Genomic DNA, 121,997 nt, shown 5'->3' on the forward strand with positions numbered 1-121,997 from the left:
CGTGGGGGAGTTGTGTTGGGGGGGGGGGGGGGGGGGGGGGGTGGCAGGGAAGCTATCCAGAAGTAAGAATCTTGTATTGGTGGGTTTGTTTCTCTTAGTAACTATTGGCCTTGGATCTGAAATGGCAGCAGGACCAGGTGAAGTGATTTTTTCTAATTGGCACCTGGTTGCAGAGCACCTTGGGATCATTGATGAAATAGCTGCTGCAGAAGTGCTGGTGGGTACAAGTTGATAGCCTTATTGAGACAATTCTGGAAGGCAAGCTGAGAAGCAGGCATTTCAGCTCTACCAGTTCTCCTCAGCATGTGAGTATTAAGGTTAATCTTTTATGGGTATCTAGGAAAATCTCCAGATTAGTCAACAGTTCCCTTTGCCTCCTATCTACGTAGGTAATAGGCTAAACATTTCTCAAAGCTCAGTGTTGTAGGCAGAGTCATTTGGCCATGCTGCTTCCTACAATCCCTAGTCATCTTCTGGTGGTTGTTTCAAATTGCTTTTCCAGCTAAGGAAGGAATGAAAATACTGTCTCTGAATCCTGTAACTTGAGATGCTGAGTTGGTTTCTAGCTTTTTCTCTGTTTTCTTTAAATCTGTACAAAGTATAACTGAAAACCTTGTGCTGTTAATAGTCACTGCAGTTTGTCTGCTCTTAGATTTAGTGAGATGATACTGCATTAACCAGATCCATGCTTTCCTAGCAAGATCCAATAGTGTGTCTGCCTCTTCAGAGGCAGGTTTTCCTGCGCTTGCTGGGCTTTGTAGTTGCACAGAAGAGAAACTGTGGGGTGGAATTGACTCCTTTCTTACCACCTGCAAACAGCTGTGACCTGAGGGAAGATTTTCCTGGGATGAGGGACAGCAGCTTGTTCCCTAGGGTCTGTGAGGACAGACGGAGTACTGTGTCTCCCCAGGAGACTCCCAAGTACAGAGGAGACTCTTGCTGAGAGAAGGAATGGGAAGGCATTGCTCACATGCTTGGGAAACAGGTTAGGAGGGAAGATCTGGGACTAGGCCAGGTGGGCAGTAATTCAAGGAAGAATTGGGCAGGGCACATGAGGTGGAGATAAAAGGTTTTGCCTGAGAATGAAGGATAGCTGCTGGTGGTGTTCTCCCCCTTTGTGCCTGCCTGTGAGGGAGGACAGGAAAATGCAAGAGGTTCCTGAGAGCTGCAAAAGTAATGGGGAGCAGCTGTGCACCAGCTGCTTCTGAGATCAAAGGGCTGACTGCTTATGAAGGACTTTGCCTCTGGGGAGTGTTATATCTAGCATGGGGAAGGAGAGTCGAATATCAGAATGCAGAGACAAGCCTGGGGCAAGCTGGGTGCATGAGGAGTAGAGGTTTTTGTTGTCCTGGTATGCAGAGAGACGGTGATAAGACACTCCTTGAGAGCTAGGGAACTGCTCTGCTTTAACCTCAGCCCTTCTACTGAGCTGTGCATTCCTGCCTCTCTGCTGGTGGAAGGAAAGGGAATTTTGTTGAGAGGTTACAGGGAGTAGCAGAACCAGCTGGGAATAGGCCACAAAGATCATGTGCTTTTCCAGCCACGTTTGAGCAAGTGGTTATGTGCATTCAGAAATTGGTGGGTGTGGAACAAATAGAGAACAAACTTCCATGTTGACAAAGGGGAGATAAAAGCTGAGGCAGCTGGATAGCATGTGTTATGCAAAATCACTCTAAATAGAATATATTTGCCTTTTTGGCTTGCAAATGCCAACGGAGTCAGGAATGTGTCTGGAGAAATAAAGGTATGTGTCCCATAATGGCCTAATGATGGTGATAGTATTTTGTGTGAGGAAGGTAATATAAGCATGGGGGACTCTGAGAAAGTTAAAGATAAGGATGAGAAAAAGAACTTTGACTATGAGATTCTAGAGATGTGGTTGCAGAGGGAAAGCACAAGATTTGGCACAGTCTAGATCTGGGGAATGCAGGAGAGTCAAGAATGAGTGCTAATCTAAGGCTGCTTGAAAGGGAGGTGATGGCTTAATGAAGGAGAAGCATAAGCTTTTTTTTGATTGCATCATGCTGTCATTTACTGGGGAATATCCATTTTGAAGAGGCTAGCTGAGATGTAAAGTCTGGAAAAAAAAGCCAACAAGAAAACAGGTTTGTATGTCATCAGCCTGGGGATTGCATAGGAATCGTGGGAGTGAGGGAGATAGATCAAAGATGGGCTATGTTTTTGTTGGAAATTTGTGTGCTTTTATTATCCCTTGATATAGGCTGTCTCTTTTTGCCTTATCTGTAAGGTTTCTGAGAGTGTTACAGAAACACCAAAGATTTAAAACTGTCTTGAGAATAGGTTGGATGATGTTGATATTGCTGTTAATTGCAATTAGTTGGGCTGCTCACCCAGTGCTGCAGAACCAGTGTGGAGTTCTGCACATGTAGAGAGCATCCCTGCTACAACTACTGCAAAAATATATGGTAAGCCTGACAAAAGGTAAAAAGGAAGATGAGAGCTTAGAGGGATATTTCTTTTCCTCCTCTCATGGGAGGTGCATAGCAAATCAGTGGCTGGTCTGGGATTAGAATGAAGGCTTTTCATAGCTGGTCTAGTACTCTAGCTACTAGACTATAGTTCTCTGATGCTGTTAATTAAAGATTAATGCATGCAATTGAGTCTGTCTTTAGTATTTCTTTATGTGGTAGCTATACTGGAACATGCTTGAACTGTTTCTCTTAATCATTTTTATTCACAGAATAGAGCTTAAAGAGCAAAACCAGAGACTAATTCAATTAGTGGGCTATTAAATAACCACCTTCTGAATATTAACAATTTCAGAAATATCTACTATAAACTAAGGCAGCTCTTCATAAAAGAGTGGTCTCTGTTTCATCCTTGGAGGTAGCTTCCAGCACTGCTTAAAAATATTTGTTTTAATGCAGCCATATACAGGACCAAAAAGGGAGAGCTGAAGTGACTTGAGCAGTTTTCAGCTTTCCAGAGAGCAAGGTGCAGGGTGCCTTGGCTATGCCAAGTTTCTCTTAGCTGGCTTTATTAGAACAATTTATTGGGCTTTAGTTAGTAGAATATGGATATGTTTTACTTAGGTAATTAAAGAATATCCTCAGCAGTGGTATATGCTATGCTGTCCCCCCACTGTAAAATATAGATAACCATTGATAGTAACATTATTGTTAATGTCTAAGCCAGATGTCTAGGTTCATTAGATACCAACAATCTTTCTGCATCATATGTCAGTAGGGTTGCAGAGAATGTAAAGGGACTAAGTTTTATTATGCGATTGCAGGTGAAAAATAGCATGTTTGTTGATTTATCATGAAGACAAGTATATATAATCTTTGTCGCTGTTGAAGTTTGTACCTTTTTTCAGTGCTACCAAATCAAGTATGCATTTTTAAAAGGATATAGCTTGAGGGTCTACGGGAAACCAGTGCTATTACACTGCAATATTCAACAGTTTTTGTAGTTTGGCATGGGATGAAAGCCATTGGGACAACACCAATTACAATTTATGAAGAGAGGTTTCTTCTTTGCTATTTAAGCAAATGAAGAGTTTAAATGGTCAGCTTTTGCAGGGCAGGCACAAAACAAAGCAGTGATACATTGTTTTTTGTGCCTGTTTTTTGGTTAGATATTAAATCCAACTTTAGAGCTTCTGGTGTCAGAACAAGATGTTGTAGCCCCATAAACTTATTTAAATGTGCTCAAATATTTTTATAAGCTTTATGACAGTTGGGTATTGTTTGTTTTCCCATAGTTGGTATAAATGCCATATAACGTACTTGTGACTGATTTGACAGAAAAGTGGTTTTGTGTTCCAGATGTCACTGAAATTTGTACTACTGTACAGGATGTTGTGACTCACATCTCATGTTAAATACTGTGGAATTGCAGTCCGAGACATGTAGAACCTCTGTACCTGCGCTGATCTTAAAGGTCAGTAGGAACATTTAGCAATCCGAAGTAATGGATGCCTTGGCCAGATGATTAAAGGTATTCATGTGACCAGTATGGGTTTGCAAAGTCTGTGAATTAAGTCTTCAGAATTAGGTAGGCACCACTACTTTTTACAGATCTAACCTGAGGGTGTCTACCTAACTGTGAAGACTTGTAAAAGACTTTTGAAGATCTGTAAAAGCAGAGCATTGTGGTGCCTACTTGTAGGCAGTTCATTCCTCAATGGCTTTAACAGCCTTCAGGTTGGATACCCAGTCCCACAAAGCGCATTTACTCTTCTGCTCGGAACAGAGATCCAGAAAAGTCAGCATGCTGGGTAGTGAGCTACCTGTGCTAGCTGGTAGACAGTGTGAAGGACTACAGTCCACGTTCAGATTCTAGCTCAGCCTGCTCCGATGGAAGCGGGGGTTTGGTTTGGGGGTGGTTTTTTGGGGGGGTCAGGGAACAGGCAGCTTGAGCTGGAAAGGCAGGGTTGCCTGAAGAACTGTGATAGAGACATCTGGGTTTTACCTGTAGCTCTGATAACAAATTGCTGGGTGACCTTCTACAAATAACTTCGCAGTTTTGTGCTTCTCTGACACTTTCCCGTTCAATGCAACAGACTTAGAGATGCTACTTGCTTTGTAAAGCACTTTGAGAGGGGCATAGGTTATCATTTAGTGTTCATAGAATTTACTTCAGAACCTAGAATTAGCTCTTGCCACATCCGTTTTCCTCTGAAGACTGCTGATCAGAGAGGGGTGGTTTTGACCAGGGCTCCAGGGCAAAACAAGTCTTATCTTTCCTCTACCTGCCTGGAGGGTGATATAAGTGAAGGAAGTGGTATGAGGTTTACTCTGCTTGAGGCAAGACTGTAATGTGCTGGGAAACATGACTCCATTTAGTTGGCAGCATTGTAGAGTACAGGGATGAAGGGTAACTAAGGGTAATGTGAAGCATTTGGGATATTTATAAAAATGTGAAATGGCTTTTCGTGTTAAAAGGATGGTTGTGCATCATTAAAGGCTACAGAAGTGAAGTGGGAACATGCTTTCCAAATCAGGAGGAGAGCAATCCTTAGCAGTTGCTAATCTATTTATGTTCCAGTCATGCCCAGAGTGTGGCTTTGAGGTCTGAAGCTCTTGTAATTGCCTGGAATATGTCACTCAGCAGCAAGATTCATTGTTATGTTCTCCCCAAGAGGAAGGCTGAGATTTTTAGCTGTAGGACTTGCCTTTCAATCAAGCAGAGAGACATGGCTAAATTCCCATGTATTGTTTTGTTGAAACGCTATTAATTATGGCTTCCATTATAAGCATGTCAGTTCTATGTGATCTGGGCAGAAATTGATGCATTTGGTGGGAAGCAGCCAGAGCTTTATTTTGGGGATTATACATGAGTTTTAGGAGCCAGGTTTTGATCCCTGTTGATAGAAGTCCCTCAAACTCTGCAGGATCAGTAGGATGCTTGTTTGGTTCTCTGATTTCTCAAAGGGTCAGAGGCTTAATTTTTTTTCTTTCCTTTTTCTCAACTTCTTGCTGCCAGGTTTTCTTTGCTATTCCCCAAGCAATGTTCAAAGCAATTAGACATTAAGCCCCATTAAATGAGAGTGAACTCAAAGCTCCATGCCTTGCATGAAGGTTTAGAGGGGCAAGATTCAGCAGGGATTGAACACAGTTTCAGGAAGCTATGTAAGATGTGGCTTCAAAAAGGCTTCCAGCCTAACCTCACCCATGTTACTTTGCATGGGAACGTCTCTCCTTTGTGCCTTCCCTTGAAGAGAAGTGAGTGCATTTTTAAATAGCGAAGAATTTCTGTAGCTTCCTTTCAAGTCCCCAAGGTACTGTTGGCCGTGGGAACCTCTCTATATAGCTCCTATGGAACCAGGAGCTTGGAGTACAGCCATGACACTTCCATGTAAGAAAGCACACATGCTCTATGCAAAACTCTTCACTGGTGTTGGTAGACTGGGTGGAAAAGCCAATTTTTATTCTATAGATCCATTTCTTTTGTGAATGACAATCTATGCTGACTTTTCCTCCCTGGGGGCTGAAAGTGGAGTTGCTGCTGAGCTTCAACTAAATAGGAGACTTTTTTAGATCCAGGTGCTGTTCTCCCTGCTCCTTCTTTAATGCATGGCTTGATAAAGTGAATTGTATGCTGAGGACCTCTAGGGAGGGGAGCTGTGAAGAAAATATCTTTCTTCATGCCTGTCAGAAGGTAGGTCTGCCCCATCCAGGACTGCTTCAGTACTTTGTAATCTGGAGCAGCTTGCTCTTTCTTTTCTAACTCTGGTATGTGTTGGTGGGTTGCTTCAGAAACTTCAAGTGCTCCTGGATTTACTGGAATCTGTTTCTAAAATTGTTTACTGTGCTGAAACTGAGAAATCAGCCAGAGAGATGGGCTTTGTTGCAGGCAGGGGGCCTGCTCAGTGTCTTGCTTGCCCAGCCCCACTCTGCCCTTGGCCAGAAGTTGCCACAGCCTGTGTAGATGAGCAAGCAGGATTTGCTTCCAGGGAATATAAACCGTGGAGTTCATGGCCTCTCTTCTGGAAGAGTAGTCTGACAACTGTCATCCAGATAGAAAGCCCTCAGCACTGAGAGCTCACTCTCCTCTTTAACTCACAAATGGTATACCTCCAAGATGGTGCTTGGTTGTTTTTTCCTTCAGAGAGCAGTTATTTCAGGAATACCTGCCATTTTCTGAAAGACCCAAAAAATGTGATTTGGAAACAAAGTTAAGGGGTCAAAAACTGCAGTGGTAACATAGGACAGATGTTTGGCTGAGGCTTTTTCAATAGCATAGAAATTGCTTCATGAACCAGATTTTGTCCAAAGTGTCATAGGTGCTTGTCCCTGTAAATTTTAGGGACAGGGTAGAAGCATCTTGGGTTCTTAAAAAAAGTGTCAGCTCATACAGTTACTACTCTAAAATGGCTGTGGTGCCCCCCTTCTTCCCTCTGAATTAAATTTCAACAAAAAAGCCAAAGTGGATAAAGAAGAAAACTAGAATTTAGAAATTGGTTTTAGACTGAGACTAAACATGAAAAATTTTGCCTTGGATCTTTTAGATAGTAATATAGAAAAAGATACAGTATTTTAACACTAAGTTGAGGCTCTGATGTGTTTTTCTCCAAATTCAGTAAGTCTTGTGGGCAGAAGAGAACAGAATGTGTTAAGATGGTTGATTTCGGTGCAAATAGAGAGCTCCCAGGTTCTTCCAAAGTGTCCTGAATCTGGTAGAAACATGTTTTTTTCTTCCTAATGAACAAATAGCTTACTGTGCTAAATACCTCTACACATGTTTAGATTGATTCCATTTGCACTCAAAACAAGATGAGATACCACCCTATTCTAAGAGGAGATCTACAAATACCAGAATCTGTGCAAAAATCAAGCAGCTGATCAGCACTGTAATAAACCCTCTTGTTTTCTTGCCCTTGTGCAATTATGGAAAGAAAAAAAACCCTCTTGATAAATGGCTATGAAAGGCATTTACATACAGCAAGTATGCTGGCTTGTAAGTAAGTACTGTTGTGGATGGCATCATCTGGTCATGGTGGCCACAAGAGCTGCATCCTCTGATCAGCTCTGAGCTGTTCTATGTGACCCTGAGTGGGGACTTATTGAGTCAGATTTTTCAAAGAATCCTGTTTCCATGTAGAAGTACAAGTAAGTAGCAGCCTTCTTGTGGACTTAAGTTTCCCTTGCTTTATGGGTTTTTTGTTTTTTCTTTTTTTTTTTTTTTTTTTTTTTTTTAACCCCCACAGATGTTGTACTGTGTCTGTAGTGTGAAATTACTACAGTCAGTTTTAGTACAGAGGGGATAAACTTGATTCCTGCTGTCTAAAATCTTCCTGCATGAACTTCCTGGATGTTCTCGGTGAAGGATTCAGTATTGGCAGTAGCACATTTAGAGGGAAACAGTGCAACTTCTGAGCACTTCACTGAATTTCTAACCAGTTCTTACACTGCACACAAAATGCCATAGTCTGCTAGCAGCGTTATGTCAAGCGCTGTACTAATGTGTAAAGAGAGACCATCTCTGCCTTTCAGTGCTTCCAATCTTTAAAAAAAAAGTCATGGAGGAAAGTGGTAAAGTTGCACAAAAGAATTTGCTGTTACTAGAAAAGGGAGGCTAGAGAAGAGAGAAATGCACTGCAGAGTGTTTCACCCAAGCTAAAGCTTTTAAACTTGATTGGTTGTTCTTAAACAAGGGTCACAAAGTTTGTGATTAGACATGTAGCCTGTTGAATTGTGTCCCTGTAGTTGTTCTGAGTGTGTTTGTTGCCAGCAGAATAATGTCCTATTTACCAGGTTTTGGAGGTATTGGCAAACTACCAAAGGGATCTGTCACTCCTTATTTTTTATTCTTCTCTCCCAATAGCATCTGGCTTGCCTTGGTGATGGAAAAGGCTGGTACATGGAAAATTCTGAGACAGACTGTCAAGAACAGTAACGGTTTGAGATGGTGAAAACCAGTTTCAAGATACTGTAAAGAACTAGGGGAAGCTTTCTGGGAAGGGAGTTGAAGCCAACCAAAGAGAAGTCTGGACTATTAAATTAATTAGCCTGTCATGAGGCTTTTGAAAGCAAAGATGGAGCTCTATTAGCATGTTGGCTTCATGGCAAGTGAGAGCTGGCTGGAGCCTGTTCATCTGCATGAAATTTTGAGATGAATTAAAGTCTTAAAGCCTGTGGGTTTTGTTGAAAAATGACATTTTGAAAGAGGCAAGTTGGCTGCTAGGAGTCAGAATCACAACAGAGCCAAAATAAGCTTTGTATTCCTTAACCCCCGTGTCACTGAGGTCCAGATTATCCCGGATGATGTACAAATGCACAAGGACCAAGCATTGTGAGCTGCCAGGTTTTGGGGGGGGGGAATAAACTACAGTTGTCCATTATGTAAATACACAGCAGGTATGAAAAAGACTGTGTTATTCAAACCTGTAATGTTTATGAGGAAAGGGAGGAGGCAGCTATAGAATAAGAAGAGGAGGGATGTGCGTAAACTGAAAACTCAGACTGTGACTTCAGTGTTTGGCACAAGTCAGAAGGATAAATAAAGCACTGAGATGGTAGGGGGCAGGGAAAAGAGAAGTGTCAAGCGTAGCATAAACAGCAAGTCTCAAGCCAGTGTGCTGTGCATTGAGTTAGTAGGCATCAAGTCGGATTTGTGGGAAAGATGGGTAACAGCAAAAGATACTAAGGGGTTTGAATGAAGGCAACCAAAAGATTGCTGTGCTCCACATGGTTTTGTACTCTAGTATGAATCAGATGCAGCTCCATGGGACTTCAAAGAGGAAAACTGACATAATGCTAGGAGAGAAATGGGCTTTCTTTTTATTAGAAAAGATGCAGATTAGATAAAATTGTGATTTATGTGATTCCGAGTATGTGGAGAGCTGGCATCAAGGGCTGAGAAACTAGCAAATTAAAAAAGCCCAAAGAGAAATGGACTGGATCCCAAGGGACTGCTTATTCTCTCCTGATACAAAATGATCATTAAGAAAGATAAACTTATTAAAATTGGGTAGTAAATATAATTTTGGGCAGATCGTAGCCAACAATGCTCATGGCCTACTTCATATATGTGTGAATGGGAGATTAGGAGCCTAAATGCCTTAGGATCTTTAACACTGTATAGCAGCAGCTCTGGGTAGGTCAAGCTAGAAGGGTGCCAGTCTTCCTCCCGTACCCCTGTGTTCCTTTTACAGGTATTGCCGAACTCTTCAGATGGTGAATGGTTTTACATGTCCTTGTCAAAAGCTATTCTGAGCGCTGGTAAAGTTCTGCTTCAAGGTTGCTGTTGGATAAAGGCAACACAGCAGAGGGGGGTGAAGGTTGTTAAATATGTGGCTGGATGCAGTACTGATCCAAAAGACAGGGAAGGATATAGTGCACAGCCTTTCAGGGACTCCTGCCCCTTCCCTCCGTAAACCTGAGGGACACCATTTTTTATAATTTTGTATGTCCATATGATTTGATCAGGGGATGCATAGTTCCTGCTAAAGAAAGAAAACTACTATTCAGATTAACTCTTTCTAGGCAGGAAAAATCTGTGCAGATCAAGTAACAGTGCAAAATCATTGCACTGTTCCGTCTTCTGTCTGAAAAAAGAAATAATTTTTTTTGCTTACGACAGAGGACATCAAGGAGGATGTGCCTGATATCTACCTCCAGAGTTCCTGGAACTGCTTGTGAAAGTTTCCCCCTCATATATAATCTTGGACCAAGGAACTTTAAAGCGAAGCTCCTGAAGCTGTGCCAGCAGGCCCTGTTTTGTAGTTTTATGAACACTTCTGATCTTCACAAGCATTGAATTCAGAAATTCTGCTGGAACAATGTTAGCTCAGTGACAGGGGGATGAAACTGAGTTTAAGGTTGTCTTGATACAAGGTAATTGGGTGACTTGTTAGTAAAACATATTTAAAAAAAAAAAGGAAAAGTTAATGAAAAAATGCGGTTAAAACTCTTAAAATGGGCAAAACCTTGTAAACTTAATGGGTAAGTTGTCCATGCAGAATATACATGTGAAGACTGCACATTATGTATTGTGTGGGTACAATCAGCTGTTTATATATTGTAGATTTATTTTAAATAAGGGATTTTAAAAATCTAGATCTAAGCAAAATTTATTTCCCATTTGCTTTTACTGACAGCTGTGTGTCTGAACCTCATGGTTACTGTCAGAAATATCAGACTTCACCACTATCTTAGAGCATAGGTTTATTCATTTACACAGATAAAAAAGTAGTGATGGGGGAAAATCTGTAGCTAAGATTTTTGGAAAAGTTCGAGGTCATTTTGCTTTGCTCCAGGGCTGTGCAAACTGTAATCTGCTTGTCAGTTAAACTGGTTTGGGGTTGTTTACCCATTCTGGGCACCTAGCCAGCCTAACTTACAAAACTGCAATTATCATGATTGTTAGGAATAGTTCCACTTCTTCCCTTCCCTTGGATTTCTTCTGCCTTGCTTCTTTTCTTTTTCGAGGAAGTCTTAAATTTTTCCTGTCAGTTCTGAGAAGACCCTAATTTTCCCCTTAGGGGTTCCCACAGCAATGCAGAGTCACAGAGGCTCCCCGGCTCTCTGACAAACGTAATCCTTCCAGAGGCAGCAACAAGCAAGAGTGTCACTCCTCGGGATCAAATCCCTGCTGGCCCCAATTGACAAAGCCAGGTCTTGCTGCCAGGAGACCCACAGTGGTTTTTTTTAATTTTATGGTTTAACAGAGAATTTCTAAATATGTCTAATTTGAAGGCTGAGAGGCTTTGGCATTTGCATCATTCCTCATTTATGGCCACACCGTTGCTGTGGCAGTTGCCAGCGGTTGGTCAGTGAACGCTTTTTCAAGTATTTTGATGCCCCTCCACAAAACACGAATCGAAAAGAAAGATCTGGCACCAGGTGCTGGCCACCCAGCAGCTTTTGGACCGCAAGTACTGTGCGGTACCCATGGTTTGAAGGCCCTTGGGTAACAAACGCAGTGTTTACTGCGCTGTTGCCTCTGGCCTCAGACTCCTTTGTGAGAAAGCTTGTGAGGTGGTGATAGTATGTTGATCTAGTGGGGAAACTGGGCAAGTCTGTAATCTTAGCAGCGTTGTTCTCTGCTGTTTTATGGTCGGTGATTTGCAGGCTCAAGTATGGCAGCAGTCCAGGCACAGCGCATGGACGCCTTTGCGCAGCCCTTCGAACAGAGCTCCTGTTGTGCGCGATAGGAAAAACAGATGTAAGAGATCCTTAATCTCGGCTGTCATCCTTGCAGAGGAGCTGTGCCTCTCTTTCGTGCATTTCATGTAGATTCTGGGTGGGATGCTCTGATTCTCCTTTGTCTGTGCAAATGGCTTCAGTTTGTGATGAGGCGGTGGTCTGAGAGAGAAAATCCAGTGCTTATCTTGCTTGTGCCTTGTACTGCTGGGCTGCTGTGTCTTCAGTGGTAACATGTTTCTGGGGAGTGTGCTGTGGGTCCTTGCTGTTGGTGCTGGAGCTCTTCCCAGGTTACAGTTGCTCTTCATCAGTATGAACTTAGAGGAGCACTGGGAACATCAGAGACAGGGAAGTAATGATGACGTGTCAGGTTATTGTGGATTGCCAGCCAGAAATTTTCTGTCAGGGAGTTTCCTGGGTTCAAACCAACTTCTTGGGGTACAAAACTCTGCTGAGGATTTCTGAAGTCTCTGAATGTAAAGTCAGGGACTCTGTGCATGTCTTTTGCTAGACGCTGGCAAAATGACGTTTATTTTCAGCAACAAACCTCTCTCAGAAACTTCTGGACAATTTTTATATGGCTTTTTTGTTTAATTATTTTATATATATATTAGTGTTGTAGAGTGCTGTATTACTTGCTTATTTGGTTTTGAAATTTCAGTAATCAAAACCAATTTACCACAGGGGGAATTGAAAAAGAGGGATCTTAAGTGACATGTTGAGAATCAGTGATAACCGGTTCAGTGGCAAAATTGCAGTTTTAATGCCTTTGTGTCAAGAACTGTCTAGAGGCAGATGTGCCATGTCTCTTGTTCAGCACATTTTGCTCCCAAAGCATTAACTTACCACAAGCATTGGGTGGACCTATTCTGCTGTTAGGAAGTGTAGTGAGGGAACTGAATGGCATTTTAATGTAGGCTAACCAGAGATTTCCAGAAACTCCTCACATATTTTCAGATATCTCATTAATAGCATTCTTGTGTGCTTACCACTTTTTTTTTAATTGAAAACTGTGTTTTCAACCAGTTATGTTTAAACTGTTTAATATCTGTGAAAAATCTGTTTGCTGAGCTGCAACGTCTAAATCTGTAGCAGAATATAAAAGAATTGAGTGAATGTGAAAAACTACTGTCACCCTCATCTGAATGGTTGGTAGTGACACTGGGGATATCCATTGTAGGGGAACCTGAACTGTAGACCTTGGGGCTGCATCTTTTTAAGGATGAAGTGCAATAGCGTATCTTCTTGTGCCAGGACCTTTCAGAAGCATTGGGCATCTGAATTATTTTTAAAATGTTTATTCTACTTCAGAGCTGGGTTATGTAAGGTCTCCAAATTTCCTGCTTTACATTATCAGGACTAACAATTTGCAAAGGTTTTCTGTTGAAGGAATTAGAAGGAATTCTGCTTCCCCACAGACATACCAATAACTTCAGATGCTTATCATTCTAGGGGAAAATAAATCTGTTCTCATGAGCTGAAATAGATTGTCCAAAATGTCCAAAAGATTGTGGAGTTGTTGCCCCTGATATCTGCGTCAGCCTGGCTGTTGTGCTTTGTTTTGCTTCAAGAAAACTGATGTGAAGACCTGACTTTTTTCTTTCCCTTCCCTTGGATGCATGGACTTGTTTCATTTCTATCCAGAATACAATTTTCTGTCAGCATGAATGAACATGTAATTCCTTCAGAAGCATTCAAAAAATGAAAGTGTGACTTCAATTATTCCTAGACACAATATAATGCTGGCTTCAGAAATACTTCTGTGGATGTTACAGCCCAGCTCTTGAGATTACAAAGTTAAGTTTGCAGAATCCTATTTTGGCATGACTGGTCTTGAGAAGCCTACCAAGAAGCAAGCAGAAAAGCTTCTGGTGGACAAGGTGGCTTCCCTTTGCTTTCTTATTTTGACCCCCTTGATTCAAGGAGTCATCCACTTTAAAAACTCCCACCTTTGCATTGTTTTAATTTCGTTAACTGTTATTTAGCATCCAAAATAATATACTTCCAGCACATAAGTTCAGGGTTTATCAGGTTTCCAGTTTAAATCCTTGCCACTCTTTCTGAGCCTGAAGCCTGGGAGAGGGGGGCATGGTGGAGAGAAGAAAGGGAAGAAATATGGGGATGTGTCTGTCTTTTGACATTTGAATGTGGAAAGAAAACTGTTATTTTGTCATTTTTACATCATGTAGTGCAAGCATGATTTCTGTAGATGTGTGTCTTGGTTATTCCTGGCTTAGCAGGCGTTTTTAGGTTTGTTTTGGTTTTGTGATAATACCATTTGATTAAAGATCCCAGTCCAACCTGACAAGCTCAGTGAATTCCATAAACCATTTTATTTGTAAGGAGCAGCATCTGCATTTCACAGACGTTGCTACTGGCAGTAGCCAGTTTGTCCAGCACATGATTTGGTCAGTGAGTGCCTTTTTCTACCGAGACAGATGGTACAGTGAGTTTAGTGAAAATTAATTAAGAAGGGGGAGGCAGGGAAGACAAGCAGGACTTTGAAGATTGTTTATATTCTAGGTTTTGTCCAGCAATCAGAATGCTTTGCTGCTGGTGGAAGTAAAAGGATATAACGAATGAGTCTTGGAAAGCAGCATCTAGGAAATACTGGTTTGTTACAGCATTATGAATTGACTTCTCACTCTGCGGTTAGATAGTTGGTTGCTCCATGGTGTGTGTGTAGTAAGTTATATCCAGAGGACATGGTAAAGATGTGTTACATTGGACCTAACGGCTCACACTATATGCTGTCTTCTTGAGTAGCCCATGTGGTTACATTTCAGTATGACTGCCAGTGGCTGGATTACTGTTCAGCTTGATCAGGCAGATCTTGGAAAAAATGCAAAATTTCAAGTTGCTGCTGAGGCCAAAGCAATGTTTCAGGTACTGTAAAAGGCATGTATTTGTTTTGTTTAAGTATTGCAGTCCTGTTTATCCTCAAAGAAACAAATAACTTCTTTTTCTTTGAACAAATAACTTTTTCTTCATGCTTTTTAAGAGGGTAAAGAATGATCCGTGTCTTACCTGAAATACACAAGTTGCTCTGTGCTTATCTCTTTTCTGGGTGATTTGGGACCACCCAGCACAAGGTGTTGTGTTCTCAAAGACTAAAGCACGTAGTGTTGTAGAGCCCAATGAGCCCGCAATTCTAGCCAAGAGGTTGTTTGGTGGATGATGACTGGGTAGTTGGAAAATGAATGCAAGTGGTGTTTGGGGTGGTTTGTTTTGTTGTTCCCCCTGCCCCGAATCACAGACTGGTTGAGGTGGGATGGAACCTTTGGAGGTCATCTAGTCCCACCCCCACTGCTCAAGTTGGGCCACCTGGAGCAGGTTGCTCAGGACCATGTTTGGAACGTTTTTGATGATCTCCAAGGATGGAGACTCCACAACCTCCCTGGGCAACATGTGCCAGTGCTCAGTCACCCTCACAGTTAAAAAGTGTTTCCTGATTTTCAGAGGTAACCTCTCATGTGTCAGTTTGTGCCCACTGGCTCAGGTCCTGTCCCTGGACACCACTGAAAAGAGCGTGGCTCCCTCTTCTTTGCACCATCTCTACACATTGATGGGATCCGCCTGAGCCTTCTCTGTGTTGTCCCTCCAGCTGATATCATGTTGGTTTGAAGTTCCTCCATGAGGACCAGGCCTGTGAATGTGATGCTCATAGTCTGCATGAGTTTAGGCATAGGTACTGATAATGTGCTCCACACTCCTGTATGGAACAAGTTTATGTCCACCTGGTGTTCTTGTCAATTGTATCTCTTCCAGCACTGAGGATAATGAGAATGAGGACTTAAGGGAGAGTAACTGCCATTCCTTCATTTCCTCCTGCAGCTCCTGTATCTTGGTGGTTTCTAATTCTCATTTGTTGTATTTTTCCCTGTGCAGGAGGGATGAGGGGGACCAAAAGAACTCCATCACCATCTTCTCATTTTGTACTGCACTTCAAAATCCTTGTGCCTCAAACCACTCTTCATCCTGTGAGTACCTCATGAAGTAATTATAGTTGTTTGTTTGTAAGTCTGATGCATGAATTAATCTGCTAGTCATGTTCCTCATGAGTAAGATGACAAATGTGCAGACCTGTGAATGAAGTATTCTCTAGAGAAATCTGAGGGGCTGTACAGAACAGGACAGGATCTTGTGCTATACAGGGGCTCTCCTCCTGATGATACTTCTTCCCTTGGAAAGGAAAATTCACCTGTGTGCCATCTTAAGGATAACTGAGCTCCCATGCTGCCAATTTAAGGTTGCCAACTTGGCCTCTGTTACAGCTCTGTAAGACAGCCCGAGTGCTGAAAGCTGCTGGCAGTTGCTTAGGATGGAAAATCATGTGGCAAAAATGTAACTGAGTTAAGAGATACCTCCTCCTTCCTACTCTTATCAGAAGCATACTGGTCATGTCCCAGATTAACATGAAGTGCCTCAACTTCCACCAACAAATCTAGGTAGTGTATAGGCTCCATTTATTGAAGAAAGTCTCTCCTGGCCACTTGGCCAGGAATGTTTTGTTTGCTGCTTCATTCCCTAGATGTCTGCAGTCCTATTTTGTCTGCTGTTTGGGTAAAGTATGAAATATATCAGTGTAAAGTTAAGCAGTTTATAGCTCAGTGTTATGTGTTTTTCTATTCTTTTCAAGTATGCCTGACTTTAAGAAATTAATCTCACCTAAAAAGATTATTTAATTCCCCTGAACCTTGTTTTCAGAATGATAATGGTGCAGCTTCTGAAGCACAGAGAAGTGTCTTTTAGCAATATCAGTGATCCAGTGAAGGACTTGCTGAAGGAAAATGCTTCAAATCCTGGATTCATGCAAATTAGGAAGTTTGAACAAGGAAAAGACCTATAGGTGAGTTCAGATCTTCAGATACCCTAAAATACCTTTTGTTGTAGGTTAGCTTACCCAGAGCTAAAACTTTGCTCTGCTTTCTATTTTTGCTCAAACTAACATATCAGCAGAAGGTATGGCTAAGTGTACACAGGTGGCTTTCAAATAGTTCCAAGTCCATTCAACCCATGGCTCTCTGGTACTGTTTTCTGACCAGGAGAAAAGTTCTCTTTCTTACTTCCAAAAATTAACTTGAAGGTGATGTTTCTATGTTCTTACATTGCACCCAGATCCAACAAATCATGATGCTCCAAAATTCTCCAGCTACAGTTGTTCACACATCAGTACAAGCTAGCATCAATGTAGAAAAGCCATTTTGAAGTACCACTACTTCTGTGAGGCTGTGACGCCAGACCAGGTGCCTCAGAAGTAATGCTGGCTTCAGCAGCTGCCCTGTGCTTCTCCTTGGGCCCAGTCAAATCTTTGTGGTGACAGTTGCATTCAATAACTAGAGGCTTTATCTGATGCTTCAGGTTAATCTATGCAGTACTGCAAATTTATGTAGAACAATACAAGCATCAGCAATGAACCAGGCTAGACAAAGAAAGACCTGTGTCTTCTGTGAAGAAAAGCCTTGAAAACACTTATTTTAAAATGTCTTAAGTCAGTTTTTATGATCTCTCGGGCCTTCTTGCTTGCTATTAGAAGTCTGTAATTTTTCTGTCTTTGTTCTATTATGGTTTTGCAAAGACTAAACTAGACTTAACCAACTTGCACACACTTCAAAGGATATTTACTGACCTATATTGAAAAGAATGTGACAGTATTTTCCAAAAAACCCAGTATCCTGTAGTCCAGCATATAGACAAAATGCGTACATTATTTATGAATGAGAGCATAATTTGTTAATAAAGTTAGTTACTGCTTTTTAATTCTTCTAAATATCTTTAGATCCAGTTCTCTGTTACAGTGAAGTTCATTCATGTTTAAGGAAAGCATAAATAATCTTCTAGCTGGAATAGATTCAATCTATGCCCAAATGCTTCTTACAGATGCCAGGAAAGGGATCTTTATATAAATTTGAGTTGAACTCCAAAAGATTTAACATTACAGAACTGTAGGTAAGGTATCTTTCCTTCTCCCTTTCAATAAAATAAAATTCAGCTAAGGAATTCTCACTTTACCACAGCATTCTTAAGAGATTGCAAAGAAACATTTACTAAATGTTCTTTTAGAACTGTAACAAAATAATTTAGTAGAATTACTTCTTATATGTCTTCTTCCCCCATCCACCTCCTCTAAGAGAAATCTTCTATATAGTTTACAAAAATAAATTAATTTTCAGCTTTTCATTTGAAGGAAATTGTTAAGAGCTTATATAAGTTTAAGAAAATAAAACACAAATATTGAAGACTAATTTCCAAGATTTGTTTAAGCAACTCTTACTTTAAAATCAGAACTGAAATGCCTTTGAAAAAGACAACTCTATGAGAGCCACATTTAAAATGTGTTAAGAAATATTAGTTTTATTTAACCAGTTTTCACAGCTGAATATTTATTCTATAAAAACTTTACAGATTGTACAGTTTATATATAGTTCAAACTACTAGAACAAAAAAGTAGGTCCCACAGATGCAAAAATACTGTACCAATCCAAGGTAAAGGCAGATTTACACACTGTACAGCTCTCCACTGGGAAGGGGAGGTGGGTCAGTTCCAAGTAAAAACTTCAAAACTGTACAAAAATAAGGTTTGATTTCTTTTTCATTCTTCATAATACATTCAATAAGATTGCAAGCACAGATACCCAAGTAATAATAGATATCTGTAGTCAGGAATCAATAACCACTCCTGAAAGGAATGCAAAATAGGTCTATTTACACAGGGCACTCTTTTACACCATACTGTATATAGTGTATATTTAAAATAATAAAAAAGCATAGACAAAGAACATTAAACATCTAATATAAGGTAGTTTTTTTTAAAGGAGTTTTTTTTTTACTTAATAGTGTGCCAAAAGAATTTTAACTTATTAAATAATATATTCTAAGTGAACCTAAAATTTATGAACATAAAATGCATTTTTGGTGTAATACATCAATTAAACCAGCAAATAGGAAAAAAGAGAACCAAACCCCAAACTGTATATAAAGTAGTATTCTCACCCAGCAACAGAAGCACTTATGTAGTTATTAAAAAAAAAAACAAACCCAAAACAAAATGACAAACCCAGAGAGACTATTTAAAACCCACTAAAACTAACTTATAACTTAGGATATTCATACATAAGATATTCAGTGATTCACTAATACTGCAAAACAAGCTTTTTTCCCCACCCCCCCATTCCATTTCCCTCCCACTTCCCCTCATTCCCCTTTCCCAAGAGACAGTGGTTTCTTCATGCTATCTGGGTAAGAATTAAACATATTCCTGCCCCCTTTCTCCCACCCCTCTATACCTCCCCCCAAAAAAGGACAGAGTGTTTTCTTAGCATTAATCCTGAGCACACTCTCTTTTGGGGGATATGTGTGATTTAATCTTAATAGGGTTTAATTCCAAAAAATTTTAGAATGTTCCATTACTTGAGGTATTTCAACCTTCTTCTGAGACAATGCCTTGTATCTTAGCTGACTCATTGGGCAGTGAAAGTAAGGGCTGGCTAATACCCGTTTCAATTCTGTATTCTAATGAAAAAGAAAAAGCGTTATTCCAGACTTCCCGGCCACACAGAAAATAATGCAACACCATTCACTTTTTAATCCATTCTCTATTTGATACAGTACTAGCCAAAGATAACAAAAACTAGAGCCTTTAAAAGAGATGTTTGGTAGTGCACTCTATCATTTTTTTTTTTAGCTTGTGTGTGTGTGTCTACATACACACTCACACACATATTACATTTTTATATATATATATAAAGACATATATATGCACACACATACACTTGTGTGTGTATATATATCTATATGTAACAATCAGGGAGAAAGGAGTTTTTGTTCAAATTTAAGTGATACAGTACTTTTAAACCCCTTGACAATAAAAGGGGAGGGGGGTCCACTCCTGTTCCCAAGCTGAGCAAGGGGTGAGTTTATATAGGTTTTGTAAATGGGCATATTTTGTTTGCCCTGATGTCCAAGAAATACAATTCCAGTGTCAATGGGCATCTCATCAGAACTCGTCAATTTTCTTCTGCAGATATTTTAACATTGAGTCCATCCCTTGTGCTGAGCCCCAGATTTTCTTCAAAACTTCACACTCCTTTTCATTTGCTTGTTCCAAGTCCACCTTCATGATATTACGTACTAAAGCTTTGGATTCTTCAAGTACCTAGGCCAAAACCAAAAGGGAGGTGGATTAGTGTTACATGAGAATGGAGCAACATGTGCATTTACAGGTTTATATGGACGAATCCTGAAGCTGATTATGAACTTAAGCTTGTCAATTCACAGACATACTATGACCCTAAGAAGTGTTTCTCAGAGTCTCTCTCATAGTGTCACACAGGATTTCCTTTACCCTATACCAACACAATTTACAAGTACCCAAAAATGTGGAAAATAATGAAATCATAAAATTATAACTATGATACTGATAACTAGAGAAAATTCCATTTTGGTGAAGGCTAATCATAACACTATTATCCAGAACTGCTCAAATAACCAGGCAAGACCTTGAATCTCTTGAGCATTTAAAACAGACTGAAAAATCTTGTTTGCTTTTCCATTTAGAAAACTAATAATCTGTTTCAAAATCCAAAATTTCTAATGCACAGAACAGTTAATTTGTACTGCATCTCTTCTTGTAAGAAAGCATCAAACAGTGGCAGATTTAGCTATCTTGTGCAACTGCCAGTAGTGCACACAACCACAAATGCACTAAGTATTACTCATAAAACTGTAAATTCAACATAATGTCAAAGACTGCATTTATTTCCTTGGTAATTTAAATTACATCTCAAGATAACTCATCATTTCTGTGCAGTTCTTAGGGCAACAGTTTACACTGTTGATTAGAGTAAGTTGGACTTATGCAACTATGTTAAAACCAAAATATATTGTAAAGGAAAAGTCCAGTGCTGTTTTAATGTTCTTAACCACCATGTACTGTGGCATATGATAAAGAAGAGTCAGGTACAAATTAAAAAAAAAAAAAGTCCTCAAAACCCCAGAAACAATAAGATACATAAGAATGAGTTAAAAGGTATTGCTATACCAAAATGCAGTCCTTGTTTCATCAAAATGGTCTTTTCTTAGAAGGACATAATGATGTAGTTTAATAATACTTAGGTTAATTCTTATTAATCTAATCATAAAAATGTACTGTAAGAAAATAAAGGAAACTTACAACTGAATTACACGTGACAAGTTCCTTAATTCGAACCATTACTTCTTGCGTGAATGTTCCCGGCCAAAACACTTGAGAGACGAGTCCTTTGGCACAAGCTTCCTGCGCAGTCAGCTTCCTTCCACTGAACAACATTTCATTGGCCTGAAGGGATAAAAAGTTACTTCTGGTATGAAATGTAATGAGACAAACTCATTAAAGAAAAAAATGTTCAAAACAAATAAGGAAAATGCCTGCGCTATTTGAAATACTTTTATTACAGCTCTTCCAACTTTTAATTAATAAAGAAAAAGTCTTGCCTACAGATAGCTGGTTGGTGTTGTTGGCTATACCATGTGAGTAGTTATAAAAATACAGAGGTCTATGGTTAAGGGTTAAATGTGAAAACATCTTTTGTCATTTCCCATTCATGAATGTTCATTAGCTCTAGCTCTCTTGCAGTATTGCTGACTTGATTAACTCTATAGGTGGTAACAGGTTATAATGCCTGGCAGATCTGTAAAACAGCAATGAATACACCAGCTTGCTTTATAATAATGTTAGTTGTAGCAGTGAAGTCTTTGCTAAAAATCTCATTATCTGTAAATTATAAAGATAACCCAGTTTTGGTAGTAGACCTCCTGGGAACTGCCAGTCTTGGTAGAAAAGAACAGTTAAATATTTTGCAACTAAAGTGTTTTTTAGTACTAAAATGTTTGAAACCTAAATATATGGTTTCTTTTCAGCACTTCTCAAACATCTTCAGCAGTATTTCATTTATGATACAACATTTCAGATAGCTGGATCATCTTAGAATTTGACCTCCAGAACCCACTGAAATGAGTAGGATACATTCCAATTTCTGATCAAATTCATAGAAAATAAACATTCCCATTTTATTCAAGAGTTCAATATTGAACTGATAAAATCCTTTCAAAAGCTGATTTAGCAGTCTTATTAAAAAAACCCCCACATTTAAAAGTTCTTGTACATAGTTTAAGGGTACAGAACAAAGTACTACATTCTATGCAGTAAGGTGACCTCTAGTTCTGTAAATCTTTTTGATTTGTAATTATCATACACTTCACTAATTATCAGCTTCCCCATTAAAACGTCATCCTACAACCATTTATGCTTACACTGTAATTCTACCTTCAGTGAAGTTTCTTACATAGTTAAACTTTTTGTTTGCAGTGACATCTGCACAGAAACAGCCAGTGAAGGTTAAAAAGAGTAATTGTCAACCTCAAAAAAAAAAAAATTTAAAAAACCAGTTTTACTATTTCTTAATGACTAATTTACATTGAAAATATGACAAAGCTGTCACTGGACTCTGGGAATATGGGAAATAAGGCTGTTATAAAACACCCAAACCTGACAGGTGTAGCATTTCTGAATACAAAATTCTGAGTTTTTTAATGTTTTCTAATATTGGAAATTGTGGTAGTTATTACAGCAACTTTCAGTTAAGGATCTCAAGTTATCTAATTACTGTAGGTAGTGTTCCTAGTATTGCGATTTTACACATGAAGAAATTTGAAAACTTAAGAGGTCTATTACTTGCCCCTTTGTAGTAAAATACAAAGTCTGGGGTTTACTGGCCATTTAAGCTGCTGACTCCCAGTCCATTAGGCATGTAAAAAAAAAAAAAGAGATGTTTCCTAGGATCTTTTACATAAAGTTTATCATCAGCTCATCTTTCATAAGTTACTATGGAAAGCTGTGATTCAGATATATTAGTTTGAAAAAAAAACCACCCAAACCCAAGCCTCAAACTAAAGGTACAAATTATATACCACTATAGTTCTACCTTCTATGAAAGCAAAAATCAAATATACAAGTTTCATTAACTGTCACAACTATCCCTTCTAATTTTCCAGATTATATGTGAATGATACTAACCTGAAACACTAGCAAAAAATCAGTGATATATACAAACTTGTCTAAAAGCAGGAATCATTTTCCTAAGGGGATGTGGGGAAAAAAAAATTCTTCCCAAATAATTTTAAAAGATACTTAACATTTATATTAAAGATAAGAACATGAACTCAGTCTAACTGGGAGTTAAGAAAGTCAGAAATTGAAGTCAGCTGCTCAGGTCTACATATTCTTCACATGTATCTTTGGTAACAAGGATAAAAATGAATGCTAGAAAACCTTAATAATTTTTTTCTAAAACTCAGTAGCAACTGCTGTGGTCTCCTGAATGTGAAAAACCACAAATAGTAATGGTGCAGGTATCTTATTTCTGCCAGCTGTAACACAGCGTTAGCAGAAAACCTCACATGAAATGAGCACTCCCATTAGTGTTCTCAGTTGATGGGTTTCGAAGGGAAATGTTTTGCTCTGGCATCTTCACTTTTGATCTACACGCAGCATGTGCTAGACTCACTACTAAACAGGTTTTAATCATATAATCGTGCCTTGTATCTGCTGTGAAAATTAACACGCTTGGTGGTTAGTTTCCAAGAACTATAATACAGCAATAGAAATGAAGATGATAAAAATAGTTCATCAATACAAGATTCTCATTTTCTACTCAGCCTTTCCGCTTCCACAGAGGAACTTCACCAGGACATCCTCTGGTCTCTCTTTTACAGCAAGTCCTTTGAGGCTCACGGGCCACCTTTGTGCAAGCCCGCAGGCATTAGCCGCTGTGGAGCATGTCAGCCCCCCTGCGCTATGATCAGGAGGCAGCTGGTCTCTGTGACACCAGAGACCCTGGCTGTGATGTGGACTACAGGCACTATGGAAATGTGAATCCTTTATAACTGACAGAAAAGCCTAAGAAATACTTCCCAGTGTGTGAAGTTGATCACGTGGCTCCTGTGCTAATTTATATCCAGGACCAGAAAACCAGACCAAGAACTCCACAGCAGACACACAGTAACATATCTCCTCAAACAGACTAATCTCTATAATAGATTATTTTCAAAACTCAAATACCAAGTTTAAGAATCCTTCTAAAATCCTTGGTATTTCCAATACAGCATCAGTTTTGAATCCTAAGGATTCAGATTTCCTGTAATAATTAACTCTGTTGAACAAGTTCTGTGAGAAAAAAAACCTCTCTGACAGACCTGCTCACCAGCCAAGACTGACCCATAGGAAAGCATTTCCAAATGTAACTGCTGATAATAAAAAGAATGCACTGAATTTGACTTACAAGAGTTAAGGGTGGAACTAATATTGCTGAATGCATTTGTAGCAAATTTTATGATGCATACAGAGGCCTTAATTCTTTCTTCTGTATGATATTTTAACCCCCCCCCCCCCCCCGAATTTTTCTTGTCTCATACCATCTTTCTGCTGACTTCTCTCTCCCTTTTACAGATAGAAAGCATGCTACTTTATCAAAATGTTTGGTATGGATTCTGAATATATTTCATGGAATCTGCTGCTTAAAGTCCAACTTTGTCCCATACAGCATTGACATTGCTGTACTGCAGAGGCTTGAGGATAGTATGAAAACAGTGGACATTTTTTTCCCTTTTGCAGTGAATATTATGGAATTATCATCACTGGAAGATTTCAATTTAAGTCTTCGTATTGAAAAATGAGAGCATTCACAAACACACATGAAAGAGTATACTAGGGAAGAGCTTCTTGTGTTTTTATACAACTTCTGGAGAAACGAAAAGTGACAACCACAAGTCTCTAAAGGACGGGGATGGATGGAATGGATGGATGGATGAATGGATGGATGGACAAATGGCCAAATAAAAAGGGAAAGGAACAATCAGTAGTTTGAAACATGCTAAGATATTAAAGATACTCTTATAACTGTTAATCTATTTCAGTTACCTTTTCTGTTCTCTTCTAATAACTAAATCCAGACATCACACGATTAGTCATTAGATCTGTTCATACTGATGCTTTTAATATATCATAATCTGTATTTTTAAATTAATAAACACCTACAGGGAAAAATTGGCTTTTATAATAAACAGTAATTTAGGAAAAATGGGTGTAGCTACAAGTGTTTGTTTCATACTGTTACTATTCAACTTCATATTGGAATGGGACATAGGTCTAACAGTTTTCAAAGAACAGAGCATAAAAAATAGCAAGCAACATGAAAATAATGTAACTAATAGATTTTAAAATAGCTTTTTGTTACATTTGATTCTTTAATTGGAAAGCAAGAAAAGGGATACTAAGTTACATGGCTTATGTTTTCAGCAATGGTGCAAAACATTACCTTTTTTTTTTTCAATCCAGCATTACTGTAAATAAGAGTGCAAGACTGAAAAAAAAAAAAAATCCTTCACAAAGGTGATTTGGAGTGACTATTTCCTGCATAACACGCTAGTGTTAAACATCAGCAGAGATCTAGGAAGTTCAGCAGGACTTCTTGAGAACAAGTGCATGAAAGCTGAATTACTTATTTTGAATACTAGCATGAGACTGCTAATAGCTGGTGACACAGTGCTCTGCTATGTAAGGACACTGAGTGCAGACCAGCCCATTCTCTGCTACACTCTGATGCTGTGCTGAATGAAAGACACTGGTGGCTGGTCCTCACAAGGCATCAGCAGGGAAGGTGTGTCCTGGTACACAGGACACAACCCTTCTGCCACTGTCAGAGTTAAGGGTGCCCATGACCTGGGATTAGGTCCTGTGCCTGCTTTCTGTTCTGTGCATGCAGGTGAAGACTAGGTTGTAGCAGCATGGAGCAGAGAAGCTATAAATACCGGTTTCTCATGAAAGGTTTTCATGAGAGAAAGAAAAAAAAAATAAAGAAAAGACAACACAGCAAAGGTAGAAAGTCTTGAAATCGGTCTGGATAAGTTATCACAACTGCATTGTGAAGCTGTCAGCCCCTACCCTGCAAGCTACTTACAGAAGCCAGGCCCATTATCCGGGGGAATGTAAGGGATGAACATCCATCTGGACTTTGTCCAAAAGTAGTGTATGGTGTCTGAAACCAAGCCTTCTCGTTAGCCCAGACCACGTCACACAGAGGCAATATAGATGCTCCAAGTCCAATGGCTGGGCCATTTACTGCTACAATGATAGGCTTCTTAAACTGAATAAAAGTATTCACAAAATTCCTGAAGAGAAACAGAAACATGCACTCACTACATATGTATAAAGAGTAAAATATACCAGCCCTTGAAAGCTCAGTAATAATTAATCTCGACAGTAACATTACTTTCAAAACCAACCTGATAACCTTCCACGATGAGGTGGTTAGCTTGGTGGATGAGGGGAGAGCAGTGGATATTGTCTACCTAGACTTCAGAGCAAGGCTTTCAGCACTGCCTCTCATAAGATTCTCACAGACAAGCTGTTGATGTATGAGTTGGATTGAGCAGTGAGGTGGACTGAAAAATGTCTGAATGGCTGGCCCAGAGGGTGGTGATCAGTGGTGCAAAGTCTAGTTGGAGGCCAGTAATTAGTGTTGCACCTCTGGGGGTCAGTGCTGCGTCCGGTACTGTTGAACAGCTTCATTCATGATCTAGATGATGGGGCAGAGTGCACCCTCAGTGAGTTTGCCAATGATACAAAACTGGGCTGATACGCCAGAGACTCATGCTGCCATCCAGAGGGATCTCAACAAGCTGGAGAAATGGGCTGACAGGAACCTCATGAAGTTCAACAAGGGGAAGTGCAAAGTCCTGCACCTGGGGAAGAACAACCCCAGGCACCAATATATGCTGGAAGCCAAACAGCTGGAAAGCAGGGTGGCAGAAAAGGAGCTAGGGTTCCTGGTGGACACCAAGTGGAACTTGACCCAGCCACATGCCCTTGTGACAAACAAGGTTAATGGTACCCTGGGCTGCATTACAAGTGTTGGCCAGTGGCCAGCAGGTTGCAGGAGGTGATCCTTCTCCTCTGCTCAGCACTGGTGTCCAGTTATGGGCTCCCCAGTGAAAGAGAGATGTGCAGCTACTGAAGATGGTCTAGCAAAGGGCCACCAAGGTGACTGAGGGACTGGAGCATCTCTTGCGTGAGGAAAGGCTGCGAGGGCTGGAACCGTTCAGCCTGGAGAAGAGAAGGCTCAGAGGGGATCTCATCAATGTGCATGAATACCTGAAGGGAGGGTGCAAAGTGGACAGGGCCACACTCTTTTCAGTGGTCCCCAGTGACAGGACCAGAGGCAATGGGCACAAACTGAAACACAGGAGGTTCCCACTAAATATCAGGAAACACTTTTTCACTGTCAGGGTGACTGAACAGGCAGCCAGCAAGGTTGTGGACTCTACATCCTTGGAGACACTCAAAAAACCTGCCTGGACATGGTCCCAGGCAATCTGCTCTAGGTGACCCTGCTTGAGCAGGGGCAGGTTCAACAGGATGACCTCCAAAGGTCCCTTCTAATCTCAACCAGTCTCCAATTCTGTGAAAGCCTAGAATTTCTCCCAGCCCAACAAAGCACAGTAATTGGGTAGGTGTGGATTTAATGCCCCTCCTACAAGCACCAGCTGATACAGCACTTGTGGTATATTCACATGCCTCACAGCCCTCTCTTAGATGAGGCTGTAGTCATAACTCACCTCTGGGCACCAAAACCATGGTTACAGCTCTGCTTTGGTCTTCACTGTGTTTACGTATGACATTGGCATAAGGTATCTATATTTTTAAGTGAAGGTGTAAGTGAAGATGGGCAAAGCATTAATGAGTTTCCTTAAGGAGTATTTCTGGACTTGTGGGAGACAGCTTTTCTTCATAAATAAATCTGCCTTTTTAAATGATGAACAAGCCATAAATAGTAGAGCTCCATTATCATGTATCTCACACCTGTAAACTTCCCCTCCTCATCTTCCCTCTCTTGGTTGGTCATAGTGCCATGGGTGCTATGCTATTAAGTTACAAATGCGTGTTCTCATCCTCATTATCAAGATAAAATGACAATTCATTCCAGTACTCACAAAGTATGGATGCTTACATGCTTCTCCATTCTCAAATAGTTAATACCTTCAAGAGCTTCTTAGGAAAAAGTAAGCATGTGTGTGTACCATGCATTAGACTAAGTAGAGACTTCTAAAACATTGAAGTTGAGGTGCAGACATTTCTCAGTAACTACCACATATAATGAAGAAGTTGTCCATATTTACTTCAAGTACATGACAACTTCCGATTAGAATACAATGTACAATATACAGTTGTCAGCACCTGTAAAGCACTCCTTTGCTCTGAATGACAGATGATTTTTCATTTCAGTATTAGATGCTGAAATATGGGATTGTTATCAAAATTTTAAAAAGGGGGGGATTTAGTGGCAATTTTGAAGTTTGCTCTTTATCTGTATAACACATTCTTGTATTTCTGTGAAACAGGACATTTTCACGATACCACATCCATCACTAAAGGTTATCATGCTTCTTAACTCATTCTAGTGAACTGAAATAGATGAATGCAAAAAAAATTCTGGAACCATCTTATGCAAGCTGTCATACAAACATCCCATCCAGAGACTTAAGATAATTTTAATCATGTCTGAATATTCCAGAGACTACCATCTCTAGCATATATATGAAAAATACCATTATTATACTTGAAGGGGGTGTGTGTGTGTCATAGGTGCTTTAGGTTACCTTTATCCATTTTATTAACAATGAATAATCAGCCTGACAAATCGGGCTTCTGGAAGGGCCTGAATTAAACTAGTGACAGCAGCCGAGTGTTAAGAGCCTCTGTCCCCTGGCCACATCTGAAGTCACTGCATGAGCAACTATTACATGGAATGATTGAAAAATTGCCTTTGAAAAAAGTAACTATCATAATCTCAATGAGCTAACTGTGCCTCCAATGAAACAGGCTTTACATGTTACAAGGCCTTTTTTAGGGATGTGAATATTGATAACAACAACAGAACATAGGTCTCTGAAGGAATATAGATACTCTGGAAGCATACAAGAGCTAATCCAAGAGCCCAGACTCTCAAAACCAGTGTTCAAATGATAAGCTGCTTGTTTGCACTGTTAAAATGTGTCTCCAAGATCCATACTTTTTTTTCTGTATATATTCTTCTAGTTTATGTTAGTTCAGCTCGTTTTGTTTAAACCTTAGGTTTGGTATGTAGCATTGGGATGATGTTCACCTACTCTAACCTACTCCTCTAAAATATCCATCATTCCACTGCTGTGAATGTACTATACTGTTACTCATTCAATGCAGATCTTATATTTTTGTGTACTAGATTTTTCCTGAAACCCTATGGCTGTTTAAGTCTTAAAATTGGCTTCAACTGGAGGAGTATTACTATACTACCAGTTTTCATAAATTTTAGTAGTAAAAACAGCAATGTATGAAATGACAACCCAAATAGAAAGGGACAGGGAGTATAAAAAAAGTGCTGCATAGTATATTACCTAACAGGTCAATGTCGGAGATCTTGTTGAATTAAAGGCTTTTGAAACAAAAAACCATAAAACAAGCCAGACTACATGATGAAGAATACCCACTCAGATGATTGAAGGTAATCTTACATACCTAATAGCTTCTGCCATCTTAGTGCTTTCCTTTTTTCTGTCATCTGTTAAACGTCGTATAAAATAAATAAAATCAAGACCACAGCAGAAAATGCTACCAACTGCACTGAACAGCACAAGTTTACTGTCATCTGCAGCTGCTGTGTTCAGTGCACTTTGGACTTCCTTCATTACCTGAAAAATCAAAAATTCATTAGAATCATCTTATTCCATCATTAAAAAGTAGCATACTGTTCTCCCCTCCTCCTGCCATGGGTTCTTTGACATCTTTCATTTTTCCTTAGGATCCACTCAACCATCATATTAGAAAAGTTAACTGTTTTCACTATCCAAAAATAAGAGAGTTTTAAAAAAGTATTAGAAGCTTTGCATTTCAAAAATTTAATTAGACTAAGATAACAAAATCATTAAGAAAAGATCTATTGCATGTTATCTGTAACTAAAGCACTCATTCAGCATTTCTGTAATTTGGACAGCAGATGGCATATGCAGCCAGTTCAGAAAAAAAGAACCTTAATTCAGTCCAAAGCTTGTTTCAAGTTGCACTTCGTAAATCGCCACATGTCTTATAAGAGACATCTACATGTTCAGATAACATCGTTCTTAAACTCAACTGAATTACACTTAAAGTCAATTCTATGTCTAACATCTTGCAAGCAACAGCCTGAATCTTGTTTTGGGTGTTGGTGCCTGAATAACAGGCATAAATGAGGCAAGGACTTAGAATTCCCCTAGCACCCTTCCCCCCCAAAAAATCAGAATTGTTCAGACCTCTGGATTTAGTGAATTATTTTCAGATGATTTTGTTGACAGCAAAATGTGTGTGAATCCATCTTGTTTCCTGACAACAATGTCTCTGTACCGGTATGCACTCTCCGTTTGTCTCACGCTGAAACGTAGCCTTTTATCAAAAGGTTGATCTCTCCTGTCATCAATAAACCTTCGTTTGCTGGCTGTGACTCCTGTTACAGATGTCTGTATGTTGGTTGTACCATTGGCTGCTAATGCTTCCATAAAGGTGGATGTACCTGGAAATAATTTAAACAATAACATTCTATTAATTACATTTTATTAGCTCAGCAGTTTCAAAATCCCTATAAGCATGAAAACATGCTAGTCATACTAAGAAGACACAGTAAACATGAAACTCAGTCCCCTGGAAGTTGCTGAAATGTTACAGAAATAGACACACTGCACAGAGCAAAACTGAAGTAGCAAAGGGATCCAACAAATTCATTTTAGCGTTGTGAGAAAATACATTTTAAACAAGCCAAACAGACCAATCATCATATACCTATTTTTAGAAGGAGGGAAAGGTTTATTTAACATTTCTAATACCAATGCACTTCAGTAGGTTAACACTCTGCTTTCTCCCTTTCCAACATCTTTAAGTCATCTAACAGCATCAAAATTGCAAAGAGAAAGCAGAAGCCTTTTGTTTCAAATGCCATGAGACGTTAATATACGGAAGAAAATGACACTTACAATAAGCAAAATAAAGAACTTGATTGACAAGATCATATAAAGCATAACAGTCTTTAAAGTAAAATGGAAATGAAGAAATACAGACTATAGTTCTGTGAGAGGGAAATAAGACCCATGCAGTGATGGATATTTTAATGGATTCATAGACAATGAGATATTTCTTAAGTCTAAACAATTTTTGCTATTAGAATTGGCAAATAGAGCATTATGTCTTTCTGGTCTTGTTCCCAGTCACTTAAATGGACGGAATTTGAAGGCATGCAAGTAAACAGGCCATTCCTCATGACACAGAAGGGACAGGTTTTTCTGTACTCCACATTAGAAACATAATACCGAATAATTAGCATTCATAAGAGAAAATAAGAGAACATCTTGGATCTATAATCCATCTGTATGTTAAAGTCTCCATGTAAAATCTCCATAACATTTGTTGGATTAAAGTAATGGAGTACGCGTGGGGGCGGGGACAGTAGTGCTAAAAATGTTGGAAAAATGTGTTACAGGCCAAGACAGGAAAGTTTTGAAAGCCTTTTCCTGAAAACTGAGGTCTGAGACATTTTTAAAATCTGCTGGAAACCCACAGCCCTTATCTCACAAACAGATACTTCAGAAGATCATGCATATGATGTCCTAAAAAGTACAGTTAAACCACATATAAATAAGTTAATTAAATGCCATTGATGTATCTTGCTCAATTTGTCATTATCTTTCTGAAAAAGCTATATTTTTAGAGTTCTAATAATATGCAAAGCTATGATTTTTAATTCAGTTTTTTTTTTTTATTTTACAAAATACTTCAAACACTTGTGGGTCTAGTGAAGACATTAAACAAGCTCACCTAAATAACTGGAACATCCTATATCTCCACATTTTAACTGTATTCAAATGTTGCTTACTTGGACCTGTATGCCGTATGAGAGATATTAAGAGAAAGACTAACGAAATTAAAATTCAGAACATCATACATTTTTCTATTTGTATTTCAGAAGCTGCCTTCAGCTATAAATGAAGTCTTTATATCAAATATTTTAAAATAAATATATCTGTTATGATTAATTAGGCAAGTTGCCTGTCAAAGGAGCTATACAATAATAAGTTTTTATTTTACTTTTTAAAGTCTTTCTTGTCGTGTTAGTGATTTAATCCTCTTCCCATAACACTTTTGTGAAGAAGTTAAACACAACTCAAGATTTTTCAATTGTTTGAAGAAAAATCAAGTGAAGAGTAAGAAACTGAATTCAGTTTGTGATCAGTCTCAGAGACAACAGAGGTGAACAAAATGAAATGGAAAATAAATATTTTATATTGCCACAGAAGTTTCACATTTATTCCTAAATTTTTCACAGCGTATCAAATTCCTTTTTTCATTTCAGCAGAATAAATAAAAATTTGATGCATACCAAATATGATATTGATGAAGGATGTGTTTTATACTTTTCCCTTGCAAACCACACTACGTTGATTACATTCCTTTAAAAGAATTCCCTTCAAAGGGAATTTGCAGGAACACCACTGTTGCCCCATATTTCATTAGGAACACAAGATGAAATGGTATCACCGGCCACAATGGTTTGTTTTTCCACAGGGAAGAGAAATTAAAACAACTGAAATCACCTCTGATTTCTAAACCCTGATACAAGATTTTATGGCTTCTGTCCTAGCCACAGTGAAAAAAAGTGGAGAACCAGGATAGCACAATAGACTAGACTAAACCAAAAAAAAAGTCAGTAAACTTGTGTAAGAGTTTTGCGTAGATCTTTTCCCACAACTCATACTTCCAAAGACATACTCAAATACCAGAAAGTTACGTCTGAGATGTAAGAGACAATGATTATATACTTTGAGAGACAAAACTTTTGGCAAGAGAGACCAAGATGTAAACACCACACACCACTTTTCATGCTTATCAAATCGGCAAGAGACCTTCCGAGTTTTTATATAAGCTCTGTCTGCACTTGTCAATAGTTGCAGTTTCAAACAGCAAACGAGGGACAGCTGCAGTTCCACGGAAGAAGTCTCCCACATCCAATCTTGTAAACACACTTTTAGGATACTTAGACTGGAATCAAAAACTTGATGGCTTTAGAAACCATACCGCTGCACAGGGAGACTTGCCCAGCTGGTATGGATTAGAAAACAGCACCGACAGAGTTAAAATACGTTGGTTAGTGTTTGTTGTTATTGCTGTAAGTTTGTGACCTTCCACACCTTAAAGTGTAGGGGGCTCTTTCTTTTGGCATTTGGTCCTCAAAAGTGAAGAGACAACTAAGAGCCATAGAGTAGTGCTTCATGCTATATATAAATAGACAAAGCTTGCATCACTGGACAGTCTTGGACACATGTTGCAGCGAATGAGGATGAAAATTTAAAAATGTGCCAGAGAGAATTAACTGTATTGCCATAGATTTCCTCATGTGAAAATTTGGCATTGAGGTTACTTATTTTCAGGTTAATTGCAACTATATTTTACAATTCTAAAATACAGATTTTGTAATAAACCAAAAGCAGTTCTGCTTTTTAATATGTTAATGGAGAGAGCATATCAAAGAAACAAAACACCACAGCCTTCTCCTTTCAAACTGAGCCTTCCAAAACCAATAAGGGTTTGGAAAAAAGACAATTTACCCTGGATATTGTCAACTAGTGCAGAACTATGTTTGTTTAAGAGGTAAACAAACAGCTCTTATAGCTATAAAAAACCCTTCCAACTGCAAACTGTTAATGTAATGTGATCTTCTCAAAGGTGCAGACATACTACTACTGTGCAAAGCTTCACAATAAGAGATGCAAAACGAAATGGACTACTTGCTTTTGCAGCTGCTGATCAAAACCTGATAACAGTCACCATTTTCAAGCAGCTGCTCTTAGAGAAAAAAAAAGTTACAGGCAACAGATAAGAAAGGAACTGGTCTTATTCAAAACGAAGACGGACACAAAATACAGAAGTTGGAAAAGGGGCAGAACAGCAAAGGTATCATCATCCCCATTCCACTGGCAGAAGACAGAAAAAAAGCCACCTCGCCAAAATATAAGGGGGGCAACAATTAAAATGCATGATGCCAGACATCTAGATAAACAGAGTTAAAACCAAACCAAGTAACACACAACTTCACAACAATCCAAAAGTTAAAATCCCAAGCTCTTCTCTAAGCTATTCGTGCCCAACTGTTACCATCTCCCAAATTCTTGAGAAGTTCAGTTTAGCTCACGTAGCAAGTCTTGAATACAAACACTCCCCTCCCTGCAACAACACTGGGGACACATCCAAACAGGTGCTCTAAAAACAGCCAAGCCTCTTTTGCATGTTTCTTAAGTACACATGTACTAGTGGTGGTACGCTTAATTCAAAGGTTTGTCTGACAGAGTACGCTGTTTCTGAAAGGCTTAGCACAGATGTCTAAGGAGCAAGCATAAGAAGATGAGAGGTGTGACAGATGCTGTTGGAGTATTTTCCCCAAATCCAGCCACCAGAAATTTAGCAATTCCTAAAATTTGCATGCCCAGAACCACAGGCTGCACCCAAACCCGTGTAAATTAAATCCTTATCCCCATGGGATTGCCCAATTTACTTTTGAAACCACTATGGTTTTGTCATCTTTACTTTCTTCATCCCTTTCATCACATGCCTTCTCCAGCTTTATTAGGCCCAATCTTATTTACCCTTTCTTCTTCTTCCAGAAGCCAGCCCAAGCCTGTCATTCTCCATGCCTCTTCTACTAAATCTTGGAACAGGGTCCAAAATGGCACACAATATTCAAGATGGGGATTTATAACATGGCATATTCAAGCCTTCTCTTTTGTCATCTGCTCCCTTTCCATAATAATTTCTAACAATTTTGGGGGTTTTTTCCTTTTTTTTTTTTAAACTAGCGCTGAGCAGCTGTTTGCAGAAAACTACCCAAGCAAAACAAACCCAATGGCCTTTTCCTGAGCAATAACACATAGCCAGGAACCAGTCATTGTCCAGGCACAGTTTTATGTTTTGCTATAGGCAAAGCTTTGCCTAGAAGTCTGTTTTGTCCCCTCCTCATTGCTTGGCATTCATCTGTGCTGAAAGTAATCTCTCAGTCACAAAATCACTCTGTATCTTCAGGTAAGTCTGCAGTGCTCACAAGGAGCTTCAGGGACCCTCCATCTTTCCTGTACCCTCACGCACCAACCATGTCCTCTCTTACACCAAGTGACAAAATGGTTAATAAGAAGCATCCCACTTGAATAAGCAAATGAACACACACCAGCAACAACAATTTCTTACAGTGTTAACTGCAAAACTAACACTGTATTTGTAACTGATTACAACTCAAGTACTGGAAAGGGAAAAATATGATCTGCAAAACTGACTGGGAAAAATTTAAAATTAAAATAAAAAAAAAAAAATCAGTGCTAGAAGTTGTATTTTTTCCTAAGTCCTTTCTATACTTTCAGTACTTTATAGTCCCCTGTACATATAATCCACAAGACTTCACGTCAGTTGTCCACTGCAGGTTGCCTCATGTTCCCCTTTTGGCTGCAAACAGTGGTGTTTTGCTACATGTTCATATGTACTATCAAGGTCTAACTATAAATACTGTTAAGCTTTGAGTCTTAACTCTGCACTACATCAAATATTTCACACGAGACACCAACCCCAGACAGTGATACTGCAATGGAAGCATCATATATAACAGTTTCCAGTAATTTTTCCACCTCTGCTTCAGCAGTTACACAGAAATTATTTCTTAGAATTGTAGTGTATTGGCACAGATTATAGAAATTCAAAATGAGGCTCTAAAAAACCCCTACATATGTGTTCATTTTTGTTTGAGTATATGTATTTACAGCACTTATATTTTGGAATCAAACAAAAGTCCCAGCTTCCTTTGAAACATCACTATAAATATTTGCAAGAAGAAAAAAAATTCTGAATTTATTGTACATTTCACCTAAAATACTGGTTTGCTCTGTGTTTCTGAAATAGTGTTCAGAAGGTATAGGTCATTTATGAAAGAAAGATACACTTTAATTTAAATCCTTCCAGAATATGGTATTACATCGATGCAGCACACAAAACAGTGTGACCAATAATAGGCTGCACATATTCCAGCATTAGAACAGGCATCCCCAAAGATGCCTGGGAGGAGACAGGTGGGGAAAGGGCAATACTTCTTCAAATTATGGGCTGCTGATCACTGTGGCACCCTGCCGCTGGTGTTGAAACCTCCTCAAAACTCTTATTCCCAATAAGGGAGCGTGTGTGTGTGTTGTAACTTTATCTTTTCTAATAGTGTTAGCCGCTCCTTGATTCTGTTTCAAGGAAATAGTGACACAGGGAACCATTAGATGTTCTTCAGCCACCCTCTGTTGTTTTTGCAATTATGTCACTTTTCCATACACAAAGAATGTGGGTTTTTCTGTGCACAGATTAACTGGCAAATTATTGCAGTAGTACTCCGTGAAACATCAGCAACAGGTAACTACAACTCAGCAGTAAACCGTCCTGCAGTGGCTGGCAGGGTTGGTTGTCAATATCTATCTTCAATTCCTAAAAAGCCCTTTTCTCATGCCCTTTAATTCCTATTCTTTTCCATATATTTTGTATAGGTGTTAGTTTTAAATGTCACTTTGAAGCATTGCTCCTATAAAATCTACATTTCTTACAGGACACTGTTATCGTGGACAAAATTAACATGAGAAGATAAACACATACACACATGTGCCCTTGGTAATATTTCTCTACTCAAAAGTTTTTCCATCCTACACCAGTTTTTATCTTGGCTGCCATGGTCACATTAATATGGTCTATAGCGGCCATTTCTTCCCTCTTGTAGAGAGTTTTCTCGTTTTCTTTGATTACTTACAGCATCAATCAAATATATTTATATGTTTACAATGATACTGTTAGGAAGAGGGAAACATTACTGGTTGTATTGGACTTTAGTAGGTTATAGTCTATTTAATTATTTTTGCCTTTGAATGTCTTTCCTTCTCGGAGCATAAGCATCCATGTAAAGATAAACTCGTAATGCGAACCAAAAATGCAATTAATCAAAACATGAAATTCTACTACTGAAAGTGGGCAATCAATGCAAGAGAAAATGGCATTTCTCCACCTTCAAGTTAAATAGGTTTACCTTAGTCTGACTATTTTAAGTCATATAAGTGGGAATAAAAGAAAGTTTACATACTTTAAAAAGATGGGAATAACAAAATACTAGACCTAACACTTATTAAGATCATGCCCATAAAAACAATAAGGATAACATTAATAATACGTAATTTGGCAACAAATCTCTTAAAAAGTCTGATTAAATTTTTACTATCTTCAACAAGGAACCGTGCATTTTTATGCATAAGGTATTAAGTAAACTTTCCACAGTCTTACAGTGGAAAAAAATGTCCCCCTCCTAGCAAGTGCAAAAGGCTTTCTAAATACATCTCATTCTTATTATTTCACCAGAAACATATAAACAAACACTGCTCAGGTCAACAAATCCTCTTTCTCCTTTATCATGGCATCAAGATAAATTAGGATTGCTGTCTTCTCCCTTTCCACTGCAGTTTTAGACTCATTTTGGAGTGATTTTTATTCCATTGAATCTATAGTCAGGATACTACTGACAAAGAGAAAACAGTGCACATGATCATTCTCACCATTTTAGCTGCTATTCAAGGTGGCTGAAAGGAAAAAATATACATGAAAATTCCTAAGCGCCTCTGATATTACTCCAGTCAAGAAATTCCAGCCATAATTCACAGTAGCATGCACCAAAGTATTTGATGGGAGAAGCAAAGAGTTAGTTGTATTTCTTTTTCTCACAAAGAGTACAAATAAGAAAAAACTTTCCCCAGGTTACAGACTCCTTTTTGAGGCCTTTTAATACTGGGAACATTTCATAGGCAAGAACCCTCTTATCTTGATATTCTTGGAGCTGCAGGTTATGATACCACAGCATTCATTCGAAATGCTCTCAAATTTGAGAGTTAAGTAAGGACATCTCTTGGGGCTCATCTACAGAGGAAAGGCATCACAAAATAGGCTAAGGTTTAAACTTGAAGTATACCCAGCTATTTCACACTAATTCCTGAGGTGAACACATTCTATATTAAGAGCACTTCACTGCAATTTAATCCAATCCCCAAAGTGATCTAAAAAATGGCTCTCTTCCTGTGGAATAAGAGTGCGCTAACGTAAGGCTAGCCTAGAACAGGTACTGCCAAAAGACATCCCAGGCAGTTTCCTGTATAGTCACGAACATATACATGCCATGTATGCGTGACATAATTCCTTAAAAGGACATCAAAACTTGTTTTAAAACATTTCAGCTAAATTATTAATGAGATTTAGATAGACGGGTATAGCACCACTATGTTGGCAGAATACTTTCATTTATCTTCTTTTTGAAAACAACATGTCAATAAGTACTCACATTTCATTCTTATCACATAGATGAGGCTTTCAATACCGGAGTTTGCAAGAGCTCCATTCACAGCTGCCCACAAAAACATTTCAATGCAGTAAAGTAGCAGACAAAGAGGGCTGGAGGACTTTCAGAGGTTCAGGACCCTGACGTGTACGTATTAAGCTTTACAGGAGACCCCAAGCTCCAAGCGCTCAGAGCATCTGGAGTGAGCATCCCTGCTGGGAAGAAGCACCTCTGGTTTTACATATATACCTCAAGGAGGTACATGTGTCTTTCCAGTCACTGTCTAATGTCTGCTATTAGTAGAAGATGTCTCAACCTCCTGTGGGATATTCACCAACAGGTTCATTAAGAGGTGGCCAATGAATAGATTACCTGAAGCCATTCGAGCTTGCAGCAGAGAGGCCATCTTCCAATACACAAGTGCCTTAACAGGGCCAGCTATATACCCTGTACTCGGGTAACCTGCAATACATGTTGCTGGCTGCTACTAACGCAGGCACTCTGTTCTGCAGCAGCACCCTCTTAACAGAAATCACTGACCTTGACAGAAATAACTGGCTGGGGTGGGAAGGGGAAGCACAAAGGAGGAGTCTCTTGAGTCTTCACTTGAGGCTTTTGGGTACCTCTTACAAAAAAATAAATATTGCAGTGCTGGGTGTTTAGTCCTGAACCTTGCACTTAAGCAAGAGGGCTGCCAGCTCCTCTAGCACGTCTGCTGCTTGAAGGACTGCAGAGCAAAAAAAAATCAACAGAGCTGGGCATTGACACCCAGGAGAGAAAGTATGGGTAAAAAGAAGATTAGAGGTCTCGGGGAAGTGTAAACACAGCTCTAGAGACCTCTGACGAACAGCACATTCAGAAATGCATGTGCCAAGCAGGTTCTTACCTTTGATTCAGAGGTACTCAACAGAAAGTAGTCTCCACACCGGAGAGTCAAGGATTTGAGCCAAGAAGATTTCTGAAAGACCCTGCCTTTAGAGTACGCAACTGCTATTTACACCACATCTAAAGAGGCATTCACAAATTGTTCTAGAGGCAATCTCTCCACCAGTTTTCCCAATATGCTGGGAAAATAAGCCCACATTAAAAGCAGGATGATGAAAGGTATCTTTGGGTATCCCCTGTAACAGGTGCTGGATACTTAGATGCTCTGAACTGAAAAAGAAATTCAGAAATTCACCTTGCCAAATTTGTCCTTTTATATTGTTGGAGAGGAATAAATCCCAAGTATGATCTACTGGCAACAGCTGAAATGAGGTATGATGGAAAGAAGTAAATACAACCTGTGTTCTCAAGCTGAATCTGATCTCTCCTGTTTGTTTTTTGGCAATACTAGCTAGGATCATTGAGTGTGCGAGGACATGCCTGAATTGGAGAACTCATGGAAAATATCCAGAATTCTTTATTCTTCCTACATTAAATAATAATAATAATTTAAAAAAAAAAAACACCACCACCAACAACAAAAAAAACCCCAGAGAAAGTCCTAAAGTCATCAGTAGGAGACTACTGAGAATAAAAGACTTGGATCAGATGCTTTGCGTGAGGAAAACTTACATGATATCCTTCCTCAATTAGGTTTTGTCCCATATTACTGCAGGCAACTACTAGAAAACACAGGAGGCATTTGTCTTCACATCATCTTGCCCCACAGCTCGACCCCAGTACAAATGGTATGGTTCTCCACGTTGTGCGATTTGCACAGATAGCAAAGATCTTGAACATGGCCATGAGTCTTGGGAAAACGCCCACCATAAACACATTTTCACCAAATTTTGAAATAAAAAATATAGTGATAAACAAGCAAATAAAAATAAACACCACCACCCCCCCCCCCGCCCCCAAACCATGCCCAGGATAAATCACAAGAAAATAACCACAGCCAAAAGCAGTGAACAGACAAGGCAATGGAACTGGAGTTGCCCTTACGCAGCAGGATGGATCACACGTGCACGGGTAGTGTTTGGGTACGTACTATTCATATTGCTGAGGGAAGCAATCAGCTTCTCTTTAAAATTTAGGCTTTCTACTTCATTGACTGTTGTCATATTTATGAACAGTCTGTCAAAGGGAAAAATCTCACAGACAAAACCCCTAAACTGATAACTCCATAAAGCACTAATTAAGTAGTTAACACATGCTGCCATACATAGAAAATGGTGCAGAGCTGTGAAAGTGGCTTCCCTCAGGCTACAAAGCAAGTCAGTATAGAAGCCAGGATTATTAGTTACAGGTGGTCCCAATCCTCAAAAGCTACTTTCCCCTGTAAAAATCTGCTTTTATAAAGTACTGGATTTTTTTTTTCTTTACAGAAATTATACATACCTGGATTAAAGTACAAGTAGCAATACTGATACTATTGCTAGTCAGAAGAGACAGCTAAGGAAGCACTGGAATAAGCACTATGATATTTAAGGGGAACATATTGTTTCAGCAGCACCAATATATTAATATGAAACCACAGCCTCTAAGAGATTATGAAGACTAATATTAGGAGGCTGAAATTTTGAAGAAAAAAAGTAATCAAGAAATTAGGAAGTTACAGATGTGGCAGAGAAAAAAAAAAAACAACCAACAAAAACCAGTGTGGTTTAAGGCAAATTCCAGAACAAGTTTCAAGAAGACAAACCAGTTAAGATCTATCTCAGAGAGTAGGACTTAGCAACTACTATCAACCATGCCAAAAACAAGGGAGGCTTAGTTAGGTACCATAATGCCTGTCACTATGCAAAAACAAGAACAAAGTATATCATATCTGATGCTTTAAATCAAAGAGTGCAGTGGCCTGAGAGGGAATTTTATAGTTTGTGTAGCTGGCAATAGGAAAATAAGGTTTATTTGACTATTTGGAGGTGGAGGTAGGAGCACATCTTTTCACAGGAGTCATACTAGCGTGATCATAGTTCACAAGTCAATTTGTAGATTTTTAAAAAAATATTATCACTGCAAGTGCATGGAAGGCCTTGGGTCCACAACCTGGTAATTTGAGAAAGCAAGGGGGACAAATGGACACGAAAGAATAATCTCCATCTGAGTTTTGGGCTTGGGAATTGTTGCAACTCCAATTGCTGCAATTCCAAAGTCCAGCACTGGAGCCTCTGATGTTCAGCAGGACGTTCATAAAGCTGTGCTCAGACTTACATTTATTAAAAGGTGGTTCATGGGTGACGGGCTCTGAACATCTTTAGGTACAGTAGACGCCTAAAATGCTGAATCTTGCCTTAGGAAACAATCCATTAAGAACACACAGAGAAACCAAAAATATCAGAAGAAGTCAGTACATAAAAGACAGAAGAGTTACTATTAAGTAAAGCAAAGATTGTATACACAAAAATAATGGGACTAGTACATAACTAGTCACAATTGTGAGCTCAATTTTAATTTGGAAAGCATTTAAAACATGTCATAGATGAGACAAAACAATAGATGAATTACATGACTGGTTGTTTCCTGAAACCTGCCAGGGACCCACCTGTTTAAGTCAGATTCCAATCACTAAACAAACAGAATAAAGAAAATAGAAACAGAACAGTATCAGCAAATGGAATTGAAATTTCTACCAAGATGAATGCTGTGCAATGTTACATAATGTGCTATGTAAAAAGATATTGCATTAAACACTTTTTAGACAAATAGCAAGATACCCCAGTCATAAGGAAAGGGTGTATAAATGGAACTAAACTTATACAGTAATTGAATTATTTTCTTCAGGAGTGAGATGTAGCTTCAGTTAACTCCACATGGTTAAACAGGTCAATAGGAACTGAGGGGAAAAATAGAATATGCTATACTTACAAGAAAATAGGAAGTAAAGAACACTGGGAAGAATACAGGGAGATGCTAAAACAGATAAAGAACGGGTATTAGAAATGCAAAGTAAAACTCTAAAGTTCTCAGTTACAGATCCTAAACACAAATTATTTTTCCAGTGATAAAAAAAATGAGAGAGAGGAGAATTAGACCAAAAATGAGAATGAAACGTAGTGTAAGTTACAAAGTCAATTAAAATATTAGTGGGGAAACCAGCATGCCATAATAAACCAGGAAAGATTTATAATGAGTATGAATATATTGTACATAATAACAAATGACAGACTAAAAGGCTTGAACATGGCAAGACTGCTGACTGACAGTCAAAAAAGAGAAACAGACAAATGTGATAGTCTATATGGGAAACGTATCATAGTAAGTGAAATATCTCTGAGACTTGCTTGCTTCAAGACTAGCAAATTTGGAAAGTACCTTAAGTAATAAAATTTGTATTGATGTAGTTTCAGATAGAGTTGGAAAAAAACTAAAAAAAAGGAAACCAAAACCTTAAACCTCCGCAGTTTATTTCTGTTTATAAACAAGACTGCTCTGAAAGTCATGGTTCAAAAGTGTCCTTCCAATTAAAACCTACTGGGGTTCCAAAGCAATACTCAGGAGAGCCATACTGGATACTGCAGAGAAATTTCATCTTCTTACACAAGAGTTCACTCATTACTTGCCATATATTTTACCAATATTTTGCAGTTTCATACCATTACAAAACATGCATCAGAACCCTCCCTATCATATATATTTACATCTAATGTAAATTTCAGGATTTTAAAATAATATTACAACACAGGAGCAACCCAATTTTGCTCAGCATTGAAGCTGTATACACAGAATTTTTCTTAGTGATATAAAGTTGGAAATCGAAAAGCAAAAATTTTCTATCTAAAATAGATTTTACTTTATAAGATCCTAAAACATGAAAGTTTCTATTGATGCCAAAAGTGGAAGTTAGTAACAACAAAGATTTCAGGGTTATTGTACAGTAAGAATGGTAACATTATCATTGGGAGTTTGATATACAGAGTTATAATAAACTCTGCACCTCCATTTGATCTCAGAATATGATGCCATATCACTAGTACATTGCCATAAGGTCAACAGTTAACTGAAACAAAGATATCGCTTATAGTTTTCTATTCTGTTATTATCTATACATCAACATATTGGTGATTTACAAACCCAAACACCTTGTCCATTTTTAATTACTGCGGTAGATGACTTTTCCAATATAGCTACATCACAGAAGATACCACAACATCAGATATTTCCCCCCACAGCTCAGTTAAAATACTATCAATACCTCAAAGGAATTTATCTTCAAGCTGTTCTTTTGAATAATTATAATTAACAAAAATGCTGCAGTGGGATCATCTTATTTTTTCATTAATTCTTAAACAAAATTATATGCTTACTGAAATTTCTAAAAGAATGTGGTGGTTTGTTTAACCAAAAAAACCAAAACAAAACAAAAAACAACCAACCAACCAAAAAAACCCAAACCAACATTACTTTCTCCTTTTTTCCCCCCCTTTCTTTCAAACCACATTAAGAGACTATGAGCAAGAAGCAGCAAGATCATACACTGGCTCAGACCAGACCAACACTGCAAATGTATTAACCAAGTTCACCCCTGCTACAAGGGGGAAGAAGTCTGCCACATGTCTGTCCTTGGGCTCGATTGTTCTTGCCAGCAGACTGGCACTCCATCTAGCTAGCAAGTTCAGGAAAACCAGCTAAGGACCTTCCAAGGAGCCTCACCATACCCCTCTGATCTGGGCAAGCAGCACATACTGAATTACTTACCAGTCCTTAACTACCAATCTAGTTTACATAACATGAAAATTAAGATTTGTTTCCCTTCACAGCTGTTTATTCCCTGTATAGTCTGCCAGACCAGAAACAAGTCATTCATTGCAGGTATTTGTCTAACCCAGAAACAAGGCAGCTGGGTTCCTTAATACCTTCCTCCCTCTGATACATCTGCTGAACAATTCCACAAGAGCTTCCAAAGTTAAACCAGATTCCAGTTTAAAACAATTTACCATGTCAGTGTTTTTACCCCCTCTGACTTTCCTTTCCCTTCCCAGCCTTAAGACAAATGGAATCCTAAACCAAATTCACAAAAAACATTAAATATAGTTCAACTACAGTAGAATATCTGGGCAAAAGTGTTTTCCTACTCTGGGCTCATTATTTGGACAGAAATATCAACTTATGACTAAGTAGCAAGAAATGAGTAATAAACTGACATAAACAAATGAAGACATGCCAAAAACCCCACAAAAACTGACAAAATTAATTTAACAGCAGGAACAAGCCAAACATTTTTGCGGGGTGCACTGGGTTAGCTTTCAGCTTGATCAGTTCCTGAGTGCTGCTGCTGACGAAGCAGGGAGCAAGAATGTGTGGGGAGGGACTGGTGGAAAGAGGACAGGCTAATCGAGAGTAACGTGAAAAGCACATCTAAAGACAACAGCAAAACATTTCTCTCCAGTTTAAATAATATAGAAATACCTACTCTTACAGAAAAGAGTAGGTATTTCCTCATGCAAACCATTTAATTATGAGATTGATTCCCAGTATTGCAAAATAAACTCCAACGCTTCTGATTTATCTGCATAGGAATCTGGCAAAATTGAAATCATCACAGACCAGGTATCATTGTAGAACATGAAAGAATATGTAGCACTACAATCTAAAGCATTTTAAAACCCCCCACTTGCTGTGAATCTATCTTCTAATATTTCAACTACATGGCTACAATAAACACTGAGATTATGAACTACTTTTGCAAGCATAAAGTGACTTGTAGTTTAGAACAGATCTGTGGACTAGTTTGTTTATACTGTAGAAAACAGCCTGTGATGTAAACTCTTTAAACTTTCCCGAACACAAAAATCGTGAGAAAAGCTGTTGCAGGTATGTGCAGGGGAAATACAGCACACTTCATTGCTGCCATCGATTTGGCAGCAGAGTTTATCAATGCTTACCTAGAGAGGAAAGAAACGAGAAAAGTTGTCACAGAAAAGAAAAGGGCTGAGACGTGAGCTAGAGCGTGCAGTGGGAGGTAAAGCCACGCATCAGCTGAGGCTGCTATGATCTGCAGTGGGATGAAGCACAAACAGGGACAGTCAGAGAAGTGCAACCATTCATTCATCACCTCCTCTTCACCAGCAGGGACTTCCCTGCCTGCTAGGTCCAGGACTGTCCCAGCAGCATGAGTTTTGACTATAATAAATTCTAGATTAAACTGCATGGAACAGGAAAGGGGACTAACGTTCAAGCTGAGGCTCCACAATCAGTCTAACAAGTGCTCCAGTAAGCCCCTGGAAAATGTTGTTAGAGAGTGCCCTGCCAACTCTGAGAATTATATTAGTGCAATATGTACTCAAAAAGCCAATTTGGGATCATTTAGTTGCTGACTTTGTCAGCCTTTTGAAGGACACAGAAAACTGTAACTGATACAGACTCTAAAGCTGTTGGGAAAGTTGCTTTTTCCAAACTATTGGCTACAGTAAATAGTAGACTTCACATCAAAACACATTCTTTCTGCGTGCCATAGCGTGTTGCCCATTATTTAAAAGACGTGTAGATGTGCTGCTTAGGGACATGGTTTAGTGGTGGACTTGGCAGTGTTAGCTTAACAGTTAGACTCCATGATCTTAAAAGGTCCTTTCCAACCTGAATGATTCTGTGATTCCCAGCCTATAAAACAGCTTTATTTTCAGAGAGAGACTCACAACATGCCACTCTGGGTGGTTCTCTCATGACTGCTCCTTCCAAAGTCAAGCCGTTCATCATGCATCACTCTCTGTATACCAGCCAGCAAAGCCTTTTCCTTTCTTCTAGGCTTGTTAAGGTTTAAAGTTTAAAATTTTCCCTTCCTTTTCACCTAGCTTATATATGTTCCCTGTAACATATGAAAAACAAGTATGATGATGACCACAAAGTAGGAAGCAATCAAGAGCAGAAGTGGGCAAATAATGGATTTTGGCTCAGAGGGTGAACTGGAGACACAACAAACAACTTAAACAGGTGGTTCTTTTGTTTTCAGATTTACTCCTTCTATGTAACAGCTTTCAAAATGTTCTGAACCAAAATAAAAATGCTGCTTCAAAACAGAGTCAGATGTGTATTTAATAAATTGGACTCATTTGTAAATAGGATTCTGCTCTTCCCTGTTCTAAGCTCTGCTTTTGTTATAATTTCTATTGTTAAAAAAAACTGTTGCCCATATCCATTCAAGAGTAATAATTATAGCATTTATTACTAGAGTTAATGCAGTAGTTTTAATTCTTTTGCTGTATGATGAACCTGAATACGTATTATTCATGTTACTTGTAGCAAAGTTAAGTAAGAAACATAATAAAGTTTGCAAACACTAATACAGCTTTTAACTCATTAGATTGTCCTTGAGAAAGGTTAAAATTGAAGCAGAACAAGCCCAGCACTATATCTTACAGGTCGATTTAAAATTAATCATAACTTTAATCACGCATGTGTTTAGCTGAAAGCCAGAAATTATTTCATCTTAAATTCTAAGATTGGAAAGATGTTTCCCTTATGTGGTAAAGGGAAACCAATGGCTTGAATTCAGGCCTGTACTGTTTCAAGATCACTCTTTGAAAAAGCCTTGGAGAACAACCCCTCTCCCAGTCAGGATTCCTCCACAAAACCCAAAGCATTTGTCTCACACAGGCTCACTAGTGTGCTAGTGCTGATTGCCCTCTACAGTCATACTACACAACCAGGCAAATAACCAGGACCCATAAACAAAAAACAAAGTATGGTCCGTTTAAAATAACATACATCCACTGCCCCGTGTTGCAATTCCACCTTGTCATATGCCCGAGAGGTGTATTTTAATGTTCTGATGCAACTAAATACTTCAACGAGTAAAGTCAACCCAGACTCCAAAACCAAAATGAGATTCCCCCATTTTATAGTCCTAACAGGCAAAAAATGGCTCAACAGAAAACCAAGCATCTCCAGAGACATGTGAATTATTTTCACTGAAAATTTCCCTCATTAAAAGTCTTTTCCCCTGCATCCGTGACTACCTAGAATTATCAGTATTTCTGATGTCCCAAGGGCATCTACAAAAGCAGATGGCGTTCTGACTTTATCGCACTACCTGAAACACCACCTGCTCCACCAGATGACCCTCAGAGAGAACCTACCTCCATTTTGCAGTTCCCCGCTTTTATTTCTGCACAGTGACACAACAGCTACTAGCCTTTTTACTTCTGGCACGCTCCTTAACCACAGAGCTACAGGTGTTTTCCAGTGACCCTGATGGATTCCCCAGCATGTGAAAACCATTTGACTGAATCAACAACAGCATCTGTGGAGCAGTTTGGGGGGGGAGGAGGATTGATTAGATGACAAAGGTCTCTTCCAGCCCTATTTCCTAGTATTCTGTGATGCATATGTGATCACACTATGTAGCATTTATGCCTTTGTGTCCTGACCTAAAGGCAGTTGCTTTTCAGCAAGCTGGAATACAAAGACGAAGTTCCTGGACCGATGGTATCAGGTGCAGATTAACAAATTGTGGACAACAACAGTCTGGATTCTTAGCTAACTGCTGCTTTCAGTCCTGATGGGGAGTGCTCTGCCTGTGTCCTTCAAGAAACCCTGGGGGGGGGATCCTCTTCTGTGGAGATGCCTGAATATTTGTCTGGGAGGCCACAACCATAGCTCCAATATGTATCTGTACCTCTGCCACAAAGCTTAGGGTCTCGTGCTACGTGAGGTCTTTGTAAGAATGTTCCTATGGATTGCAGTCTCCATTCTGAACTGATATTTCTGCCATGGCCACATGATGTGAAAATTACTCCCGTTTTATACATTATTTGTAAAATACCTCAAAATCAGGAGCCTAGACTCTATGACTGGGTACAAGAAATGATAGCCTTCTAACAGTTTCAAAATAGTGATGAGAAAAATAGCCTGTGGTAAGAGGAAATTTCTAAATGATCAGATTAAAAATGACAGTTCCCTTTTCTCGAAGGGTAAGGAACACGAACAGTTATTCCTCAGGGGAAACTGCTAATCTCCTTGGTTTCAGCACAACCAAAATACTATCTAAATTAAATATGGGTGCTATTATTGGATACATTTTGTGCAATACCTTTGAGACTGCCCAAGGGAGTTTATGGCCAATTCTAGGAGTCATTCTCTGAGATGACCTTCTGCAAGGCTTGGTGTTAAGCTAGAATTGGGCAGGGTGGCAGCAAGAGAAGTAGAGCCAGTCTGATTCCTGTGATATTATTAGCATTTAAGTGCAGACCATAGTAGAATCACCTTTCCCCTGATGTGGGGGAGCCAGGAATATCTGATAAAACAATAGCAAGAATGGACATAAAGAGTTCAAGAGCACCATGTTTCCCTGGTTTACTGCATTTATTGAGGAGGGATAACAACAGTTACTTTTTGAGAGTATTTTTTCCCTTTCTTGGACTCACAGTGGTTTTGCAACTGCCCGTTTTGTCCAGCGTTGCCCACTGTTAATAGTTACCTGATCATCCAAAGCATATTGAGGGAGCGGGGGAAGGGGAAATCAGGTTTTCCATTAAGTCTCAGCCAAAGCAGAGCCAGCTCCCTCTTGAGGGGCTTCAGGCTCCTCCCCCCCCTTAAATCAAGCAATACTTTGTCAGGGAAACATCACCATGAGCCAAAAGAGCGTTCAGTAGCTGAACAAGAGTTGCAGGAGGGTCTTCCACCCTGGCAGTGCTTTTGGCCCTCCACCAGTTTGCAGCTGCTGTCCCAGGCGGGCAAGGCAGGAGGTGGTGGGCACAGAGTCACTCTTCTGTAGCGAAGCGTTATACAAAGATAGAAAAGGCCGATGAAACTCGTCAAGAAGGAAGGGGGCAGAGGGAAAAGGTGTCAAAGCAGAAAGTCTTTACCTGGGTGCCAGCAAAGGCAGCCACAGCTGGTTGCAATTTGGTGAGCAGCCCCTTCCCCACCTGGCCTGCCCAGGGAGGGAGAGCCTCAGCTGTCCCTGTTCCAGCCGGCACAGCGCTCGCAGCACAAAAGGAGCTGGTTACAAAACTCAGTCCCCTCAAAAGAGAAGAAGAAGAAAAAAGTCTTTCTAAAGAAGTCGAGCTAGTGGGTGCAGTACTTCTACGCTGCGGAGATCCATTCACTTAAAAGGAGGCTTCTTCCTCTGCTGTTAGCATTATGTGAGTAGGAAACATTTCCAAGGCTAGGCTATGCTCAGTGTAGGCGTTCTTCAGGCAACGTAGTGGATGAAAATCGAAGAGGGTTTTGCTGAGTGTGCACACAGTCAAACATTTTTAAAAAGACAAAAGGTGGCCAAGTCTGAGTGGATTTTAACGTGATAGCAAAAGCACATCTCTGACACAAAGGCCAAAGCTGTGTTAAACTGCAAATCATTGCACAAAGGCCTGTCTGAGGAGCAGATGATCGCTCGCCTTCTTTGACAGTTAAGATAGTCAAGAAAGCAAACTGCTGAGCAATGTATGACATTCTCAGGATATGGGAATTCCTGACATACCATACACTTCTTCCGTATAGTTCCCTCTAATGCAAGCTCAATATTCACGACAGAGCTTTCTGCTAGTGACTTTTTCCTTTCCTTTATTCTTCTGGTAATGTGTTTAAGTTTGGATGATAGGTGAAGAGCCTGAGGTTTTTGTCCCTCCTTTTCCCAAAAGGCTAAAATCTCAAGCCAATAAAAGTTTCATCACTGTCCCAAAGCTTAAATACTGCAAGCAAGATGGCTAAAACTAAGTCCAACCCCCACAAACCTGACGCATAACAATGACTCCCTGTTACATTTTCAATGGAAATCTACAAATCTACCCATGAGATATTGCTGTCCACTGAAAGGTAGCCTGTGTGAACGTACACACACTACAAATTCTGTGTAAACTTTTTTTTTGTTCTAAAATTTCTTCCTGGAAAGGATGTTCCTTTATCTATCATACTAAAAGAGGTTAATTTGCACTGAAAATTGTTCTTTCTCATCTGCTTAGCAAAGCTGCATTTATGATTCAAGAGAATCAATTATTGTTTAGTTCAGTTATTGTAATTTTTTTGCCAGTGTAATTGATTTTTTTACTATGTGGATTTTAGTTTTAAACTTCATTAAAATCATTTAACATTGGCTTATCTAAGTTACATGTATAAACTATATTTCAAAAATCACCTTTGTTATCTCTTGGCAAAGACTGATTTCTTGGTTAATTTAACAATATGACCACATTAAGACCTATTCTCTTTTACAAAATATGACAAAGTACATACTCTTAAGTATTACTATAAAATAGCAAAAGTGAACTATAATCAGACGTAAACAATGAGAAGCACAGACATTTCTCTGCATATATACATTTGTCTCAAACTTGATATATTGTGAAAATCAGTCATTCAAAGCAACTATTCACATCCCTATTTAAAGTTCCAAGTGCTGAAGTTTCATAAATAAATAAAATAATAATTTAAAAAAAAAATATTAAGAGTAGTCTATGAACATCAACATGGGATTTAGAGCAAAAAAGGCCAATGCAACTTGGAACGCGTTAGCCAGACCTTAACCTTACGAAATGAGAGAGTAAGAATATCAATGCCATGGCAGCATCAATGTTATGGCAGTCCTAACCACTATAGCGGTGGAGAATAGATGGAATATTACTTCTGTTGTGCTTGTAACAACTGCAATAAAATTAATGTAAAAGAACTGTGGGTATTTCAGGCAAATACGTTTGGTCAAACAGAGTGTCTATGGAATTCCTTTGGTTTATAACAAGGTACAATGTTTTGAAAGAAAGATACAGAAAGAAAATTAATACCCTCTAAACTTTAAAATATTTGTCTTTTAGCTGTTAATCTGTTTCACAATTTAAAATGTCTAACAACAGTTGTAAGAGGAAAAAACCAAATATAATCCCTAAACCAACCACCAATACTGACATCCTAGAGAAATCTAGATATTTTAAAGATGGAACCAAGATCAAACAAGCAAAGTAAAGAACATCTTTCTGTAGGACTTCATGCTAAAATTAACTGGCGCAAAAAAAGGGTGCTGTGGAACAGCAATTATCAGGCGAAGCCCATCTTCTGCTCAGGAAACTTGGGTAGATTTGGGGGCATCATTTTACTAATTTCTACTCACTGAAGCCTGTGGCACTCTTATTAAGTGTTCCTTGTCATCTTACAGATTTTTACTGTTTAAATCCTTTCAAGTAAGCTAGAAATTAAAGAGTAACATGTTTTCTGCAAGTTCATTTCTATCCCGCTACTGTTCCCTATGCCTTTTCACCTCACAGCAACTGAAAAACCTTTACACATTGAGGGCAAAAACCAGACGCCCAACCAATCAACAAGCTAACAAACCTATTAGTATCAAACCCCAAAACCTTACTATGGGGATTGTAATGAAAGCTAAAACAGGAGGACAGAAGGAGTGAAGATAACATACAGAGAAATAAAAAGCATAAATCTGAACTTAGCGTTGAGGTATCAGGTAAAGGCTTTTTTGTTTGAGTAGCAGTAGCACAGGACAGTATCATAATATCTGCCCCTACTGTAAGAGAAGAAACTGACTTTAAAGAAACAAAATTATTCCAAAAAGCCCCTAAAACACATCTGCATGTCTTCACAAGTGAAATGCAACTTTTTATTAAGAACATGAAATAGAGCTTTGAAGATGTATTAGCTCCTTTATGGAAAGATCAGAGTATGGTAAACTATCTGAACAATTATAAAGCAATTAATGAACAGAATTACACCAACTTTACTTTAATTATGAGAAAATCAAACACCTGCCAGTGAATTTAATGAATGCTCATACTGGAAATGAGCAAAAAACTCTGTAAGAAAGAACAAATCCCTATGTCCCCATAACAGATGAGCTATGTGATACTGAAAGAACACTACGTCCTTGGCATTTGCTTATTTTAAGCCAAAAATCTAAATCTCAGGAATGCTACAATTAATTATCCATTATTGCAGGTTGCTGGAAGTTTATAAAACTACTAACTTTATATTCTGTAATGCAAACAAGACAGCTCTACCTCCCAGCTGGAACAATCTATTTTATTTATATTATGTACTAAAACTAGGTCCAGAAAAGTAATTTCAGATGTGTCATGGGAAAGCATTGATGAGATGCTTTCAAAAAATAGTGGTCAGAATTCCTTTATAAAACAGTCTACATTTTGTAGGCCACAGATCATTCGATGATTTGCTACTGAGCCTTTCTCTCACCAGGCTGAATTTTGCAAGAATCACATGTGAAAACCATGAGGAGACTAAAAGAAATGGAAGAGGCAGCAAGAACCCTTAATGTTCACGAATGAAATTACTTTTCACCAAACATAAAACTTAAGGATTTAGATCAACCTGATACTTTTGCAGCATTTCCTACCAGCCTAAAGAGCTGTCTTGATGAATTCACACTGAGCTTAGGTCTCTGGCATGACCAGACAGCAGAATAGTTGAGAAGCAGAGATTTTCCATGTACTTACAGATGCAGTCTCAGGGGATCTTATTATCCTGACCTTTAATAACATGCAAAAAAAAAAAAAAAATGAAATAACAAATATATCAAATTCTGTAGAGTCTTAAATTTAAGGTAGAAATATGGAGATTATTACCTCTTAGATTTAATCATGTTATTAATTCAAAGCAGCAGACTCAGGCAATGAAATTTGAACTTTCCCTAATTTAGGCAAAAAAAGACAACACTTGATCCTAGAGTCTGACCAGTACATTTTGTGGGCAAAAGCCTGTTACACTGACAATAAAAAACAAAGAATGTGGCTTAAAGAGGTTTTCATCTGGCTTGGATATAATAACACCCCACCTGCCCAGTTATGATTTATTACCAATAGACCACAAAAATTCCCAACTAGTTTGGATATGTATTACATAAGTAGCAATGCTGATCTGTGAATTTACAAGGCAGGAGTCTCTGAAGCGCAGGAGTGATTACAGAATTGGGCATCAGTGTTGGGAGATTTATGAGGCAGGTAATATTAGACATACTTAATGTTAGACACACTTTAGTTCATTCTCCGCATCATCCATAATGCGCTTGTAGTACACGTCACACAAATTACACTATCAAATAAATATACAAAGACTTCTCCTTAGAAAATCCACATATGACAATTATATTATGCCACTTCCCTCACAGGTGCACCAGAAGGAAGCTCTCCCACTACAGCCTTCACATAGCAGTAGTTATGATTTGCCACTGACAAAAGCAAAAGCAAAGCTACAATTGCACGCAACCGCAAAAGGCCCTAAATTAAGTATTTCTGGTCAGTCTGTAAACTAAGACAAGTTTCTCATTTGTGCAGTGAGCCAGGGTACCTTTCCTATCACCATCCGGTATCAAAAGTATTACTCTACACTCCAGACTTTCCACACTACAGCAACTACTATCCCTTGGAAAGGTATATTGTTCCTGAAGGTATACCGCCTCTTTCTTCTGGCAAAATGTTACTTCTTACAGAACTATAAAGATCCTTGTAAACATAGTGTGATAACCCATGAACTGCAGACTGTATTTAAATTTGGAGATGTGCATTTTTATTTGTCACAATGTTGCACAAACATTTGAAATCAGGTGGTCTTCATTGGTATCTTGATGAAAAGAAAAAAGTACAGGACAAAACCTACTAATTATTTTTCTTAAACACAGATAATTTGTCATTAAATTTAACCGTAAAATATTCTAATCCTGAGTGATGAGTCTGTGTAGTTCTTAAAAAGCTTGAGGTCGTATTTACCTTGCAAACAAGAAAAACCCAACACAGGCTAGATTTGTTACCTTTTCTAGAATATGTTTAAAACCAGTAAGAGTCAAAGGTTTTCAAGAAAGTCTCAAGCTAATGCTTCATTGCTTACAGCAAAAATCATTCTAACAGTCTTAAAGTGAAAAGTATGTAGGACAAAAAGACAAGTGGGTTTTTAAGACATACATGCTGTTTAAGCCTATGACAGGAAGCCAGAGCCTGGACAGGAAAAGTTCTCATCAGAAACTCACTTAATTGAAGCTCGCCAATTTGTAATTGGTGACTTCACTCCTTACGTGCTTTTATTTTTTTTAATCCTAACCAAGTATTTTGTTTGAGCACAAAAAGCGTCCATAATTCTGTACAGTTAGCAAATAATACGGAACTAGATGCTGTCTTTCTTGTATTATTTCAAGTTAGGAGTGATAAAATAAAATAAATACTGAAAATCATTCTTTCAGTATATATTCTAGTATTATATAAATTTACGAGATATTCTGAGAATGAGTATTTCCTCCTACCCTCTGCATCACAAACCTTAATTTAAATGAGCTGAAGCCCACTAACAAGGCTAGTAATTAATGTACTTACAGTCTAAGTGATTCATAAATTGTTTACCTTCCCAGACAAAAAGATTAAAATAACTATGGCACTGTTTTTTAAAAAAGATGAGGATTGCCATCTGAAACAAATACAAAATAGAAGATACTGCCTGTCTTCTCCTACAGAGTCCAAAGAGTGGGAAATATGTGGGGAAATAAAGCATTGCGAGTGTGGTATGAGCAGGAACAAGCATAAGCCCAAATTATTCAAACAAGTAGGGCATAACTTTTTGGACAGGCTGGAGCTAAAAATGAAACAGAAAGTGCAACTGATTCAGCAGTGTCAACCACTGAAACTGCAAGTCACTGTGCAATGAAAGAGCCGGTGCACAATAAACACTGGGAAGTATTCCCATGGAAAAGAGATGCGCTGCAAATCACTCCTCCTCCAAAATAAATACTTAAAATAAACTATAATTACAGAGTTCCTTGGTCAAAACATGTAGTTAATGCTACCAAAAGGAATCAGACCGATAAAGTCCAACACTAAAAAAAAAAAAAAAAAAAAAGGGGTGGAGAAATTTTTTTTAAAAAGGAAGATAGAAGTGAATTTGCTGTGTGTTGCAAATGTATGCAAATCACATCACCTGACCAGACTGAGTGAGCAATACATTGTAAAGACAACATCTACACATGTACTTGGGGCCGTTAATCTCCAGAGAGATCTTTCAAACCTGATAGGCAAATCATTTAGAATTTGTAACTGATTCAGCAACGGCACACACTTTGATTTACAAAACGTGATGAAAACGCAAGGCAGTCACAAATAAAAGCAGCCCAAGGTCACGCTTGATAGCAGGATGGCCAAACCTTACCTGGGGCAGTTCAGAGACTGCAGTCACGCACAGCCCACCCAGAGGACACCTGTGAAGATCTTCTCTGGGAGAGGGGCCACAACTTAACAGCCCACAGGCCCTACTGGCTACAGAAGAGCAGGGTAGGACAGTGAGGGCAGCCCGATCTTGCACCGACGCAGTGAAACTCTTGGCCTTTCTGCTGCCAGTCAGAAAAAACAAAACCACAATCTAGCAATCTCACCACACCTTTTTAGCTTCACAAGGATAAAATGAGGAAGTCCGCAGAATCTAGAAAGTTTCACAGGTGCTAACATCACCCCTAAGTTTGAGAAACAGCAAAACAAAGTTAGGAAATCTCGGAAGGTAGTCATAGCTGCTGGACTAGACAAATGGAAAAAGGTCTGCTGTGACAGACCATGAGGGTTACTGGGGCAGTGGTTGTTTTAATAGATAGGGGGAGGATGAAGAAAAAAAAAAAAAAAAAAACCAATCTGCTTAAGTATTACACTTCCACGTGTAAATATACTTGGACCACTGCTGTTATTTTTTCAATAAAATTTTGGCTTCTGCTCCTGGCCACCCACTTTTGAACACCCACTCAACCTCCAAAACCACAAAACCACCACCACAACCACCCCCCGCACACCTGCAACCAACCTCTACAGGTTGCTTGAAATCAAGTAAATGACCTAGTGATAAGGGGAGGGGGGAGGAAAGAAAAAGATGGAGTAGATGCTTTTGGCGCTGGTGGCATAACAAGATAAGAATTTATTGTCTGAGGGTAATAATCATTGAGAGGTGAGAGAAGCAAGGTATATGAATAGTTGAAAAAATATATGCAGAAACATTATTATTCATACACTATCAAACTAAAAATACTTTCCAAGTACAAAGGTCTGCCTTGGGCCCAATTCTAGTCAGTACTTTTTATTCAAGACTTGGATAATGGAAGAGAAATTATACTTATGAAATGAACAGATACATCAAACTGAAAGGACTGCCAGCTTTCAGAAGGCAAGGATCACATTTCTAAATTATTTTGCTGAATTTGGAAGACATGAATTTTTATTTGTATGGAAGAAAAAATAAAACATGCACTAAAAATGTGGAATAACAGACTATGAAGCAGAACACAGAAAAGTTTATTGGGTTATAATCAATCACAAAGTATACACCAGTCAACAATGTAATGTAAGAAAGAAGGGCAAAGCCCAATTCTGAGGCACACGGGTAAAGAAACTACATGTGCAAGGAGATGATACATTCTACTAAGTGCTTGTGAAGTATCTGCTGAAAAAGTCCAGTTTTGGGTACCATACCTAAAGAGAAATACTTTGGACTGTCCACAGTTAATCAACAATGACAAGAGATTTAAAAACAAGACATATAAAGTAAGATGAAAGGAATAGTGTTAGGTAAGTACAGAGACCTGACAGCCATTCTACAGCGTATTCAAGTCAAATACGAATTGCTCACTGGAAGAATCACTATTGAATTGGCTTAACCTGTATAAATAATATATTGGGGAAAGAAAGGGAAGAGGACTTTTCTAATCAAAGCAGCATGAAAGGTGAGTTAGACACAGCTTAATCTCCATTATGGATGCTTTTTAAGAACAGGTTATACAACCCCTGTCAGGGAAAACAAACACTTGCTCAATCCTTCCTCAGTACAAGGATGGACTAAGCTGATCAACATCTCCTTTAGTCCAAGCTGTAGCCCTAACAACATCCCTGAAATTAAAAAAATAATAATAAAAAAAAAAAATATGCTTTTCGCATGCATAGTCCTTGTTTCAATGTTACCGTAATTTGAACAAAGGCCAATATTTATTGCTTCAATGACATGTTGTTCTACACAGCTCTTAAGCTTAAGATATTAGGTATTTCTAAATGGAGAAAAAGCGTTAGAGTAACAGGCTTACTGTAAACACATACAATCTTGCTAGTTTGAAGCTGTTGGTAGAAATCCATATAACTAAAGGCAGAGCGAATAGGGGCCTTAACTCTCCAAGAGGTTTAAACCAGAACACACACCACAGAATCCCCATCTGGTAACAGCATCTACTTGAGAAGCCCTATCGATTTCTCAGATTCTGCAAATTTGTAACAAAGACTGTGAGGCTACATGTCCAAATAAGCAAATGATTCAACTAGTAACTAATACTGAACAACAAGGTTGAATAGAGTTTACAAGCTTAATTTGACTATTTGATGAGGTAGATGGGAGATTCTCAGAACTAAGAAATTCCCTTTTCTCCCCCCCCCCCAAAATCAGACTTCCAATGCTTAAAGTTAACAAGGAGAAGCAAAAACTATTCAGATTTTAGTTCCCCCAGTCTACATAGGATGGCCTGACACATTAGAAAGTAGCACCTGATGAGAGGTGATGATCTCACTCATGTTGTATTTAACTACCTAACCTGTGGCTGTACAGAAGCAGAACCAGATTATTCTTGGTGGTGCACATTAAAGGATGAGGGGCAATGGAAACAAGTTGTAATGAGGGAAATTCAGATTAGATGTTAGGTTAAAAAAATAAAAGTTCACAATGCAGTAGTGAAACACTGGAATAAGCATCTGCAAAAGGTGTGGAATCTCCATGCTTGGAGATACTCTAAACAAGCCCTGAGAAACCTTCAAGAGGATATCTGAACATCTGATGAGAAGGAGAAGAAAAAAAAAAAAAAAAAGGACCTTAAGCACAAGATTGAATCACCTAATTTTTTTGAATAATCAAATACAACCCAGTGTATTCTATTAATTGAACTACCTGCTAGATCTTGGTAATTATTCTTATTATAGAGCTGAGTAAAGAATAGGGACATATTTTTTCTGTTAAATACTACCTTTTAAAATTTGTTTAGCTTCTAGCTTTCTGTGACCTACTATCACATTAGTCTGTATTTGAAGAAGCTGCTTAGTGACACTGCTTGCTTCTATGAGGGGGGTAGCAGACTGGTATATTGTGTAGGAGTTACAAGCACCGAAGAGATCGTTAATTAGGGCACCTAAGAGTTATCTCTGTATCGCTACTCATTGTAATAAAGGGCTTTTTCTCAGTGAAGAAACCAGCTCTTACTACTCTCCACCACTTTACCAGATGTTTTTAGCAGTGAAAAAAAAATAAATTAAAAAAGTCTTTTCAAAAATACATGTAGGGCATGCTTCTGTAAGCAGCAGTGCCAGTTTAAAGATCCTCCTCTGCCCAATGCCTGCTGGTTTCAGCTCCTGCTCAGCCCCTCTAAGTGGGCTGGCATAAATTAAAGGATATGGACAGGACCAGGCAGTCAAAACCATGGAGTGATAAGAGGGACAGATAGAAGGAAAAAAAGACATTGTGCAAGCAGGTGTAGGAAGTACTTCTACTTAATGTTTAACCACAGCACTAAATGGGAGGAAGAGTATAGCTGGCTTAGGCTAGGTTGCCTAATAGACATCGTAGCTGTATTCTTCCTTCCCCTCAAAGCAGCCGACTGAAGATTTTGAAGAAGCTGCATTCAACAGACAGAATGAAACAGGGCAAGACACTTTAGCAAGGCACAGGAAAAGGAACCAGAACACTTTTTCGACATAAAAATCCATTCTTTTTGACAGGACCTTTCCCACCTTTGTGAGGGTTCAATACAGAGAAATTGAGGATATTCCTGAAACCAACTTCCAAAAATTTTAAGTCTAAAATATTTTCCTTACTTTTGCAGAACTCCATAGCCTGTACAATACAAAAAAAAAAAAAAAAAAAAAAAAAGCAACAGCAATGTGTTTGTGAGACCTTCTATCTTAAAATCTATTCACATTGAATATTTCCAGGCTACAGCTTAGCTTGACACATGTAAAAATCAAAAAATCTCTCTGGTCACATGCTAGTCTATAGGCAATTGCAACAAAACCAAACAAAAAGCCCCACAAAAAGACCACAACCAAACAAAATAACCTCAAGCCTTTTTTGTTAAAAAGAGAAACAACAAAAAAATCCTCTGTACTTCTCTTGTATTCATAAACCCCGTTATGCCAACTCAACTTTCACATGCAAGAGAAAGTCCGGAGTTTATGCTGCAGAGATTTAGCAAGGAATCATCTGAGCCCACCTCTATTCTCTTCCTCAGTTGAGGAAGACACTAAAGGAAGAAACTGCTAATAGTGAAGGCAAGCCCTTTAGCAGGATGACCTCAACAGAAGTTTTAATAACCAGCCTACACAGTTTTTCATTGTCAGCACACTCAGGCATTCAGGGAGGCACAACAATCTGCACAGGTCTTGGTGGGAAGAGCAGAGGTTGCCAGAGGGAAGTGTTTGGAGGGCACATTACCAGGGCTAGGCTATATGTGCATGGCTGAAACATAAGCTGCTTTTCTGCAAGCAAGCTCTTTTAATAGGAATCCAGTTTATTTATTTATTCAGAAGCAGATGGCATCCTCTCAAGACGTTATGCAGAACATGACACACAAAACAAGTATTTTCATCTGAGCATATTTTTTCTAATCAACTCCCTGCTATTCAGCATTAAATGACAAACAAAAATTTAGTCTCCAGAGTCTGGTAATACTCTAGGCTAACTGAAGCTAACTCAGGATATAGCAGTAAGTGATGAAATGTAATGACTTGTAATACACTGGAGCGCAGACTAGATGACCTCAGTGTCTTCCGATTTAAATGTTATATAAAAAAAAGCATTCCAACTGTGGGGAAAAAAAATTATAAATTGCAGCCTCCATGCTGATGAGCATATTTTATGGACAAACCTCATGACCTAAGGTTAGTCAGAAAAGCCTAATGCGTCTTTTTGTATTTATACAAAGGAAAACAAAAGGAAAGAAGCCCTGTCATAAAGTATGTTAGTAATACTGCCATGCAATTACTGTATTGTAGGTTTCTGTATGACATTGCTGATAGCTTTCATGTTATGTTTTTATGCAATTCTTCCTGAATCTCCATTCACTGCAAAGCCTAAGCAACCACTACAAAGACTTGTGGAATGACATCATGTTAAAGAAAACGTTATCACTAAATACAGACAAAACATAATTTAGAAGGAAGCCAAATACTACCAAATATTCCCCTCTGCTGACCCTCCCTACTCAACACCTCAACTCTGAGACCACTGTGTGCTACCTTTAGCAGATACTACATGGTGTCCTTCTAATAGGGAAGTCATATATATCCAAGTGTGTTGATGTACAGAGGTTCATTTACCAAACAACAGTACAACGCAGTACACCAAAACTGAGTCATCCTCTCATTACAGCCTCATACAACACATAATTAAAACTTAAAGAACTCCCACAAACTAAAGTGATTTTAGAATTTTCTGCATGAAGAACGTGGATGGCCCTAATATTTTCCAATGATTTAACAATTTAAGGTCCTTTTCCCTCCTGCCAGTGTTTCCAGCTTCTTTTCAATGCCTCCCTGGTACCCTCATCCAAGATCATCACCTTCCATACTATGTGTAAGGAGGTCCTTCCCCCTCCTCTCCCTCTCCCTTACAAATAGCCCTGCCTTCCACTTCTTCCATGGACAACAGCTGCTCCTGCACACACCGTCCAGACACTGCTAAACCATTGCTCCAGAGGGGATGGCCCTGGGAGAGCTGCTGCTGCTGCCAGGCAGGGCACACGGCTGCTGTGGGAAGCATGGGGCAGTTGCTGCTGCTAGCAGCTTCCCTCCCACAAGCAGGAGCTGCAAGCCTGGATCCCTGAGGGGAAGGGGAAGGGAAGGACTTCAGGACTTGGACCACATTTCCTGCTCAAATGGTTCTCCATCTCCTTTGGGAAAGGGCAGCAGACTCCAAACATGGATCTTCTGGGCCCAACTCCACCCCATGACCTGCCTATTGGAATCAACTACTATGTGCAGTTAAAGATGTTGGAAGAAAAAAGAAATTGTATCTTTTGCCAAATTAACTGCATCTCAAGGAGACTTGTACCCAAAGTTCTCATGATCAAGAATGATAAGAGTATACAAAATCATAGTTGTATTAGTAAAGAAATTTTGATATCCTCTTTCTCTTCTTACATTTATAAAGGTAAATTACATAGGTAAATATAAAACAATTTTAGTGTTTCTACCAATGACTTATTATTTCTTATATTATGACTTACATTATTTCTCACCAATGACTTATTCTCACTTTACTGTGTTGTGCCTGAACATGGCTAAGTGTAAAAAAAAAGCAAAACTAAGGTTTTGTTTAAATGTGTAATTCTTATTTTTAGAAGAGTCTGGGCCATTATTATTTGGATGACTTTGCCTAACTTGAGTGCCCTTGAGAAGATTAGCCTGCATCACTACTTTTCTCCTCTCTGCTACATCCAGAATGTTGAAGAGACTTAACAGGTACACAAATATCATTGGAGGTTGCCGAGCAAAGTTGAAACTTCAATTTTTCATGTTTGTTTTGTTTTTCATATTGAAGTGGATGCCCAGATAATTTCCAAACATTGCCAGCCAGTCTGATTTTGTCTTCTCTCTCCCCTTTTGGGAATGTACAGCTGAGACGATGACTGAGAAACCTAAGCTCTAATAGCTCCATGTGAAGGAGCTGCCAAGCTTCAATCTTCCTCTTCCTCTGGCTCTTCCACAACTAACCCTATGGAAATCCAGCCAACTAGCAGCTCAACACTAGGTGAAAACCCAGCAAACTAGCTACTAAGAAAGACCTATTCAGACCTGTCTGCATCTCTATTACCTTTTTCCTAAAAAAACCCAAACTCTGAATGTGCCTCTCACAAGATACTAAGATTTTAAAATATCATTTACCCTCTCACCCCCTTACCTACTATATCTGAGAAATACTGAAACAAAGGCAGTCACTTTTTGGCTTTAGTCTTTTAGTTGCTCCCTGATGAGAATAAAAGCTAGTTGGGATCCCCGTGCAAACTAGGGAGCTTACAATTCACCATGGTTATGAAAATTCAGAAGTGGAGGAAGGCTTTACCTCCCCCGTTAAGAGAAGAACAGAGTACACGCCCATTCTCTTCCCTTCCTCTGATGGGCTTTACCCTAACTAACTCTAGATAAAAGTTTCTTTCCATGAATGTAGATACACTGTGAACAAAATTTCAATTGTATATTTTTCTTCATAATTCTTCAGCTTGTTACACCACATTTTTGAAATACATGAATTCATTTTAAACCAATCAACTAAATGCCTAAGCATCAGAAACTTTATCACTGTAATGGTACTGTACTTAATTTGTCGATTTGATCAAAACAGTTATTCCACAATATCTAACTGATGTAAACGAGACTGATTCATGGTAAATCAAACATTGGGCAGAGCAGTTCTAGGATCTCATAGAAATTTCTGCAAAATCTGTACGTAAAAATACTGAACACCAAACCAATTTACCTACGTAACCTCACTCCCTACAAAAAGCTTTTACTCCTTCTAAGTGAAGCCAAAGTATAATTAGTGCAGAATTACAAGAGTATCTGTGAAAACTCGACAGGTACCAAGGAACTTACTGACCTAAAAACAAGGCCTGTAAAAACACACAACAATCGCATAAATACCACTCTGCAACCAACAGAAATCCTCCTTAACTGCTGAGGATTGCCAGGGACGCTGGAGTATCTCAAGTTTTCACCCAAAGGCTCCAACAGCCTCCCCAAGGGCCTTCCCTAAGCCTGACGCGGTGCTGCCAGACTCCCTCCTGTGCAGATCCCTCCTCCCTGGGCAGGGGGAGAGCAGGTACAGCACCTTAGGTGAGGGTGCTCGCATCATAGCGGGGCTCAGCCAGGGGACAGAGAAACCAATGAGCACATACAACTTGGGGAGGGGGGAGTGCTTAAGAGATAGACATACATAGTCAAATTGTAAGTAGAGCCCATCAAAAATTGCCTCTGTGTAATGGATTTTTCTTTTTGGAGTCTTCAAAGAGTATGAGGCCTATCCAAAGAGTATATGAAGTACTTACAGTAGGAAGATAGGCTAATATTTAAGTATATTTAAAAATATTTTAAAAGTCAACACATAAAAGACTGAAACCTTTGAAAATGTGATCATTGAGTTTAACTGAGTTGTTCGAAGATCATAGCATAGCTAATTCTTATGTTGGGTAAATATTAGAATATTAGACAAAATTACAGCAAAAGTATAGAGATGTTAATGCCAGGTCAACTACAGACCCAGTGAGTGACTTTTATACAGCTTTATCCTGAAATAAATTTTATTTAGTATTACCCCCACCCTTTTTAACCTGAACATATGTAAGTATATGGGCTATTTGTGTTAAATTCTCCTACTAGGTTTGTAATTTATAATACACAATAGTGCAGTAATAATTTCTTCATATTACACTTTAACTGAAAATACTCTAGAGAGATGTATTACTTTCACTGGGGCCTAAATTTCACCTGCCACAATCTAAACCAAATATGATATAAATTAATTTGGTATCAGACTTCATACCAGGAATTTGAAAATAGAAAACAAAATATTTTTTAAAAAGCTGGGAATAAATGCAACTCTATTATAAGAATCCACTGTCCTTTCAAAAAGAAAGCTCACACAATTGCAATTCTGTCTTTTATTATTTTGTTAAAAAATTGTGTATTATTGACATGCATAAAAAGTCTAATGGAGCATGGAGTAAAACTTAATAATAAAAAAGGTCTTAAGAGCAAAATATCCTAACATACCATTGTAACAAGTCCATTTTTTTCCACAAAATTTCACAGCAAGCCAAAAAATAAAGATCAGTGAGGGTTACTGATTGTTTTGGCTTGTATTACTTTACCAGAAGACTTAGAGCTCAAGCTTTAAATGTTAGCTAGCTACATCTGTATTTGGAAATGCAAATCAAAAGAAATCTGATTTCCAAAAATGCAGAGCATCAGCACTTCCCCATGAGGTCAATAAACACAATAGGTATCTAAACTGTCAATTGAATGAAAAAAAAAAAAAAGCATACCATTGATTTGTCGTATGTGTTAAAGGCACTCATGCTTGAATAATTTTACCCATTGCTTTCAAAGCTGATTAAACATAATATGCTTGTTATTGTTTCCTTTCAATTTACAGCACCAGAAAGAGAAAGAAAACCTTTGAAATAAACATTGCCTCTGATTCTTAAGAGCAGAAACGTCAAGTAGAACTAAATCAAGTTCAGAAAACCCTCACTTCAGAGTATTTCTTCAAGAATAGGTCCTGGATCCTGACCCATGGTTTGGGCAGCTACCCCATTTACTATCATCACTATCTTATACTACATGATCATTTGAGAAAACTCATTCTCTCACTGTATAGTTATTACAAAATACACTTTTTTTTTAAATTAATGGTAGGATTTTTTATTTATTTTTACTTTTTTTTAATGGAAAACTTTCCACTTCCTACAAGGACAAGAGATAAGGAATAGGTCTAAATTTCTTCTTTCTCCCTCTCACATATTTAAAAAGGTTTTTTTGCTACTCCATTGTTTGTGCTCAGAAAGGTAATTTCTAAAAACACCCCCCAACCTAACTGACTATACAGGACCCAATAAAGCTAATAGAACAAAAAGCACTGTCAACATGCAAAGCAAAGAAACAAGAAAACAAAATGTCTCACTAGCTTTCAATAATAGTAATCAAAGATGTAACTTGCAGTTTCTATAAACTTTTAAATATTTAAAACAGGTTTTCAAGCTAATTGCCTGCACATGCACAGAAAGTAAAAATAGATGATTCTCTAAACTAAAGAATGCGGAATAATCTGTCATCCTTTGTATTCAGAAATTAAAACAGAAAATCACAAAACACACAGTAAATTGTTTGAAATACCCATTATTACCATATTAAGTTTTCCTGCTTGTGCTAATATAAGAAAAAACCCTCTTTGAATTCCTCGGTGAAAGGGTGTTGCCCTGCACTGCCATAAATATATCTTCACACAATCATCAACTTCAACAGAAGCCCTAGCAGGATATTCTTTCTGTATGCCAAAAATTATTTTGAAATTTGAAATTTTGAACTCAAGAAAATGTTATGCCTGGTAAAATAAGAATTAGCTTTGCATTTGCAGTTGGTTTCAACTCATTCCTGTATTTCTCAAAAGTGCCCACTGAATTTGAAATCTGTCCAGAAAACCAAGGGATGAGAGGAGAATACAACATAACAAATCTGTTTACACTGGAGGGGTTTTTGACCTGACTAACCCAAAACAAAAAAGGATGAATGAAAATCAGTATTATTTATATAAAGCATCTAAATGTTGTGGGGTTTGGGTTTTTTTCCCCCAAAATGTCTTATATACTTCTCTAAGCATTTTTTTAAAGGATGTCATATATGGATCTAAAGAAAGGTTTCTTTAGATGTCCCCTTGTCTTACTCATGCAATTCCAGAATAGAAATTTCCAACTACATCAGTAATTATTTCATTGTGTCTATAGTTTGTTTCTTCTCTAAAATCTTTTCAGTATTCCCTTCAGATACATGATTTTTTAAATTATTATTATTATTTTATAACCTCTTTGTTCCTGTTGTACCAGCTTTCATCAATGGCTTGGCCTAAGTTCTCCAACTGTGTATACATTGGAAGTCCACTTGGACACCTCTCACATGGAACTACTCTGAGAATGCAGTCAGCCAGTTTCTCCACTCCCTCTCATTCTAGCCAATCTTAAAAATGATATAGCAATCCAAGTTGAAATCTGAGGGACAGCAGTGCTAATGCATGGAAGACACTATGCCAGCCAACACATATTATCTACGGATTCATTATACGCCAAGCTTGATTGAAGAGTAAAGACAAATGTATGTGACAAACAAAGAAATCTTGAGAGTTTCTTTACTCTGATATTAGGCCAAGTCTTCTTGGAGTTGCTCTTAACAGTGTTTACGTATTCCTATCTACATCCCAGGTTAAAAACTCTGTTTAGGAGCCAGCAAGGAAAATGGTCAGTTCAAGTTATCTTCCTGCTGTTCATCACTTCGCTTAGTCTCCCACTTTAGACATGTCCCTCTGAAGTTTCTATTTTTTTAATAACTTAAGGAATAAATAACTAAGTGTTTTTCTAAGTTTTGTACCTTTGCTGCTTGCTGCAATTTTTTTTAAAACATTACTAATAAATATACATAAGCACAGATCTTGTTACAGAATCTCACAACATCCCCCTATTAACCTTCTGACACAACTACAATGAACCATTAAGCCTACTCTGTTTTCCATCTTCCCAGCCAGTTTCTTAGCAGCCTTTTGAAGCACAACTACTTCCTTTCTTTAGTTGCCTCTTTCAAGGAATATTTTCAAAGAAAATAAATGACAATCTGTACTTCTTTATCTATGTTTCACTGAGATGTTCAAAGAACTCGTAATACAATAGTAAGATGCTCTCTTTCCACCTCTTCTTCCACCTCTCCTATGAAGACAGGCTGAGAGAGTTGGAGTTGTTCACCTGGAGAAGAGAAGGCTCCAGGGAGACCTTATGGCAGCCTTCCAGTACCTAAAGGGTGCCTACAGGAGAGCTGGAGGGGGACTTTTTACAAGGGCATGTAGTGACAGGACAAGGGGTAATGGCTTTAAACTGAAAGAGAGTAGATTTAGATTAGATATAAGGAAGAAATTCTTTACTGTGAGGGCGGTGAGACACTGGCACAGGCTGCCCAGAGAGGTTGTGGATGCCCCATCCCTGGAAGTGTTCAAGGCCAGGTTGGATGGGGCTTGGAGCAACCTGGTCTAGTAAAACGTGTCCCTGCCCACGGCAGGGGGGGTGGGACTACATGATGTTTAAGGTCCCTGCCAACCCAAAGTATTCTATGATTAAATCTTAGAACTTCCCAGTTTTCAGATGCATTCAAATACAGAATATTCTAGTTCAAAGCACTAGTGTTTATGATTTGCCTTTGTTTCTTAAAGACATCTAAAATATAATAAACTTTAAAGCATTTTAAATTAAAAATACTTACTAAATAAAAACCCAAAGCTTTTTTACACATTCTAAGATTGCAAAATTAAGAAAACAGTTACTAGAGCAGAATTAACTGATAATTTGTGGCCTAATGCATTTTAGTGTGTGTTCTTAAATATGTTTACAATATAAATGGTATGTACAGCAGATAATTTAGGTATTTTTGTTTGATTTGAAAAAAATCATACAGTGTCACAAATGTACGGCTTCTGTATTAATTTTCTTTTAAATAAAAGAATAAAACTTTGCTGTATTATTACCAATAACTCACAGCAGCAGTTTTGGATCACGAGTATGCCAGTTTGAGTACTGCAATTTCTCTGGCTGGATAGGAAGTACGTCTATCCCAGGGCAGTGTAGGATCTGGCTATTTCATTAGTTCTCATTATAAAAAAAGATATTTTTGCAATCACCTGTAAAATGCAAAGCTGTTTCCAGCTGTTATCCAAGCAGTTAGCTTTAAAAAAAACCCCAACAACTCCCCCCTCAGTTTTGCGTCTCCTTGAATCTAACAATTTTCTCTCTTCCACAAACATTGATGGAAAAACTGAAATTGTTTGTTTACTAATTCTGTGATATTTTATCCCACTTGTAACAGTCTCCCTGTGAGGATGTTTTGTTGACTTTTTATTTTAGGTAGATAATGTGATCTAGGCAGCTCTTCCTGAACTGTGTTAAGATTGTTTTGGTCTGTTTTTTACAGATTTTTGTATCAACCTATTAAGATGAATCTTCTTTTCAAGAGAACACAGATTCATAATGACAGTTACCTTAGCAAACATGCATTCCATCCACTTCACAGCCTTAACAGAGATGGGAGATGTAACTTCTTAAAAAATTGAAACAGCAAGAGACAAAAAAAGTTGCTGGTTACTCTGCCAGGCACAACTGCAAAAGGCACCACATGAGTATTTCTGATTGCGCTTCACATTTCTGCAGTATTATCAAAAGCTGTTCTAAAGTTCTACAATTTTGACAATAGTGGAAGAAAAAAAAAAAAAATCTATCTCAACACTTTTGTTCTATCATTCAGTCTGATCTTCCCTACATTTTCTCCGTGTAGAAGTAGGTTGAAAGTGAGCCTTGTAAACAGAGCCTTTGCTTCATTGTGCTTCATCTTTCCCAAGTTTTGACACAGCAGCTATGACGAACTTGTCATCAGAAATTACTTCCGTCTCATGTTGGTACAAGAACTGTAGGGCAACATAATGGCTGATCATTATTGACCCCATCTGAGTAGTCAACAGAGATTTACACTCCAGATTCTCAGTCCCTGTAAACTGATGCAACAACAGAAGAACTGCACACCTAAGAGCTTTGTGTTTACCAGTGGGCCTGCAGGTGTAATACCAATTTCAGTGAAAATAACAGGAGTTTTTCTATCAACTTAGGTTGAGGATTTTATGTCCAAACTGAGTATTTCTTGAGAACTTACCCCCCCGCCCCTTTTTTTAAAATACATTTTATCCACCATTTCCATTAAAGGTTTTTCAGGGACAGAATTAAAACAAGGAAAAAGCATGTCTCTGTCTCCCTCCCCAGGGACACATTCTCTCCCTCACTGTCACTTCCAGAAGGCTGATAAAAATAAGTCTGTCCTTAAAGGAGGAGTCGGTTAGGCCATATTATAACCTGGGGTTGCAAAGTGGGGAGAAGGAATGGGACCACTCTTTTCAAAGTAGCTACCTTTTACACCAGCTTAGCTGTATCAAAAGTCCACACCAATGTAGCATCCAACTCATGCATCTCTGTTCTAAGTAGTGGAGGATGGCAGAAGGCAGAAAAAGGAAGAAACCTGTCACTTATACCTTATGTTTTCAGGAAAACAGCCTTAAAACTCAAGCAAACCCTGCACTTAAATCCTGATTTATTATTATGGTAATCTATTGACATAAACCAATATGGCCCTGAAGATGAGAGATTTTCACAAGCAGTTCTCAATCCTGGAGCACCACATAAAGTAACAATTATTTGTACCAGAAACAGCACAAGCAATGGGGTGGAGAGGAGACAAAAAACCAGAACAGTATGGGATAACAGATCAATTTTCCACATAATACAGACCATCCAGTCTCCCATATTACCTAACACTTTTGCATTTATATTACGCCAGAAAATATAGATAAACAAGAAATTGGCAACAATTCAGAATATTATTTTAGTTAAGGGTAAAGTAGTTGAAGAACTTGAAAATGACTTAGTAATACAAATGGAAAATTTGATGATAGGTTAAAATGTTGCAATACAGTGCATAAGGAAGTAATAATGTGAACTCTTAAGGAATAAGATCTAAATGAAATGCAACTTCTGAAGAAAAAAAAAAACAAACCAAAGGTGTCTTTAAGGATGATTAAATGAAAACTGGCTTACTCTTTACTCTTAGTGATTTGCTAAATGCATACACAATAGAAGATACAAAATTACACACTGCTGCATTTGACAAAGAAGTTTAACCAGTAATTTCAGAAGTTAGGCAGCCTTTACAAAGCACTTCAACCCATTTCATAGGCTTTTGTTTGCACTAATAAAATACTTGGTTGCTTTCCAGATCACTCAACAGAGATCAAGCCACCATCCAAATGCTATGTACAAACACACTGAAAAAGGAAGTTCCTGTCTTAGGGCTTTTTTTGGAATCACATTTTACTACTTAACCAAAGCAAAAACAAACAAAAGGAGGGCTCAAAGCTGCTTCTGTCCTTCCAGGATGCTAAAAAGAAATCTGAAAAACTGTAACACATCACCCCAACTTTCCTTTCCTTGTACTGCCCACTCTAATTCTCACAGCAATGAACTTCTGCAACTCTTAATTTTGCTTTTTGAGAGGGTTATATGCATAGCTTGTGGTCCACCTGGACAATTAATGTGGTTCACACCCAACACACCTTTGTCAACTGCTATGCTTCCCATGGGACTCTTGAGGGTGGCCTAATGAGTTGTGCTGGTGACAGTGGACTGTTCCTCATGTAAAGACCGACACCCAGGTACATACAGGGAGAGGGAAGAAAGTAACTGGGAGAATTTGGGAGGGAACTGGGTGGGCTCCCCTCACCTTAAGGAACACAGAGCAGCTAAAATCCTTTCAGCTTGGCTTGGTATTGTATTGAGAATGTACATTTCTTCCTGGTTCCAGTTGCTTCCATGAGCACTTCTACACTTGCTTAGTTCCTATTGAGACTAGAGCTATCAGACACTTAACCAAACAACAGACACTATTTTCCTTGGGTGTTAGGGTGGATTTTTGGTTTTCCAAATCTGTGGCTTTTAATCCCATAAACTGCTTTGAGTAAGGGAGAGAACAGGTAACAAAGAGAACTTAAGTTCAGTCATTTTTTTCCTGATGCCTGGCTTTTCCTTTGGTACTAATACCATTGTTCTGAGATAAAAACAGCACCATTATCCAACTGAAAAAATCAGCAGACACCCTTGTTCCTTGTAGGGTGATATACTGCAATCATCTTTGCATTGTCAGACAGCCTGCTGCTCCTGGAAGTTATTAATCTGAACTAACATGTGCAAGGAGGGAGATGCTAATGCCACTGTGCACATTGGTGATGCTTGTCTTCTAACAAGTGATGTAATTCACTGCATTTCTTGTATTTCTTCTCTTCCCGTATGCCAGCCACCAGCCTGCCTTATACTAATTATAGCAATGTATGCAGCTAGATGTTCTTTTCTCGCTCATTTTATACTTGGAGCTTTGCATGCCTTTCTGCCCCAAATCTCCCTTCTTGTGGCATTTATTCTCTATTACATCCACATGTCGGACACTGTTAGCTGACTAAAAACTGTAGCAACTATAGGGTGACCCAGGAGACAAAACCCAACTAGAATTTGTCAAGCAGTGGTATTCACCTGGTTTATGGTCAAGTTTTACAGAAGGTGAACATCAATTCAGTCTTTTAGTCCTTTCTAAAATTGCAAGAAAACTCGCTAGCATTGTGTGACCAACAGATTAGATTCCCTTTACAGTTTCACTTGTTGTGTACTCTATTAGATAGAACTTCTCTGGATATTATGTGTACTATGCCTAAAACATTTGCAATAAAATTTCAAAGCTATTTTTTAATTCAACTTCAATGAAGGAAACTTTCAAAAACTTTAAAGGTGTCAGAACCTATTGTTAGACATGAGGCCACTTCTTGTCTTGCCTAGTTTTGAGTAATATGCATTGCTTGTAGGAGCTTAACATCTTTTCCACAACATTTCAGTTATGTGGTGGTGTTTCTCTGTTTCATTCATCCATTTCAAGATTGCTTCCATTAACTTTTAGTAACAGCTGATGATCACCACATATTTCAAAAAACCAGAACCACAGCAATGTTCATTCAGTGACCCATTCCCACTTCTTCCATATATCACCCTTCTTAGACTTGTATGTAGTATATTACTCCATCAACTCTGTTTTCAAGGCCAAGACTTTAAAATATGAACATTCAATAAAATGGTTTTCTATATTAAAAAATATACTTTGGATAGCAGCTAGATTTTAGTATGCTGAAACCACCAAATCCCAAAGCAAACATTACTGTTATTTTATACCCCTGGTACCCCTGCATATTTGTATAAATATTTGCTGGTTGCCTTTTCTGAGACTGTAGGAACTCTGGAACAAGAACTGCATCACGGCAGTTTGTCTCATCAAAAGCAGGACTAGGTGCTACAATAATACTAATATTTCCTAGTAATTGCAGTCATGGAATTTTCCTATGTGTACAAGTTTTTTTTCCTGGTGTGTACTTTTATTATAAATGAAATTTAAAAAAAAAATATAAAGGCTGGGGAAAACAAACAAAGAACAGAGTAAATGCTGAAGAGTTTTACCATCCTGAACTAGGACTAAAAACCAACACAGGTCACACAATTCAAAAGCAGTCATAGCAATAATCTCAAAATTAGGAACTCTCTTTTCGTATTAAAATTTTAAATTATTTTTCCCATGTTACTTAAAAAAAATCAAAATCAGCTTTTATTAAAAAAGTTGTCTAAAATTTTTTTAAGTGTAATATGTATTTTTCTAGAATCTTTCAAAATTATACTTTCCAATTAGTGATTTCTGTTTTGACTAACTGGGTTTTCCAACAAAAATGTTTTGATTAAAAAATCCTAAACCATCTTAAGTAAAAAGTTATTTTTCAAAACATGCTTTTGTCTTCCTGACAGCACCCTCCATGTGGAAGTAGGAACTCTTAAAATTAACAGAAGGTGTATGTGGAGGAGGTGGGAAGTTTGGAAAGAGTGCTCCAAATGCCAGATCTATCATTTGTATTATTAATATGTCAGATCTGGTGCGTATGAAGATGAGGTTACGAATTTGATGGCGTTTCTGTGCAATGAATACCTCTCATGATGTACGATTCCCAAGGTGGTGTTGAAAATGTGATGAGGTGTCTATTTAAGACAGAAGGAATGTCCTGAGTAAGGAGTGAAACGGGATCCTGAACCACAACAGCCCCATGCAGGGGAGGGAGAGAAGCATCGATTCACCACATTTTTAAAGAATAGCACTGTGAAGTTAAAAATAAAAAACAGCAAGGAGAAGAGCACAGCTTTAATGAAGAGACAGAGTATGTCAGCTCAGGAATCTCGAAGGCCAGGCTAGCTCTAGGAAACAGGGCTGCCTCTCTTGGCTTCTCTCTAAATAAATGTCCACTCTGGGCATGCAGAATGGCTGAGTTGGAGCCTGGGCTTCCATGAGAAAGATATCTGTCCAAGAAATCCTAAAAAGCTAGGAAAAGAGACTGATGTCAGTTATAAATGCAAAGTATTTTTCTTTTGCAACTTTGTTTCCATGTTTTATAATCAGAGAATTACTGCATGATTGGGATGTTACCCCCAAAAGTGTTGCAGATGAGCATAACTGCCTGCAAAGCGATAATAAATTTGGATATTTAGCATGCATTTCCCAGCAGACTGCACAGCTCAGCTTGAGGATTGGCAGCGGTGTATCAGGACAGAGAGGGAAATCCTCAGTTAACTTACGTGTACTAATATCCCTCCAGCAGCAGACAGAAGGTGGAAACATACTGTGTATTTTTGGGCAACCATGTATTGTAACTATCTCCTTGGCCCTCCTTTTTTTGATCTACACCTTAAGAGCTCATGAAAACCTAAGTGTGAGAAAAATCTCGTATTCCCATCATCCCTAGGGTCAGTTGATAGCTTTCAGCGTTAGTTGCCCAGACAAATGCCTAAGAAGAGCTGAAGGAGGTGGTGGCAGCTGAGGAAATTGTAACATCTCAGTGAAACAGATAAATGCACCTCAGCTAATGCTTTATGTGTCACTACCATTCCTGCGCAGGTCTTTCTACTTCCACTCGATGCCCTGTAACTAGGCCCTTGCTGTACCACTAATACCAGAGTGAAATGTTGGTGGGAATGATTTAATCATTTGTGGTTGCTGATAGATCCAAGAAGGTCCTTTGTGTCCAAGTTTTTTTTCTGAATGCCATGAGGCAAAAAAACATGACGTTGAAGGCAGCACTTCAATCACTTCACTAGGAACACCACCATACTCCAAAACACATATTAATTATCACAAAACCATGACACGCGCAAACACACTCCTCTACCTCACATACTCAGAAAACTCACATACTGGCATCTCTTGCATTTTCCCCTCCAGCTTTGTTTACATCCTCTGAGATTTACATTCCTTCTTTAGCCCATGCAAAGGAAGAGATATTCCTGGCATCTGTGTGTGCATTACCATGGTTACCTAGTTCATCTGCAGCAAAATGGGTTGGTCCATGACCTGACACCACAGCTCCAGGAGCATCCTCCTCCCTTGTCCACTGCTTTTCAACCTCTCCCACTGCAGCTGTTTTTTTCAGAAAATCTGAATGCAAGCAACAGTGGGGCACCCAACGCAAACTCTCCCAAAGTCTTCCAACACATTTTTTTGCCTCTATAGTTTGTCTCTAAGTGTGTTTTTTGGCAGGTCCAATCCTTGGTTTTCAAGCAATTTTTCCAGCAAGCCATCATTAATAGCATACCTGCAGATTTTACCCACTGCATTTTATTTGAGGATGCAGCATTACACTTGAAAATTTAGCCTCAAAAGCATGCTTCTGAGAACACCTGTGCCTACACAACAGCCTGGGTCTGTCAGGGAAGAACAAAGGTTTGGGGCACAAGAAGGAGGACCAGGAAGTCTTAAACAAGGGTCTCAGCTGGGTGGGGGGAACAAACAGCTTCCTCCCACAAAAGCAGTTTGGGTTTCTTGGGTATCACAAATTTTACAGTACAAGTTGAATAAACTGTCATCTACTGAGATGTTAGCAAGGCAGGCATCAAACCTAAATAAGCTCCCAATATCAAATGAGGTATAAACAACAAAATATTGATAAAATATAATGAAGACAGAATTCAATCCAGGCAGAAGGCATATGTATCTCCACAACTGGCTCAAATTTTCACTGAAACAAAACTTTTCAACTTTGTTTCTTTTAAGCAAAGTCATTCTCACAGGTTTTTTTTTCCATTCAATATTTATAACAAAATAGATACGTAAACTGTTATGAAGAATCCCTGCTCACATCATTCATCTATTCCCATAATTTATGTCTCTAATATTCATACCAAATTTGACCTATTTAAATAAACTTAAAGCAATGATGTAATCTCTGGAAATGGTACACTGAATATGTGTACCACACAATGTCAAGGCAAACACAGATGTATCTTATGGTGATTCTGAAAACACAAATACCAATGAATCGCTGCGAGGAAAGCAAAAGCTGGCAAAATTCGAAATGGCTTTGTAGTCATACAGTTATGTAAAATAAAGTCGTGAAGTTCTCCAGACTTGATTTAACATGGCTTAAACAGAGTGGATAGCTTGTTTGCATCTGAACGGTAAAAAAGATCAGTCAAATGAAAAATCTACACAAAAAATGACCGACTCGTACACATACCTTTTCCATTTATTGTTAATGCTGATGCAATTGTGGCTGTTACTGGCACTGGCAATTGTGGCACTAATGGATGTATCCTTGGTCGGCTCCCCATCCTAGCACGCTCTGCACCAGGTCCTAATAAAGCTCCCACTGGTTTTTCTGCTGCTACTTCTGGTGCTACAGAGTCTTCTTGATCCTGCTCTATATGGTCCATTTTATCCGGGCTTTCATTCTGGAAGCCATCAACTGTTGTCCGGCTCTTAATTGGGCTTTTGGGCACTAGGATTTTAATACCTGATTTTGCAAGGTCCATATTTTTCCTTCCAGAAAGGGATGGTGAATTGTTTTTCCGGAACTTCTGGGTGGCAGAAAAGAGTTGATTATTTTTTGACTCATGGTCTTTACCCATAACTAAAGATTTAGTAGATGTCTTTGAAAAAGAACTATTGGTAGATCTAGAAATTTGTTTTCTGGCGTTATTTGGAGAGGTCCTGTTTGTCCTGGTTAATGTGCTTTCTTTCTGCTTTTCATTGTGGCGTCTGTTAAATTCATGTATATATTCCTCACAATTAACAAGGTGCTGTTCTGGCTCCCAAGTATCATCTTCACTGTCGTATCCTTTCCATCGCACCAAATACTCTGTTTTTCCCTTCTTGTTTTTCCTCTTGTCAACAATTCTCTCTACCTGTTAAAAAGGAAAATTAAACATTAGACATGGGCAGATACATAACTCATGCAAGCAACTTGCATGCAAAAAATTTGTTAAGTGTAGATAGATTTAAAAATACTCTTGTAGATGTATAATTCTGTATTGTAGCTCTTTAGCTTACAGTCTTTCACTGCTGACTGGAAATTCTTCTCTTTAAACTTCAGATTGTTACTTCCATCTCATAAAAGATGTTCTAAAATACCAAAACTGTTCTTCAGTAAGTATTTTGCATGCACAAGAACCTGAATATAACACATTACAGTTGACAATCAACACTGGCCCCAGCAAAGTTTTGACACCAACTTCAACGTGGATAGGATTTCCCTCTTTGAATATAGAGACCATGTTTAAATATGCTGTACAAACACAGTGTGTTTACCTTACAAAACTTATCAGTTTGATATTGTTTGACTAATTTGCTTGCTTAGAATAAGGCATATGAGAGAATCTCTTACTTACAGCGAGCTATCCTTTAGCTACCAGGGACAATATCGTACAGCTCAGAAATTGGGGCAAATACAGAAGATTTTTTTTTTTAGAGGCTGTTGTTCTTGTGAAAACAGAGAACTTGTTTTGGCCAGTCTTTGATACACATACTTTAACAAATTACCATGCTTTGCTTATCTGCAAATAGAGATGATATTTATGTCACAAGTATTAAGCATGCATATGCTACAACTGCACGTAGAACCCACAGGCTAGAGGAATTCAGGCACTGGGGTAAAGCAGACAGGGCAGACAGCAGCAGCTGCAGGGACAGAGGCTCACGCCTCGTACCAAAACTCACGCCAGTCATGCTAGTCCTGCAGAAAGGGAAATCTTTTACAGAAAAAGAAGAAATGTTTGTGGAAGGCTAGTCTTAGGATTTCCCCTTTTTATTTCATTTTTCCTACCCAGGCTGATCCTTCTGGTAAATCCTCCAGCCCACTTCATTTCAGTTATGGGACCAATACAGCTTTCTTCCCCATTTCTATCTTCCTTTTGGTTATTTAAAAAAAAAAAAAAAAGGCAGGGGTGGGGAATGGGACTATCACTTATTAATTTAACTCCTAGCCCCTCATGAACAAAGACCACGCATGTAAGCTGACATAGCACGCACCTAGGAGAACCTCTGAAGACCAGTAACATTTACTGGAGTAGCATTAACCAAATGGAACAACTACAGAACAGTTTGGAAGAATGGAAGGAAAATAGAGGTATGTATGGTATACATAAATGGTATATGATTCATTACTGAATCATATGACTGTTGACAACAGATTCTCTTAAGAGTGCAACTCAGTTTTATATGTGGCATGTTTTCATAATGTACTGCCTGGTTTTCAACAGTGAGGTTAAATGATTACTATATTATAATAATCTCAGCAGCAATGTAACTACACATCCTACAACTTCATGTGATACCCTGCAGGTGTTGTACTATGCTGTCCTGTCTCTAGGAAGTTGCACAGCTCTGTTTGCATAGGTCTTAAAAAAAAAAACAAAACCAAAACAATCAAAACAACAACACACAAATAAAAACCAAACACAAACTAGCTCCACCTTTACTTTGTTACTCAGTTGTACCATTCAACACGGTTTCTAGAAAGTAATGCAGTATAAATTATCCAAATATTATTTAAAATGTTAAAATACATTAAAACTATTTTTATTCTAGTTATTTCACTTTTTAGTAAAGTTACTGGACATGCAGCTAGAAAAATGAAACTACTGTTTTTCCATGAAACTGTATTTAGGAACATCTTAACAAAAATGCTACCCCAAATCAGAAAGTCATTATAGAGAAATATGCCTTCATAATTTTTTTAGTAGACTAGTAAAAAGACTGTCAAGTATTAAGCCAGAAATGTTAAATTAAAAAATAAAAACAAACTCATGAATCAAACTTGATATATTGTCAAAGAAGCAGTTACTGCTATAGTCTTGCTTATCCTCTCTCCCTCTCTTGACCTTCTAAAATAGATTTTAAAAACATGATTCTTAGAGAAAGATCTCTACTACTAGCAAGGTATTTTTATTTTCTAGGAGGAAATCTTTGTAACAAACATCATCGATTACTGGGCACAAAGTTCTACTAACGTCTTTCAATACTGAAAGGCCACCCATTAAGCACATGCCCTTTTCAAGTAGGAAACCATCCCTCTCATCCAAAAAACCAGACACCTTGCAGAGATAACAGATGAACTCTAGAACAGGAGACACAAAAATCCATTCCCAACCCGATGATTTATAGAGCAAACAGAAATGCATAAAGAAAACCGTTATATTTAGCTGTATTGTCCAAGTCTGCAACAAAGCCTACCTTGACATTGCTCTTTTTGATTAAAAGGAGCCTTTTTTCCTAGCCCTTTAATTCTTCTTGAAGACATCTTATTTCTATTTTATTTACAACACAAAAATTATAGCAATTAACCTGTGATACACAATTTATCATGTGGCTTCAGAGCTTTAGTGAGGGACTTTTTGGATTGCCTCAGCTTGATTAGTCTAACTCCCCTAGGACCACTTGAAAAACTGCTCAGGAATATTCTGCTTCAATACTTTTGCTGGTGATAACAGCTACATGTGTGTTTCTCATCCAGATTTGGGAAGAGGAAACTGGAATGCTTCCACAATGTACAGAAGGCTTGGGTATAGAACAGGAATATTCATCTTGAACTAGTGGCAGATTTAAATTCAATTTCATGGCAAAACCAGAGACCACAAACTTGTACTTCTCTTTTCCTAATGAAGAAGAAAGCTTGCCCAAGTCATCCATTTCTACTTTGATGTACAGTGGTGACATGACACGAAATATAATGCAAGATATCTTCTTATGTTAGAAGATACTAATGACTTACATCCAAATATTAAAATGCAAAAAGAACACAACTGGGTGGGGAAAAAATCCACGTTCCTACTTCTTGACACATCAGTTATGGTGCGGTTTGATGATACATTTAACCTGTTGGAACAGCTAGGTAACATCTGCACAGGCAGTATTGCTTCTCCCCCCACTATTGTTACCTTAGAGCTAAGCTGGTGCTTTTCTGATCTTATGCTGAGTTAGTTCAGAGAGTGCCCTTAAGCACCAGGGTAAGAGCTAGACCACATCTTTAGCCACGATCACACCAGAAATGCTGGCGACAACTAGTTCATGCCAACTACCATTTCTACAGTGTCCAATGCCTTCTGCCACAGGGTAATATTTATTTTTAGTAAGTAAAAGGTTCTGTACTGCCAGGATTTGCTGCTAATGGTTAGTTTTCAGGTGTTGTGGAAGAATCAAAACAAAAAGGAAAATTATATAAAAAGGAAAGATAAAACAGGTGTGAGGGAAAGTTATCAGGCAAACTATCTGGGTGGCAAAAGATAACATCTCCCAGTTTATTTTAGCATGCTAAGTTATCACTTTCCCCACATGGGGTACTGATCAATGACACTCAAAAACTCAGCCTGCAGAAAAACTAACATGAAAACAACACACTGCTCAGAGGTATAATCCAATGGTGGAGTGCCCAAATTACAATCCCACATACCATAATTGTATCTGAGATTTCCCATCTGTAAAATGGTAAATTTCCCTTCTTTCCATGAATTTGCTGAGAATCAGTTCATGTTTGCTTCCTCTCCCTGAAGAAGCAGATACTTTGATTGTAATTGCTTTTATTAACAAAATATACCATATTTATACTTTTTAAAAAAAACAGACAAGAACAAGGTAAGATTGCAGGCCAAAGTGCTGTTTGGCTACAGCTGTGCCAGGTAAAAACAGTAATACTGCAACTGCCCCCCCCCATCCTGTGCTCAGAGACAACAGCTCCTCCCCATCTGTCAGCACAAGTTCTTGTGTAATTATTCCCTAATGCAATTCTGTCAAAGTGACCTGGTTTAGATATTAAGAATACCTGAGCTAATGTAGGCATCCCTGAAATAACTGGTTTGGAGAGCAGCCACATTTATGCAGTATTTCCTGACATACCTAAGAAGACTGCAGCTTCCAGCAGAGGACAACAAACACCTATGGGCAGGACAGGTACCGTAACCTCTTTGTTCTGCTACAGTCAGAAAAAGGACACGCAGTCTTAATCCACGATGAAAGATCTTTAGTTCAGGTCAATCAAAGTAAGGATGAAATTCAAGAGGATGTTCTCAGTCTAAAGCATTGTAATTTGGGCACATCTGTAGACTCTATATAAGGCATACATTGTGTAGATCTATATATATGTTTATATCATACACATATATATATTTTATATATATAAAAAGACCATACTTTAACAGAAGATTTGAAGAGATTAAACTAAAGCTACAGATGTTGGGGGCGGGGGCTGGGACGACAGAAAACAGAATGAGCAAAATAAACATATAAGTAGGCATGTAAATATTCAGTGAGTACTGCCTTGTTTATCATAAATCCGTTTTCCATTCCCATGATGTTCCTCTCTGTCCTCACATTCATGTCAGGCTAAATTAATTTAAAGTTAACAGAATAGAATCTACTTGACTTCATACTCTATCTGTTGTCCGTAAAACATAGGAGGCGGCCTTGTTCAGTTAGCTGAAGGCTATGTTTACATTAGTGTTTTGGTTCAAGAGCAATAGTGCAATTTAGAAGCAAATCCTTCTCCCCTCCACACTATTGCCGCTTACTGCACAATGGTTTTGTTCACAGACCAGTTTTTGAATACGTGATGTGGATTCTTTATGGAGAAATATAAACTGGAAATGGTGTTACCAATGCAATGGTGTTATCTGTCATGCTTCAGCCCCTAAGGGGGCACACAGGTCCAAGCAAATAACAGCTCTGAACAGTTTAAACACACATTGTGGCATGGATATTTGATCCTTAGAGGCTCCACTAAATCTAGTTCAAAATAAAAGTGCTGCACAGCAGAATATGTAGAGGTGGGGGTCACAGCACCAACTGCTTCACTCTACTGATTTTCTCCGATTGAGCCAAATTACTACTGTAGACATTCACCAATTCAGAGACTGAAGCTAGAATAAATGCAAGTCTTGCACACATGTATGCGCTACATGTGAACAGTCACCCTTGGTTAAATTGGAAACTGTTCCATGTACAAATGGGACTTGATTATCCAAAATGATTATCCATAAGCAATCAGCAATGTTTATGAATGACTATATCCTCTATTTATTAAAATCTTGCAGAAGTCAATGATAAGCAGTATTCAAATACCTCTTATTGTAAATAAAATAAATGCATTCGACATTAAAAAATGCAATATATAGCAGCATACAACACATGAAAACAGTTAAAGTGCTGAGTTTTGCTTAAAGTAAAAGGAGAAAATAGTTTTGGGAAGACAGTTATTCAAAAACAAATTTGACAAGGATGCCAAAATACACCTGAAGGTCTGCAAAATGTGCACTAAAATCTTCAGTGTACATATTTTATTAGAAAATACATCATTTCCAATAGTATGACTTAACGCCAGTTCAGAGCATTACTCACTGCAGTTAGCACCAGCAGGTAAATTTTAAGAACAGCTTAACACACATACCTTCAGAATACCATAACCATAATATTGTATGGTTTAAGTCCAAATAACATCATTAAAAAATTATACTAGGATACCGTCTAAATCCCAGAGTTCATCCTCACTGCAGCTCCATGTTGCTCTCTTCACGTTAGCCTGGGAGCGAACGTAACCCTGCCGCCACATGCTCCTGGAGCTGACTGATTTGATTAGCAGGACAGAGTGATTGGATTAACAGTCGATGAACTGTTGTAAACTGAGCCGCTACATCCTCATGGCATGACTGGACAGAGTGTCTATATGGCACAGGACTCTCTGGCTATGGTGACGACTGTATTACACATATATTGCTCTGAAAGCCAGAGCTGTACAAAATAAACACATATCAGATGTGGGCAGATTACTGCCTTTCGGTCAAATTACCTACAGCAGATACAGCTTTTGTGTTACTTTTGTGACAGCTCTGGGATGAGGGATGATACCTGATCCAGCCCAAGGCCTGCCAACAGAGTTCACCCACTCAACTGTCTTCTGGCAATCAGAACCAGCAGGATGAGTTCATACAGGATCATTGCTTTACAACCTGCAGCCGCTCCCAGACTCCTTTTGGGGAAGCCGTGTGTGCAGTGAAGTTGGAACACATTTATGTATATGAACAGGAGTCATGTAAAGGGCTAATATGCTTCCAATGGTCCTTTGTGCTAGCGGTGCAATAAAGGAAACTTTATATCTCAACCCTCCTTCCAAAAATTAAATAACCGTGCTAAAACAAATATCAAGATTTCTCTTCTTCCCAAGCTTTATTTCAGTCAAAGACTGTCCATTCTTTTAGGATTCCTGGGCACAAGTCATGCAAGAGCTAACTTTGTGGCTATCCGCAACACGCAATTAATATACTGGCCTGCAGGTCATAATTAAACTTTTAATTCACTCTCTGTATAAATTTCTAATCAAGTTGCCTATAAAAATACAATTGTCTCAGTCAAGCTCATAATCCATCATCAACCTTATGACTTATATCCTTCCATACTCTTAACAAAGGCAATAGACAAAATAATTTAATTACAGCATTCTCATCAACACCAATGGATCCAGGGAATCACAGCTGTGGCGTGTGCCATGCCTGGCTGCACAGCCACCTCCTGGAAAGGTGCTTTAGGAAGTTTTATGCATCGTACTTACATTCAACAAACTGAGTATCACTGTACCTGCAACTTCTTTATGATCTATTGAAAAATACAGGTCGCAATCAGAAAAAAGATCGTAGTAAGATGCCTTTTCCATAGAGGACACCAGGGAAATGGGTAGGGAGGGAGGACCTGTGACACAGTCACTTTGCTTTAGAGAATTAACTCACTGGAGAAACAGTTTGCCTGAGATTTACTTCCTCACAAGTCACCACTGATGATTGATGCTAAAATGTCAGCATCACAGATCTTCCCAGGTACAATTTACATAGAAATAATCACAGCAAGTTGTGGTACAAGCTACAGTCTACTGCAGAATTTATCAACTGTTTTACCCTAATTATAGTTATCTAGCTATTGCAAAAATGGTTAGAAAATCTTACTCTTATCAACTCACTGTTCATAACAGTTCTAACCTTTTATTTACAAACAGATAAGACAGACTTACACATTTTCTATTTTGCACAAAAGCAGAATGAAAATACCTGAAAAGCTGTTAATATCTGTACAAATACTGAACATAAACAAACACCTGCAACAATGTATTCTTACCAAACGTGCTGTTTTCCTCCCTTTGAAATAAGAACAAGTAGCATCAAATAGGCTTATCTTCTTAAATGGAAATGGCCCTAATCAGAATAAACTATTAAAAACTACTAGCATTTGATTTAAGACACACATTTTGGACAGTCAAAGCTATTACATAAGTATTACTGTGTTATTAAGTTACTGAAAATTTTCTCATCACTAGTTACTAGATCTCAATATCACCCACGCATAGACTTACAAAGGAAATTCTTCCCATCCTCAATTAATTTCTAAAAGCTATATCCCAGGAAGCAAATCCTGGATCTTTTTTTTCTCCCAGAGGTAAATATTCCATCTGCACTTGTCAAATTCTGTTGCTGGTATGTCTCCACTGCAGTCATGAAAAGTGCAGGTCCCAAACTTGGCCCAAGCAACACTATCCCAAATTAAAAATATAGAAAAATGAGTTGTACATTTATTATTAGCAACTCTGGCAACATGAAAGACAAAACTTTCACCCAAAGATGATAATGTTTTGGGATGTGATCATTTGGGAAAATGTAGTAATAAAGTAAAACTACCTCACAGTAAGAGCTTCAACAGTTTCACTACTACTTACTTAAAGGATTACACCAATAGAAATATTGTCACTTTATCCTTCTGCTAGAATAATACAGAGTAGCAGATGAAGAATTTGTCAACATTAAGCATCCAAACTACAGACTTTTGCTTTCAAAGCAGGAGAAACTGAATCCTCATTAGTGCTCAATTACAAAGACTTTATAAAGACAAGTGACTGATAAAGATTAAAAATATTTTGTCTAAAAAGAGTGATTTAAGGAGAGAGTAGGTCACAGCAAAACGGCACTCCAGATATGTTAGAGAACACTTTGTCATGGCTAAGCAAACTTCAGAAACGGGAACTGCAACAAGAACGAGGAGCAAGAAAAAGAAAATCACAGGGCAGTTGAAGAGTGAACTTGCTATGCTGTACTTAATTTAATGAAATTCCACTTAATTCTACAAGAACACTTTTATCTACCAACACCAAACAAGGCTTTTCAGCAGCCTACTGCTTGCAGAAGGGACAGTGACATGAATCTGCTACTGTAGATCACTTGACCAAACCTCAGTAAGCAGGGACACAGACCTTATAAGCGCTTAGCTTACTCAGTAGCATGCCAATCAGAAATAAAACTAGCCTACATTGTGTCACTGTTTTTAACATACATATACCTCCTGCTGGCATAATTTGTATGAAAACGTATTTCAAGTAATTATGATTTTCCTGGAATGTGTCTAATGCTTTACGCATGATACGTACTTTTTACATCAAATCACTAGTCATTCAACCTAACACATTACATTGATATTACAAGTCCTGAATCAAAGGGACTGATAGCTGTAAGATTTTCTTCTATTGTCTTTTGAAAATATGCACTGTCTTAAGCTCTGTTATATACTGGTCCTAGCCACCATCAGTTCATACATGCACACTAAAAGTAACAGACACTAGATACTAATCTGATCACCCTGATGTTGATTGATAAAACACATTGTCCCCTCTCAAAATCCCTCATGCTTTGGCAATGATAACAAACAGCATGAAAAACAAGTGTTTTAGGCTTGGAAAATGGTAGCTTCATTAACAGCAGCTTGTGCTGGGGTAGTTAAACTCATTTTTCAATAATTCAGATTTTTTTTTTTTTTTAAAGCTGGGTAGCAGCAACTTCTCTATTACACGGTTAACAAGAATTTCTGAAGTAATATAGATATAAAAACCTTCTTTAGAAGAATATTCTATTTGCTATCCTCTGGAATGAAGTAAGATAAGGTAAAATAACACAGTTTCCAGAATCATGTAATAAAACTAAGAAGTTGTTTGTTACTCAGAAAAACACTTCTTGCCCACTATTTTTGTCCAGAAATCATTGTCTCAAAATTGGCTGTAGCATGAAGTAGCCATTGCACTCTTGATAAAACACTTAAAAACTGTGCCTTTTAAGGACACAACACAGACATTAAAGGAACCTAAACTTTGTTCTGCAGTTTTTGCCGATGTGTTTTAAAGCCTGTGGAAAGCCAGACCTTCTTCCTAAAAGAACCATGGGCGAGATCTTCATTTAGGCAGAAATGGCTTGGCACTACAACTTGTTAAAGTCCATCCTCAGTAACAAAGGAACCAAGAGTTACCTTCTACAAGCACAGATTTCCTTCTCTACTTGCATTCAAGTCTTTCCCTCTGCAGAGATGTCATATAAAATAATCTGTCACCTTTCTATTATTACTACAAAAATATTATAAGTAAACTACCACGTGCTGTTTTGCAGAGGAAGAACATATTTTCCTGTATTTTCTACCAGATATGGATACTGTATTGGCTTTTGGTGCATCCTCACCCACCCACTGTACTCACTTCTAAGATAACACTTCATCTGTTTAAAAGAGTAGTTCTTGGAAAAGAAAAAAAAAAAAGAATCATCTCTCATGCCATCTCCTTCAGTCTCAGTTGCTTTTTATTCCTTTCCCTGTGTTCGTCGCTGTCTGAATCTGATATTGCTATTTGCAGTGCTTTTCCTAATCCCACATCATCGTTTGCTCTCCAAATAATGCCTTAAGGATTATTTTCCTCATCATTTTATACTGTAACAGCATATTAAACCCTCACTCATTTCTCTAGTTTCAACACTGAAGTAATTTGTAAAATATCTGGCAAAATAACACTGTTTTTATTTTTTAAAAAATTAAAAATCATTGTATTCACTTTAATCTCTGCAGCTGTTTGTGGTACAGTCACTGTTCACAAATAGGTTTTTTAATATATAGGAAGTATTTTAAGTTAGGCCCAAACCTTTCTTTTTGCCTTAGTTATGTGTACAATTTCACTGACCAATCTCAAATTATTACTTCTATACTGTATAGGCTGTAGAGAATAAATGACTGTCTCTCCTCTTTGTTTATGAAACAGACAAATTCACTAATGTGTGCATGGAGAATCAAGACTTAAGCATGTAATACACTGGCATCTATTGTCCCCTTCACTATGTCTTTTCATATTTAAAGTCAGTTTAAATAGGCACTGTAAGTGTGAACACTTTTTTACTTAAGAGCTGTTTTTCATATATAACATCTTAGCATTATTGCCCTTTCTCCACTGGAAAAAAAAAAAAAAAAAGAGCTATCCAAACTAATGCCACAAAAAGAATGTATAAACTCACGTATTATTATCTTCACATTGCAACATAAGCATTATTTATGGATTGTCCGCACTGAGAAACAGTCTTCACATGCCAGTGTCAACAGTGGGGAGTTACCCTTCCAAAATAGCTACTGCCTCACAAAACACCTTTCCTGCAGAAGTAATGCCAGTCAGTTTCTTTGCACAAAGTCCTCAAATTGAGGGAATGCTCAGGCAAGGTCTGGTATGTTGGTCTTCCAAACTTCTAGCCTTTGTAATCCCTGCCTACATTAAATAAAAATAATTTATTTAGAAGCAAGTTGCCAAATTCCACTTATACTTACTTTGCCATAGTACAGTTACAGTAACATAAAAATACAGAAACATACTTCACTTTCAAATTTGACTGGAAGGACAGGTGACAGTTCCTTTCTCCCTACACATTTGTCTTTATACCTAGCATTATGACTGTGTACCTATACTGCATCCAAAGAATTTATGCTACAAATTCCTTGCCAAGAGTCCATCTGTTTCTAGAAATAGACACATTTTTTGAAAATATTTTGAATTTGGGATCTTCTTTAAAAATAGATACTTCCCCTTTTTTCAGGTTATTAATCTAGTCACCTGTTGGCAAAGTCCAGTAGCACCTGTAAATTCAAATAGCTAGTGGTTAACTTGAATGTGTTTTAAAACATACCTTTAAAAAAAGATGCTTGCATATTAAAGGTCTTTTGTGATAGGTTTTGATAGCATTTTTAATACTTTAGCACCATAAAGTACAATTAGTGCTACTCAGCACAGGATTTAGTCTTATCTCTACAGTTACTCAAAAATTAAACTAAATTAATTGATATTGTTACCATTACAGTGGTGTTACAGAGAACAGAATTGAATCTCTAAAACAAATGCACAAATTTTGTAAACAATTTGTAAAGGGATTTCCTGGAAACTGTGTCCAAACTGCTGTACTTTGTCATGTAGTTCATAAACCTGCATCTTCCACACCTTGCTACTTAAGTAACACAAAGGTTCAGCGTTTTCCTTGCTATTTTTATTATTACTAACCAGTCACCAAGATACATATCACTGATTAATTTAGACTTTGATTTTATGGCTACGCTTTTCATTATATTCAGTGAGATTAGTCATGCCATCAATGTGAGAAAGATTTTTTTTTAATCTGAAATCACACAAACAGTTAAGCATTAGGTAAAATTAAATATCCTTTAATAATTCCTTCAACTTTTTTTTTTCTTTTAAAAGTGCTTTCCTCTTAAATTGTTTGTGGTTTGGTTTTTTGTGTGTTTTTCTGTTTGTTTTTTTGTTGGGTTTTTTTAGAGGCGTGTTAGTAATGCATGTACTACATTTCTGGCGGAATGTAAGATTTATTTAAGTTTTTTCTCCCTCAGCAGATGAGGTCTTAAAAAAAACAAAACAAAACCCTTCCTTGTTCTCATGATTATAATCCATGACAACAAACACCTTTGTTTCATATTCTGTTGAATCTGGAACAACTTGGTTCTGTTACTGTAAAAAACAGGTGATTCCTTCCTTCTCCAGAAAGCAGCAATGTTATGAATTAAACTAGTGCATGGATCTGCCTAAAAATAAATATATCCCAAAAATGTTTTGGTTTTCAGCTGGTTTATTGTGTAATCATACACTTATGTGATGGAAGTGGGACAGAGCAGGAAAAAAAAAAGTGGAGATGTAGCAGTGGTGAGTTTTTCTGGAATAATGAGAATACGGAGTTACGGTGAAAACTGCTGCAGTTCTGTACCAGCATGGTTTACATTAGTTTGTCATGAGCACAAAAGAAATCTAACCCAGAGTCCCTCAACTGAAAAAATATCAGAGATGAGGAAGTTACCTAAAGGAATGCATTATTTTTGGAGATTACTTTGAAGACTGAATACTGAGTTTATACACATTAAAATAATTACAAATTGTATATAAGTATTAAAGATAATTAATTGCATAATCAAGAATACTTAAAGGCTAATTAATTACATTTTATAGGATACTGGAAAGTGTATGAATTAAAACCTTCCAGTTTCTTGCTTGCATATGTTTGTCTTTCGCTCCTTGTTCTTGAAATGTCTTCAATTACAGGAGGATGATATCACAGTTTTGAGAAGTCCGTCTCCTTCAGAAGCTTTTCTACCCAAAGTCTTTAATAATTTGTTTTTATGACATGAATCTTTTCACAGTAATCAAGTGCAATGTGGTGTCAAAGCAAAGGATTAGGACTTTGTCTCTTCTATGTATTCCTTAACCCTGACTGCATGTTTAAAGAAGTCTTGCTTTCTAACAACTAAAACACAGGATAAGTAAAACTGAAACCATCCCAATCCAGAAAACAAAACAAACAAAATTTTCCAAGGAACCTATATTAGTACTCCCCATAAACGCAAGAAGGGTTACACAAATTTTTTTAATTTTTGTTCTGTAGGCACAATGTCATTTTAACTTGTCATCTCACATTTAGATATAATTATTCAAGAGCCAGATTGGAATCTTCAGAGCGCTCTGTTTAAAAAAAAACTAAACCAAAAACCAACGCCCCCCCCCCCCCAAAACCCCAATGCATGCATGACTACTTCCAAAGTAGAAAAGCATTTAAGTGAAGCATTTTTAATTTTTTTTGTCTTAATTCCATATATTCAGATGCTGATTTCTGAATGAAATTATTCTTCTTGATGCTTCCAGAACTCTGTGACATCTCACTGGAGCAAGGAGAAAGGGAAGTGAAACAGACTCCTCTTTAATCCTAAAGGATAAATTACTGATGAATGTGAAATTTTGTTTCAGTTTCCACTATACACAACCAGCGAGTGTCACTTTCAAAATGAAATCTGAGGGAAAATGGTTTATTTCTTCTAAAGGATTTTGTACATGTCTGTGTGTATGTGCTTTAGAGAGACCCTGCTAACAGTACCTTAACTTATAATGGGATGCTTTTTTTTCCTACCTACCAGTCTATGACAGGATATGAAAGATACACTTTTGCAGACCAACTACTGTTAGAGCAGACATTTATTTTGCCTTTTTTTTTTAGCTTAACATTATGAGTGACAGCCCATTTGTTGAATGTAATGTGTGTATTAGAAGCAGTGTAAGTTTTCTTCCACCATTAGCCGTAATATAACTGTTTCAATCTGCCTCCTTACACCCTAAAACACTGCTGCATAAACTGTGCCAGTTCTCTCTTACACCTTCACAGCTTTCCAAATGCCAGTATCCTGTCTAGACCAAGGCATCCAGTTTGCAGTCTACATCACCATTCCTTGCCCCCCACACCCCCAACAAAACCAAAACAAAACAAATCGGATTCACCAGTGTATCTTTTTCCCTCAGAGGGTTTTTCCAAGGCAGCGTATGTTTACAGTAGAATGCTTACTACTACTGGTTTAGATGTGACTACCGGTTTGAATAAGGGGGTATTTGGATACTATGATGGACAGTCCATTCAAATTATCAGATTGACTTACTAATGCTTGGGTCTAGCAACCCAAATGAATAGACTGCATTTTGAAGAAGGGTGATATGTGTATTTAAGTAAAAAGGGAGAGAAACAGAATTCAAAATACTGTCACAAATTAGGGAAGTTGTTCTAACAAAGTGGAGTAAATTCGTACTTGGGAAAAAATATTAAGACTTAAAAAAAATAAAAATCCCATTAAAAATTGCAACCAAATTTAGAGAAATTCAGTTTGACAAATAAAATCAGGAGAAATACATGGTCAGTTGTTTCCATCTTAAGTTCATTTTGCAGTATTATTTATCATTTTAATAATGTTAATTGTACTACTTTTAACTGTTATTGATTACTGGGGGAGAGGATTTACTTTGTACTACACAGCAATAATACAAATAAAAAATTAAATTGCTGTGATTCTCATTATTAAAGAGTTTGGAACCAGTTCTGAAGAATGAAAGTGGTGATATCCAGAATTAAAGAGAAATCCTTCAAGACTTTCCTAAACTCGCAGCTGAAGTTAAGGTTCTGCTGACTGTATTTAAAATTTAAGTGTCTATGGGATGGAAATGCTCATGTTTTATATGGGTGGGGGTGGACAGACAAGACAAACAACTTTACAATCCAACTTCCTAGAACAGATGGTACTCTAAGGGGCTTCTTTTTTGAACTCCTGATATTTGCAAGGATTGGTTAAGTTGCGCTACACTACTCCATGTGTAAAACTGAATCCTCTACTGAAACAGGCTTTAGCTCTCAAAGCCTCTAGACAAATCTTTGAGGACTGGTGGCCTTCTGAGTTTGCTTTTTTTGTCTTATCCTTTTTCTAACTCTTTTAGCTCACCCCACGTCTCCAAAATAAATCTAAAGCACCATCTTTTTTTGTACTTCCCAGTGCCACTGGGTTCTTCTTGCTTAAACAACTCATCACAAACATGAAAATGTTGAACTCTGGGGACTAGAACTTTTTCCAACCTGTAAAACCCTAAAACACAATTAACGAACTTTTTGAAGTTTGCTTGAATTCCTCAAGTCCTGCATGGTATAACATGTGCAGTTGTCTCTCCATCTTTTTTTGAGATCAGATCATCTCAAGTGACAAGAACTACCAGAAGTTTGTAACTGTTTCCAAAGAAGGAAAAACTAAACAGACTGACTCTCCAATCTGGGAAAGAGATAAATGAGGTTAAGAGGTATATGAAATGATGAATAAGAAAATGAATAGGAAATATTTCCTATACTTCCAATAACAACAAGAAGCAGGGTATACCTAGTGAAAAAAATTAGTATTTTTATTTAAAAATAAAAGAAAGTTGTAGAACAGATTGCCACATCACATTGTGGAAGGACTAGGCAAATTTATGAACTATAGATCCATATTGATTACTAAATACCCAGTGCAAACTGTAGCTCAGGAAGCTCTTAAATTACTGTTTCCTGGTGATGAGAAGGATATGCCAAAGGAAGAGTCATTCTGTGCTGTCTTACTATTCTTTATCCATTCACTACTGTTATTTCAAGATAGGACACTACCTAGGTGGATCTTTGGTCCAACAGACCATCTCTTACATCAAAAGCCACTCAGTATTTTTAAGAAGTAGAAAGATGAGGATTAATACTTCATTGACAACAGGGTGAAAAAACTTGATGGAAAAGCCTAGGCCACCAGCAGATCAAGTGCTTGAACTGGAGTAGCAGCCCTTATGGTCTGTTTCATTCAGACCAGTGACTCTAGAGTCAGGGTTAGAGAGGCAGTTTGGAAAGTATAGGCAACAGAGATAACTACTTATTAAATTTATATATTGTCAGGAATTTTTCAAATTAAATATTTTCTTATCAGTAAGGCAGTTTTCATTAAATTAATGTTTCCATAGGGAATGTCAATTCTCCTGAAAGTTTTATTTTCTCCAATCAACAAAATCATAAGACACTTTTTCTTTCTTGGTCTGATCCGAGTTAGAACTTCTCAACATGATATTTATAGCAACTCAATGTACTCTGCTTTAAAGTTATTTAAAACCAATTTAAGTTCCTTCTCCTACAAAAGTTGACATGATGGCCTCTCCTCCAAGCTCCTACAGCCCCCACTCTTTTCTGAGGATCACAAGCCCTTCCTCAGAAGATGATGCAATTCCTCACATTATGCAGGCATGCCTCCTACCTGCCTGTGCAGGAAGCACAAGAGGGACATAACTGTCAGTGCATTATGGGAGAAATAACTTGGCCAAAGATCCTGGTTCATTTGGTTAAATAATATAGTGAGGTTCCAAAATGACAACACCCTGAAGACAATATGCCACACTGGCAAAATGCGGGTTGAAGTATCAAAATTCAGCTCAACTTCAACATTGTCAAGAAAAGACAAGATTAGAATTTCTACTGTCAGAAAGTTAATTTCAATTTACTTCCACCAAGAAAAAGCACCATCATCCTCTGTTGTTCCCCCCAAACGCAAACAAATCCTGTTGATCATAATTTCCCTGTGTTGGAAATTCTAAGTTTTAGCTAGCTCTTCACAGAAATGCTTTCAGTGAGGACCCTGATGTTTAAAGGTTAATTAGCTTCCAAGAGGGCAAAGCAGAGGACACTTGAAAACACTTAACACTTAGAGCAAAAAGCCACGACACAGATAAGATCCAGACTACCCCAGACACCAAAAGTCAGATGTTCTATACATACACAGTCTGCTACAGTCTCCGGACTTAACACCCTCAATGGGACTCAACCATACCCCACAGCAAGGTGATATTCAGGCAATCACATAGCCAGGATACCAGTGCCAGAGTAGTAACACAAAAGCCTTGCCTTCTAGTTTAAAACAAAACAAACCACACAACCCCCCCACATTTCCATAAGAAAACGTTAAAAATACCAGCATAACCAAGACAGTGGTGTCTAACACAGTAATACGAGGTACTTTTCTTTTGGTATGGGCACTGGTGCCAATGTAAGCAGTCCCTGCTCTTTGGACCCTCCCCCCAACATTAGCACAGGGTGTTTTAGCTACACAACGAACCAGTCTGGGAAACAGATCTAGCTTTAAAACGTCCCAATGAAGATAAAAATATTTTAAACTTGAACTGGTTTCCAGTATCATGGTGCACCATTATTGCTCAAAAGCTTTGCCATGCACAGGGGCAGGAGGAAGCTGCCAGGCACAGGAAAAGAGCTTTTCTGCTTTTTGTGGCACCAGTGCTAACTTATGCCAACATAACATTAATCTTAGCTGTGGTCTCATGGAACAGAATGAAGGTCTACAGATGCTTACAGGTAAGGTGTTATGTTGCCGGTAAATTATAAACTATCCTGAAATGGGCAGTCATTATTTCACTATTACTCCTCCCCATCCCTTATATGCAATTTTAAGAATATTGCAGCTCCTCAAGAATCAGTTTAATTACTTTAATCAACTGAAAGCTAGTCATTCCAAGGAATAGCTGCGTTATTTTTCCTTTTATTGTCTTTTGTTTTCTATCAGCTAACAGGCATCAGAAAGACTTTTTGAATTACTTTGAAACCAAGAACTTTGACAGTAACTACATGATGAAACAGAGAAAGGTCTTCTTCAAAAAGGATAGCTGGATCCAACTCAGAGACCTTGTTGTTGGGTTTGATGGCCTTTGCAGGCATCAGATACAGTTTCCACTGAAGACAGCTCTTCCCTGGAATTGCAAGCTCTCTCTTCTGCTTGATGTGATTTGACAAACCCGATGACCGTAAGAAGAAATGGCACCACTCAGTGATAATCAATCACAACCGTTCTTGTGCAGATACTAAAATGTCCAAAGACTTCTTGTAGTGGGTCATGGAACATTTTGTCCCACTGTCACAATATATTCTGTCTTACAGCTTGTTTTTATCTTCCCTCTTCCCCTCTCCTCTCTTCCTCCCCACAATCAACTGCCTCCTAATAACTGAGCCCATTGAAGATTAACTAAATGATTAAGTACTACAACGTTCCTACCCATTTAGCAAATAAACCCAAAGCCTTAGAAAGGTCATTTCATCACATCACCTAGCCGTTTCTCCGGCCTTCCTATAAGGGAAGTTTAATGACAACAACTAAAGCATTTCTGCCACAGTCCCACTCTTCCCACCCCCAGGGTGTCCCAGACCCTTCCCTTGGGAATAGGACTGGAGTTCATCTGATCTCAGAGGGAGAGCATGCAGGAACCTTTTACCCCCGTACCCTCACCTGCTATAAAACTCACCAGCTCCCCGAACTGCCTCACCAATAGATCAGCTCATCAGCAGCACTCATACAAGACAGGAAACTGCAGTTTGGGATGGGTCAAAAGGGAAACCACAGAGTCCCCACTCAGCTCAGCTTAAAAGCTGTAATAGAAACGCACCTTGAAGCTGTTCATCTCCACCTCCTATTGTTTGGATACATGGGTCCAGCCCCCAGTAATTAAGGACCTTTTCAAACCAGGAATCTCCTGACTCATGAGTCATCCTGCACTTTGCTGGATAGTTAACTCCACATTTTCTCAAATCAGCTGAATGAGTTTGGTGGAGGGGGTTTAGTGTTGGTTATCAGAAAAAAAACCCCTAACAACTGCATACAGAGAATAAGAAATAAACCAAACCACACCAGATAGAAAGCAAAATTTAAGGGAGAAAATAAAAGAATGTCTCAGGTACTACAAATAGGCTAGAACAAAGCTCAGCTTGCTTTTGCTCGACCTGCTTTTTAAATTTACTTTTCCCACTCTATCCTTCTCTTCATCTAGACACTAATCAAATTTACTTTAACTCAAATTTGTTCCCACCTTCTTTCCTGCTCTTTTTAACTTCCCTGGGGGGACACACAAAATGGAAATGAATCAGATCAATTTAGTGAGAGTTGCTTTCTCCAGCTCAGTTCAATGGTCTTTTCACTCCTTCTCTTCAACCATATCTGCAGCTTCCAAATATTCAGGGTCTGGTTTTGTTTCTTTCATCACATTTTGGGAACAAAGCCTTTATGATTCAGTTTGTTCAGTTCTTCTTTCTGGGTATACCCTTCCCTGTTGCACCAGGTAGGTGCTTTAACAAGAATGAATAAACTCGGAGGCATGGGAGCAGCAGAATTGATTCATTGGAAGAAAAAAAAAATGAACAAACAAACAAACAAAACTAAGAGTACCACAGATTTTAATCCTACTTTAAATCAAGGTTTTCCACTTGCTTGAATCTTGCATTTTAATAGCAGCTGCATCCTACATTTTAAAGAAAAGCTCGTTTTCATTGGTTGGTATTGTTAAGTCAAAATGATAAATACCATATTTTAACCAAAGTTGGCGGGTTTTGCTGAACAGGATGATACATCACTCACATTTATTAGTGTGATGATAAAGGTGTGAAAAGATTTAACTGCTTTTTTATTCAGCCAAGAAATGCACCTTTCTTAATCCTAAAAGAATTAAGGAAACTCTGAATATCTAGGGTTTTATCTATAACTTACATGAATTTTTATTTGGATGTAAACAAAAATTTAGCTACAGTGCATGAAGCTTACCTTTCTGACTGTTTATTTTAGAATATATTAATGAAAATGGGTTATGCACTTAAATACTTGGTTGTTTTGGTTTTGGTTTTTTTTTTACTTAAAATGTGGGGGTTTGTTTTTTGGTTTTTTTGGTGGATTTTTTTTGAGAAAATAATCAGTAGCCAGGAGCTAAACTTGGGTTTGTGTTTATACTTCAAGATTTTAGAAGTAAAATATCTTACTTAACTTATACCTATTCTTTTATTTAGACAGGAATATATAAGATTATTTCTGAAACCCAAAATGTTTTCTTAGCTTTTAATGAGTTACACAATTAATTGAGACAGTTGAATAAGTTGAAATGAATAAAGTATCTCTGTGCATCTATAAAAAGTTTGCTACTACTGCTAAGAATGGATTAGGTACTTAAAACTCAAGTTTACTTAAGCTCAGCCTATGACTGATTCAGTGACATAATTCTCTGGCCGCAAAATACACAGTATTTTATATTTTTCTGTAGTTTTCTATACCTTGGTAGGTTATAGGAAGTTCAGCCTTTAACATATGTATCACATTTTAAGTACGTTTTTCAATAAAGTTAAATACTTGTTTAAAAATACACCTAGCCATATCATCACTTATTCAGAATTTTATATTACTCTGTATCTTATTTGCTTATCTAGCATAATATTGTTACTTTCATGTTCTGTCAAGAAGAGATTTTTTTTAAATTCCTCAGATTCAGTTTTCTTACAGCTACCCAAGAGTTACTGTGTCTGTTAAATGTTATTACTTCACTGCCTAAGCCTCTCTCTCCAGAGAAAGAGAAGAGGTTATAGTAGTAAACATTGGCTAAATTAAACTCAGACCAAATTCTAAATTTAAAAAACAGTTTCAGCCATTTTTTTAGACTAGCAGTGGGGATCTGCTAATGCACAACAGCTGGGGACAGCTATTTAAATCTAGGAAATGAACAGCTTAATTAGGGAAGTATGTTAAGGAATATGAGGAGCCCCAAGTACAGTATATGAGGATACATTCAGATAACAATTTTCAGATCTGGGAATCAACATATGCTCCTTTCACATATCATTATGAAGTGTATCTGATACATGTACCTCTGTAACTATTTCTGGCCTAAAAATCTACACACATACATGTTTCAGACATGAAAAAACAAACAAACAGTTCTTTTAGTATATCTTAAAATTGGGGGGGGGAATCAGTCTAAAGGATGGTTTGCCTGAGTATGCATCTTCCACGTAAGTAAAAGTTGCAGGATTGGCTTTGCATTCTTTTAGAAAACAGAAGTGGTTATCCTACTATTTAGCAAGGCACCAGCATTTACTTTATTCTGAATTATTTCCAAAAGAATCTCCTTAATGGTGGATCCAGGTACAATGGACAACAGTATGTGCTTTCATATTTAAAGATTAGTGTGAGAGCAAAGGGACAAAGGTAAATATATTCAATTTTAAGCATCAAGTTTTACATTTAGTGGTGTGGTTCAATCACGCCAACGCAGTTTGCAAGATATTTTGCTGACTACCAACAATGCTAACACAATCAGCAGAAACAGATCTTACTGTGACACCAGAGGAAATCTAAAAAAATGCTCAGCTTGGCACCTGCCAAACAACTTGAAATCCTGCTGGTAAGCACTTAGTTACATAGTTGATCCAAAAAGATTTAAAATACAGTAAGAGAAAGAAAAGGGTAGAGAGGATGAGAGGGTCAACAGAAAGGAACAATAAAGTGTACACTTTGAAAGAGAGCGTTATTTAAAAGACAACTCCGTGTTCCTTGCTGTGTTCAGTTCTCAGGATGGAAGAATAGGTGTGGGGTTGTTTTTTTTTAATAAGATCTCAAGGAAATAATGTTTGAGAATAAGGATACAAGCAGAAGGGAAGAAGGAACACCGCCTGTGAAAGAAGCCAAATAAAAAGGTGAGGATTAAGATAGAACAAAGGATACAAAGGTTGCACGCAGAAAGTACTGTACAATAGTAGTTTCATCAAAAAGACAAGCAGGTGGCTTTTTAGCACTGTATGCAGTAACAAATTTGAAAGTGACTTGGAGTAGAAGGTGGGAGTAAAATGGCCAAATGGAAAAGCAGAAAAAACACTGTGGATGAAGAAGTGGGCTACAGCACTGCAAGAATAGCTGTTAAAACAGTTGCCTGGCTGATGCTCAGCAGTACCGTGGTTTGAGAATCTAGGTACTAGCTCCTGGCTAAACTCAGTCAGGACTCACAAAGGATCAAGGATGTGCTTAAGCCCCAGTGAAGACTGTGGTCTAGTAGGTTATGCTCAGTCTACAAGTAACACTGATTTCACTGAAGTCTATGCAGGACTCAACTGCTCAAGATGTGTGTAAAAATAATTTAAGCAATTCTGAAAAAGTTAAATCAGGAAAAGGGCCATTTTGAGAAACAGCATTACACCATCACTTAGTTTTTCTCTCAGGTTAAACAAGAATTATTCCTGCAGTGGAACCGGACAGCATTGAAATGATCATCTTCTTTAAGTACTGCCTTCCAGAAGGGTGTTTTTCTCAAGAAAAGCGGTTGGATATTTTGAAGTATCTTTATGGCAATGCAATATATGCTTCTGAACAACTCCTCCCCCCAGCAACCTGTCTAAGGTCTGAACTTGAGTTCTCAACATAAAAGAGTTTTTCATTATTTGCCTTGCAGTTCAATCCTTACTGTGATTCCCAGTTTAAGGATGTAGTGCAGGTGTAAACAGGTAGATGGACAACTGTATTTCATCAAACTTTCCCATAATCTGGCACAGACAGACATTTGGGTACCTTCCAGTAATCTTTAGTGCCTTCTTTATTTTATTATGAAGATTATTAAGCTTTTTTGAGCAATATTGCTCCACAGCACTGGGTGCATTTTGAGAACACAGTATTCTTGAGAGGGTTTCTCTGATTCCAAGACACTTTGAAACATTATAAGCAAACAAATTCTTAAAGACAAAACAATTACACGAAGAAATGAAGTTTCCGTGGGAAGGAAATGGAGGAGTAAGATTCAGAAGCCTCATAAAGCATCTGACTGAGCCTCCAGGACAAAACAATTTTTTATACCACTGAAAAAAAAAAAAAAAAAAGAGAGCCTTGCAAGCAATCTTTTGCCACCTCTCCATGTACATCTGTTACCACTGGGACCTAGATGTGTCTTTCTTTGAGAGGATGTCTAAGCTCAAGGGCAGAATTTAAGGAGGTACTAAGTGCTAGCAGTAAAAAAGTGATCTAATACTCTGATTTGCTCTTAGAGGAGGTCACTGACCTGCCTCGGACAGGACCACAATTACAAAGCATTTAGAGGCCAATTCATTCCTTTTGAAAGCTGAACAGGAAAACGTGAAAGAGCTTCTTCAACACTTTGTTTTGTTTTCTGTGAAAAAATTAGAAAAATATGGGAAAAGAGGACAACACAAAGACCAGTTACAGCCATATGTTCAAGCTGAGGATTCATCTTACTGAGGATGAACAGAAGCCCTTTAATGGCAATTTGCAGGAAAGTGTTACCCATTGGGCGACTTGCTACCCATTCATCCTTGCCTCCTTCCTTTTAAGAATCTCTTTAAAAATAAAACAAATTTAAAAAAAAAAAAAAGAAAAAGACACCTTTTTCTTGAAGTTCCCTTCTGTTTCTCCCCCACCTCTGTGCTGGCACAGTTGTTGTGCACATGCATGTTGTACCCATTCAGAGAACTAGTTCTGCTGAGAAGCAGACCAGGGTAATATTTATGTTTTAGCTGAATTTCTGGACCTGGTTCACATTCAGCCATAAAAACAGATGAGCCAGCACAATGGAAGAGAGCGCACTGGAAAAAAATCCCCAAACCCAAATGTTGCCTCCCCCCACACCATTCCTGCTGCAGTACTGACTTAATACACATGAAAACTACAGCCTAACACTCAGATAGGGAAACACCAGTTTTATATCAAGGGAGTAGAGAAATATTGGGAAACTAAAAGCCGACACCACCCCCACCCCTGTATAAACCCCCAAAAAACATGATCATATGGTCCTCTGCAGTTTTCCAAAGAGCAGTAAAGCACAAAGCAAGTCAAAAGACCACCTGGCTTCTTTTCAGGGCTAGCAGCTTGTCCCGCACATAGACAGCAACAGACATCAGGAGAAGATGGGACTCCCCACAATGAACTCCTATTCCACACAGTTCCTTGTTCCTCTGCTTTAGAACAAAGAAAGCATCCTAAACCTCAGCCAAGCAGATTGTTGTGCTGCACGTTGTCCACAGACATACCCCCAGGCAAGCTTCAAATGCAGGATTCGACTGCTGTTCTGTAAGACTGTATCAAATAGGTAAATGGATGGGGGGCTGCCTTCAGCTTATCATTTCTAAGCATCAGCCTGACCTTGCTCATGCTGGGGCAGTCCAAATCAGTCCTTTATATGTTGCTTTGTTTCCCATACCATGGAAATTTTTAGACATATGTTGGTTCACAACAAAGGATGAGAAAACCATGTGTCTGAAACATTAACCAATATTCCTCTACAAGTGTATTTCTAAACAATTCTTTTGGGCATTTTTAAAGCATGCTTATTTGTGGAAATACCAACATGCAGGACTGAGGCATGAGGCATACACATCACTTGTGATTGTTTGAGAACTCCCTGCTGATATCAGGAGTTGTCAAGGTATTCTCAAAGTCAGCAAGGTATAACCAAAAGGTACCAAGTCCAAAATGTATGGCATAACTGGGATATGTCTGAGAAACATTTGCACTGCATGTTCTTGGAAATATGAAAGGAAAAATTTACACATAGATAGCTGTGAGCAGTAGGACTAATTATGTAAAACGTGGTTCTCTGAAGGGGGCAGAGGTCCTGAGGTGGAAGGCGATTTAAATGAAAAATTCCTCCCTCAGTGATAACATCAGTTTTTAGCATTTTGGTGGGGACATGTGTGGTGGTGTGCTCCTATCAATATTCTGATGTCTCAGCCTTTCCATCAGTGGTGTAAGGGTTTTAAATTATACCTTGATTGTCACAAATTGAAATCCATCAAGGCAGAAAACTTCTAGTTGTATAAGAAAGACCAATTTTTGTGTGGTCAAGTAATTTCCAAACTGAACAGCTAAAATGAATTGATAAGGAAGTGAAAAAGATTAGAAACTGACAAAAATCCTCTAGTTTTACTTCCATATATCTACTAACATATATACCTCCCAAATAGAAGATTTTACTCTTAGAAGAGGTGCGGAGGACAAGCACTGCTGCAGCTGACAGTGAATACACAGTTCTGAATTTATGTGTAGATTAGCACTATGTACCACAAGAAAAAAAGTAGTCTAGTGTCTAACATTACTGTCAGCACTCTCAGAACCGTTATTTCCCGGACAACAAAGAGACCTTTCTCTTTTCATACAGTTGGTTTTCAATTGCTCAGCCCAATTATAAAATCTTGTGCTTTTACAAAGTAGGCACCAGAGGGAGACCTGCACTTTAGTTCAACTATGAAATAATGGTGGCAGGAGTCATTCAAAAGTGGACAATCAAAGCCCCTTGGCCAATATACCCTAGGTGGTTCTGGGTGGAATTGTGGCTAACGAGAGCACTCAGAGAGGGACTGGTGTTGGCAGTCTTCTCTTTTTTAATGGCCAAAAAGCTTAAGGCTGCTTCACAAAGAAAAGCAGGTTCCCAAATTTCAGGCTGTAGATGAGCATTCCTCAACCAGTTTGGGTATAGCTGGGAAAGACCTGCTCTTTGCCACCCATGTCCCCAGCTTACCATCACATCCTGCTGACGGTTACCACTTCTCAAATCTTCTGGCTGAGCTGCGTATATAAGAACTCCCTAAACATGTCAGTCAAAATAAGCTAAATCAGCTTAAGTAATTTAAATAACAAATCTTTCCTAACATGGCTCAATTTGACCGAATTGGATTAGGGATAGCTCCCATGAGCAGCTCAGCTAGCAGACCAGAGAGGGCAGTAACCCCAGGTAGAGGGCAGTGAAGAATGCTTTGGGGTGGATTTGCTCTTCTCTTCCATTGACAAAGCTACTGCTGAAGGAGGACTGTAAATATACATATTGTAGGCAGGTTGCTATTGTTTTCTAAGCCTGATAAGATTCAGCAAGAGAAGCTGTATCGACAGGAAATATACTATTGTCTTACAAACGAGGTACTCTTAAGTTTAAGTGGGGAAAGGCGAGGGGCAATGGCTTCTAGGAAGCAGGCAAGAGCCCAGAAAATTGATCCCATGCACGTGGAGTCAAGCACACTAACTGGAATCCATGCAGACAAAGAAAAATATAATCATTATTATGAATGATAGGTTTGTTGGTATGGAAAAACTACTGACTCCTTACCTATACAGCTGGATACAAGGTTTACACTTACGATAATCAAAAGAGTTATTGATGGGAACATAGAAATGCTCATTAGAAGTACTCCTCCTACCCCATAATTTTGCTTATTATCCAAAGGGCAAAAAACATCAACAAAATCATCAGCTCCTCATACACATTCCAAGTTAAGAAAATTATTGAATAACAAAGAATAAGGAGCAAATTCTAGAAGAAAACCAAAATTTGACTCTGCTCTCTTGTGATAAAACAACAGGTGGTCTTAGTCAATACATTTCTAGAAAGTTTGTTTTTTAACTTCCAGATTGAGAATTTGGCCTTTGCATTTTTTTTAAGTAGACACAACTCAAGTTTTTAATGAACAAATTCATTGTAGATATTTCCAACTACAAATACAAAAACGTTGGTATTTCAACTACAAAGTTACTATACATTTAATATAATTTTGCACATTACTTTAAAGATATTTCATTATAGGGGAGTTGGTAGTGAAATAACGCCAAATTTAAAGTTTCCTTACAATGGCAGTCTCTTTTAGAAGTTATACCACCTCCAAAGTTGCCAGCAGATTGTGAAACTCAGCAGATTGTCCAAGGATGCTTTTCCACAGCTGCCTAAAGCAATGCTGATGGGGTTGCCAAAATTTAAACTGAACCTGCTCTTGGAGAAAATCAGGCCTCGAACTAACCCTATTGAGCAAAACAGGAGAAAAAAAAAAAAGTGGGGGGTTGTGAGGAAGAAGAAATTTCAGATGGATAAACTCCATAAACTGGGTGAAATCCTGAGTGCCAGTGTTTGTAGAGGGAACACCCAGCTGAGGAGGCAGGAGGAAGGCATAAAGGCATAAAGGAGATCAACATAAATTGCCTTGGAAATATGTTGGAATCTCTAGTCCTTGAGAATAAGGACAAACAGGAGAACATAAACATGTCAGTACCATGGTTTTTGCTCATGGCTTACGCTTCTCTCCTGGGAGCACCAAAGGGGAAGTACCCCTTCCCACTGAATTCATCGGAAAGGGTAGATAGCTGTGCACCTTCTAGTTCTCTTTTAATTATGACTGCAGATGGTTTTCTTCCCTGACCACAAGACCCATGATCTAGTCTGTACACAATTTAGATACAAAGAAAGAGAATTAAGAATGCACAGGCAACCATAAATCTGGTATTTCCTCAGTCTAGAGTGTTTGAATTGCTGAGATAAATAATAGTCTTTTTATGATGTGGTATAAAATCTATTAAAAAAAAATATGCTCAGACATAGCCCTTGCCCTAGAGAGCTCACAATCCTCCTTGCAGGGGTGCAAGAGTTTTATCAGATTTATCAACTATATATGAACAAGGGGCTAACCTAGATGTGGCTTGTTAATACACACGTGTCTTTATCAGGCAAGCAAAAGTAATTATCTCATAATTTGGTGGGAGCTGAACTTGAAATTTTTTTTTTTTGTGGTAACACATATGAATTGCCAGTTACCTGTATCACAGATAAGACTGGGTATAGTCTCAATTATATTGAATCACTTTTTTTTTTTTTTTTTGTATCAGTCAAATAGTCTTTCTAAAAAGTGTCAAATTAGTTATTTAAAAAGTTATGGTGAACTACCAAAACGTGCCCTAATATAAGGAGTGTTTGTGTGTGTGGCTACACTTCCTAGTTAATTTCCATGAATAACATTCAAAGGTAGTCTAGTCTATTCTCAGCCTGTCACCAAATCATCAAGCAAGCTACCACAAAATTTAGTACATCATGCCTGCCTTCCATTTTCCCACAAATCCATTAACATGGGCGCAGGGAAGTGGTGGAAAGAAGAAGGAAAAGATTGGACTTGACCAGATTTCACCATTTAGATAGATACAGTGACTATAGTCACTAATTGCAAAAGTAGAAAAGAAACCAAATTCATAGAGCTTTGCACTCCGTGCAGTTCATAGTTGTTTCTCCTATTTGGGTCATGTTTTCCTAAGAAGTGTGAGAAGCTAAAGCCACATTACAAGGAAGGACATGGTAATTAAAGAGGTAAGATGCTTGTTGTCTTCCTAAAGGATGCAGTACACACTTATGTACATACACAGAGCAAGCATAAACTCTATAGCACGTCCCAAAGAAATCATATAGAATTTAGATATACAATACACAATCTCAAGAGGCGTATCGCAAAATAACATTCAGAGAGTGCCACAAAGAACTACCTAGATACATAAGCCCATCTACTAAGTGATGTATATAATTTTCTATCATACCATCTTAGAAAAATCAAATATTTTAAATCTAAGATAAGCATAGGTCTTGAAAACAGCATTTCATTCCTTCAAATATTTTTCAATAAGATCTTAATTACATTACTAACACATCTTGTAAACTGAAGAAACCTAACTTGCAAGACATAACTTAGGCACAACTTCACTCTTAGAAAGCACTAAAGTAGTTCAGAGACCTTTATAATAGTAAACAAAATCACCATTCAAACCAGAAAAACCTAGAATTCAGGAAATCAAATTAAATATTTTCTGATAAAGATTTCAGATGCTCAAGTCAAACATCTGAAAGAACCCAGACAAGCTGAAAAGCTACGTATTGAACTCAAATTCTACTGTAAAACTGCCATTAAACTGGAATAAAATTTTTTAAACCACAGAAGTGTTCAAGAACAAACATTTGGAAAACTGTAACTTTGCCATTTGCAGAAAGCAGGATTTTATAGAGACCCTTAACTCTTTTTTCCCCCCTTGATCATAACAACCTTCACTCTACATGCAACTCCAACTTTTGCCTGCAGTTACTCCAATGCAATAGTGCTTCTGGCATTTAACAAAACAGAATGTGGCAGATAGTGACAACAAGAGACAAAAATCTACATCTGAACTGTTAAAACCAATACAGAAATTGCACAAAATAAACAAAAGCTGCAACAAAAAGGCATTCTGACATATTCACCTCTACATTCATCAAAGCAAAAGGCCTACTTAGCCTTTTCTACACTGTTTATGAAGTAAGTTGAAGACTAAGCTCAATAGCTGTGACATGGTTAAAAATAGCTGTGCGGCTTAAGCATGGCAACTCATACTGCTCCACAGGAAGAATTATTCTCCTGGTCAAAATATTTGCCTTTTCAATGAGCTGAACTTTCAGGTCATCTGTTAACAATGTAGATTCTTTCCTGTCTAGAAGAACTTTATTGTCTCTCCTTTTACAAATAGCAGGGTATTGTTCCCAGCTGGTTGCTAATTCACACAATTATCATGTAAAAATCTTTCAAAATGCTATACAGAAGTTGTATATATTGCTTGGATAATCACATATTTTGATTTAATAAATCTCATACTTAATTCCTTTGTATGTGTAAAACAAAATTTAAACTCATCTTTATTATACCGTCTCATCTTTCCCTTCTCTTTTCAGCCTTTCCTTCAAAAATACAGACACACTATACAACTGAGTACAGGGTGCCTTTGATGCTGAAAACACTTTTGTCAGATTTTGTAGACAACCTGTGTAAGCGATTATGATTTAGTTTGCCTTCCTGTATAACAGATAATTTCACTCTAAAATTCCTGCATCAGGCCATCATATTGTGCTTGAATTAAAGACATCTCTTTGGAAAAATTCACAGCTTTTTATCACTGACTTATCCAGAACATCCTTAAATAAACTGTTCTGATAGATAACGGCCTTCAGTTTTAAATTTATTATATTTCTAGAAGAAATACACTTGAGTTCACCTTTCAGCTCCTTTATTTTGTCATACCGCTGCCTACTATACCTAAAGGACTGCTCCTTCTGAAACCTTTGCCCCATATAAGTACTTACAGGCCATCAGTCACTTCCCAAACTTTCATTTGCTAAACTAAATAGACTGAGCTTCTCCAGGCTCTTATATACTCTGGGGTTTGTCCACTTACTTGTTTTTAAGGTTTTTAATCATCCTTGACATGTTTTTCTGAATCTTTTTAAGTTTATCTAGGTTTGGGTGGTTTTTGCATCTTAAGCTCAAACAGGATGTCATTTTCTAACATTATCTGACTAGAGCTATACAGCAAAATAAAAGCACACCTAATTCCACTTGAGATCCCCTATATCCATACCAAGGGACTGCACTGTGCATTTTAGCTACTGTATTGTATCACCAAATTAGTCCTTTCCAAAGTACTACTCTCCATTCTACATGTATGATCTTACTGTCTAGACAGATATATTTAGCTATATTAACATATGTTGAAATGATCCCCATTAACTAAGTACAGACCATCCTTCACACTTATTAATCCATCAATTTTTGCACGTATGCATTTTACCAGAGATTATATTCTATTTTCCTCCAGATCATTATCCAAATCCTCAAAGCAATGGGCTGTGAAAAACTTCTATAAAATCCAACATGAACATCCTTCATCTATTACTGCTTTATGATCTGTCAATTAACCAGTTTGAAATGTATTTAATATGGGCCATGTTGATGTAGCAAAGAGCTAGGTTTTAAAAATCAGCATACCATGCAGTACTGCATCAGGTGCCTTATGAAAGCTTACTATACCTACATGAGTATCTTTATCAACCAAAAACTTCCAGCCTCAGAATAAAGAAATAAATACAGATGAGTTCTAGTAGTCATGAACAGTTAGGCAAGCAGTGGCTCTGCTTTCTTCAATTTTCTGCCATGAAATTCTCATTTCAGCCTTTCCACAGTTCTTTCTATGATCATTATCAACCTGTCCAGTCTAGTTTTTATGTTATATCCTGGCCTATCCTATCTAATTTACACTTCTACAACAATTAAAATTAAACCAAAACAAAATACAAACCCCAATACCTTAGATATCTTCAGTTGGTTAGGGTTTTTTGTTTTGGTTTGGTTTTTTTTGAAATCCTGACTCCTGTAGACTAAAGAAAAAAAAAAAAATTTGTTTGTTCTTACCACAATAAAGAAATACTTTTTGTAAGTCACTGTAAATTGTGAACACAACACCCAGACTTTGGCCAGCGAACAACAGTATTTTGACTTGCAGCATGTTTTTTAAAGACTCATAGAATAATATTTTTTGCAGTATTTCTGTCTCTTCTCAACTGTTATTGCCCCTATCTAGTAGATGCATGTCATTACTAGCATTTTTTTTCTCTCAATAAATAAGAGAACTTTCATATTGTTCTTAACCCCATTGACAGAGGGTTGCTCATTAGCGTCTATATAATCTACTCTGAATGGTCTTTTCGTTGTGCGGTTAATAGCCACTACTGCTCAGGGCATTTTCTCTGAATCCTCATTCATTTGAATCTTCACCTTTGCCTTACTACGCTATGACAGTTTTATATCTATCCCTAATGACTTTTCATCGTAAGTATTACAAATCCCCAAGGTAACTTTTATTTTTAAGTAATATAACTTTGAGACAAAATTGTTTTCTTTATATTTTCAGTAAAATCTGTATTACATTATTTTTAGGAAATAATCTTTTCAGAAAAGTGATTATGTATTATAGGCAAGGCCTGTACTAGATAGAGCAGATTCAAATAAGCAGTGATAACTATCAGTGCTGATTGTTTTCATGTAAGTGATCTTAGATTTCATTTCATTTTTGTCAGAAGAGTAAAACTGAACTGAACAGAATTTCTTATTCTCAGAAAAGTATGATGAATGACCTGCACGTATTACAAATTCCAGGAAAATTTTATTAATGGTCACCTAATGTAATCACTCTGGAATAACAATGCATAGTTTCTTTGCATCTAGACCATTTAAAGAAAGATTTCTCTGTCACATAAATCCCAGGAAAATGTGCCTTTATGTCTATAAAAAGAAAGTTCAGACCTTACAGAACTTTCTGAGGCAACTTTCTATCCTTAAGTGTACACTTTGTTTATTTGCTTTTACCTTGTGAATAATCAAAAATAGAATGCAATGTTTTAATCCTTGCTTTCTGGGTGTAAAAAAACCCCAGCACTTAGGCCAGGCTGGCTGTTAAAACAATGTCAGAGTTGAACCACAAAGGGAAAATGGAAAAGGCAATAGTAACGGCCTGATTTTATAATTTGATTCTGCTCTTAGTAAAGTGTGGCATTGCATAAAAACTGGCACAGTGGAAGTCTGTTTGACTTTGTAATTTTCACTTAAGTAGTCTAAAGCATTGGTTGTTTGGTTTTGGTTTTGTTTTAAATACTTTGTTGGCAAGTAAATAAATTTGAATATATTGGATTGAGTTTCCAGATGATGATCAACAGTTTTGTTTTGTTTTGTTTTTTAAACTGACTGTAATCTTGGTTTTGTACTTTTAAATTATTTATTTAATAATTCGTAAATTTTTTTTAAACTAAATGAGGGATCAATGCCAATGGCTGGCAATACCATTAAATTGTACTGGTTTAGAAACAAAGTATAGCTTTTAAACTTATTGCTACATGCACCTGTTAAAACAATGAGTCATCTGAATATACATTCATGCAATCTTAATTTTTGTGTGCTACACCCCTGAAATAACCAATTTTAATCTGTTTTATGTTTTCAAACTGCATACAAATGCAGACTACATTTGTAATAAGTATATTAAACCCTTTTAATAAAAGAAAATTGTCTTTAAAATGCTGACTACATAATCTAGTCTTTTTATCATCATATTTAACATTTAGAAATAATAAATTTCTTAATTAAGTATTAGCTACACCTAAATAATTGACAGAATATTTTTGTTTAATATAAACAAAATAAGGGGCCTACACACAGGCACACAGAGAACTGAAAACATTGGATTTGGGGCACTTAACCTACCTGGCTGCTTTCTAAATTCTCACTCAACTACTATTTCTGTGTTCCCAAATCTTTCCATAATACAGCACTAGCCTTGTAGTCTTTAGTACTAGTAGACATTATTCTTTCCTAACCAGTTTTTATTTATATATTGGAAGGAGTTAAAGAGCAACACAGTTTACTTTCCTTATCAGTTTTCCCACCTTCAAATAAAAACATTCAAAGTGAAAATAATTTGTTCCTGCGGGTGAAACTGAAACCAAAAGTAATTAAAGCATAAGTTTTTACATCCAAAAGATATTGACAGCACTTATATTTTGAACTTTAATTCCATTGGAGGGGCTAAAAATAACCTTTATGAATATCAGAATTTTAAATTAAATGCAGCTTAAAGGGAGCTCACCTACCAGGAGTCATCCTGTCCCATCCCACTTCCTGCCCACTGCCCACTCAGTGAATAACCAGAATCCTTAGAAACAAATGATACTTGTAACTACACTTGTATGTCACCCCCATCTTCAGACTGGGTTTGCACAACAGCATCAGAGCATAAGTGTAATACAATCAAGGTGGACAGGGAGAAGACAACCTTACACAGCTGCAGAATAGTTTTCACTCATGCGGCACACTAAAAGTAACAAAAAATTTCAGCAAGTTTTGTAACTGCTATGCTTAAAGTAAAATTGAGGGAATTGTTAATAAGTAGCAGTTCTGCAGCAGTGAGAAGTAACTGGAATCCCAAATTGTTGCAAGCACGAGTTTTCCATTTTCACATTAAAATGGAAGCGTAACCAGCCACTAAAACTACACAGCACAGTGCCTTCTACTGCGAATGTGATCACCCCATCCCTTTCTCAGGGGTGCTGCTCCCCACCCCACCCCCGCATGGTGCTGCATGACCTCAAGGTACGGTCCAGGGACACGGGATCTGTGAGTCAGCACAAGCCAAGGGCAAGAAGCCGTGCAGCCACGCTGCAAGTCAGCCCAGCAAGTTGATCCAGCTGAAAATTAAACATGCAGTTTCATGGATTCTTTCTTCTTTTTTAAACAGTCAAGTCATTGCTACAACCACCCCCCCCCAGCATCTACCGTTTTTTTTTTTTCCTGTCTCCCTTCAACCATGCCATATATTCCTGCTCCTTTACTTGAAGCGGCGCCTCTTGGATTTTGACCTGGGGCAGTCAGAAAACTGCCAGAAAACTATTTCTACAGAAGTGGTGGACAGCCTTCCACTAGACAGGCTTCCTTCAGTGGCATTCACCTGACCCAGCAACACAAATCAGCGTCAGTGCAAAGGAAGGGGGAAGAATGAGTGGCTTGCTGGAGGAGGCAGTGGTGGCAAGCAAGGCCCTCAGCACTTAAACTTGCTTAAGCTGTAGAGAGCAGAGCCCTCAGACTCCCAGCTGAAAGTGGACAAGGAATAGATAGTCTCCTTCCTTAATATTTAGTATGTTTCAAAACTAACTTTTAAACATCACGCCACTCAAAGAAACATTAAGGGAAAGAGAGGAAAACTGGCGTAAACACTGTCAGGATACGCAGATTTCTTCCCCCAGTCTCAGGGTTCGCTCACTCAGGCGGTTCTTCCGTGGACATCACTTGGTGGCTCAACAGCTCCAATGACCTTCCACACCTGCTTCATCATCCTGGCAAGTATGTGTATGGCCATGCACTGAACCAGACTGAGGAACTGATTCAACCAAATAAACATTTTTGGAGCCAGGTTTTTTTGTTTGGTTGTTTTTAATTATGCCAGATCGATTTTCCAATCCTCTTAACACATGGACAAGCTGCCGTTGTGGCTCAACTGAAGGAACAGCTGAGTGGTTGGAGGAAGGACCTGCTGAAGTCAATTATAAAGCACTGCCATTCAAACACCTTCTGAGGTTTAATGTAAAATGAAGTAAAATACAACAATTATGGTTAAATCAGTTACTGCCACTCAGATAACAAACCTTAACTTACACCACAGTAGCTCAGTGCTGTGCCTAAACACTTTATACTCCAACAGCACAATCCTTTAACAACATTCACCTACTAACACAGTTTACAGTCCCAAGGGAAGGCTTGTAATGAATGGAAAATTGGGTATTATCCTGCATTAAGTTCAGAAGACAGTAGAAAAAGGAAAAAACCCTCAGTGCTTAGGAGGTCCCATTGAAGTATATTTAACTTAACCGACTATATTCACCAAACTAGTCTTTCTATACCTCTTTGTGGAGAAAGGGGATGAAGTCTGATGACCTTCTAGAGGAATTTCACTTAGATGGTCTGAATGGCCTTCTGGATGACCCTCATCACTGATTACAGAGGATATCAAAGATAACACCACATGCTAGTTAAATACCTCTCTTCAGTTAGCCCCACCAAAACCAAACCAAAACAAAAAGTCCAACATAAAAGGGAGACAGGTTTGTCTGTGGCTTGTACTTGTAGCACAGCTTCTCTCTGTAAAATGCAATCAGCCTGCTCTACTTTATTCTAAGATATTCTGACAATATTGGATTTGAGGGTGGTGGGTAATAGGCTTTATTCTGCTTGTGCTTTGGCTCAGGGATTCAAACTTCATCAGGGAGATGAGCAAATTATTAGCAATCATCTCTGAAATACTCAGTCTGAGTGATATGCTCAGTGCTAGACTAACTATGACAGAGGAGAGAGAGAATTAAATTTTTCAAGACAGCATTCAGGTGTCCTAATGATGAGTTCCTCCATTCCTCCCCAACAACCCCTGCCAACCCATCTTTCTACAAAGGATAAGGCAGTTCTAGCAGGATATGCTTTTCTTCCACTACAGAACAAAGTTCCAGTTTCTTGCTCAGAAAAATAAAAATCATCCTTACTTTACAATCAATACACAACTAATTCCACACAGAAAGTGCTCTTCTCTGAACAAGTCGGATGGAAAAAGATTTTTGGTGGTTTGACTGAAAACAAGAGACGGGTATTTAGAAGACACTGGGAAGGTAGAGCTCAAACATTTGACAAAAGGGACAAATGAATGAAAAGGGAACATTCATTTAATGAAAAGCAGGACTTAAAATTATCACATAGTTCCACAGTCCAATCACTACTTTCTTCTTCCCCTTCTTATAATTTACTATGTCTCAGTATACTTAAAGATTTTATTTAGCATATAAAGATCTAAAATCCCTTCCCCAAATTAATCACTTTTATTCACATCTTAGTTCAAGCTTCATAAATATAAAGAAGTGTACAGAAGAAAAAATAAAAAGAGCCAAATAAAGCATTGTTTTACTAATGGAAAGAATAAAACCATATATATATATAGGTTAGAATAATGACTCTTATTAATTCCCATTCTTTATGAAAACATGCATCAAGAACAACCAGAAAAGCCAAATGGCATTATTTTTACTTGACAATAAGAATGTCATAATAAAGCAAATTATTTTGTGTGCATGCAAGGAATCAGTTTTGTTACATTTAATAGCTTTGATTAGAGATATATATGTTCAAGTGCAGAGGATTAAATTCTTTAGAATAAACTAGGTTGTAATTAGTCAGGTAAGGACTTTAATGTTGAATAATTCAATAATATTGAATATATTCAAATAACACACAGCAATAGAGACAGGAACTTCCCATTTTACAGACCAATACCATTAAAGAATGATTAACTAAGATCTTCACTTGCACTGAAAGAAAAATCTTCTTGCCCTATTTTAACTGTAACTTAACTGACAGCCATCTATCATTCATTGCTTTTCATGAGTATTCAAAGGTATAAGAACTAGAGCATAACAAACAATTTTTTTCTGGATGAACAGAGGAAAATAACATAGGAATAGGTACAAATGAATAACAGTAAAGTTTCATCTGTCACTGGGGGTGGATCAAGACCTAACGTTCATGGGGACAGAAACCATATGATGTCCTAGTGCTCATTCTATCTCCTCACTAAATCCATGTTTTGCCACTAATGGCAGCAGAGATAACTTCCAAAACACCATGTTATTCAACATGCTTGTTCCGCATTGCAACAGTTTCAGGGTAAAAATGAACTTAAAATTGAAATTGATCCTTGTAAAGAACTGGTTTTAAAGATAAGGTGTATTAATGATTTATCTCAATCAGCATTTTTTTTAAAATCCAATAAAAGACAAACAACCCTGCTATTAAATCTTTACTGATAAGAAAGAAGAGAAACGTGGCATGGTTTGCATACAACTATGACATGTGTATCCTGCTGATGAAAAAATGAGCAAGGTCCCATCTTTGTGTGGTTTTAAAGATTTGTGAAGTAGTAATCTTTCCTATCCATTGGGTTTCTGTAGTCACGGACATAAGCTGTTAAATCAACAACTGCTTGATGCACTGGCTTCCATGTTTTAACACTCCTACGATGTTACATCTCAAAGAAGCATCCTTAAATATAATAATTTCCATCTTCTTATTCAGAACCTAATATTTTATTCCTGGACAGTTTAAATAAATAAGCACAAATCTCAAGAGTTCTGATGAGTTCAATGTGGGACAGAGGAAAAACAGATCAATTAAGAAGCTGCCCTGATACAAGAGAGATGCCTCTAAAATGAGTGAAATAGAATCTGAAACACTGATAGATCTTTTGAAACAGAACACTACCTTATTTGCCATCGGCATCTGGGAAAACAAGCCTTTGTTATTCTTGATCATCATTCCTTGATGACCTGGGTAAAAATACAGCTTTTTCCAATCTAAATTCTCTGGAATTCATGCCTTTCAAAAGTCACATGAAACTGAACTCATCCTAGACTTCTATATTACATTGCCTTATGGATGTTTTTTCCAAATTAAAATGAAATAGAGAGCAAGTGCCCTTTACTCTCCCACTCAACACATACCCTTTTGTACAATCAAATCAAAACACAAAGTACATGACACTAAGCATATGAACCAGACAAAGGAAAGAACAAATTTGAAAACAATTTGTAAGCTGGGCTTTAACCTTCCCTCGCCATGTACATACACTATAAACAACCTGGTATGCAATGACAGTTTAAATTTTAACTTCAAAACTACTGACCTTACTTACTATATCATAAGTGAAAGTTGATTGACTCCTCTAAAACTGCAGTAATGTAAAACTTCCGTTGCTCTTGGGAATGTTTGGACATCTTGTTATTCCTTCAGCTGCAAAGGACGGTGGTGAGCTGTTCCTACAGACGCCTCAGTCTTCCACAGGAAGAAGATCTACAGCATCTCTTTCAGGAAGCATTAGAAATTGTTCAGCTGGAAACGCTCATGCAGCTGACTGTTGAGTTACTTTGAATTCATCTATTTAGAACAACTATATTTATGATCTAATTCCACAGAAAAAAAGTACACTAAGAACAAAAGCTCAAGATTCTCAGTCTGATGTAAACATCATTGCTTTTACTTTCTTTCTGTTCCTTTGTTCTTAGAAAGCACAGACAACCAAAGATCAAGTTCGGTCCTTACCTGTGACTCAAACAAGAGAGAAAAAAATGTGCCAGCCTTGAAAACATGAGGGGCCACCTAAGAGTTACAGTACAGAGTTACTTACTTACTGTATGGCAAAAAGCCTAGAGAGAAAAAAAATCTCTTTAAGGAAAAGTTTTCCATTAACCTTCCTAATTTCAGAAAGATTAAACTCCAGTACAATCTATTATGGTTTATACTTACACTCACAAAATAGTATTAATTTCAAATCATGAGATTAATTCCTAGGATTATTATTAAAAGCACTAATACAATTTGTTTTATTCTGTAGCCATATAACTCTCTAAAATTTCTAGTCTAGGAGTCTACTCATACAAAGCAGTTAGTTAGACCTTATTTTGTGATAAAGACCTTAAGCACATGAAGTCTCCACTGAAGACTTTGCAGGTATCTAGAGCATACACTACTGATGGCTTTAGATTTCACTCAGAGTTGGCGTTTTGTTTTGTTTGATCACATACTCCAACAACCTCTTCTTGAAAATTAAAGTTCAAGTTAATACAGTGTTTGGTAACAGCAATGTATTCAGTGGTTATGACTCAGAAAAAACTTGTACAATTGCCTTAAACTCTACCATTTGAACAAGACCCCAGTGAGTGTTTAGAAACGTTGTCCACAGAGAAATGATGAAAGTTTAGCCTGATGAACAATTGTGCTAACACGAGTGAGTGATCTGGCAATCATACCGTACTCCCGCTTACACCATGACCTGCCAGGATCAACAGAAATGCGCACGGCGTCGCTCTTCCCACAGATGTGCCCACCTTTGCCTGAGCCTGCAGCCGTGGCCTTCCAGCAGACACGTGCAGGGAATGAAGGTGGGCTCTGAACCTCTGGGCAGCTCAGTCATGCTGCTGGTATTTTATAACCAAGGCTGAAATCTGCCTTTGTCCCAACAAAACCAGCCACGAAATCTCCCAATGATTATTGCTGTGCCACATTTCCCATTTTTTCTCTCTACAGCAAGATATTACGGACCCGTGATAGGAATCGCAATGCTGAACTGGATGGATCTTTTGTGTCAGTATGTACAGTCTTACGTTCTCATTATTTCTTAGAGACACAACCCCAGGTCTGTTAGTTTTAACCTTGTAAGTGACCTAGCCACTAAAATATGATGGAAGAGTCACACTGTGCTAGCACGAGCTATATTTTATATATATAACTGGGGAAAACTGGGTGCTGAAATCAAAACACAACAAACGAGCCTGATTTAGCAACTTAGCCAAACTATAATCCACCTAACTTTCCCAAAGTTACTTTGAATTGTTTTGTACCCTTCATACATCTACATTGTTACTGGTAACACAAATGTTATCAATATACAGATGATGTTTCATTAATAAACTGCATTTTATAAAAACTATACTTCTGAATATCCACTCAATACAAAATTCAACATATCAACAGTGTCAGGGAAGTATTTTGGAGTTAAGATATATTCATTTCAACATTCTTAAGAATGTACCTCAATGGTTCCCCTAAATATATATTTACAAAATGTACACCTAACATTTTTCTGTGATAAATATATCACAACATACTTCCCATAACTTTCTTTAAACTGTGGCATCTTAAAACTAAACCAAATTTTTTATTATTCCCTAAACCAAAGAAATTTCCACAAACCAGTGTTTTACAGGAAGTGGAGATGCTTAGAGGGGTATTTAAATGTCTGCAAAATGAAAATCACAGCATCGTTTTTAAAAAAAAAGAAAAAGGAAAAAGTACATCTCCTTCCTTCCCTGTTCATCCAGGATACTCAAAAAACCCCTGGGTTTTGATTTTTCAGATGCTACTATGACAATCAGCAAAGATTGAACATTAAGACTTAATTTACTTAAAAGCTGTGAAACTTTCAGAAACTGTGGGGGCAGAAGAGTTGAAGAGGCACAACTACAAATGTGGTTAGGCCACTTAAAATATATACCTTATCTTTCCCCATTAAAAAAAAAAAAAAGAAACAAACAAACCATCAGACATAACATGGCCAAGAAGGAAGATTTGATCAGAACTGCACTAATTTATTTTATGCAATGCAATTATAAAATGTGAAGCCTCACTGAAGAATCACAACAAAACTGTTACAGTAGTTACTTTGTTTCATTATTCAATAAAACAAATATATAGTTAAAAGCTATTTAGTAAATAGTTGCTTTATTTTGCTAGCAAAGTGGCTTCAAAATCATTTTAAAATGCAAATCTATGGTTAAAAAAAGTTTTTTATCCATATCCATTCTATGTATTCATACATATTCATAGATTCCTTGAAAAAGATCTACAGCAGGTCACCATTAAGGGACACATGTAAATCTTCTGAGGATGTTTATGAAAACAGTAAATATTCTTGCCTTTATAGTGTACTGAACCGGTAATATGCCAATTTTCTTTTCCTCTAAGTAATATGGAGAGAAGTTCAAAGAAATTATTTCAAAGAACACAACGTTCTTCTGTGCAAATATTAAAAGCCCATCAAAAATTAGAAAAATAAAAGCTTTTCTTAGAGAGATACTACAGCTTTGGAGAATACATTTGATAATGAAAAATACAGAACTTTCATTTCTAAGATATTTTCTGGACTAACAATATGCTGTCAGAGAAAGGACACAATACATTTAATATGAAAATTATTAATGTTTTACTCAAAGATAAAGAGAAAACCAACAATCATGTATTTATTGACAAATAAGGTTATCCCATGCCATCCAGCCATCCAAAACCTCAAAGGCATAGAAGTTAACAGGGAGAGACTTGTGCATCCCTTTTCACCTTGCAAATACAGTCTGTGGAGCTCATGCTTCCAACAGATACCCCAAAATAATACATTGCCCAGTAACAACAGATTTGGAGTTTATTACCAAAGAGTAAGAGTGGCACTATAGGCCTGCCTATCAGTTATATCCAACCAATCTGCACATCCAGTTATCACAATGAGAAGTCATTCTGGTTGTCAAAGTTCTGCATCAAATACAGCCTTTGCAAGTGTGGAGCATTTACCAGAGAGAGATGAAACCATAACTGTTAGTAACTTGTTTTTTCTACTGCTTTGGCACAGGACAGACACGCTGCAGCAGTTGGGAAGAAATGAAGCTGCACCTACTGAGAAGTCAAAGAGGGACAAGGCATCGCTGACGCTGTTCCAGCTATGCCGACCTCCCTGAGGAACAAGGGACTGTGGCATGTCTCATTAAGTCCTTTGTGTCCAATAATTTATCCTCATTCAAGAGGTACTGAATGTCAGCATAGTGGAAGCAACATTCTGCGATAGTACAGCCTTCTAAGTTGGAAGTAATTATTCTGTAACTCTAAATATGACTGGCACCACATCAGCCAATCTTTGATTGACCAAAAAACTCAAGAAATTAAATCGCAGTCTGCTGTGAAAGACGGAGACTGAAGGTAAGAATTACCAAAGCCTCACATGCTTTGTGGATGGGGCATCTCTCCTCCTCTCCTGCTTCTTCTCCATCCCATTCTTTTTTTCCCCTGATGGACATGGACAATTCAAAGCAAGTTACACAGAAAAAAACCCCAATATCATCTATTTTCTTAATATACCTATGACATATACATGTCTGTTCGGAAGAGTTTTGTGCATAAAAACGGCTAAAACATCTCCTTATCTGTGAACCATTTGTGATCCTACACAGGACCCAGGCAGAAGTTCATTCCTTTGGCTGTGGGTGTTTGAACACTGGGAACAGCCACTAAAGTCTTGCCAGGCCAGCAGCACCACAGAGGGCAGGGCATGGCGGAGGAGCCCCTGGGGGCTCCAGCATGTCCCTGGCAGCGGCAGCAGCAGAAGATGGAGCACCAGACCTCCTCATTTCTGTCTAGAGCTCTGGGACAGGCGATGAGAGATAACTCAAGCTGGTGAAAAGCAGCGTGGCAGGGGACATGGAAAAATGTCAAGTTTCTTGCACTAAATGCGGTGGCTCCATTCCTGCAGTGCTCTTGCATTCGCGCTCTGGTTTAAAGAAGTGAAAGTCACCAAAGGGGGGTGAACAGCTAATCCTCAACTCTATTTTAAGTTAAGTGTACAGTTTCTAAGGGGGGGAAGCAATGCAAACAGATCTGATGTAAATTCCTAGACTTGTTTAGTTGACTAGGATTAGTCAAGCAAGCCTTAATCTTTTACCTCTTCTGAAACAAGCAATAACATTGGCACCACTTGTCAAAATAAAATCGGAAAGATTCAAGCATTACAGCTCAATGACTATAAGACCCCCTTTATGAACAATTGTCACTGATAATTAACCAAAATCTTAGGAATCAGCACATCAGAAACAAGCAGCAGAAGATAGATCCCAAGATATTTTGGACTTCCTGAAAGACAGGTTGAATAAAAACAACCCATTTCAATGGGGAAAAAAACGACTATTGCCCAAACAGGCAATTCTAATTTGTTGTTAATAGCAAATTTTCATTAAATAGCCATAAGAAATTACAACAAACTCCAAGCTGCATACTGTAGATAATTGATTCACCCTTTCGGTTAACTTAAGAAAAATAAACATTTAAACTTTCCAGTAAATGCACACAAAATATGAAGATCTGATCACTGCAGTGTTACTAGGGCTGTGAGACAAACTTTGGGTTTAAGTGGGTAATTCCCATGCAGTATCAAATTTTCAACTAAATGACAGCATTTCTCCTTCAGTTTTCTATACTCTATCATTTAAAAAACTAGCACAGTAGCTGAACAGCCCACAAGATCACTTTTTTTGACTTGTGGCCACTACTGCGTACACAAAGTTTAGATTTTCATTGAGTATGTGTCTTTGGGTCTTACTTATTAGGTGATCAAACGACATATAGCCTAATGCAAGGCCATAGAACTTCAGCCAGTTGCTCCTGTAATTAGTTTCAGTTTGTAATTTCACTGTATCTGTATAATTTAATGTCAAACGCTTTAGTTCTAAAAATAAAACCAAAAATACTGAATCATCATTGGAACTGAAGTATCACCTTGAGAATACTAGACATCGGGATGAAAAAATGCATATGTATTTTGCAAGATACTTGAAGAATTAAAAAAAAAAGAAAAAAGACATTTTCCATTCTATAAAACATACAAAAATGTATAATTTTGGACTACAGGACTTTAAATATGTTACCCTGTAATATTTTAATGGAAATCGATTAAGTCACCTTAAACCACCAGGTTTATGAGCAATGTCAAGATAAAATACAGAGCGAGGAAAAGACACCAATGCATAGGTGCACTTGCAAAGTTCACACAAACTGTTTTGCTTACTTCTTGGTAAAACCCACTAAAAATATTTTGATATGAGTAGCAATCACAGCCCAAGCCTAACTACAGTTATGCAAATGGATCCAGTGGGCCATGTATACCATCAGCTGTACCAGTAATTCTCAGAAGATGGAAACACTTGGTCATTTGATCAGATACAATCTCCAACAGGCAGAGAACTTCAATAGGTTTCCACTGCACTTGGTACAAAAAGTTATTAAATTTTACAAGAAAGAGACTCTTCCAAACTCAGCACAGCTTTAGTATTTGTCTACCAACCACCATTTGGTACTTCTGACCTGCTGGCTAATGCACACTTGTCCTGAGGAGTACTTTGGTGGGATCACTCCCACATTCCATCAAACAAATTTGTCATGCCAACCACAATTCGGGATGACTTCAATCCCAGACATCACTGCAAGGGTCTGCCAGAGGAGGTTGAGTGATATGACTGCAGAGCGAGCAAACATAGTTTGCTTCCAAATGAACCTTCTAAATGAAATGGGTACCCTACTTCTAATTACTCCAGTGAAGATGATGAGAATAAGCAACAATCTTTCAATGGGTGGGAATCGGTCAATAAAGCAAAGCAAACTTGTCACAGTGTAAAAGAAAGTAGCCCTACTATTTGCCCAAGCAGCTGTACAAAGGGCTTTCCAAAAGCCACAGTAATGCAGACGGCAGCAGGCACCCGCAAAGAAAGATGCCATAAAATGTCAACGCCTATTGAAACAAATTTGGGGGAAAAAAAACCCTGATGGCACCTTTTCTTATGTTTTCCTTTACCTGTCTTGTTCACCGGTTTCTCCACGTCTGTCCACCTCACTAACATGTTGTCACTTGAAGAATCAAACTTACAAAGAGAAAAACTATGTTATTCGCCTCACCCATAGAGGCTGGCAACATTACTACTTGTTTCACTTTCCATCTAGAAAAAAAGAGTCTCTTTAATGCTTTTCAATAGAAGTTTCATATTTTCTTCAGATCTTCCCCCCCTCAAAAAAAGCAGGCAATCATTACCACAACATCGAAAATGCTCGGGAACAAATGACATACAGGATATACAGCCAGCCCAACAAAGTCATCCTTTCAGACCATTAGTGTCTTTTTCTATCTTTGAATTCCAAATCACTGGCCTACAGTTTGGCTCCCTCTCTCCAGAGATGATATCCAGAGTAAAAATAAAAGTCATCCCACAAACAAGTGAATCCATGAAGATATTTTTTTCATAAGGGAAAAAAACAAACAAAAAAAAGGGAACTTACCTTCATTTTTATTGTTTATAAGAGGATTTTTCATTTGTATTTTGGAAGTACCATGACACATATCAGCAGGAGTAGTTGGCATTCATACTTAGTCTAACAATTGCAAATAGATTATACACTTTTTTTTGAACAAGACACAAGATCAAGATTCAGAAGGAAAAATGGAGGTATAACAAATGGCACCGGATTTCAATCACCAGATTCAAAGAATATTGTACAGCATGAATTACAAAGAAAATATCCATGAAACAGAAGTAAACTTCCAGTCAATAACACGGGCAGTTCACAGAAGGTTTTAAATTACCTAATATTCAACATTTCAGGTCAACTTGCAGTTATGTACTTCCCAAATGAGTGTTCACTATATTTAAATTATTTATTATTTTATGATTTTTCAGGCATGGCTATAAATTTCATTACAAGACAAAACTTGTCTAAAACAAACAGCAATTTAGGAAAAAAAAAATAATTGCAAAAGAGACAGCTTGACCACATCCGAGTCCAAAAGAATTAACAATTTCGGCATCTCAGATAAACTTTGCACTTACACAATTGAAGAATGTGTCTGATTTTTAAAATAAAAAAAGTAGTTTTATCACTTTAGGCGTTTTGCGAAAGATGATTTTGCCCGATGGACTTCACATGCTGCCTGCCCAGTGAGGATGGCCACACTCAACAGACTACTGAGCCTTTCGCACAACTCAACGTTTCGAACACAACTTAAGACAACCAAGAAGTGTAATGAGCAGTGGTCACTCCTAACCTCCGTCCAATGTCCAGCAAATAGAATTTTTCTGGTCATCTTTTATGCCTATCGAAACTGATATCCCATTGTCCCTCTTTGACCAAATACAGCGACATACAAAGAGCAAGTATTGGCCACAACACTGTCTATGGGCCCAACTCCACAAACCCGAGAGAACTTTTTCCGAAGTCAAAGCAAGTTTTTGGCAATCCTTTCACACACAGAGCGGTCCCTAAATTTCTCTCCTGCTTCCAGGGATGATCCCTTCAAGATTGGCTTAAGCCACATTATGAGGATGGGGAAACTTGCCAAAGCAATTAACCATGACTTTTCTGTCTTGGGAATACAGGCCTTCAATCTTCTAGTCTCTCAGTTCAGCACCTCTGCTCTGCAGTCAACTTGCTTAAAAATATAAGCCCACCCAGGGCACCCTTCACCAGCATCTACAGGTCTGTTCACCTATGGCAGCACAGATGTAACTCCATTAACGGGAGATAAATGTGCACCAACAGTACAGTAAGACATCTTCTTCTGCCAAGTGTCCTGAAGGCTGCCTGTCTCCCTTTGACCTTAGCCTTCCAGCCTCTGGATATAAATATTTTTTTATAGAACACTGCCTGGATGCATATTAACTATGAGATAAAAGCATTTTTGGTTTTGGGTGGCCACTTCTTTACCCAAAAGACAAGAATGGCTCCAAAACAACAACGGCTTTTCACTCCCAGGGATGACTTCTTGTAAAAATAAAAACAAGGAAGTTAAATCCAAGAGAACCATAATGCTTTTCAATTAAGGGCAAGGATGTGAAATTGCCACACATAAGACAGGAAATCCAAAGTTAGGCTGTCACCTCAGTCCCTTCTTCACCCCAAAACCTTCCTCTCCCGTCAGCACACCCTTTGACCACCTCCCGAGCAAGGAGTGAAGGATGGCGTGTCAGAGCCTTAACTTTGAATCTTTTTGGCTTCCCTCGCAACCTTAACCGTATCGTTAGAGCACGAAGAGCCGAGGAGTTTAAATTTTAATATTTTGCATCACCGCGGCTTGCTGCATGGCCGAGGCACAGGATGGTAGCACAAGACTTTGGTACAGACACAAATCCAGGAGGAAAGCCCCTCTGCCCTCCCCCCCCCCGCTCCGGACACATGCAATAACTCGGCTTTGCACACATTTTTGCACACCGCCGGGCTCGCACTTCGGCGTGCTCACTCCCGGAGCAAGTCGCGGCTGTCAGCGCTGCTCCCCACCATCCAGCCCCCCCCTCCCCCCCTTCTCCTTCTGGA

The 121,997-nt window shown here is 38.0% G+C and overlaps 1 protein-coding gene across 1 annotated transcript; it reads right to left on the bottom strand.

Moving 5' to 3' along the window:
* Nucleotides 1-19,340: 19,340 nt before the first annotated feature.
* On the bottom strand, nt 19,341-75,544 carry CDYL (chromodomain protein, Y-like). Its single transcript, XM_010573269.1, has 6 exons — nt 74,882-75,544; nt 29,970-30,226; nt 29,200-29,372; nt 25,604-25,814; nt 20,782-20,925; nt 19,341-19,764 (listed from the first exon to the last, which is right to left on the bottom strand). The coding sequence occupies exons 1-6, from the start codon at nt 75,270-75,272 to the stop codon at nt 19,606-19,608; spliced, it is 1,335 nt and encodes a 444-aa protein (XP_010571571.1). The 5' UTR covers nt 75,273-75,544; the 3' UTR covers nt 19,341-19,605.
* Nucleotides 75,545-121,997: the final 46,453 nt, after the last annotated feature.

The sequence above is a fragment of the Haliaeetus leucocephalus genome, unplaced genomic scaffold, assembly GCF_000737465.1.
Source record: "Haliaeetus leucocephalus isolate CR32 unplaced genomic scaffold, Haliaeetus_leucocephalus-4.0 Scaffold373, whole genome shotgun sequence".
Lineage (NCBI taxonomy): Eukaryota > Metazoa > Chordata > Aves > Accipitriformes > Accipitridae > Haliaeetus > Haliaeetus leucocephalus.

Bases quoted from the DNA above. Each gene is read 5' to 3' on its own strand.
- CDYL (XM_010573269.1), bottom strand. From the start codon at position 75,272: ATGGGTAAAGACCATGAGTCAAAAAATAATCAACTCTTTTCTGCCACC. The intron at 30,227-74,881 runs GTATGTGTACGA...AATTATTTCCAG, and splicing joins ATTAACAATAAATGGAAAAG to GTACATCCACCTTTATGGAA. The intron at 29,373-29,969 runs GTCTGAACAATT...TTGATTTTTCAG, and splicing joins ATAATTCACTAAATCCAGAG to GTAATGAAGGAAGTCCAAAG.